This window comes from Leptodactylus fuscus, chromosome 4 (genome assembly GCF_031893055.1).
Source record: "Leptodactylus fuscus isolate aLepFus1 chromosome 4, aLepFus1.hap2, whole genome shotgun sequence".
NCBI lineage: Eukaryota > Metazoa > Chordata > Amphibia > Anura > Leptodactylidae > Leptodactylus > Leptodactylus fuscus.
In genome coordinates, this window is record NC_134268.1 from 44,608,742 (window position 1) to 44,752,920 (window position 144,179).

The following is a 144,179-nucleotide window of genomic DNA, read 5'->3' on the forward strand; positions in this document are numbered from 1 at the left end:
CATCTCCCAGGACATGAAAGGTCCTCTTTAAGGAATAAACAGCATCTTCCTAAGCTTCCATGACCCTGTATCCCACTTTTTTCTGCCAGTAAACTCTTTGTAAATCTTTAAAAACTTCTTCAGTCTCCTTTCTACAGTAGACAATGAGAAATGGAAAGAAGGAGGATGCAGCTGCAGTAAGTCTCCCTCTGAGTGTGCTAGGCTCATGCTGTGAGGGGGAGGAGGGAGACATCTGATTCCCAAAACTCACATAACATAACACATCTCTGACATTATACATAGAAGTCTTCTACTACCAGCAAGCAATTAAACAGAACATGTATATGTATAGAAACAGAAAGAAGGAAATACACCCAACATATGCAGGTAATAATAACTGCAGCCTCTCTGTTACTAAGGATTATTTCTCTCCCTATAAATGCAGCAATTTTCTGTGGTTAAGTAGCTTGTACTTTAACTATTTTGCCCTTGTAACAAGTAACACAGCAAGTAACACCATAAGTAACATAGCATGCAACACAGTATAAAAGTAACACATTAAAGGGGTTCTCTGGCCTTAGTCTTTCAGTCAGGCTGCCTGCTGTGTCTGCTTCTCACTTCCGGTATTTCTCCTCCATTCTCCCCCCCCCCCCCTTCTGAATGGGACACAGAACACTTAAGCAGAGCAGTTCCTGCAAAGTGGATGGGATTTTGGCGAATTCCATCCACATTGCTGAAAAATACACACAGTCGACATGCTGCGATTTCCAAACCGTTGTGGTTTTGGAAATCGCAGCATGTCAATTATACCTACGGAAACGCTGCCAGTTTCCTTATAGGTATAATGCAAACAGAAAGTTCGCAGAGATAACCACTGCGGACTTTCTGTGAAAAGCACTGCAGGAAAAAACGCAATTCGTTACCCCCACAGTTGATCTCAATGGGGAGTGCACGTATGCCGGCACCCATAGAAATCAATGGGATCTGTTTTAACGCCGCTCATTCTGAACGAGATTATGTTCAGAATGAGCGGAGTGTATACTCAGTGTGAAGGCTCTGCTGTGGTTCCATAGGAATGAATGGAAGCAGCCGGCACACAGCCTTAACCCCCTGCGTGCTGGCTGCATCCATTCATACTAATGGGAGACTAGCTAACATCACTAGTAGCTACTTACCTACAGAGATGGCTGATTCGGTGCCCCGTGTTCTCGTTCTTCTTCGCCTCGCTGCCCCCGCCTACCAGGTTAGTGTTAAAGAGCTAGGAAGAAGGCAGGGCTTGTGGCTTAGGAGAATGTGGGCGGGTACTAGGCGTGGAGACGTCACATTTCCCTGCCCTGTACCCGCCCACACTCTCCTAACCTGGGAGTTGGGGGCAGCTAGGCGAAGAAGAACAAGAACACCGGGCACCGGACCAGCCATCTCTGCAGGTAAGTGGACACCAGGGAGGACTAAGTAGCCAGAGGATTAAAAAAAAATCCTCTGGCTACTTAGTGATTAAAAAAAATCACTACACAGCGTGGATTCTAGCAATTAAAGCGTTCAATTGTTAGATTCCATGCTGTATAGTGAATAGGTTTGTTTTTAAAATCCGATCTCCAATTATTAAAAAAATCCCATTGACTTGCATTGGGATCAGAATTGGGATCGAGATCGGGTTCGAATGAAAAATGATCGGAAATCAGATTTCAAAATCGATCCTGAAAAGTCAAGATCGGCTCAACCCTAGTATCAAGCTAAAAATCTTTCCAGTTTACCATCTTCAATGATCAAGCACTTGAGGTACGTGAAATATGTGCGTAGCCCTGTTGAGCGAATAACCTAAGACAGTATATGGTAACCAAAAGGTCTGACCAAAGATTATTGTCATAATGAAGAGTAAGATAAGACGAGCTGAACACTCTGCACTATATAGTAACTGCTAAATTACTTCTCATCCCATTTACAGCTTTACATGTTAATAAGTAACATAAATCTTACTTGACTTGTAACCTCAGTGTTCGCACATACTGTATGGTTGTCACAACTAAATCTGGAATATCGTGACAACCTCTGCTCAGGTTATTGATCAGTACAATGTTATATAGACTCATACTTCTCTACACTAGAAAGTTAATTATTATATTAATTATTTGTTAATTAGTATCTTTATAAGAGGATGATAACGGCTGTTCCTTTGCCCTCTTGATCATATACATCTCATAATACAGGCTGGAGATCTATAGTGGCTTGGTGGTGACTTTTTTAAATTTTCCTACAGCCTGCTGGGGACTTCTAGTGATATATTTTTTTGTCCCCACAGGCCGGAAACGCCACGATTTACCCATGGCGGACATGCTGCAGGAAAAATCCCGGCGTTTTACATTACAAGCAAAGTGGATAGGTTTCAAGCGAATCCCATGCCCACTTTGCGGTAAAAACCAGTGGTGCGGACACGCCACAATTTCTGGCGGTTTTGGAAATCACAGCAAGTCAATTATATGTACAGAAACGATGGAGATTCCCCATGGAGGAAAACTCTGGGAAGTGTTTAAAGCGCTGCAGGAAGAACCGTGATGCGTTCCTGACGCATTTTTTCCCGCAGCTCTTCATTGCTGCGGAACGTCCAGTGAAGCCTTAGCCTTAAAGTACAGTGAGCTTTCATACAGTGGATTTGGGATTTTCTGTCTTCATCAGAATAAATGGGATTTAGAAAACACATTTTAGAATACCTCATTAAAAATGGTAAGCTCATAGACAGGAGGACATCCATGTAAAACCTATTTCTAATAGCAATGCGAAGAAGGGGAGAAGTTTCAGAGGGATTTGTAGCAACATCTTCAAGGAGTTTGTATGTTCGATTTGTTAAGGGGATATCGTCACTCCTTAGACCACCATTTAGGTGTGTGGAGTCTTATTAAGCCATTTTGCGCTCCAGTGTGCAAAGGAACATGGGAAGAATATGCAAATCTGTGTTCCATGATGTAATTAGGAAGACAGTGCCTCAGTCATGCAGCCCAATAGAGGGCGCTGTTTGAGGATATGCAAATCTGTCTTCCATGATGTAATGTAGTGACTGAGGCACTGTCTTCCTAATTACATCATGGAAGACAGATTTGCATACTTTTTTGTTGAGTATATAATTCCACATGTGAATCTACAATTTCCATAGACATGAAAATACAGAAAACTCTTTGAATGAGAAGGTGTGTCCAAACTTTTGGTCTGTTTTGTGTAGATATTTATTTATTTATTTATTTTAACCATAAATTTTGGTTAAATTCTCAACAGATAATAAAACTTGTGGGTACTTTCAATTATAGTTTGAGATCAACTATTCACATTTCTATGAATATACCTTCAAGCATGGATTTCAGATTACAGTATGACATTGGCAATATATGTAGTCACAGCGGGGCTCCAGAAAACTACAGAATTTTACAGAATTTGCTGGGACAAATTCTTGGAAATAATATTAGCAAATTTGGGCATGTTCTGTCCTTAAAGCGGGTCACGGCTTACAAAATCTTCAAAAGTGTGCTGTCCCACCCTAGGTAAGGGACAACCTTAGGGATGTTGGGGGCATGTAAACACCCCTATTTTACAAATGCAAAAGTTGGTAGATATGTAATAGAATTTTAATATATATTGCTAAAATAATAGAGATAGATAGACAGACAGATATGATAGATAGATAGATAGATAGATAGATAGATAGATAGATAGATAGATAGGAGATAGATAGATATGCCTATACATTTGTTTTACTATCTAAAACTAGATAGTGAAACACATGTTTAGGAATGAAAAAGGTATTTTTTTCGCTGCACTGCTTCATTAAGATATACAGTAGATAGTGCCATTGAAAGATACAAGGATCAGCAAAAAAATGTTAAAAAATATGCTTAAAATAAAAACCTGCTTTAAACAATTGCCCATTTTCTGATGACAAATTCCCTCTAAAAATGCATTTTGCTCAGAAGTGGCCAATATATCATTAATTATCCACAGGAATGGAAAAAAAATCACTTTTTTCTACTGAGATTTTTTTTAGATGTGAATTTTAATGATGTTATGTGAAAAAAGCAAGTCACGAAGAGCAACTGACAAAGAAATCTACTGTATATATGAGATAAAGCATGAGTATTGTAATACATTCTTGGCAGTGGTGTACATCCTGAGGCCAATAGGCATGCTGGGATTTGTAGTATTACATTTGGATACGCAAAACTGAATTATAGTTAAAGGGATTTTCCTGTGAACAGGATTCAACCACGAACGCAGGAACTTTCTATTGTTATCCTTATTGTGGCCGGGATATCACACCAGGATACTAAATGTATGAGAAGACAACCTGGCCACATTAAGGACATCATGGTTGGATTTCTGACAAACCATAGAAAGTTGCTGCATTCATGGTCGTATTCAATACCAATCTATTAAGCCAAAAAACTGTTACTATCTTTAAAACTTTGCAATTTTTTAAAAAAATTTTTAAAACTATTTATATTTGATAAGATATTTTATTTTTAATTGTCTGCAGATTTAAAGATGGTTATGTTAGTGGGCAAACCCCATTAAGGATAAAGCCCCAATGATTTGTGCGGGCAGTGAGCAGCAAGCACACAGAGCCCATTATAGTCTATGGGGTCCGTGTGCTTTGCCAGCACATCACTTGCAATTGCGATTGTATTCCATCCGAGGGGTGTCCATGCGGACTCCTTCCGGATGGAATACAAGCGCTAGTGTGAACCAACCCTTATGCAGGATTCACACTAGCGTCGGTGTCCGACAGCTAGTGTCCGATGCTAATATCTGTGCAAAATGTTGCGCGGACATTAGCATCAGACACTAGCTGTGTCTGTTACATTTTGAATTATTTTAAATGGGACACCATGCAGTGTCCTTTACTGTCCGTGTCTGTCCTTAAGTGTCCGTTCACAAAGATGTCCGATTTTACAAGCGGACAGCAAAATCCTACATGTAGGATTTAGCGGTCCGCAGTGTGACACCTCCCTCCCGACTAGGCCCATTCATTTTGGGCCTAATCCAGAGCGGAATGCCGCGACTGGATGTTGGTGCACTGTATGCACTGCACTGGCATCCAGTCAAGGCTAGCTGTTTTTTGGACCGGATTCTGAGTCTGCCTTCACGTCAAAATGTAGTCCAAAACCCCTGTGTGAACCCGGCTTAAGAACTTCCTTTAGATTTCCCATTCCTTTTTGTAGCCATTCTTGGTATTGGGTCGAAAAAATCTCAGAAAAATCTGCAACAAAAAAACCCTGCGTTTCTGCAATGTGAGGCCTTAGTCTTAAACTAAAAGAAAAAGGTATGGCTAAAATATTTCTTAGCCAAAGGGGAGCCAAAATTCTCCAAAGTAATCAGATTCATTGACGTCTTCACCACCCTGATTTTCTTAGTTATGATACTATGAGAAGTTTCATCTATTTTCTTAATCTTGTCATTCTTATGGAACTTTTTTATTTAAAATCAAGTTGAAAAAACCCTCCCCCTGGGGTTATCCAGTGTCCTGCAGCCGTCTATTACCCATGACCACAAGTGTACGATAATAATAGTAGAATTATTACACCTTCCAGCTTGTACTTCCTATTTTTCCGTTCCTTGTCAAGGAAACATATCCTAAGTGATCTATGTAACTGGCCCACATACATCCATATTTAGTGAGTGTCCCACGTATGAACTGTATTCCTTCTTCAACGAGATGAGTCAATTTTTCTAAAGAATATGTGTGAAAAGGAAGGTTATTCATCCATTCACCATTGTGCAATGAGTGTATGTGTGATCCATAGCGTGTCAAAGCTAGTTTAATAAGTTCAGACTTAGATGATGACGTGTCTTCTTGATTTTCACCCTAGTACCGAGATCAACAGGTGACTCACTGAGGCCATGGTCCCACGCAGAGTAAATAACAGGACAACAACAGCTGCTTTTTACAGTACCTACATAGTGGATGGGATTCTGGCTAATCCCATTGTGGGAAGGTGACAGGCAGAGTGCTGGAGTCCAGATACAGTATATCAGCCCCAGGTTTCTGACATATGTCTGGTCCAGGGATGGAAATCCACGCAAATCCACGCAAACACGGAGAGAACATACAAACTCCTTGCAGATGGTTTTTTGCCCTTGGCAGGATTTGAACACCAGGACTCCAGCGCTGCAAGGCTACAGTGCTAACCACTGAATCACCGTGTGGCTCCGCCTCCAGGGAAATTTGATGATGGCTGTATGATGGCTGGTTCAGGGCTTAAAGGAGATTTATCACGACCATATTTAAATATGTTCACAAAAGTTTAAACATTTTTTTAAAATATAAATAAACATTTTGCAGAGTTCTAAGGGTATATTCACACAGCAGAGAATAAAGGGGAATTCCTCTTCATTTTCCGCCGCCGGCATTTTCGCCACGGTCTAGCCGCAACAGGTTGCACCAGTATTCCATCACGGCATCCCGCTCCTGATTAGGCCTGGATGAATGTGCCTAATCAGGTGGGAGTCTCGAACCACGGACTCCATAGCTGAATCAGCCACAGAATCCATGGCAAACTGAAGCTGGACACTTCTTTTTTCCGCGTCCTGCTGCGATCTCTGCCTCCCATTGAAAACAATGGGACGTGGATTGCAGGAGGAATCTCCTTTGGATTCAGGGACAAAATCCGCGGCAAATACCTCTGCATGAACACACCGTAAGACTTCTCTCTCCATCTTAGTGGTGTCAGTCTAGTGTCTTGACCGGCTGCCAATGGATATGATCATGAATACAGGAACTTTCTATGGTCTGGCACTTGTCGGAATCCCAGCCATGATTTCTTCATTGTGGCCAGGGTATCTTTTCTTGCAGGAACATGACTTTTGGATATGGGATGTCCCTCACTCCTTCCTAAAACCACCCAAACTACAGTAAGTATTGACTTTGGAATAAATGCACAAAACACTTTATTTTGGGTGTCAAAATGGCCACAGCTTTATTAAACTCACAGAAGTAAAATAATGACAGAAGGAGTCAGGTGAAGTGCTAGACCATTGGGATTCACGAATACTGTGAGATCCCCAGCTGTCTGACATACAGCACCCGGCCAGACAGCAATAAATAAATAAAGGGGGCGGCACGCTCCGGCTTGCAATTCTAGCAGAGCCAGTACACTTTAAGGGCACCAACGACCCTGTGCTTAACCACTGTGCCCGCCCCTGGATGACGTTCCTATTCCGACATCCTTCAGGCTGGCCATTTCCAAAGCTCAGCCTGTTCACCACCATGAGGTTTAACCTCCTCTATTAGTTAAAATAAGTCCACAATAACTTGCCTGCAACTTCCACCTGACTCCTCAACCGCCACAGAAGAGGCCATTTGACACCTTAAATGGACTCGACCGCCACCAAACTGATTAGGAATGCTCTAGCCTCTAGAAACCTTATATACCACAAATCTCCATACCATCTTCCCTACAGTACAATACAAGCTATGAATGTGGCTAAAAAATGCAGTTAGAAACTACTAAAAAGAAATAGGACTACAATACTGAAATTTCCATAAACCAGTATACACGGGGAATACCGCCATACCACAAAAATGTAATTGCCAACCATTTCTGCACATAAGTATATACTTCCCCCTTATGAGGTGTGAGGTCCCACTTATGGTGGCAACTATATACATATGATATAGATGTATATACCACGTACGAAATAACACCTCTGCAAGGAACTGCCACTAAAACTAGAACTGTCGATTTAGCTCCATTGGCAACCCTATACACTGCCGGGAAAGACATGGAGAGTTCAAAGAAGGGTAGAGAAAATTACTTGCTGTGCGTCAGCTTCACCAGATACTACAGCAACTCCAGGGGACTTACAGTATTGAAATAACTCACCATTGTTGTTTGATGGGTGCCAAGCACATCAACAATAAAACAAGCCATTAAATGATGCTTAGCATGATGAGAATAAGCCCATGATCAGCTCGAGATACAGAAGTCTTTGAAGGCAGCGTGAGACCCTCTCCCGTCATCTCTCATTCATTGTCAGAGTACTTGATGACCTTTACCCTTAGCCGCATGCACCGACCCAAGGGCACCCAAACCGAAATTCGAGGCTGAAATTCTCTTCTTTGCTGGACATGAGCCAGCACCATCCTGATGCTGCCCGTTCCGCAAGGGGGGGGGGGGGGTTGCAGGCCTATATAGCTCCTGCTCGCAGAGCATGTGGTCATCATAGTAAGCAGTGCTGGGCTCCATTCGCTAACTGGCTGCGATAGACACTCTACTGCAACAATGGCGGTATCAAACTGTTGGCAACCTTAAGAGAATATGAGTTGGTCAATATAAGCGGTCAAATACCTTCACTAAGATAAGTACAAATCAACAGAAAGAGTCCTTGAAGCTATAGATTGTTATCAAAAACATGCCCCCTTTTTTTTTTTTTTTAATAAATATTTTTCTCTCACTCTCCAGCCGCAACCAGCACCAGCTCAGAGGGCTCAATTTAGTGCACAGGCATGTGAAAACTGATAGCCATGACCCTAGGGACGTACCCTAACAGGGTCTTCTTAAAATTAATTGGTTTGCCATAACCAGGGGTCCATACCTTTGATGGTTACCCCTCCACACCAGGGGGCCATACTTCCGATGGTTACCCCTCCACACCCAGGGGGCCATACCTCCGATGGTTACCCCTCCACACCCAGGGGGCCATACCTCCGATGGTTACCCCTCCACACCCAGGGGGCCATACCTCCGATGGTTACCCCTCCACACCCAGGGGGCCATACCTCCGATGGTTACCCCTCCACACCAGGGGGCCATATCTCCGATGGTCACCTCTCCACACCAGGGGGCCATACCTCTAATGGTCATCCCTGCACTGGGCTACACCCAAGGTGGTTGCCCATTATTGGCCAAATTATAAGTAACTTCAAGGACCCAGTAAAAAAACATATTTAATGTCAATGGTGCAAATTATATTGCACAACAATAGCTATAGTTTAGGATTATATTTAAGAAAATAAATTAATAAATAACTATATTACATTCTGTTAAACACGCGTGATCAAGCTTGTTAGTGTATCGCAAACAACCTGTTACACAGTGGCTTGGAAGCACTTGTGTGTGTCTCAGTCCTAAGCCACCAGGCCCTTTAGGGTTACATAATAAGGCAAGGCCAGTGATAGTAACAAAGTAAAACACCGGTCTAAAAATTGGAGATCCAGACACACATGGTCATCTCTTCTACCTGTACTAGATCACTCAGCTAGTTAGACATGTATGTACAGTATTGTACTTATGTTGGGACTATGCATGCAAATCCCTTTACATATATATTCATACAGCACCATGAAATTAAAGGTGCTCTAAAAGAAATATAACTTATAAGAACTTAACTTAAAAGAAAGAATAACTTAAGGCTCACCCCACTGTTTAAGCAATAATATTAAGTAATACCAGCTCCAGAATAATTCTGACCCATGTAGGTAATACGGAAAAACTTAGCAGCTGTCAGTGGGTACATTATACTGTTATAGGACACCACTGAGAAATAACCCATCACATAGTATACGACATGGGACCGGCTGCATTATATGATGTAACATATAATAATGGTAATCTATATACTTATTTGGATACAGACTGTAAATGCTCCTAAATGAAGGGCTACACGGGAAGACTAAGAAATACAATAATACGATGCATTATTTGTCTGATATCCATTGTCTAAATGTGTTGGGCCCTAATACAGAGGTCATAAATAGAGCATTAGATGCCATATAAGGAGGAGGAAATAATAACACAAGCACTTAACTATTCCGGATACAAACCCCTTCCTGTTGAGGGGGAGGTCCTTGGAGCTACAAAAGTCTGGCTGCCAATCTGTTCCACCACACCAAATTACCCCCAGCCGCAAGCACTGGTCCAGGAGCACCATAACACCCAGAATGGCAGATACCACATATAATAACCCACTCCCCTGGACACCACCCAGCAGGAGCCCATAGACCAGCTAGACCAAGGTAAATTAATATTAAGGGAAACTAACCACCATGTTTCCCCACCTCCGAAAATTTCAACCAACTCCAAGGACCCCCTCACCCCCCCAATTAAAATTAACCTTTATACAGTACCTTCTATAGGAAGGGTTAATAGTAACACAAGCACTAAACTTCTCTGAATACAAACCCCTTCTCATGAGGGGGAGGTTCTTGGAGCTACAAAGTTCTGGCCGCCAATTTGTTCCACCACCAATTTACCCCCAGCCGCAAGCACTGGCTCAGGGGAACCATAACACACAGAATGGCAGTTTTCCATATATAATAACCCACTCCCCGAGACACCACCCAGCAGGAGCCCAAAGACCAGTCAGACCAAGAGAAATAATCCCAGGGGAAACCAACCACCATGTTTCCCCACCGCTTACAATTTCAAACAACTCCAAGAACCCCTCACCAACGGTATAGCCTGTATACACAGTATGACCTGTATACAGCCCTGAGAAATTACATAAAAATGATTAACTTTAACTTATCCCCAGCATGATAAGTATTAGCACAGAAATGGAGGATATACAGCACAGGGATTACAGTGCAGCCTCCATTACCCTCACCACACTGTACCAGGCTGTCCCTCTCTCACCACAGTGACCTCTCAGCTCCACCATAGAGAGCCCCTCAGTCCCCTGGACTTATGTACAATCTGCATTAATTGACTGTATATATCTTGAGGTAATACTGAAGTATACATTATATATCAGCAGTGTGTGACATGAGGGGAATCTGTGACTATATATAACCTGAGGTAATACTGCAGTATATGGGTCATTCCATATCAAGTGATCCAAATAGGAATATTTTTTTTACCTGACGTCTTTAGATTTTTTTATTTTTATTTTTTATGAAGTACAACTTAAGTTAATTACAAATAAAAAGTTTTGAATTTTTTTCTTCATCAGTTAATTTTTTATAGACTTCTAAAGTTTTGAAAAAGTGTGAATTTTGGCCTGGTATGGCTTTACATTTTTTAACATATCTTGGGCTAGAATTAAGATAAATAGGTGGGAGAGGCATCATTTTTCTCAGAGCGGTACCGGCTTTCATTTGATATGTCACAAGATGATGTTTCTTTATATTTTGTTTTGGAAAAATCAAATTCAAAATTTTGATGCGCAATTGTGAAAAAACCGTATGTCTTAAAATTGTGAAAAAATGCATTTGTGTTACTTGTGTTCTTGGTTATATTTGTACAGGTTTTCAACTTGGGACCAAATTGGGATCAATTTTTTTTTAAGCCTTGAATCATCTGATTTTATGTTTGTGTGAGCTTCTTCCTTTTTTCTTTTCAAATTACAACTTGCTGAATTCAACATTTATATGCAACAATAAAAAAAAAACATAAAAAACAAATACTGTAAGTGCCAGAACAAATACATCTTAGGGCTCGTTCACATCTGCATACTCCTCTCCGTTGTGCAGGTTTCCGTTTCCTGCATAAAACAGAGCAGGAGACGGAAACCTGCAGGAGTCTCTCTCACCCATTCATTTGAATGAGTGAGAAAGCTGTTCGGCCATGAGCGGCAGTGAGCGTTTTGCGCTCTCCGCCGCGAAACCGGGTTTTATAATCCGGACACAGAGTCGGACATGCAGTACTCTGTGTCCGGATTAAAAAATCCGGTTTCGCGGCGGAGAGCATAAAACGCTCACCACCGCTCACAGCCGGACCCGGTCTGTGCTTTGCGTCTTCTGGCATGCAGAAGACGGAAAGCACAGAACGGAGACCCTGAACGCAGGTGTGAACCTAGCGTCATCATCAGAACACGACTTGTTCAGCATTTTCAACCTGAATGCATTGAACAAACCGAAAGAAAAAAGCTGCTCATATCCTCAAGTGCGATTTTCTAAATAGTCTCATCCTAATTATATGTTAACAAGAGTACAAGAACCAATATTTCTAACACCTATTTCTACATGTAACAATTGTTTTTTATTATATCACTAAACATGTAATTTATTAAGAAAAATAGTCCAGTAGATAAATCCTCATTCTATAAAATATGAACCAATCAATTAATAGGACATTTTTAAACTACTGGCCTTTTATCATCAATTTGTCCTTTCTAGTGAGTGAAATGTAATCTTGTCCATAAGCGCTTACTAGCAATGGCCATTTCCTTTTGTGTCAAAGAGTATGTACGGCCTGTCATGGTGTTAGGCTCCACCTGAGTTAATATCTGATTTTTGTTGACTTGTAAAATGTCTGGTTTTCTTGGATACACAAATGATGGTGCTGGACCAGAAGGATGCAAAAAAGTAAATTTTATGTCTTCATTTTCACAATCTTTGGAGAGTACAGTAGCCAGTCACCAGCGCCGATCATATTCACAGGTCACATAACCAGTTATGTCATCCATTGCCAATCTTGTGCCGCCTTCTACCACTTCATGGACTTCACTGTCATTGCTGAATGAAAAAATCCTTGTTTTTATTTCTGTTTCACTATATGGAATGAAAGTGTGGTATTGCTGAGTCGCTTGGATGGGTTCTGCTTCCTGTAACCGATGTTTTAACAAACTCTCCTTCAGATCAGAAGGACAGATCTGAATTCAAGATTTTCGGAATGACACTGTAATAGTTATATTTTAAAATATTATCCCATCGCGATCCCAACTTGAATTTTGGTACAGATGTGGCTAAGGGCATAGCAGGCCCATGTGCATTTTTTTGAAATTTTTAAATAAAACGTTTTTTTCGGAAATGTGTTTTAAAATTTTGCGTTTGCGTTCACATGGGTAAAATATTAACAAAGATACTCTTGTGACATATTTGGTGAAAGCCTGTATAGTTCTGAGTAGAATGGCGTTTATTTTGTTTCTTTATCTTTTTTCTAGCCTAAGTTATGAGGAGAAATGTAAAGGCAGGCAACACAGAAATTCACACTTTTTCTGAACTTTGAAAATCAATTAAAAATCCCAAAAAATTTTTAGAATTTTTTTTTCTTCACATTTTGCATTCTCTGACACACTATTACCAAATAACAAAATCTCAAAAGAATTAAAAATATAGAGGGAAAAATCATTGGTTCACTTGACACGGAATGACCCATATATGATATATCTGCCATGTCTACAGTGTGAGGTAAATACATGAGGGGACACTGTGACTGTACATATCTTGAGGTAATACTGCAGTATATATGATACATCAGCCATGTCTGCAGTGTCTGTGGTAAATACATGAGGAGACTCAGCCATGTCTGCAGTATGTAGGGTAAATCCATGAGAGGACATAACTGCATACATCTTGTGGTAATACTGCCTCATATACAGAATAGTTGGTGATACTACACTAGTGCTGTGTGCTGTGTAATGTCTTATACTCCCTGATACAGCAGCCATGCTTCATCCAGGTCTTGTGATGAGAAAGAGGATGAAGGTGGATGAGACAGGAAGTGACATCTATTCCTAAACTCCTCCCTCCCTCCAGTAACACACTAAGCACTACATACTCCTAACGCTGAATATACACAGATATACCGTTAAAGCTGAACCATTCTGTATAAATCTACACAACTACTGCACAAAGAAGAAACTGCAGGAGTTATTGGTTCCCCCATCCCAAAGTCATGTCCCCCTTTGCCGATGGCTCCGGGGGTGTCTCAGAGCATGGCAGGGACAGCACATCATGACTAGGTTACAGACAAGTTCTAGGAAGTTTTACAATACATACAGTAATTGACCAGATACAGGCTTGGGGCAGTGCAACGTACCTCTATATATAGCAGTTTTGTTTCTTTATATTGTTAACCAGCTATTTTGCACCTAAATCTTATTGTCTACACATTTCAGCTATCTAACGTCCTGATAGCATTATCGGGGTAATAAATAACTGTAAGGGCATTATTTAGGTCATTGTTCGATCTGACAACATGATGTGTTGGCATGATCTCTATAACCACCGTGCTGCTAAAGTCTGCTTTATGACCAATTGCTGGATGGATAACCAATGGACTGATTGATATGTTCTATGCCATCCTAATCCTTACACGTTAGGGGTGTCGCATAGCCAGGAACGCACTAGAGGCTGAACAAAGGGTCTCAAAAGTTCCTGCACCCAAGGTCATATCCATTGGTAACCAATTGAGAAAAAGTCGGTCACCAATAAGATGGTTAAAGAAAATCTTTAAAACTGCAAATTTTAAATATTTTCAAAAATAGACCATAAGGGGCTCCCCGAGTTTCTGCTCAGTTTCCACCCAAAAAATGCAGAGAGAATAGGGATACAGCAAAGACAGGACCAAGTTCTTTAAGTAGAGAGAAGATACACATCACTCCACTCGATGAGGGTACTCAAGTAGGATCCACCCTGTGATATAATCTATAAACTGTACAAGTGATTTATTGTAGCACATTATCCTAAATATAACAATAAGTCACTTTGGAATTGCATTTGAAATCATCGGAGTGCAAAGTTTATTTATGCAATAAGTTCTTTATTCTTGGGAGAATCCATCTGCCCTCGGAGCCTTGCTCTCACTTCATGTTTATCTTGGCTTGGACCATTTCGATATTTATCCAGTTCAGTATACGGGTTGATATATTACCAGCATTGGTGGCACCGACATCAACTACTCCATGTTCTTCTGTATACATAGAGCTAAAAGCTCTTCTTTTTCTTGAACCCATTACCATTATTTAGGGTCCTACTTGTTCTGTCCCTGTTTTTTTTTTCACTGTACCCAGCTGATTTAAACGTTAAAATGGTTGGCCATTTTTGCCTGGACAACCCCTTTAAGGCTGAGGCCCCACAGGACAACACCATTTTTCTAAAAGTCATCACATTCTGACACCTGTAACTTTTTTATATTTCCGTGTATGGGGATGCATAGGGTGTCTTTCTTTTTTTTTTGCTGGGTCATGTGTACTTTTTAGTTATACCATTTGGTTCACTTTTTAAAAATTTTTATCAGAAGCAAAACAGCAAAACACACTTTTTTCCCGCTATGGCGTTCACTGTATGGGAAAAATATTTTTATAGATCTGTAGAATGGGCGTTATCAGACACAGAGATACCTAATGTGCATCTATTTCACAGTATTGAAGTACTTATATATGTGTTTTAGGGAAAGCGGGGGTGATTTAAACTAGTTCTTTTGGTTTTTTTTTACTTTTTAAAAAAATTTTATTGCATTTATTAGACCCTTAGGGGTCTGATCACTAACATGATGCATTGCAATGTATTACAAAATATCACTACTTCTATTGCAGGCTGAAGCAGAGATCCAGTGGCTATGACAGCCATTCAGCTCCTGAGCAGCTGCCATATTTAAAGAGGACCTTTCATCAGATTGGGCACAGGCAGTTATATTTACTGCTGGAAAGCTGACAGTGCGCTGAATTCAGCGCACTATCGGCTTTCCCAATCTGTGCCTCGGGTAAAGCGCTATCGGTCCCAGTACCGTAGCCCTTTACAGTCAGAAGGGCGTTCCTGAGAGTCTGTCAAGAACGTCCTTCTTCACAGCAGCGCCTATCGCGCTGTACTGTGGAGCGGGGAGGAACGCCCCCTCCCCTCCTGATAATACTCGTCTATGGATGAGCACTGTGAGCAGAGGGAGGGGGCGTTCCTCCCCGCTCACACTGTACAGCGTGATAGGCGCTGCTGTGGAGAAGGACATACCTGACTGACTGTCAGGAACACCCTTCTGACTGTATAGAGCTACGGTACCGGGACCGATAGCTCTTTACCCAGGGCACAGATCGGGAAAGCCGACAGTGCGCTGAATTCAGCGCACTGTCAGCCTTCCAGCAGTATATAGAACTGCTTGTGCCCAATCCGATGAAAGGTCCTCTTTAAATACTCAACATCTGCCATAAAATTATGGTAGATGTTGGGAAGGGGTTAAAATTAAGGGCTTTTACTCTCCCAACCCTTGTTTTTTCAGAATTTAGGTGGAATCTGATAAGATTATGATCACTATTACCAAGGTTGTTGCCAACAGTGACATTTGTAACAAGTCCTGCATTATTAGATCCAGCAGATCATCCCCTATAGTTGGATCCTCTACAAGCTGAACCATAAAATTGTTCTGCAACAAGCTGATGGATTTCCTCCACTTTACAGACAAGGCAGATCCATAAGTTAAAATCTCCCATCCCAACCACCATATCCGCCTGTGCCGCCCACTCAGTTTCCTTATACTATGGACCCTCTAACTTCTCGTTTATGTTGGGGGTCTATAGGTTACATCAAATTCAGTCATATTGAATGGAAAAAAATAGCACACCATGCAGGACTAATTTCTCCCATTACGATGAGGGACACCTCAACAGAACCTTATGGGTCCCATTATCAGTAAATTGGTGTCAGGGCTTCCTTTATAAATGGAAGACGCAGCGGGAATGTGGACAATCTGTATGAATACATGTTTCTTTTTACTTAATGCAGTCATCTAGATCTATATACCATCTCAGATAAGTTTAATATGCAAGGAGGAAGGGTTACATATCGAATTTGCAGGAAACCAAGAAGGAAGACCTACACTCCAGCTAAACTAGAGAAAAATACAAGCCGCACCTTGTGGTGTGAAGATGTTGGACGCTGAGCTCATCTTACTGGCATTTGGAATATACTAAAAATAAATTTTACAATGAATAAATGTAGGAAAAGAATTGGAAAAGAAAAAAAAATTCTAATCTGTTTCAGTTCACATTACATAAAATCTTATAAACAATACTGACAGCCGATTACATAACTAAATCCATGAGGTCCTCTTTTATAGTGATTGTATCCGAACCATTTTCCAAAGAATTTCTCTATTATTTAGACTCTGGAATTAAATCAAAAATGAAAAGTTTTGTGTCACTGACTGAGAACAACCATTTACATGCCAGCTGTAGCATTGACATGATCGGGATAGAAAAAAATAGGATATGTGGGACAACAACCAGACGGTGAACCACAAACACCACGCTCACCAAAACGTAGTCAAACTTGGAATTTTATTGGTATCACAAAAAAAACTGTTTGGAGCACAGGGGGCGTTCCCAGAGAGCTTTCCACATTGGAAACAAGTCCCAGAATGCTTTGTTCTACCCTCTGGCCAGTGCAAACCGAGCAGGCGAGGACATCACATGGGACTATTGTTTTCCACAGGCCTAAAGGGGCTTGCTGTGCTCGGAGATCTCTGGGAACACCCCTTTATTTTGTAGATTGTGAGCCCCATATAGGAATTACAATGTACATTTTTTCCTATCTGTCTTTGTATTATGGGAGGAAATCCACGCAAACATGGAGAGAACATACAAACTCCTTGCAGATGTTGTTCCTGGTGGGATTCGAATCTGGAAACACCCCTTGTGCTCCGAGCACCCAAGTTACATAATGGATAAAACGTGTTATGTTACACCACCTACAGCACTATGGTGGCAACTTGGGGTTAAGGAAGGTGATAGACTCCCTTTAAGACCTTCTAAGGACCAGATGTTTTCTCTATTATATAGAGCAAGGGTCGGGAACCTATGGTTCATGAGTAAGATGTGGCTCTTTTGATGGCTGCATCTGGCTCACCCACAAACACTATTATTATACTCGGGGGGGGGGGGGGGGATTTTCGGACCCTCAAGTATAATGATCGGAGGCCCAAGGGAGGTAAGGGAACATAAAAAACAGTGTTATTTACCTCTCTGGGCAGGCTTGGAGGCTACTTCCATGACCTCCCAGATGTCACATGACTGGGTCCTGTGTCCATGCGTCGCGACGCAAGCCCCCTGGTCACATGACATCCCAGATGTCATTGAAGATAGTCGACAGCGGCGGAGAGTTCAGCAGAGCTAGGGATAGGTAAGTAACAGGTTTTTTTTATGTTTTTATTCCCCCTGGGTATCCAATTATTATACTCTGGGGTCTGAAAAGACCCCAGAGTATAATAATTGTTCATGGGTGTCCACAATGGGGGATAATACTGTGTGCAGGAGTCACTATGGGGGATAATACTGTGTGCAGGGGCCACTATGGGGCATAATACTATGTGCAGTGGCCACTATGGAGCATAATACTGTGTTCAGGGGATACTATGGGACATAATACTGTGTGCAGGGGCCACTATGAGCATAATACTGTGTGCAGTAATGCAGGGGGGGGGGGGGGGTTATGGCCCTCATGGAATTACATTTTAAAATATGTTGCGTTCATGGTTCTATCATCCAAAAAGGTTCCTGACCCCTGATATGGATAGTGTCCCTTGTTTTCCTCATAACTTGCTGTGGGTCCATTGCCACTGGAGGTGCCAGATTTTATAGCACAGCATGCAGCATATTCTTGAAATAGCAACCTAATAGATCCCATAATACATTATGAACGGAGGTTATAGAATTAAAATAAGGTCTATTTTATAAAAGAAACTAAAAAAATCCAAGAAAATGTAATCATTATTCTAAATAAAAAATCATACTTTGACTATAATGACATTTTGCAAATGTTTGCAGCTAGGGGAGCTATTTATATTGAGCGGAGTTCCTGAATATTAGCTTTATCATCATTTTCCAAAGAAAGTAATTAAGTAGAAATGTGCTGAGATATTGCAAGGGAAATTCACATAATGCTCGCTCAGCAAGTGCATGTGTTACAGACAGGTAAGAAATTCTCATCCGTACACAGATGGCAGGAGCCCTTTGTACGCTCTTTATTTAAGACAATATGGCTGCCCCTACAAGGTATCGTTCCTACCCGACTCCTATGTTATAGTTTACTCTTACAGGAACAAGGCAACAGGGGATTAATAAAAGACGCATAAACCTCTCCGTAGCAAATAAGAAAAGAATATTTAGCATTTCCTTGATAAATTGCACTTTTGATTCAGATAAAGGAAGGAGACGGAAGGGAGCGGCTGCCAGAAACCTCTGTCTCCTCTTGTTTCAGGGAAAATAGCGGGCAACAAAAATTCTGCAGAATTGAATTATCCCTGCCAAAATCAGGTCTGATGGTGTGTGACAACTCCTAACTACTAGAATTTGGCATAACATTTAGTGTATCTCATTTCTATGACCAGTTTATTGCAAAATAGTAATATAAAACAATGTTACAAGTGTGAATACAAAGAATATATGAAAAAATGGTTAATATCAGCGTACCACATCTCATTCGGAAGTAATTCGGGGTGCGGGACCGGACTATGGGACTTGAAAAGCGCAGATATATTGTGTGTCTGTTTTTTTTTCACGTTTCTGTTACATAACTTTGAGTGCAGATGATAAGTGTATTATTGCTGTATTGGTTTACTTGGGGGCACATGGCCTATAGGCTGCGGAAAATATTCTCTGGTTATAGGATACATGATAAATTGCTGCTGGTGGGGGTCTGGCCATTAAGACCTTCACCAACCCTAAGAACAGGGAGTGTTTTATCCTCATTGTGAAGGTGCAAACTCCAAGTATTTGACTATGTCTCATTGAAGAGGATGGGAGCAGAGAAGTGTCTGTGTCCACCAGGGCTTCGGCTGCATTCACCATGAGGGTAAAATACCCCACAATCCCAATGATCAGACCTTATCGGTCACCACTTTATCTTATAGACAGAGGATAAATATTTTCTGTGGCATAATCCCTTTAAAATGGTTTTCCAATAACAAACAAGAGTCACGTATCCAAAGAATAAGTGATAAATGGGAGTGTGACCACTAGGACCTCCACCGATCACGAGAATGGAGGTCTCCATGTACTCTCAGTGTGCAGACATGGTCTACTGTTCCATTCACTTTGGCTCACAGAAATAACAAATGACAAAGCTCTGCCCAGTTCCATATAAGTGAATGGTACAATGGTCATACATGCATACTACCATTATGTTTACACAGGGGAGTTCTGGGACCCCTGTTTTTGTGATCGGTGGGCAATGGGATGCCCAGGGTCAGAACGCTATCACAGAAGATAGAGGATATATGTTTATTATTATATGTATTTATCAAGTAAAAAACTAATTTTGCTGCATAATGTAGGGCCCAGTGTGAGAAAGCTGGGTCTCCCTCAGAGGTCATGGGTCTTCCAGCAGGACAATGACCCAAACCAAATGGTGGTGAGAGAAAGCACTGGAGACTTGTAAAGTGGCAGCAATGAGTCCAGACCTGAATCCCATAGAACACCTGTGGAGGAGAGATCTCCTGATGGCAGTTTGGAGAAGGCCCCCTTCACATCTCAGGGACCTGGAGCAGTTTGTCAAAGAAGAATGGTCTAAAATTCCAGCAGAGCCTTGTAAGAAACTCATTGCTGGTTACCGGAAGCGGTTGCTCGCAGTTATTGTGTCTAAAGGTTGTGCTACCAAGTATTAGGCTGAGGGTGCCAATACTTTTGTCCGGCCCATTTTTGGAGTTTTATGTAAAATGATCAATGATTTGACTTTTTTCATTCTCTTTTGTGTTTTTTCATTGCAAGCAAAAAAAATGAAGATATTAATAGGAAAGTGTTTGTGCTTGTAATCATTTTCTGGAAGAAACTGAGTATTATCTGACAGAATTGCAGGGGTGCCAATACTTTTGGCCAACATTGTATGTAGCATCAAGTAATGACCTTTCCTTAGCTTAAGATTTCTGTGAATGAAAAGTCAAGTTATAAGCCTTAAGACCATTATGTCTCCTGCACACCACTACGGGTCAGTGAAAACAGCCTGGATGGCTAGCATCATCCACGGATCACGAGACGGATTGCTATCATCTGTAGTTTTCAATGAACCATTGTTGGGGGTCTGTTGGCCAATAAGTGTCTTGGTCACAAAATCCCTATAAGTTTTATTTATTTGGGTGTATATATACTTAATAAAACAAAAAAAATCTGTAAAATACCCCAAGGAAACACAGCAGTTGTTTTAGAGGGGTTTTATTTGAGTATTACAACAAATAGGCAAAAGGATCCTGTACAGAGTGAAATGGTCGGTGTCTTACCCAGCAATAAAAATCCTACCTGGACCACAGTATTCAGGTAACAGCATGGTGAGGGAGAAATGTACGGACACATTTATATATAAAAAAACACAGTACATTTTTTTAAAGTATTCAGAAACCCCTCTGTACATAAGAAGCTTGGTACTGTAATTCAGCCACTTGGTACATGTGACGCTTGTGATAAACATGGCCGCTTATCTCAGTGCAAAGTCCAGTGTATTATAACGCATATACTGGGTCAATAACCTGGAAAAAACACAAGACTACAATATACAGGGATTACTAAACAGAAATTATTCCTCAAAATTTAAAATTCCCCACAGAATTAAAAGTGCTTGGCGCCAAGGACATTGTAGTAATGTATACAACATGGGACTATAGACTATAGGACATACAAGGTGCTCCAGGTCTCATCTCCTGGATTTCCCATATAATATTATTCTTGTGCGGTTCCTCTGTTATTCCTCCTAGAAATTTCTGAATTAATTGACAACTTTGACTTTGTCAAAGGGGCGTATAACCACACAGTCCAGCATGGTCAGCACTGATTGGATAATGTCAGACTGTCGAGACACACCCCCAACTGGTAACGCCCATTTGTCAAGTTATTCATACATTTCTAGAAGGAATAACAGAAGAACGGCACAATCTAGAGCAATAAAAATAGATGATTGTGAATTATTCCATGAGAATTACTATTATATGCTGTATATCAAGGAAGATGACAGGCCGTCTTTAGGATTCGGAAGAACATGGGTTTGGTAATCTGGTTCCTCTTTTCAGTGCAGTTTAGATAATAGATGTTGTTATCTGACTGAGGCCAGATATGTTACATGATTATATACGTCTCTGTATACCTGGATTTGTGTAAGCAGTGAATACATATTAGGCTAAGTTAACATCTGCTCTGGAAACTGAGAAAACCAATGAAAGCCAGCATGGAAAAAAAGTACTTTGAGGAAGACGTTGCTCTCTGCCGGTTTCAGTTTTGAAACAGCAGAACCCAACGGACCCCATTATAGTCAATAAGGGCCTCTGGTGTCCGCGTGTAACCACTGAAACAGCGATCCGGCTCTCCATCGTTTGAGTTCCCAGGCAGACCCAAATGACAGAGAGTACAATGTCAGTGTGAACCTAGGTTTTGGGGACACTCGTCCACATCAGGGAGAGTGTGTGCCTACATAGGCAGTATGGAGACTAGTGATGGACTACTTTCACACTGTATTTGCTTTAATTTTCTGTTGTGATCTTATGAGGAATCAGAACAATAGGCTGATAAACTAATAAAATGACAGGTGCAGACACAGAACAATCTGATATTGACTTTAATGTTGAAAAAAGGATACAAACTTCCTTACGTCTGTTTATTCATCTTTTCAGTGGAAGAAAAAGTTTTGCTTGGATCGGTAAAGGAAATCTAACATCAGATCCAAGGATATCAACCCAACCCTGCAGATACATTGAATCAGGTGACTGTATCCTAACATTGAGTTTTCCCCTTGTGAATCTGGGCCTCTGTTGCAGAAATCTCTCTGCCATTGTCAATATGCAAATTAGCTCTTTGGTGCAACAAGGGTGTAAAGAGGTAAACAGTAACACCCTCATGGCGCCAAAGAGATCATTTGCATATTGACAAAAACAGCAACATCTCAACAATGGAAGCATCGAATCACAAGAGGAAAATACAGTTTGATTCAGGTGACCCTAACCTATCTATATGCAGGGCTGAGTCGATATGCTGAATTTTGGTGAAAGACTCCCTTTTCAAAATGGATTAAATATGTATTATCTTAAAAGTAACATTCAGGCCAAAACCATTAATCACCAATCCCCTGGATAGATGACAAATTACTGTCACCCCCTCCCACATACACTAGATAGATTCCAGGACCTCAAACTCCCCTGCTGCACTGAGGAGGAGTATGAATGAAGCAGCAGTAAGCATGGGCGATGCTCCTCTGGTCAAACTACATGGAAACAGCTGGCTCCATCTCTGGCCAAAAGACTAACAATGCAGTTAAAAAGCCTCTTCCTTCCCAAAATATAATGCCACCATCACAGTACTAAATTATCAAAGATCTTCTGTGTCAGTCCTATGGCTACTTCCAGACTATACCCATCCCAGGAAGGTGAGATTGAGGCCTACAGATTGATCAGAGGATTTTAGAATATTTGTTATCCATATTCTAGCTTGCTAGCAGGTTAACTCACACCAGCAGACATATACGTACATATTAAAAGTAAATATAAAATGAAATATATCTTTATGTATCAATTTACATTAAAAAAAGAATAAATAATCCAAAAGTAAGCCAAGAAAACTCCACCACATAATGATCTTCCTACACTCTTCAACATTGAAAATGCAACACCAAGAAGGACAAGCCATAAGGTTATGCGTCATGCTCCAATCTGTGACATGTGGGAGGGGCATAAGAGCCAGTTTGAAAGTAAAAAATTTTTAGCCACATGAAACCTCAAAAATGAGATCAAGTGAAGTGAGAGGAGTGTGCGATGTCTCCTGTTCATCGATGTGCCAGTTATTGATACTTGTTGCTAGCCGAGACAGATCCTTGAACCAAGACACCTTGGTTTATCGCGCTGGAAGATCGTTAAGTGAGACATCAGCCCTGTTCAATATTGCGTGTCCCAGTGGTTAGGAAAACAACAACGAATTGGAGGGACATCAAGAGATGTGGGGAGACAAACCTCTGAATGGATGGATCATCCAAGAATAATGTAAGGATGCATTAAGTACTGCAAGTGAAATTAGTCGTGGCATCCCAAGCCTAAGGCAGTAAACAGGGTCCACGCAAAATCAGACGGTGTTTGCAGGACCCTGGGCTACAAACCAGACATCCAGTTTCAGGTGTTCCATCGCCCTCAAAGGCCATCATGGTGCACAGCAAGACGGCAATAGATAATGGAATGGAGGTGAATCCTGCTTTTGCAATGATAGCTGTAGATTAGTCTAGAGACCTTGTGACATGTGAGCAAGGCCACAAAGAGGTCTACACAATGGAACAGGACACCAGTCCTACTCCAAGAATTATGGTGTGAGGTCGCATGGTATGGTAACAGGACTCCTCTAGTCATTTCAGGCACAATAACAGCTCGGCATTACATTGGTGGAACCAGTGGTGCAGCCATTCCTCCAGAGTACTCCAGGAGCTGGAAAGGACAACATCAGGCTACATGCTGGTCGTGTTACTGTAGACTAAAATTTCTGCCATGTTCTGCAATGTCTCCGGACTCGTCTACCATCAAACACTTCTGGGATGTTATTGGTTTAAAATGGCAAAGGGAACCACCGGGCAAATCTCGTTGACTTGTGTCCCCGAGTGCATTCAGAGTCATATAATATTCCTCAAACATTACCTACATACTGATAGCATGCCAAGACCTGTAAGTGCGTGTATTTCTGCACGTGGCGCTCATACTCGATCAATGATTACCACAATTCCAAGATTTTTCTTCTCCTTCAGTGATGCAATTTCTATGTTGAGGAGTACATGATAAGTCCAGGCCCAGCGATGTACAGTTTGACTGCATTGGCTAATCCCGCTGTCAGTGTCTAACCCGCGGCAACTGCAACTCACAGCACAAAGTGACTTACACTTACTCAGCAAGTCAATTATTGATGCAGATTTGATCCATTGATTTCAACTTTTGTGATGCAACGGTTCCAAGCCACAGAGCAACCACAAAATCTGCAAGAAATCTGGGAGGTTTCTGCTGCAGCACCTTGCTGGGGAGAGTCTATAGTGGTTGCTCTGTAACCTTAGCCTAACAGTATTAAAAGGTGCAATACTAGGTTACTACAAAATTATCAGTTCTGCACAAGTTGCTTCAAGTCTTTGTAAATTCTACATACTATAGAAGTCTTTCATCTTCCACCTGAGAGTTGTGTCAGATAAGGGCAGAATTGGTATTTGGCTCTACGGAGCTGTTAACAAGCATTTGTAATATTTTACACAAACAAATCCAGCAATAGTGACCCTTGGTTCACATCTGCATTTGATAATCTGTTCGGTAGACTACCAAACGCATTTGCAAGCGCTGTGCAGTGAAAACACATGGACCCCATAGACTATAATGGGGTCCGTGTGCTTGCCACAAGATCCCTGCACGAGTCATGTGGACAGGAAAGTAGATTGTGAAGTATTTTCCTGTCCGCATCATCCCTGCGGCTATCCCACAGCAAGCACATGGACCCTATTATAGTCTATAGGGTCCGTGTGCTTTCACTACACATCGCTTACCATCTGTGTTTGGTATTCTGTTCGGGGGGTCCTCATGCGGACTCCCCTGAGTGGATTACCGACGCAGATGTGAACGAAGCCTTAGTCTGAACTCCCTGTGCCCCATTCTAATCTTTCGTAATCTCTCTGGCACAATGGACACTTGTAAGAATATGTATGTTTAAAAATGTTGTGTCCTTGGTTCAAATTCCATCAATATCAAAGAACTGAATTGGTGCCGCCCCTTCATTCTCAGGACCATTATGGTGTCACTTTTAAATGAGATGATGGTATTCATTTATAGTGTGTAGCTCAAAAATGAATCCAGGTAATCGAACAAAGCGACCACATGAACCCTCTTGGTTTTGTGCGTCACAACTTGTGGTTCCTGAAACGGCAGCAATGAAACCCTATAATCTAACAGACGACCTCAGAATAGAAGATCTGTCCCATAAATACAAGATTTGCATACAGCAGATAGAAAAAAAATAATCTGATGTCTAATTGTCATAAGGGAATGTAAGATGGAGAGATGAAAGCTCCGACAATACCGGCAGAGAGATGTTTTTTCACCTTTGAGATAATTTTTTTTTTATTTACAGAGGTGTAAGAAAATTGGATATACGAATGGAGGAAAGTAAATCAGCGGTGAAACAGTTAATTATAGTAAATGGACAAATCCTGAAAATGCAATAAATATAAATACAATAAAACATCCGGATCAAATAATAAAAATCCTACAGGTAGATTCTGGAGAACAAACACGTAATGGACTGCAGACTCAAAAACGCCATTAAATCTTAGCATACACAACCAACAAAAAAAAAATCCTATAAAATCCCAGCCCTGCGTACTCCGAACAATCCTAGTATTAGTGACCATGCAAATATTAGAACAATTAAAGCTTCCAGTGCCAGAACTTATGAGTGCAATACATAGTATATCTTGTGTTAAGCGGGCCATACATAGGGCAACTGGTGGTCAAAAGGTATTGTTATATGATCCCTATTTATCATGGCCATAGGACTAGGCCTAGGTTACCTCAATGGAAAGCAAGTTCCCCCCCCCCCCCTCTCCATGACCCCAAGATCAGGATTAGGGGACCATCTATCCTCATAGACATTAGACTAGTTAACAAATACTGAACCATCCAAATGGCCACCTACAGCCCCAGCGCTTCGTCCTGCAGAATAAGCCATCGCCGCATTATACTAAGGTATATAGATCCATCATTGAATCTTAAAGTTGGTAGAGTACAGATTAATTTTAGTGTGATAACCAATGTATTATCTTGAAGTTCTAAATTGATGAACTTGTGGACTAACTCAGACTGATATTTCCCAAAGACGTTACAGATTCCCAGTCCTTTCCATACCATAGATATAAGCAGTCAGAGTAAGCCCACTTTACGGTGGTATAAGGTTTGGCTTCCTTTAGGACAAATTGGGAAATGATCAAAGAACCATTCTTCTTACTCCACATTCACAGCAGAACTTGGCCCACTGGACAGGGTACTTGGTGCCACACTCATGGCAAAACTTTGTCATTTGCCCCGATCCATTATTATCTCCGGCTTTCATGCGGCCTCCATTCATGGCGTCTGAGTGATCTCCAGCATCGTATCCTATTTTGTTATCAGGCCTAAAATGTAAAAAGAAACTGAAATGAATTACGTGATCTACAGGAAATGCTTTACAGATTAACCCCTTCCCGCCGATGGCATTTTTTGATTTTCGTTTTTGACTCCCCTCCTTCTAAACCCCATAACTTTTTTATTTCTCCGCTCCCAGAGCCATATGAGGTCTTAATCTTTGTGGGACAAATTTTTCTTCATGATGCCGCCATTAATTATTCTGCACAATGTACTGGGAAGCTGGAAAAAATTCAGAATGCGGTGAGTTTGAAGAAAAAATGCATTTCTGTGACTTTCTTACGGACTTCGGTTTTACAGCGTTCACTGTGCAGCCAAAATGACATGTCCCCTGTATTCTGCGTTTTGGTACGATTCCGGGGATACCAAATTTATATGGTTTTATTTACATTTTAACCTCTTAAAAAAATACAAAGCTGTGATAAAAAATGTATTTTCTAAAAGTCGCCATATTCTGACAGCCGTAACTTTTTTATACGTCCGTGTACGTGTATAGGGCGTCTTTTTTTGCGGGGTCGGGTGTACTTTGTAGTTCTACCATTTTCGGGAAATGCTATTGCTTTGATCACTTTTTATTCAAATTTTTATCAGAATCAAAACAGTGAAAAAAACGGCGTTTTGGCACTTTTGACTATTTTTCCCGCTACGGCGTTCACTGTACAGGAAAAATATTTTTATAGATTTGTAGAGCGGACGATTTCGGACACGGAGATACCTAACGTGTGTGTTTCACAGTATTTGACTAGTTTTATATGTGTTCTAGGGAAAGGGGGGGGGTGATTTGAATTTTTAATACTTTTTTAAAAAATGTATATTTTTTTTACTTTTTTTTTTTTTTTTGCATTTATTAGACCCCCTAGGGGTCTGATCACTAATGCAATGCATTACAATGCTAATGCATTGTATTGCATTGCAAAATATCGGTGCTTCTATTTCAGGCTATGTAGCATACCCTGCAATAGAAGCAATGTAATGACAAGCCGGGGACCCTTCACAAGGCTCCCGGCTGTCATAGTAACTTGACGTCGGCCCCCGGAGCTTACTCCGGGTGTTGGCGATCACCAGGAAAATGGCGGCGCCCACGTGCCACCGGGAAAATGGCACCTCGGTCAGCTTTGACTGAGGTGCCGGAAGAGTTAATGCCTCAGATCGGTCTGGGGACTGATCGGAGACATTAGCGCCGGTAGACACCCGGCGGCTATGGTGGCCGCCTGGCTCCCGGGCGGTTGCCATAGTTACACACCCGGCATGCGCCATACTAGTACGGCGGATGTCGGGAAAGGGTTTTATAGTCTCCCGGCAGAGACATAGACATATATAGGCCCTTCTCCCAAAGACCAGGGCGTGGCAGGGGAAATACATAAAGAACCTTGTGTGCAGTATATTGCGTCCATGTCTTATCTAGATCTTCAGTAGTACAAAACAGCTGCTGATTCTGTCACAGGTGGTACAGTAAAGCTGAAAAGTGAACTATGGAAATAAAGAAATGTCAGGCTACTGTATGTGCTACAGTGGCTTTTGAAAATTGAAATAATTTTAAGATTTCAATATTTGTTTATGTTATTAACAGAAAAAAAGAACCAAAAATTAAAAAAGTTTATAATAAAATATCATTTAACTAATTAGTAATTATTTGGTGACAGAAAATTTTAAACTTTGATGGTACTGTAGTTGATTTAAAGGGAATCTGTCAGGTGATGTTTGGACCCCCAACCAGCATCAGCAGATACTATATCCAGTTATGCACTTTACAATCATGTCCCTCATTGCATATTCCTGATGCCAAAATCTAAATTTATAAAAAGTTTAAAGAGTAAAAAAAAACAAAAAACATTTTGCCAAATGTAAATGTACCTGGACTTGTTACAGCGGGTGGCACTTCAGCTTTCTAGTCCTGGCCTCTACCTGATTATTTCAGTGCAACATCATGCTTACAAAGTGTGACTGACAAATTCCCCCACATCAGCCAATCCCCTTCTTTGTTCCTAACTGCACCTTAGCAGAAGCCGTTACATCCACTTGCGCTCACAGGACCTTATGGTTTAGTATCCCAAATTGTCCTGTTATAAAGCCATCCGTGCCCGCAATAAAAAAAAAAAAAAAAAATCTTTATCCCCCCCCCCCTTCTCCTGTAGTCCTTGTCTGGCGCAGCTCTTCCCTGGAGCCAGAGGAGAACATCTCAACATGCCCTTCATGAACTGCGCATACGCCAGGAGCATCAGAGATGAGACCGATGAGAGTCATCACAGTCAGCTCTAGGTAAGTATAAAGGATTATTATTATTATTTTATTTTTATTGAGAACACAGATGGATCTAAAACAGGGCAATTTCGGACACTAAACCCCCCATCTATAAGGACATGTATGTGGTTTAGTGATTCAAAGTGATATGAAAGGTTCCCTTTAAGAGGATTTCATAGAGGTGATGAGGAAGTTCTTCAAGTGTGGAATCGCCAAAAAAACAAAGTGGTTTCCTGTAAATACATCTCTATATAAATAATAAGGCGCTGACCTTCTTCCGAACGGATACCAAGACATTGTAAAATGTAGAGCAAACGTTTCATCCAAACAGAATAATACATTTAGCTTATTTATATCAGAAACCCCCTGGTGGGATAAAAATGAAGAAAATGAAATGAAGAATTTAGGAACACTGTAAATACTAAAAGGTCACCAGAATGCAGATAGACAAGTTAGGGCAACCGGAATCAAACAGTCTCTTCACCTTGTGGATCGCTGAAAGACAGCGCCTTTTCCTGACAGTATTCAAATAAGCTCTTTGGAGCAATGAGGGTGTTGCCATTGTACCAAAGCCTTCAATATCCAAAGGACAATACCATATTGACAAAAATTGGCACCGATTCATATGATTCTGTTTGATTCAGGTGACACTAACCTATCTATCTGCAGGGCTGAGGTGATATGCTGGTTCTGGTGACACTAACCTATCTATCTGCAGGGCTGGGGTGATATGCTGATTCTGGTGACCGTAACCTATCTATCTGAAGGACTGGGGTGATATGCTGGGTTCTGGTGACACTAACCTATCTATCTGCAGGGCTGGGGTGATATGCTGGTTCTGGTGACAGTAACCTATCTATCTGCAGGGCTGGGGTGATATGCTGGTTCTGGTGACACTAACCTATCTATCTGCAGGGCTGGGATGATAGGCTGGGTACTGGTGACACTAACCTATCTATCTGCAAGGTTGGGGTGATATGCTGATTCTGGTGACCGTAACCTATCTATCTGAAGGACTGGGGTGATATGCTGGATCTGGTGACACTAACCTATCTATCTGCAGGGCTGGGGTGATATGCTGGATCTGGTGACACTAACCTATCTATCTGCAGGGCTGAGGTGATATGCTGGTTCTGGTGACACTAACCTATCTATCTGCAGGGCTGGGATGATATGCTGGTTCTGGTGACACTAACCTATCTATCTATCTGCAGGGCTGGGGTGACAGACTCCCTTTACTTATTTACTGTCCCGTATCAATTACAGTACGGGACAGTATGTCGCTGGGAGGCAGGGGCTCCTACCAACACAGATAACTATACTGCTAGGAATCCCGCTCCCAGGACAAAGTACAAGCCGGTAAATTTGGCTAACACACGAACCGTCGTGTGCTGCTACCATAACCCCTTTAGGCTAAGGACCCCCTTTGCAGGCTGCAGCAAAAAAGCGATTTGTGGGAAAAAACCACAACAGAAACGTATCATGTTTTTCCCCACAACACTATTCACAGAAAGTCTGCAGAGGTTTCCTCTGAGGACTTTCTGCCTCCATTATACCTATAGGGGAACTACTGGCATTTCCATCGGTATAATTGTCATGCTGCAATTTCCAAAAATGCATTTCTGCAATGTGTGAATGAAATTCACTAGAATCCCATCCACTTTGTAAGGAATGTAAAACGCAGCAATTTTTGCCATATTTACACATCACACCGCGCCCCGGCCTTAGGCTGAGACACGTTGCGGAAACGCAGCTTCTTTGTTGCAGATTTTGCTGTTTTTTTTTTTTTAGCCAAACCACAAAAGGAATGAGAAATACATAGGAAGCTCCTAAACCTCTCCCTTCTGCTCAATCCACTCCTGACTTTGGCTCAGAAAAATGCATCAAAATCTGCAACAAAGAAATGTTACATTTCCGCAATGTGGGATCTTAGTCTTAAGGAGTTTTTCCTGTGAAAGATATTTATTGCATATCCACCAGATAGCCATGAATTCACATTAGATGTGGGTCTCACCTCTGGGACTTGTGCCTATCTCTAAATTGAGCCCCATCAACCTCTGTGCCCTGCTACTTTGTAAAACTCTGAGAGCCCCTTTAAGAGCTTATTGAATATGGTTTGTGCATGAAAAGGGCTCCTTAGCTCCCCCTAAAGGAGGCCGCAGCTATGCAGAATTTTATCTGTGACAAATTAAATGTATTTCAAATGAATTAGCAGAAAATATTGGACTTATTTATAGAGATGAGCGAACACTAAAATGTTCGAGGTTCGAAATTCGATTCGAACAGCCGCTCACTGTTCGAGTGTTCGAATGGGTTTCGAACCCCATTATAGTCTATGGGGAACATAAACTCGTTAAGGGGGAAACCCAAATTCGTGTCTGGAGGGTCACCAAGTCCACTATGACACCCCAGGAAATGATACCAACACCCTGGAATGACACTGGGACAGCAGGGGAAGCATGTCTGGGGGCATAAAAGTCACTTTATTTCATGGAAATCCCTGTCAGTTTGCGATTTTCGCAAGCTAACTTTTCCCCATAGAAATGCATTGGCCAGTGCTGATTGGCCAGAGTACGGAACTCGACCAATCAGCGCTGGCTCTGCTGGAGGAGGCGGAGTCTAAGATAGCTCCACACCAGTCTCCATTCAGGTCCGACCTTAGACTCCGCCTCCTCCGGCAGAGCCAGCGCTGATTGGCCGAAGGCTGGCCAATGCATTCCTATGCGAATGCAGACTTAGCAGTGCTGAGTCAGTTTTGCTCAACTACACATCTGATGCACACTCGGCACTGCTACATCAGATGTAGCAATCTGATGTAGCAGAGCCGAGGGTGCACTAGAACCCCTGTGCAAACTCAGTTCACGCTAATAGAATGCATTGGCCAGCGCTGATTGGCCAATGCATTCTATTAGCCCGATGAAGTAGAGCTGAATGTGTGTGCTAAGCACACACATTCAGCACTGCTTCATCAAGCCAATACAATGCATTAGCCAGTGCTGATTGGCCAGAGTACGGAATTCGGCCAATCAGCGCTGGCCAATGCATTCTATTAGCCCGATGAAGTAGAGCTGAATGTGTGTGCTAAGCACACACATTCAGCTCTACTTCATCGGGCTAATAGAATGCATTGGCCAGCGCTGATTGGCCAGAGTACGGAACTCGACCAATCAGCGCTGGCTCTGCTGGAGGAGGCGGAGTCTAAGGTCGGACCTGAATGGAGACTGGTGTGGAGCGATCTTAGACTCCGCCTCCTCCAGCAGAGCCAGCGCTGATTGGCCGAATTCCGTACTCTGGCCAATCAGCACTGGCTAATGCATTGTATTGGCGTGATGAAGCAGTGCTGAATGTGTGTGCTTAGCACACACATTCAGCTCTACTTCATCGGGCTAATAGAATGCATTGGCCAGCGCTGATTGGCCGAATTCCGTACTCTGGCCAATCAGTGCTGGCCAATGCATTCTATTAGCTTGATGAAGCAGAGTGTGCACAAGGGTTCAAGCGCACCCTCGGCTCTGATGTAGGAGAGCCGAGGGTGCACTTGAACCCTTGTGCACCCTCAGCTCTGCTACATCAGAGCCGAGGGTGCGCTTGAACCCTTGTGCACACTCTGCTTCATCAAGCTAATAGAATGCATTGGCCAGCGCTGATTGGCCAATGTATTCTATTAGCCTGATGAAGTAGAGCTGAATGTGTGTGCTAAGCACACACATTCAGCTCTACTTCATCGGGCTAATAGAATGCATTGGCCAGCGCTGATTGGCCAGAGTACGGAACTCGACCAATCAGCGCTGGCTCTGCTGGAGGAGGCGGAGTCTAAGATCGCTCCACACCAGTCTCCATTCAGGTCCGACCTTAGACTCCGCCTCCTCCAGCAGAGCCAGCGCTGATTGGCCGAATTCCGTACTCTGGCCAATCAGCACTGGCTAATGCATTGTATTGGCTTGATGAAGCAGTGCTGAATGTGTGTGCTTAGCACACACATTCAGCTCTACTTCATCGGGCTAATAGAATGCATTGGCCAATCAGCGCTGGCCAATGCATTCTATTAGCGTGAACTGAGTTTGCACAGGGGTTCTAGTGCACCCTCGGCTCTGCTACATCAGATTGCTACATCTGATGTAGCAGTGCCGAGTGTGCATCAGATGTGTAGTTGAGCAAAACTGACTCAGCACTGCTAAGTATGCATTCGCATAGGAATGCATTGGCCAGCCTTCGGCCAATCAGCGCTGGCTCTGCCGGAGGAGGCGGAGTCTAAGGTCGGACCTGAATGGAGACTGGTGTGGAGCGACCTTAGACTCCGCCTCCTCCAGCAGAGCCAGCGCTGATTGGCCGAATTCCGTACTCTGGCCAATCAGCACTGGCTAATGCATTGTATTGGCTTGATGAAGCAGTGCTGAATGTGTGTGCTTAGCACACACATTCAGCTCTACTTCATCGGGCTAATAGAATGCATTGGCCAATCAGCGCTGGCCAATGCATTCTATTAGCGTGAACTGAGTTTGCACAGGGGTTCTAGTGCACCCTCGGCTCTGCTACATCAGATTGCTACATCTGATGTAGCAGTGCCGAGTGTGCATCAGATGTGTAGTTGAGCAAAACTGACTCAGCACTGCTAAGTCTCTGCATTCGCATAGGAATGCATTGGCCAGCCTTCGGCCAATCAGCGCTGGCTCTGCCGGAGGAGGCGGAGTCTAAGGTCGGACCTGAATGGAGACTGGTGTGGAGCGATCTTAGACTCCGCCTCCTCCAGCAGAGCCAGCGCTGATTGGTCGAGTTCCGTACTCTGGCCAATCAGCGCTGGCCAATGCATTCTATTAGCCCGATGAAGTAGAGCTGAATGTGTGTGCTTAGCACACACATTCAGCTCTACTTCATCAGGCTAATAGAATACATTGGCCAATCAGCGCTGGCCAATGCATTCTATTAGCTTGATGAAGCAGAGTGTGCACAAGGGTTCAAGCGCACCCTCGGCTCTGATGTAGCAGAGCTGAGGGTGCACAAGGGTTCAAGTGCACCCTCGGCTCTCCTACATCAGAGCCGAGGGTGCGCTTGAACCCTTGTGCAGCCTCGGCTCTGCTACATCAGAGCCGAGGGTGCGCTTGAACCCTTGTGCACACTCTGCTTCATCAAGCTAATAGAATGCATTGGCCAGCACTGATTGGCCAGAGTACGGAATTCGGCCAATCAGCGCTGGCCAATGCATCCCTATGGGAAAAAGTTTATCTCACAAAAATCACAATTACACACCCGATAGAGCCCCAAAAAGTTATTTTTAATAACATTCCCCCCTAAATAAAGGTTATCCCTAGCTATCCCTGCCTGTACAGCTATCCCTGTCTCATAGTCACAAAGTTCACATTCTCATATGACCCGGATTTGAAATCCACTATTCGTCTAAAATGGAGGTCACCTGATTTCGGCAGCCAATGACTTTTTCCAATTTTTTTCAATGCCCCCAGTGTCGTAGTTCCTGTCCCACCTCCCCTGCGCTGTTATTGGTGCAAAAAAGGCGCCAGGGAAGGTGGGAGGGGAATCGAATTTTGGCGCACTTTACCACGTGGTGTTCGATTCGATTCGAACATGGCGAACACCCTGATATCCGATCGAACATGTGTTCGATAGAACACTGTTCGCTCATCTCTACTTATTTAGTATAAAAATACACATGAAGTGTACTGATGGACATTGCCTTTAAAGAACATCAATGCTAAACTAGGTTACTGAAAGCTGCAGGGTGGAGGAGGGTTGGCTAATGGTGGGTATGGTAACATCACGGTATTTAAGCTATCTAACTAAATACTAATAGCTAAGGGCTAATGGAAAAAAGGAATTTAGGAACCTGATTTGCATTTTAGTTGCTTAGTATGCATTTTAATGAGAAATAAAGTTATGATCTGAGCTGCAAAATCCCCGGAAAACAGAAGGGGTGCTGGAATGTATATCCTGTTGTAAAGAAGGTAGAAGAGCAAAGGCAAACACAACCATCCCCTGGAACAGATGTGTGCTCCATAAATAGATTCAGTATACAGATGGAGGTAAACCGTGATTACAAGGACAGTCAGTGCACCTCGTACGTCACAGGTCAACCCCAAGAGATACAAATAGTCAAAGAACTTGACAGCTCTGTAACCAAAACGTCTTCAAAAGATCAGGATATTATTGCAGACATTTTAGTTTTCGGGCTAGTTCACACGGGGGGCGGTGGGGAGGATTTTAGCACCTACAGTGACGTGGGTCTCGGGTCAAAGCCCGCCTGCCACAACTCCTGACAGTCGCGGCTTCCTCCCCCCGAAGTTGGCTGAAATGAATGGGCTGACTATGGAGGTTTCTGCCGCCAGGCGGAAGCCGCAGCTCGCCGAGCCGCGGAAACCGCCTGAAGAAAGGGCACCTAGCAGCAAAAAGCTGCTAGTGGAAAATTGAACGCTAGCGTTTCACATAGCGTTTCAATCCGCTGCATTGGCCCTGTGTGAACTAGCCCTTAGGGTGTGTTCAGACGATGTAAAATGGAGCGAAAGCTGGCACATATACGTGTGTCAGCATTTTGCGCGCTCAAAAAGATCCCATTGATTTCAATGGGAGTTACGAGCGTATACGCCGCGTTATTTTGCGCGGTCGCAAAATAACGCAGTGTATACGCTCATAACTCCCAATGAAATCAATGGGATCTTTTTGAGCGCGCAAAATGCTGACACACGTATACGTGCCAGCTTGCGCTCCACTTTACATCGTGTGAACGCACCCTTAAAGTGATTTATATTATTTTCCATTTTTCAATTATACGGAATACATAAATCGCTGTAATTCAGCTTATTTTATACTGGTTATAAATCCTCAATACATTAATTGAAAAGGAAATCATAATAAAACAAGTCACTGAAAGTAGGCTATATAGTAGAGATCAATATAATGGGAGGCTTAGGTGAGCCGACACCATGACACAGGACAATCTTGTGTTATGTGCTTAAAGCTTTATAATATAGGTCTCACTATTCATTATACAGGTGTACAGTGTGTGATAGATATAGATAGATAGATAGATAGATAGATAGATAGATAGATAGATAGATGATAAATAGATAGATAGATAGATAGATAGATAGATAGATAGATAGATAGATAGATAGATATTACATGTATAATGAATGGTAATAAAGGGCTCTTGTTCGGCAGCCAAATATGAAGATGAATGAGCTGCAGACATCACTATGTCAAGTACTTATGGACCAAATACATACATATAATAAATACATATTACAATGTGATTAACCCTTTATAGCAGTCATAGAAGAGGGCACGGTACCTTGAATAGCTTTCGGCATTGTAAGTTTTCCTTTTGTTAGCTGATGGAACAGAGGTTGGGTTTCTAGCCATGCTAGGCGGAGTTCTTGACTTTAGCGACCCCCTGAAATTAAATAAAATAATGATTAATAATAGTGTAGAAAAATATTAGATTTTTATGTAGGACTATTTCGGTAAGAATTAAATACAGGCATACAGTGGAACAGGAGTCGGGAAACCCCTGGCAAATGGCCACTTCTGGCACGCATGGCAGCCATGACAGGACAAGTATTAAATGAAGGGGAAGCATACTTTTAAGAGTTCTGCTACTGCAGAGGTATAGGACGCCTCCTCTTCTCTTTCTACCCTATCTGCCCACCAATGATAGGGGTGAAGAAAGCCCAGGTGGCGGAGCTCATCACTGTACAGCACAAGGACCCTGCCTGCTACAGTGATGAGCTCCTGCCATGTGCACCATCCAAAGGTGCCCCAGGCAGGAGGAGGAGAAGATGGAAGAGGCGGAGGAGGAGCAGGAGAGCGCCCTCTAGCAAAGTTAAAGTAACACCAGGTAAATACTGGGATTACTATTCCCATTAATTTCAGACATTTAGAGTTATTAATTTAATTTTAGTAGCTCCATGTGCCTCATGTTAATAGTAATTAACCCCATCATGTCCCTCACATTAACCCCTGTGTCCTTCACATAAGAGTTACTAATATGTGAGACGTATGGAGGTACTAATAAAGGACCTCAATAATGAAGATATTTACTTAATTTACTACCTCACATATCAGTAACCCTTATGTAAATCATACAGGGGTTAATATGAGGGACATGATGGGGTTAACTACACTTAATACGAGGCACACGGGGTTACTAAGCTGTAATGCACATGACCAGACTTTTTATCTGTGATTATGGATAAAAATACACATCCACACATTTCAATGGGCCCATGCCCGTTGTTTTTGTGGCTGTTTTCAATCCAAAGTGAAGAGCTGCAAAATATGGTCCTATACCTGTCCGAATTTGTCAGTTCATTTTAAATATATGAGTCAGTGAAAACCACATCCATGTCATTTGTATGCAGGAGGCCTATGGCTAAGGCCCCAAGTGACGTCCTGCAGTAAGAAAGCGCTGCAAGAAAAACAGTTGCGGCAATGCGTCGTGGGTCTTCCAGAAAGTTCAAAAAGGTTTCGACCGCGGGCTGCTTGTTTGAATTATACCTATAGGGAAACCGTCGTCGTTTCTGTAGCTATAATTGACATGCTGCGATTTCCAAAACCCGCAAAAGAGAATTAAAGGGCTCTATCACTGGGAAAAGTCATTTATAACTAAGCACATCCTTGCATAGGCTTTATAAAGGTTATTCCACACCTATCATTAGTATGTAGATTGCCTCAGTGGTTTTTGAATTAGCCCGTTTTTATTCATATGCTAATGAGCCTCCAGACAGCACAGGAAGTTCCCCGCAGCCTCCTCTCTCCTATCTGTGTGTGCAAATAGGAAGCTGAGTCATCATCGTCATCATCAGCAGCAGCCTGTGCTGTACACACCCATAGGAAACAATAGCAAAGAGGGTGCATGATGGGGCACCAAGAGTCTAATTAGCATATGAATAAAACAGACTTTTTTCAGAAACCACTGAAGCAATTTACGTACTAAAGGTAGGTGTGGAATAGTCTTCTAAAGGCTCTGCAAGGATGTGATTAGTTAAAAATGACTTTTCCCAGTGATAGAGCCCCTTTAATAATTCTTGTGCCACCCCCTCTACCTCATAGATTGTAAGCTCTTGTGAGCAGGGCCCTCAGTCCCATTGTGTGAAATGACTTTCTTTGTAATGTATCTTTCTGTCTGTATTTGAACCCTACAAATTGTACAGCGCTGCGGAATATGTTGGCGCTATATAAATAAAATTTATTATTATTATTTATTATTATTAAAGGGAACTATTTGGGACACTGTGGGTGGTTTAGTGTCCCAAATCACCCTGACAAGTCCCCTTTAGTCTTGAAGATTCTTTGGCGGTCCTCCCTCCTGCACAGTTGCACCTTGTATAATCTCCTGTATCTGTACAAGTGCTTGGGTGGGACCATGTGGATAAATCACGACTGCTGCCATTTTTCATCAGATGGACATGGAGGCTGCCATGTTCACCATTTACGTCTATTGCATCCCAGGTTTACCTTACTTACTGTTTTCTGCCTCTCCCCATGACTGCCTTTGACATCCCCAATAATCAATCTACAGGCATATAGTAGTCTTTATTTCCCTCAGTCGCTTCCCCTCCTGTCCAGTCATTGCAATGAAACTCTCAAAAGCCTTAATGGCAAACATATCAATGTTTTTGGGCTCTTTGGATCAGCGAGGGCGTTGCCGCTTATCTTTTTGGAGCAATGGCAACGTCCTTGTTGCTCCAAAGATCTAATTTGCATATTAACAAATACAGGCAAGATCTGACGAGGGGAAAGCACTGTTTGATTCAGGTACCCCAAACCTACCTATCTGCGAGGGCTGGGTAGACATATCGGGCTTTGGTGATTCTCTTTAAATAGATTTGTGCCACTGCTATGCAATTCTAATAATAATTCTAATATTCTAAGAGATAATGACATTTTTATTCTTTTCCTCAGTATTCGTGTAGGTCAACCAGGGTTCTGGAAATCCCAGTCACACAATCTCACAGCATCTAAAGCTTCTGACAGAAGCCAAGCTGTCAATGAAATCTACAACAGCATGTCCTATGATATAACACGCTGGAAGGAAGAACCGCACAAGCCGGGGACCTACTCAGTCATGCCCAGCGGACTATACACCCGTATACACACAACTTCTAGTTTAAGGATTGTCCAACACAGAATGTACAGTATGAGAGCACATGTCCTGTAATCCAGAGATTTTAACAAGCACATGTAATACTTCATCTTTTAATGCAATACTTATGGCCATTTTCCTATATAAGTGATAAACCATGTACATGTAAGTACCTGCACAATGCGGCCTGACCACTAAATACATAATGGGGAGTAAAGGAGGTTTGGATCGAACTGCCTGTTTTCACTCTAATACAACCTTTGTAAATCTCTCTTGTCCGCACGGGTGGCCCACTGTACCCTTTTTTTTTAACAAAAAGAAAAGGTGGGCTGAATTCACATCTGTGTTCTGTGAAAGTTCGGGAATTCTGTTTCTGCTTAAAAAAAAATACGGAGAGAACAGTCCTTGCTTGCAGGACTCTTCTCTCCGCATTTTTCAGACGAAAACCAGCAGACTCCATTATAGTCTATGGGGTCCACAGGCTTCCGTGGGCTATTGTTTTTTTAAGCAGATTGGGTTTCCATTTTTTGGGTCCCCAAATGGACCCGAAGAACGAAAACCCAAATGCTACTGTGAACCTAGCATTATAGCTTCAAGGCTCGACTAGCACTAATCTAAGGGTAGAAGTAGCTTAGAAGAGTTTGTCATTACAGTAGATATATATATATATTCTGTTATAATGACAAACACCTCTAAGCTACTTCTACCCTCACATTAGTGTTAGAGCATCCTTGAACTGAACATCTTCTTCACTAGTTGCTATGGATGTGATGTCTGACAATATATATAGTGAGCTAGCTATAACCCGCAACTTCATCCGCTGTCCCCTCACCCTTGCGCGAACTACCTGCAGCGCGGCCCGAGGCCCCCCATGGCCCTTTCCTTGCGGCTGGCGCGGGCCCCTCCCACAGGATTGTGGGCTGGGACCCCACGGCCCTGATGCTGAACTTCCGGCCCTCCCCTTTCCCCCCACCCACGCCCCCGACCCCCTTTAGAGATTACAGTCACCTCCTACATCTACCCCATCCCCCCACCACCACCTACCCGTGACCCCGGTTACCCTTCCCCTACTTTGCAAATGTGCAATCTGGCCCCCCTCCCCCCTACTTACCTTCTGCCCTCTGGTGCCTACATTGTCCCTAATGTAAAGTATAAATATCGCACTACCAAGTCACATGGTTGCTGCTAAATATGTCCCAAGTTGAAAAGTACACCAGTGTAAGAAAAATAAGGTCATAAAGTTTACTAGCAAATATTTCAACATAAAGGTAGAAAAATCATCATATACAGTCATGTCAAGACATATTTGCTACAGCCTCATGAACCAACCAATAATGACTAGTATATATAAAAAGAGAATATATATGGAGTGGAGAAGTTGCAGAGAAATAAGTAACAGAGTAAATAGTCTCATATGCACTACAACGCCCAGCTATAACTAAGTGCATCGGAAGCATGTAACAAACACATGTCTATGGCAATAGCTACAGGCAAGTGTTCAGAGGTGGCAAACCCACACATATAAATAGATGTAATAAAAAAACTTTACAAGGTCAGTTCAATACATCATGTACAACCCGGTGTGCTTACCCATGTGTAAGATTTGGACTAGTGACCGGGACCTGCGGCAAGCGGATCACCCATTTTTTCTACCTTTATGTTGAAATATTTGCTAGTAAACTTTATGACCTTATTTTTCTTACACTGGTGTACTTTTCAACTTGGGACTTATTTGGCAGCAACCATGTGACTTGGTAGTGCAATATTTATACTTTACATTAGGGACAATGTAGTTGCCACAGGCGGATCCTACGTGGTAATGTTCCTGCATTGTATTGTTTCTTGTGATAGTTGTATGTAATGTATTTAAAAATAAAAAAAAATTGTATATTTTTTCCTACATGTTGAGTGTACTGTCTACCTTGTTTTTTTCTTTTCTTGTTGTATACAATACTCATTAGGATAAATGAGGATTAATAATGACTGTTATTGGGACAAAGAATATATCACATGTCTAAAATGCCATATGTGCAGATTTAAGGTGCACAGTGACACCCAGTGGACAGTCCGTATAATCACAAGATAGAATTAAAGGGGTTCAGATCAGTGGAATTACGACATGTGATACCCAAACCAGTCATCTAATTAAAGTGTCCAAGGCAAGTACTGTGATCTCTTTACTGTAGAACAGACACAGCACATTGCACTCCAGAATTCTGGTGTTAGACTTGCAACTTTTTGGGCTTATTTGTTGAAAATAGTTGCCACATTTTACATTTTTGTGTCACTCCCTTCACCTCTGAAAAGAGGTAGCACAAGTGGGTATGGTTGTTAATGTGATAAACATAAAGTTTATCTGATATTGTTTGATACTTGACAATCTTTTTTTCTGTAATGTAGATTGTGAGCCCCATATAGAGCTCACAATGTACATTTTCCCTATCAGTGTCTTTGTAGAATGGGAGGAAATACAGTCTGCGAGTTAAGGTTTTTTTGTCTACAGAATTTATCTACATGTTTTGCACCGAGTATTTGTCTCATGATGAAGCCATAGTAAGATCACACTCCCCATTGGAGACTCCGTCCCTCATCCCGCTTATCATTCTCTGCTGTAATCTGCAGAAACCATACGGAAACCCGGCGGATTTCATTATAGACTATGGGGTCGGTGAGTTTCAGCTTTTTAAGCAGATAGGGTTTCCGTTTTTTGGGTCCCCAAGCAGACTCGAAGAATGGAAACCCGAACACAGGTGTGACCCTATAGTAAGTCAGATGATATTTGAGGATGCCAACTGATTTGATATTGATGACTTAGACTTGGCTGAACGCACCTTTAAAAGGAGATGTCTGAGAGCACAGGGTATTGGATATCAGTATCTGGTGAACTCCAACACCTGGGTCCCACACCGATCAGCTGATCTGGCTGCCGGAGGCTGTACACAAAGTATAAGGCTGCAAGCGACTCTGCTCCTATTCAAGCTAATGGTAGTAGAGGTGCAGTTTCCCAGTGCCACTGCTTCAGAGACATACACGGCACTGGGGAACTGCTCCCGTCACTTCAATAGGAGTAGAACTGCTTGTGGATGTATACCGTGCATATGGCTTCCAGCAGCCAGATCAGCTGATTTGTGCAGGGTCCAGACGCCAGACATCAGACACTGATGTGGAACAGGTCATTAGTATTAAATTACCCTTTGGTCTCATACAACCCCTTTAAGGCTGAAATCACATTTGCTAGACATGCCACTTTCTCAGCCTGAAGACATTGTACAATACTGATAATATACACAAAGACACAAAAAATAGCAGCAGTAATATGTCAAAAATTCAGAATTACCTTAGTGTCCGCTGGATTACTGATAAAACTTGTAAATAGGATAAGGCATAAACCATATGAAGTATCTACAAATCTGGAGCGGACCTAGACATTGTTATATAACTCTCACAGCGCCTTGCAACAATGAACATACCAAAAATACTAAAAAGAAGGGCCTTATATAAAGTGCACAGGCAGGTTTATCTAAAGCCTTTCGATGGTGGTATTTTTGTGTGCTAGCTGGGGACTGAATGTTCCTGTTACAATTTCATTGCATAATCCTTATGATACAGATCTGTCCTTTAAGTTACCTCTTGGCTAGATACGTCCAGATATATCTGTCATGAGATAACCAGTTTTTCAAGACAATACTGTTTTGCGATATTGTGTCACAAGGTAATATGCCATATGTGTCTACATGTGGCCACCTAGTGGTTGTGTTATGAATTGCTGCTGCATACCAAAGGTTTTGCTGACATCTCACAATTGAGCCAATAACCCAAGCTACTCTGAGCGTGGACACATCCGTATATGTCATACACCTACCCAATCTGAGGACTTGATATGGCTGTGTTTTTATGGGCTGGAGAATGTGTCTGTAGACGGCTTCCTGATACTGCAGCTGGTTTTACTGATGGTATACCTAAATGGTACAAAATGAAACATAAAGAAGCGATGCAAACATTTAAGTTTATTAATAGTAGTCACAGAAATAACTAACCAACAGCAAGGTCGGAATTACCTTCATAACATCAATATAACAAGCTAATAGGATGTCTGTAAAAGTTTTAGACGGGTCAGGATAAAATGCTGCACAGTAACAATACGTTCAGGAATATTGTACAATGTGCAAGGAAAAAAATACACAAAAAAAAAGTGAACCGTCCCCCTGATACTCCAAACAAAAATATTCCAACATCTTACACATTTTACCTGCATCGTAATAGTAAGAATTCTGCCCAGATGTTACGCTGGGATTACACCAGCGCCCGCTCTTCGTGCTCAGGTTTCCGTCTTCTGCCGAGAGAAGACGTTAACCTGTCAGACCTTGTTGGGGCGTGAGCACCTGTGAGTGTTTTATGCTTTCCACGGCGAAACCGTTTTTTTAAAACCGGACACAAAGTCCTGCACATCGACTTTGTGTCCGGTTAAAAAAACCGGTTTCGCGCGGAGAGCATAAAATGCTCATAGTCGCTCACGGCCGGACACTTTTGAATGGGTTTGGAAAATGCCTGTAGGTTTCCGTTTCCTGTCCAGTTTCGGGCAAGAAACAGAAACCTGAAAGCGGAGACCCCGGACGCAGATGCGAACGAGCCCTTACTTTTATAAATCACATGCAGCTAGAGTGATTAATTGGGAATTTTACCTCAATTACGATTAATGACTATTGTTTTAGGCCACAGCCCTTTTAAAATCCACATCCACAGAAGTGTATTACAATAAGGGTGAAACAGATTGTAGCCCGGGGTCCATCGGCAGGAGATTGCCCATTTTCCCCCATTACATTCTGGCCTAGTAATCAACTGTACCCCATCCACTGATACAAGTGAATAATGTGGTGAGGTCGGTATGTGTTCAACTTGTGAGTTTCATCTGGCGGTTTCATTCAGGCCAAACACAGTCAAACTTCAGACCTCAAAAATGATGTCAGAGACTTGGCCTCACACCGCCATGTGTCCACTGAGGCCCAATCTCAGGCTTCAGCAGTCTCTGACGTCATTCAGGAGGCCGGAAGAGGCCTGAACACCCACCTCAGAACCCAGGGGAGGTGAGTAACACTGCTTCTTAGGTTTACTCACCTCCCATGGGCCTCTGCTAATTATATTCTGGGATCGGAGGTAAAGACTAATGAATAGTGTAATAACCGAGCCGAAATATCCGAAGTGCACTACATCACGTCAGTTATCCAGATTGAAGGACAGTTTTGGTTATTTTTCGATTGCCCAGCCCTACATTCAATACACAAATATATATATATATATATATATATATATATATATATATATATATATATATATATATATATACAAAAATGTCATACCTGAAGCTGGTTTACCCAAGTTAGGAGGTTGTGGTAGGCGAGAATTTGTTGTGGTCATGGAGGCAGGAGAATTCGTCTTCTTAAGTGAAAGGGGCTTGTACTATAATGATACAGTCACATAGACATGTTATGCAGAGGACACGAGTACAAATATTTCACAGCTAGTAAGATGCCAGATAGCACCAGTGTTATACCCTAAAGTATTATTAAATTAAATAGTTGCACAATATTCTAAATATACTAGCGATATCAATTCCTCATGGCTGTTAAGATCTTTGCTTGCTGTCATTCAATAGGAAATTCTATGGTTTACATCCAGTGAATAAAAATCTGTCATGTGATGGATACAGAGGTACACGGCTCCTTGGCATATAATCACATGGGACATATGTGCTTGCAAACAAACTGCAATTGTCCCAAGTATCTGGATGAAGTCCATAGAAATCCATGTACACGTAACAGCAGTAACTCCACTGACAGATACAGAATATAGTTTTAGTAGCAAATATTTCTGCAAATATCTTCTTAACATGAACGTTCACATGGAGTATCTTGTCAGGGAGAAGAAAACTCCCTATGTGCACATACCCTGAGCCTAGATTGACACAGCCGAGTCCTTATGTTCTCATTATTGTCCTGACTTTTTTATAATGTAAATTGTGAGCACCATATAGGGCTCACAATGTACATTTTTTCCTATCAGTATGTTTTTGGAGTATCGGATAAAATCCACAAAAAAACAGAGAACATACAAACTCCTTGCAGAAGTTGTTCCTGGCAGGATTCGAACCCAGGACTCCATCACTGCAAAGCTGTAGTGCTAACCACTGAGCCACCATGTTGCCCTACTGTCCTGACTTTCATGCCAGGAGGGGGACTCCTAGCATCACAGTAATCCATGATACTAGAAGTCTCTGTCCTGTACTGTATTTAAACTGGAAGCCTTAAACTGAATGTCCAAAAGTTATTTATTAATATTTTTATATATCTGAATAGCAGAAGGGACTTCATGTTTCTGTTACGGAGCTCATGTGCACGGGCACACGTATTCCACTAGAGGGAGCAGTAACACATCTTGTACAGTCCTCTACTAAGGTCAATGTACTGCATCCAATATTCCTAAATGAACTGATGATCAGACAAATCATTTTATTTATCCGCCATCTTTTTTATGTCTGAAGCATTAGTTATAAGTAGCTACATCATACCGAGGCCTATATATTCTTACATTGACACCTATGCCATTGTATTGAAAGAAGGGGGCTCAGGACGAGTGCCAAAGATCAAGACCCCTAAAAGGGGCATTCTCACGTAGGAATTTGACGCTGGATAGCAGATTTTGAAGCTGAATTTGAAGCGGATTTTGGAGAAGAATGCCATTGAATTTTGCCTTTATTGGGCAGGGCCAAATTGAAAAAGATGTATTTTCTGCCTCCCATTCATTTCAATGTTGCTCTTAAAAAAAAAAAAAATCAGCTACTGCTCCCATTGAAATGAATGAAGATCAGGCACAATCTAGTGGATCTGGTGGATTCCACCAGTGTCACACTCCTATGTGTGAATACCCCCTTACACTTCTTGATGCCAATATTTCATTTCTGCAGGGAATTAGTGACTCGGTCTACAACTGATCTACATAAAATTATTCTTTGTGTTTTGCTAAGCCTATCTGCACCATTGACACCGCCGTAATGTCCACCTGAAAATCGGCGGAGGAAAAGGTCCTGCACGGAGGACTATGCACTATGTTTTTCTTAGTGCCACCCAGGGCCAAAAGTCTTCTAGTGTGGCTCCCCTGCTGACACTGTGACTCTGGATCATGTCACCAACACTGCTCTACTCTGAGGACAAGCACGAGGAGTAGCGTGAGGTTGGTCACATGATCCAGAGATGGCGCCTCACTGCGGGAGCTGAACTATAAGACTGCCAGCCACCAGAGAGTGGTAAAATAAAACCTCAGAATTGGGGTGAATAGGGGGCAGCATGTACAGTATATTAGTACATAGGAACATCTACTGCAACACTTGTAAGTACAGGTCATCAATTTTATCAAAGTGGATAACCCAATGAAGCAGCATAGTAGATGGAGGATGATGGAAAAATCCATCCATAATATTCCTGTTCTATAGGCTATGCTCACATTTGCTACTGAAGGCACAATGCTCTGAAGGACTCTGCATGACACCACCGACCGATGAAACCCAATCTAAAGCAACCTATTATGAGGCTTAAATGGTTGTTGCCATGCAAAAAAAAAAAAAAAAGGCTGAATCCCAGGCGCAAATGTGAACATAGCCTTAAAGAGACTGGATTTCCATGATTGCCATGTCTGTTTGTCCCTGACAAGACACAGAATTGAATTACCTGGGTCCGAGGAATTGCTTTCCCTTTTGGCTCTGCAGCTAGTTTGCCTTTATTGGTTATGCGAGCTGCCTGTTCCTTGCAGAAGTTGATGTGCCTGTCAGCAGCGTTCTCATTAAACCTCCTCTGACAGTATGGGCACTGCACGTAGTCTAAATAAATAAAGCAGTAATAAAACATGCCACGTCAGTGCTTATTATTAGCCTGGCTCACAAAAAGAGGGAAACTGGGCATCTTTATAGATGAAATATGTATGATGCCACAGCTCAAGTTATGCACGAAAAATGTAGCTGTACTCCAGGGCGCACCCGGCCGACCGAAATGACTAAGGGGAGAAAAATGTGTCCAATGTACAATGCCAAATGTTGTTCAGAGTTAAGGCCTCAAAGGCAAAAGTGGTTAAAATTATATTACTAAATATAACTATATATATATATATATATATATATATATATATATATATCGTATTTTTCGGACTATAAGACGCACCCAGGTTTTAGAGGAGAAAAATAGGGGGAAAAAAAATTTCAGGCAAAAAATGGTAAAATATTTAATGTATGGGAGTTGTAGTTTTGGAACAGCTGCAAGGCCACATTGACAGGTGACCCTGCAGCTGTACGGGGATGTATAGGGCGTTTTTTTTGTGGGGCCAGGTGTACTTTTTAGTTATACCATTTTGGGAAATGTTTATTGCTTAGATCACCTATTATTTAATTCAGAGGCAAAACAGAGAGAAAAACCCAATGTTATACTTTTATATGTATTCTAGGGAAAGGAGGTGAACTTTTATTTATTTTATTTTTTATTACATTTTTTTTTAAGTGTTTTTTTTTTTTTTTTACTATTTTATTATCCCCCGCCTAGGGGGCTTGAACCTGCAATCATTTGATTGCAAGTCCCATAGACGGCAATACAAGTGTATTGCCGTCTATGGGAGATTCTATACATTACTATCGCAGAGTGTCATAGACCAGCCGCGATAGTAATATATATCTATGACAAGCCTCGGAGCCTTCATTAGGCTCCCGGCTGTCATCGGAACAGGTCGGCTCCTGCGGCCTCGCCGTGCAGGAGCCGGCCTGCATCACTAAAGGTATGGGGCCGGTGGGGACCGGCCCCGGGGCTAACTAACTGCCGGGACCTGCGGAGGAGGAGCGGATTTACAGCATGCCACCGCTGGTTTTCTTCAGCGGCAGGAGCGTGGCAATCTGCAGGCCCCGGCAGCTAAGACACTCCCAGACATCTGCTGTAATAGACCGGCAGATGCCGGGGACTGTCTTAGCTGCCGGGGCCTGCAGATTGCCACGCTCCTGCCGCTGCAGAAAACCAGCGGTGGCAGTAGCGCGGCCATGCTGCAAATCCGCTCCTCCCCCCACATTCGGACTATAAGACGCACCCTCATTTTCCTGCAAAAAAGTGCGTCTTATAGTCCGAAAAATACGGTATATATATATATATATATATATATATATATATATATATATATATATACATACATACACTCACCGGCCACTTTATTAGGTACACCATGCTAGTAACGGGTTGGACCCCCTTTTGCCTTCAGAACTGCCTCAATTCTTCGTGGCATAGATTCAACAAGGTGCTGGAAGCATTCCTCAGAGATTTTGGTCCATATTGACATGATGGCATCACACAGTTGCCGCAGATTTGTCGGCTGCACATCCATGATGCGAATCTCCCGTTCCACCACATCCCAAAGATGCTCCTCTATTGGATTGAGATCTGGTGACTGTGGAGGCCATTGGAGTACAGTGAACTCATTGTCATGTTCAAGAAACCAGTCTGAGATGATTCCAGCTTTATGACATGGCGCATTATCCTGCTGAAAGTAGCCATCAGATGTTGGGTACATTGTGGTCATAAAGGGATGGACATGGTCAGCAACAATACTCAGGTAGGCTTTGGCGTTGCAACGATGCTCAATTGGTACCAAGAGGCCCAAAGAGTGCCAAGAAAATATTCCCCACACCATGACACCACCACCACCAGCCTGAACCGTTGATACAAGGCAGGATGGATCCATGCTTTCATGTTGTTGACGCCAAATTCTGACCCTACCATCCGAATGTCGCAGCAGAAATCGAGACTCATCAGACCAGGCAACGTTTTTCCAATCTTCAATTGTCCAATTTCGATGAGCTTGTGCAAATTGTAGCCTCAGTTTCCTGTTCTTAGCTGAAAGGAGTGGCACCCGGTGTGGTCTTCTGCTGCTGTAGCCCATCTGCCTCAAAGTTCGACGTACTGTGCGTTCAGAGATGCTCTTCTGGCTACCTTGGTTGTAACGGGTGGCTATTTGAGTCACTGTTGCCTTTCTATCAGCTCGAACCACTCTGGCCATTCTCCTCTGACATCAACAACGCATTTCCGCCCACAGAACTGCCGCTCACTGGATGTTTTTTTCTTTTTCGGACCATTCTCTGTAAACCCTAGAGATGGTTGTGCGTGAAAATCCCAGTAGATCAGCAGTTTCTGAAATACTCAGACCAGTCCTTCTGGCACCAACAACATTCAGTGACTTGAACGGTTGGAGTACATGCACTGCCCCCCTTAATGTGTGAGCCTGAGCTAATATGTCGCTGTATATCCAGACATCATTGCCTGAATTTTACCACAACTATGGCGAACACCGCGTGTACTGTACTTACATACTGTTTTCTCTTGATGCTATAATGGCAGTGCTTTGCACCATGACTATGTTATGTGAATGTACCCATATGCTTAGAATGCAAAGGGTTAGAAGGGGTAATGGCTCTCATTGGGGAGAGACTGGTACAAGGAATTATAAGACCCTAAGTGTCTGATCACTGGGGGGGGGGGCAAACGCCATGTCCCCCAGTGATCAGGAGGATGGGGGGACTGAAAGTGAATAGAGCACAAGGTTTTTTTTTGGCTGGATACTCAGTCCTGCATGTCAGACTTTGTCCGGTCAAAAAAAAAACAAAACCCAAAAACCCGGTTTGCCCGGGGACAGGCTGCATACGGACAATGGTGGTTTGCTTTTAAAACGCACTCAAACGAATGGGTTTTAAAACTGACTGTCGGGAAGCATTCCTCTGTCCAGTTTCTCCGCGGCATAGGACGGAAACCCGTCGGAATGACAGAGCGCAGGTGTGAACGCCCCCTAACACTGTTATACTTCTGCACATCCGCCCCAATTTCTCCAAATGCTATCTGGGTGTTTATCCGTACTGATACATGACCCCGTATAAAATTCTAGATCGCTTCCTATAAAACCCACCTGGGTCATATGAAGGAGGAGGCGGCGGGGGGAGTTCTCCTCCTTCTTTTATGATCTGATCAAGTCCTTTAGCAGCTCTTATTGTGGCGATAAACTCCTCATGCTTCCTTCTCCAGTTGGATTGCTTCTTTGGAGGTTCTGGCTAAAACAGAAGAGTGAAAAACAGAGAAAATCTACGTGACTGTAGCTCACCGCGTTATACAAATCTGAACAAGAAAACAGGACCATCATAGGAAATGGTTATATAAAATATTGTTGGCAAAGACAGAACTTGTGGATACCTGGACCTGGGAGAAGCAACGCAGCAGAATTTATCATTCCTCCTAGAAATTTCTGAATAAATTGACAATTAGGCGTTACTATTTGAGGGGGGGGGTCCCTATACAACATCCAGTGGTCAATTTATTCATGTACAGATGTAGCAAAGGTTAACATGACTCACAACAACTGTGGCACAGAGAGTTAACTCGACGCTTTCAATGGCTTTTCTTGTATTCTGAGGATAACACGGCATAGAAAGTTATCTCGCTGCAGAAAGTCAAACAGTGTTACATTTGTATTTCTAGGAGGAATAACAGAGGAACAGAACAACCAGCTGTAGTATACAAAGTCCCTGAATACTAAGGGTTGTATGGTGCCAACTGGACACGCACATGTTTATATGTTGTCAGAGAGCTGAGCACAGCTGTATATAAGCTCTGCCCCGGTGCTCAGTCTGTACGCCATTCCACATACTCCCTCCTAGACTGGGACATGTCCTGGACACCTTTACATTGCAGAGAAAGGTTTCCCCACTATCATCATTCTGCATACAGACATAAAAGGACGCAGATCTTTGGTGCCATGAGAACAATGTTCATTGCACCAAACAGCTCATTAGCATATCATGCTCGACCTTCCAAGAGGCCTTTGTTTTGCAATGACGCTGGGATTATTACCAGGTATAGTCTCTCAATCGAGGACGGCAAGTACATCGAAACGGCCGTCCTCGATTGAGAGACTATACCTGGTAATAATCCCAGCGTCATTGCAAAACAAAGGCCTCTTGGAAGGTCGAGCATGATGCAAAAGGGAGCAGCCTTTATTGGGTTATTTCACTGGAATTCTGTCTTCCTAACTACATCAGGGAAGACAGGCTTGCACATTCCAGTGAGCGCCCTCTATTGGTTTGCAATACTGAGGCAGCAGCTGACTTCCTAATTACATCATGGAGGACAGATTTGCATATTCTTCCCAGGGTTCTCTCTAGGAATAGATAAGGAGACTGTTTGCTTCCTTTTTCAATCAGATACAGTGACACTCATGTCCAAGGGCTTCATCTGTTCCAGCAACTCTACCTGCTTAAAGGGGTATGTTAGGTTTCCCTCCTCCCCTTATCTGGAGTGGAAACTGTATAAAACAACAACAGACCATGGAGGCAGGTAAACAACCACCACCGAGGATATAAGGAGCCAGATCAGGCGCATGGGGTTTTACAATTTTATACCATTTGCCCACTTTAGGCTAAGACGCCACATAGCAGAAATGCAGTAGGAAAAAAATGCTGCGTTTTATGGTATCAGCAAAGTGAACGAGATTTCGGTTAATCTCATCCACACATTACAAAGACTTGCAGAGAGGTTGCTTTTCGAAAAAAGGAGCATGTTAATTTTAACTGCAATCCTGTGTAAAATCCCAAAATCATCAAAAAAATGTAACGTATATACTCGAGTATAAGCCGAGTTTTTCAGCTCAGTTTTTGGGCTGAAAAAGTCTTCCTCGGCTTATATTCGGGTCATTACGGTAATACCGTACTTACAGACCCGGCATACAGACATAGGGGTTGGTGCCGGGCCGAAGCATCGCCATGCTCTTGGCAGAAGTACCGGGGTCTTCTAGCAGAAGTACCATAAGTACTTCTGTAGTTTGCGATGAACAGCATCGCCATGGCGATGCTGCGGGCCCAGCACCCGCCCAGTGTCTGGATGCCGGGTCTGTGCTGCGTAGTCTGTAGCTATAATGGCGACCGCTCTGCTCCAGAGCGGTCGCCATTAGAATCAGCACCTCCACTGTAACTCTTACAGTGCTAATGGCGGAGTTACAGTGGAGATGCCGCCATGCCCCTGGAGAGAGCGGACACGACCGCTCTCTCAAATGCGGCCCTGAAGCGCTGGGGTGATCCCCGGCTGCCAGCAGGAGCACATACCTCGGCCGCCGGAGCTGAAGGAGAGATCCCTGGCAGGAGCACGTACCTGAAGACCTCGGCATGCAAAAGAAAAGCCGGCCGTCGACAGAAGCGCTGAGGGGAAATCCAGGCAGCCGAGTCTGCCGGGGATTCCCCTCAGCGCTTTTGCCGGTGGCCGTCAAACAGTTCCCCTTCAAGTCCAGCGGCAGAGGTCTTCCTTCAGGTCCACGCTCCTGCCTGCGTCCGGGGATTGCCCTCAGCTCCTCTGTAAAGGCTCCCCAGCAGCAGTGCTTTTCTTCTGCAGGCTGCTCTATGCAGCCTGCAAAAGAAATGACGATTTTTGCAAAGTATTGCAATGCATTAGCATTGTAATGCATTGCATTAGTGATCAGACCCCCTGGGGTTCAAGACCCCTAGGGGGTCTAATAAATGCTAGAGATGAGCGAACACTAAAATGTTCGAGGTTCGAAATTCGATTCGAACAGCCGCTCAATGTTCGTGTGTTCGAACGGGTTTCGAACCCCATTATAGTCTATGGGGAACAGATACTCGTTAAGGGGGAAACCCAAATCCGTGTCTGGAGGGTCACCAAGTCCACTATGACACCCCAGGAAATGATGCCAACACCTCTGGAATGACACTGGGACAGCAGGGGAAGCATGTCTGGGGGCATCTAACACACCAAAGACCCTCTATTACCCCAACATCACAGCCGAACAACTACACACTTTACACACTCAATACCACCTCTCTGACAGTAGGAAAACACCTTGAAACATGTGTATTTGGCACTTGCAGTGAGGAGAGCTTGTCACCAGCAGTGAATTTGGCCCTTGTAGTAAGTTGAGGTTGGCACCAACATTTGTTTTGAAAATCAGGGTGGATTGAGCCTCTAACCAGCAGAGTTGGGGCAAATTCATGGTGGAGGGAGCCTCTAAACACCCCAGTTTGGGCAAATTCATGGTGGAGGGAGCCTCTAAAAACCCCAGTTTGGACCAATTCATGGTGGAGGGAGCCTCTAAAAACCCCAGTTTGGACCAATTCATGATGGAGGGAGCCTCTAAACAGCCCAGTTTGGGCAAATTCATGGTGGAGGGAGCCTCTAAAAACCCCCAGTTTGGACCAATTCATGGTGGAGGGAGTCTCTAAAAACCCCAGTTTGGACCAATTCATGGTGGAGGGAGCCTCTAAACAGCCCAGTTTGGGCAAATTCATGGTGGAGGGAGCCTCTAAACAGCCCAGTTTGGGCAAATTCATGGTGGAGGGAGCCTCTAAAAACCCCAGTTTGGACCAATTCATGGTGGAGGGAGCCTCTAAACAGCCCAGTTTGGACCAATTCATGGTGGAGGGAGCCTCTAAAAACCCCAGTTTGGACCAATTCATGGTGGAGGGAGCCTCTAAACAGCCCAGTTTGGGCAAATTCATGGTGGAGGGAGCCTCTAAACAGCCCAGTTTGGGCAAATTCATGGTGGAGGGAGCCTCTAAAAACCCCAGTTTGGACCAATTCATGGTGGAGGGAGCCTCTAAAAACCCCAGTTTGGACCAATTCATGGTGGAGGGAGCCTCTAAAAACCCCAGTTTGGACCAATTCATGATGGAGGGAGCCTCTAAACAGCCCAGTTTGGGCAAATTCATGGTGGAGGGAGCCTCTAAAAACCCCCAGTTTGGACCAATTCATGGTGGAGGGAGCCTCTAAAAACCCCAGTTTGGGCAAATTCATGGTGGAGGGAGCCTCTAAACAGCCCAGTTTGGGCAAATTCATGGTGGAGGGAGCCTCTAAACAGCCCAGTTTGGGCAAATTCATGGTGGAGGGAGCCTCTAACCAGCCCAGTTTGGACCAATTCATGGTGGAGGGAGCCTCTAAAAACCCCAGTTTGGACCAATTCATGGTGGAGGGAGCCTCTAAACAGCCCAGTTTGGACCAATTCATGGTGGAGGGAGCCTCTAAAAACCCAAGTTTGGACCAATTCATGGTGGAGGGAGCCTCTAAAAACCCCAGTTTGGACCAATTCATGGTGGAGGGAGCCTCTAACCAGCAGAGTTGGTGGAAATCAGGGTGGAGGGAGCCTCTAACCAGCAGAGTTGGTGGAAATCAGGGTGGAGGGAGCCTCTAACCAGCAGAGTTGGTGGAAATCAGGGTGGAGGGAGCCTAGTATTAGCAGAATTGTGCAACGCTTATGGTGGATGAGTATGAGGATGCAGAGGAATTGGAGAGGTTGAGTACAGACATGGAGTTTCATGTTGGGGTGCTTTACACAGGTGGGCCCAAAAATGAAGGCTCTATCCAGTGGTGGTTCATTTTTATCAAAGTGAGCCGGTCGGCACTCTCAGCTGACAGACGGGTGCGCTTGTCAGTGATGATGCCACCGGCTGCACTGAACACCCTCTCAGATAGGACGCTGGCGGCAGGACAGGACAGCACCTCCAAGGCATATAGGGCAAGTTCAAGCCACAGGTCCAACTTCGACACCCAATACGTGTAGGGCGCAGAGGGGTCGGAGAGGACAGGGCTGTGGTCGGAAAGGTATTCCCGCAACATGCGCCTATACTTCTCACGCCTGGTGACACTAGGACCCTCCGTGGCGGCACTTTGGCGAGGGGGTGCCATCAAGGTGTCCCAGACCTTAGACAGTGTGCCCCTCGTTTGTGTGGACCGGTGAGAACTTGGTTGCCTACTGGAGGAACTGCCCTCCCTGCCGCCAACGTCACATGCTGGAAACATCTCCATCATATTCTGCACCAATTGCCTGTGGCAAGCATTGATGCGATTGACCCTCCCCTCTACCGGAATAAAAGACGAGATGTTGTTTTTATACCGGGGGTCAAGGATAGCAAAGATCCAGTACTGGTTGTCCTCCATGATTTTGACAATACGCTTGTCGGTTGTAAAGCACCCCAACATGAACTCAGCCATGTCTGCCACAGTGTTAGTTGGCATGACTCCTCTGGCCCCACCGGAAAGTTCAATCTCCATTTCCTCCTCATCCTCCATGTCTACCCATCCGCGCTGCAACAATGGGACGATTCGAAGTTGCCCGGAAGCCTCCTGTATCACCATCACATCATCGGACAACTCTTCTTCCTCCTCCTCCTCCTCCTCCTCCTCCATTAAACGCGATGAAGCGGACAGATGTGTGGACCTACTCTCCAGCTGTGACGGATCGGATGCTATCCCTAACTCCTCTGTGTGATCTGAGTTATCCCTGATGTCAATCAGGGATTCTCTCAGAACACACAAGAGCGGGATTGTAAGGCTCACCATCGCATCCTCAGAGCTCACCCTCCTTGTGGACTCCTCAAAGACCCGTAGGATGTCACAAAAGGTCTCTCATCCATGGCCACTCATGGATGTGAAACTGAGGCAGCTGACTTTGTGGCACCCTAGGGTTTTGTAGCTGGTATTCCATCAAAGGTCTCTGCTGCTCAACCACTCTATTCAACATCTGAAACGTTGAGTTCCAGCGTGTGGGGACGTCGCACAAAAGCCGGTGTTGTGGCACATGCAGGCGTTGCTGGAGAGATTTTAAGCTAGCAGCGGCTACTGTCGACTTGCGAAAGTGGGCGCACATGCGCCGCACTTTCACCAGTAGCTCTGGAACATTGGGGTAGCTCTTTAGGAAACGTTGCATCACTAGGTTGAAGACGTGGGCCAGGCATGGAACATGTTGGAGTCCGGCAAGCTCCAGAGCTGCTACCAGGTTCCGGCCGTTATCACAAACGACCATGCCTGGGCCCAGGTGCAGCGGCTCAAACCATATTGCCGTCTCATCGAGGAGGGCATCCCTCACCTCGGAGGCAGTGTGCTGTCTGTCCCCCAAGCTGATCAGCTTCAGCACAGCCTGCTGACGTCTACCAACGCCAGTGCTGCAACGTTTCCAACTCGTAGCTGGGGTCAATCTAACAGCGGAGGAGGAGGCGGTGGCGGAGGAGGAGGCGGAGGAGGAGGCGGTAGAGGAGGAGGAGGAGGGGGGTGTTCTTCTCGTGTCCCTGCCAGGAATGTTAGGCGGGGAGACGAGGTACACCGGGCCAGTTTGGGAAGCAGTCCCAGCCTCAACTACATTCACCCAGTGTGCCGTCAGTGAAATGTAGCGTCCCTGTCCGCATGCACTTGTCCACGCGTCGGTGGTCAAGTGGACCTTTGTGCAAAGCGCGGAACTAAGGGCCCGCCTGATGTTGAGTGACACGTGCTGGTGCAAGGCGGGGACGGCACACCGGGAGAAGTAGTGACGGCTAGGGACGGCATAGCGAGGTGCCGCAGTTGCCATCAGGTCCAGGAAGGCGGGAGTTTCAACAAGCCGGAACGCCAACATCTCCTGGGCCAGCAGTTTAGCGATGTTGGCGTTCAAGGCTTGCGCGTGTGGGTGGTTAGCAGTGTATTTCTGCCGCCGCTCCAATGTCTGAGAGATGGTGGGTTGTTGTAAAGAAGCGCCTGATGGTGCCTTTGATGGTGCAGGAGAAGGAGATAAGACAGGAACAGGGGAGGATGAGGGAGAAGTCAACAAAGTGGCGGAGGCAGATGAAGTGGTGTCCTGGCTCGTCCTCTGGAGTGCATCGCCAGCACAGTCAGCAGTGGCAGTGGCAGAGGCAGAGGCAGTGGCAGAGGCAGTGGCAGAGGCGTGAACGGCAGGCGGCCTTTGTCCTGCCGTTGCTGCCTGCCACTGATTCCAGTGCTTGGATTCCAAATGACGGCGCATTGAAGTGGTGGACAGGTTGCTCTTCTCAGAGCCCCTAATCAATTTCGAGAGGCAAATTGTGCAGACAACACTATATCTGTCCTCGGCGCATTCCTTGAAAAAACTCCACACCTTCGAGAAACGTGCCCTCGAGGTGGGAGTTTTTCGGGGCTGGGTACGAACTGGAACATCTTGGGAGATTCCGGGTGTGGCCTGGCTTCGCCTAAGCTGCTGACCTCTGCCTCTGCCTCTAGCTACCCTTTTTGGTGCTGCACCTGCCTCAACATCCACACTACTTTCCCCGCTTGACATCCCCCCTGTCCAGGTCGGGTCAGTGTCCTCATCATCCACCACTTCCTCTTCCAACTCCTGTCTCATCTCCTCCTCCCGCACAATGCGCCGGTCAACTGGATGCCCTGACGGCAACTGCGTCACATCATCGTCGATGAGGGTGGGTTGCTGGTCATCCACCACCAAATCGAACGGAGATGGAGGAGACTCTAGTGTTTGAGCATCTGGACACAGATGCTCCTCTGTTAGGTTCGTGGAATCGTGACGTGGAGAGGCAGGTTGAGGGACAATGAAAGGAGCGGAGAACAGCTCTGGGGAGCAGGGACAGTTGGGGTTATTGTTCTGTGAAGCTTGGGAATTTTGGGAGGAAGGAGGACAAGACTGTTGGGTAATAGGAGGAGAGGAGGCAGAGTCTGACTGGCTGCTGGACAATGTGCTGTAAGCGTTCTCTGACAGCCATTGCAAGACCTGTTCCTGGTTCTCGGGCCTACTAAGGTTTGTACCCTGCAGTTTAGTTAATGTGGCAAGCAACCCTGGCACTGTGGAGTGGCGCAATGCTTGCTGCCCCACAGAAGTAGGCACGGGACGCCCTGTGGCTTCACTGCTACCTTGCTCCCCAGAACCATTCCCCCGACCTCGCCCACGGCCTCGTCCACGTCCCTTTCCGGGAGCCTTGCGCATTTTGAATTCCCAGTTAGAAATTGGCACTATATACCAGTAGCAAAAATTGTGGGTGCATGTAACCCCAATATATTCTTTGAATTCCCAGTCAGACAATGGCACTATATACCAGTAGCAAGAAATGAGGGTATTTATAACCCCAATATATTCTTTGAATTCCCAGTCAGACAATGGCACTATATACCAGTAGCAAGAAATGAGGGTATTTATAACCCCAATATATTCTTTGAATTACCAGTCAGAAACTGGCACTATATGGCAGTAGCAAGAAATGAGGGTATTTGTAACCCCAATATATTCTTTGAATTCCCAGTCAGACAATGGCACTATATACCAGTAGCAAAAATTGTGGGTGCACGTAACCCCAATATATTCTTTGAATTACCAGTCAGAAACTGGCACTATATGGCAGTAGCAAGAAATGAGGGTATTTGTAACCCCAATATATTCTTTGAATTCCCAGTCAGACAATGGCACTATATACCAGTAGCAAAAATAGTGGGTGTATATAGCCCCAATTCTATTGCTAGGGGACTTGCAGGGTATTTCTGAGGTGAAGGTGGGGGGGCACACCGTTGGAACGGGGATTTGGGGTGTATATATGGGGTATACGGGAATACACTGTCAGTGTGTTCCATTCAGGATCCTGGGAAAGCTGGGTTGCGGCGATTGAGCCCGTCAGTGCCACGTTACACTGACAAGCTTCTCCCTGGAATTGAAGTTATATGTAAGCCCAATATATTCTTTGAATTCCCAGTGAGACAATGGCACTATATGGCAGTAGCAAAAATAGTGGGTGTATATAGCCCCAATTCTATTGCTAGGGGACTTGCAGGGTATTTCTGGGGTGAAGGTGGGGGGGCACACCGTTGGAACGGGTATCGGGGGTATATATCGGGTATACGGGAATACACTGTCAGTGTATTCCATTCAGGATCCGCGGAAAGCTGGGTTGCGGCGATTGAGCCCGTCAGTGCCACGTTACACTGACAAGCTTCTCCCTGGAATTTAGCTCTTATAAGAGCTGTTGGTTGTCTTCTCCTTCCTATCCTAGCCTGTCCCTGCCTACCCAGAATCTAAGCCCTAGCTAGCTGGACGGAAACCTCCTTCCTCGGTGAATTGCAAGCTCAGAATGACGCGAAGCTGGGCGGCGCTGTTCTTTTAAATTAGAGGTCACATGTTTTCGGCAGCCAATGGGTTTTGCCTACTTTTTTCAACGTCACCGGTGTCGTAGTTCCTGTCCCACCTACCACGCGCTGTTATTGGAGCAAAAAAGGCGCCAGGGAAGGTGGGAGGGGAATCGAGTAATGGCGCACTTTACCACGCGGTGTTCGATTCGATTCGAACATGCCGAACAGCCTAATATCCAATCGAACATGAGTTCGATAGAACACTGTTCGCTCATCTCTAATAAATGCCAAAAAAATAAATAAAAATTAAGTAAAAAAATAAATAATAAAGTATAAAAAATTCAAATCACACCCCCCCCCTTTCCATAGAACACATATAAAACTAATACTGTCCCCTATATTCAGCCAGGCTGAATTCCAAGTGGGTGAAAAAAAACCAGTCCTCAAGCTCAGGGAAGGGGCAGACAGACAACCATAACACCCCCTCCCCTTTCCCAGAAACTACTGCACCCATAAACTCCGACCATTTTAATTTTTGAAATTTTCCAGTAGCTGCTGCATTTCCCCCCCTTGGCTTATACTCAAGTCAATAAGTTTTCCCAGTTTTTTGTGGTAAAATTAGGGGGGTCGGCTTATATTCGAGTATATACAGTATATAAGAAATGTAACCAAACCACTATATGGTTTATAAACATCATATAGTATTTTTCTATCTTACCTTCTATTATCTACTCATAGTACAGGATAACTGTCTGATCAACCACTGGGTCCTCCAGTAATCAGTAGGACGGGGGACCAAAAGTTCCCCTAAAGCCTCCTCGTGCATGGAGCGCCAATGCCGCTGCATGATCTGTGCTCCATTTACTTCTAGGGGGATAAGTGTCATTTACAGAGGTTGTCCAGGCAAACTTCCCTGTTGCCGGTGCTCCAGAGTCCTCCCAACGCGGTCCGATTCCTGGGCTGTCTTCACAAAGTGAAACTGCTCATCGGCTGTGTCGTCTCGAATCCCTTTAGCTGAAGGTGAAGATTGGCCTCAGTGTTCCCCCAGAAGGACCCGACCGCGCTGGGAAGCACTGGAACACTGGGGACAGGCAAGTATGATCCCCCTCCCCCCATCCTAATTAACATAACAAAATTTTGCCTGGATTGGAGATTCAGGTGGAAACCGGCCAAACATCAGAGAGGACACTTTTGTTCCTGCTAGAAGAAAAAGAAGAGTCAGCCTTCCATTGAAATAAATGGGAGGCAGAACTTTTAGGTGGACTCCACTGCAAAACTCTGCCATGTGAACCTACCCATAATGTGCGTGATTTTCGGTTTCTGTGAAGAAGTAGCAGCAGAAGAACCCCCGGCCATGTGTAGTTTATGAGGAGAGCAAGTTTTCTAGACTTACCCTTGGCTTTATGGGTTTGACAATGGAAATATCTGTTCCTTCTGCTCGCTGTCTGCTGGAGTCAAAGACTTTCCTCTTTTTGACTAAGGATTTTTGGCATATTGGAAGATGCTTTTTCTAGAAAAAATAAAGACAAAAATGCAATAAGACACATAAGTGGACATTTGTGAAGCCTGCTCATTAGCTGTATTCATTAAATCAAACATGTCAGAAGAGATGACTGCTCCTCTAAGCTACCTCTATCTATCCTCTGCCTATCGAGCAAGACCTGTGCTGGATGGTCAAGCTATTTGGATTATGGGATGCTACAGTATTTTAAGGGACATCTATGTGCACATTCAGCCAAACCAATTTGCATCCTTTGGTTCTGTTGACAAGGCAGAATTTGTGCAAGCTGAAAAATTAAACTCCAGGAATCTTAATTTGATGAATTCTGCTGCAGAATCTGCTGTGGAATTTGCAAATTCTGCACCAGCCAGGATGAATTTTTCTGCCCCCATTCTCTTTAATGGGGGCTATCAGGCTGAATCCTCCTCAACACAGAGCTTACGTTTTCCACTAGCTAGAGTTAAAGAAAAAAAAAAAAAAAAGTCAGCCTCCCAAAGGAATGGATGGCAGATATCTGCTGGAATTTGGAGCTGATTTTGCATGTGAACATACCCTTTATATCTGCCGTATCACATGACTTATATTGTACTCCAGTCTGTATACAGTGGGTACAATGGTCCAGTGACACAACTAGTGTGTGTGTGTAACGTAATACATAATGCATGGGCAACCCCGGAAGCAGCAACATAAATACACCCTGACAATGTGTTACAAACAGATACCAACAGCAACAAAAGGCCTAAAGCTACCAATCTATAGTCATTATGTAGCACACTGCAACCCTGCGATCCCCAGCTATGAGGTAACGCTAAACCTATGGGCAGAGGCGAGAAATGATGTCATTCTGTTCTGACATCACTGACGTGCACGGACATGTGGGGTGAGTGATACATGAGGGCAACTGGATCTGAGGAATACTATAGAAGCAAGGGAGAAGGGAAGAATTATTTCATCAAGTGTAGAAAAGTCAGATTATGGAAAATGGTAACCCTGCCTAAAAAGATGTGAGCACAAGTGATGAACAAGGGCACCATGCAAATTCTGATGCATTTTGGGACTATTGGCCTGCACAAAAATGAAGCCAACATTCCCCAAATTTAGCATAGGATTGTGCACATTGTGTGGCATTGGAGCAGGTTGCATGACAACTTTTTTTTTGCTGACAGACTCCCTTTGAATATAGTTGTGTTCATGTGTAATATATGTACTGTGACATACATAACATAATAACATATGTAATATGCCCTGCTCTCAGAAAACCCACAATTCCTGTGGAGACCTACGGACCCCATAGACTATTGCTTTGGAATAAAACCTCCTGACTTGCACTGCCATGCTGATCTGGGTCACCTAAGATCTTGCAACTCTGCAGTTACTGTGACCGGGTGATCATGTGACTGATGTCATGGCCGCTTCTTACCCTGTGTATACAGTGATCTAGAAGGCAGGGACAATAATCTACTTCCAAAGCCGACTTTTCAGTCTTTGGCAGGATATGGATTTTAATAAAACATGTCGGATGAGATGTGCATCGCTGTAAGTGCACTCTGGCGGCCCTGATGCTTTTACTTCCAGGATGTTGCACTCATATATATTTTAAGATGTTATTATATTTCTAATAAAAAAAACTCATTCATAACTATGGAAGCAACAAAATGCACATGATGAAATACTTCTTACCACACATGCCTTATGTCAATGTATGGTGGTGGAAGCCTGCTACAAGTATGGCCTTAACCCATTAAACTGGACCTTTTGTGTCCTCGGAGATGTGCGATATTATATACCAATAGAAAGCCAACTGTGTGCTGAATTAAGGATGTTCCTCAAAGCCCAGCAATGACGATAGGCTGTAAAGCCGACCTTTCTGACAGTGGAGGGATATCAGTCCCGAAGCTAACAGCACCGATATCTTAGGCACCCAGATACATACCAGCAAAGTGGATAGTGCACTGAAGTCAGCTTTTTAACAGTATATAATACCGGCCATCTCCGAGGACATTACAGGTCCTCATTAAAGGGGTTGTCCCATGAAAAGCATCCTATCTATACTACTAGTTTATGTGGATTTAACACTTTTCCTAAATACATTGCTTCATCAAAACTGCTTTGTTTGGCCGCTATCTTCATTTATTCTCTTCATTGTTGACACTGGCCCTTGGGATTATCTGCTGATTTGCCTGCTCTCAGGGGAGAGCAGGCAGCAGCTCTAAGCTGTTGATGTCTGACAAGTAACAGCTCCTCAGATAGGGGAGGGGGAAGGCGAGAGCTCTGGCATTTCTGATTCTGGTTTAATTGAATTTGGCTGATAAGGGCTGAGATAGGGAGTCCGATACCTCTGTATGTAATGCATGCTGACTCAAATCCAGCTCTGCTACATCAGCCTCTACATCAGCTTCATACAGTAGTAATGCATTTACAACCAATCCCTCATTATTGACTGCAAACATAGCAGAGCAAGTGAAATCCTTATCTCAGCCCTTATCAGCCAAATTCAATTAAACCGACTGATAAGAGCTCAGAAATCCCTGAGCTCTCACCTCCCCTATCTGTGTCATTTAAGTAGCGGAGCTTCTCAAACAGCTCAGAGCTGCTCCCAGCCCGTCCCCCCTACATCACTTGGCAAATGAGCAGATAATCCCAAGGGCCATAGAAACGGAGTGTAAACAATGAAGTGAATAATTAATTATCAAAGCAGTTTTGATAAAGCAATGCATTTAGGAAAAGTCTTAAATCCACATAAACTAGCAGTATAGATAGGATCCTAGGATCCTTGTGATGGGACAACCCCTTTAAGTGAAAGCCTTGGTATAAAAGAAAACAAAAAAAACAAACAGGCAAAGTTTTATAATGAGGCTTGTGAGGTTGTTTTGGAGGCCTTCAGCAGTCCCCCCCTCATCACCCGGCAATCGTGTTGTGGGTGTTGGAAAGCAAAGGGATTAAACATTTGTGTTTTCACCATCCGCAGCCTTTAGCGTCTACAAATATCTGAAAGGTAGTCACAGTGCAGAGGGATCTCCCCTATTCTCATTAGCACAAGGAAGTACAAGAAGCAATGGGATGAAACTAAAGGGAAAGAGATACAGATTAGACATTAGGAAAAACTTTCTGACAGTGAGGGTAGTGAGAGAGTGGAATAGGCTGCCACGGGAGGTGGTGGGCGCTCCATCAATGGAAATCTTCAAGCGGAATCTGGATAAACATATAGCTGGGATGATTTAGGAAAACCTGCACTCGCAGGGGGTTGGACCCGATGGCCCTTGAGGTCCCTTCCAACTCTACCATAACATAACATAACATAACTTTACTTTAAGAGGAGGTCAGCCGACAGCAGACATCCCCTCTGGATGCATCTTCATGATATAATATTACATCAGTTCCCAGAAACAGGCTTGTACATCACTAGATAAAGAGAGTCTGTCATCAGAACCAGCATATCACCCCAGCCCCGCAGATAGATAGGCTACGGTCATCTGAGTTGAAAGGCGATTTCCTCTTGTGAATCAGTGCCCCCATTGCCGAGGTATCAACATCTTTTACAAATGAGCTTTTTGGAGCAATGTTAGTGTTCACACTTACCTCTTTGGAGCAACTGCAACATTCTTGTTGTTCCAGAAAGCTCATTTTCATATTGAGGAAAAAAAAGGCAATATCTAGGGAATGGAAGCAGCAGTCTACAAGGAGGAAAGCATCTTTTAATTCAGGTAACCCTAACCTATGTATCTTTGGTGCTAGGCTCTGGTGACAGACTCCCTTTATGGTAGGAGACAATTACTCTCTATGGATTACAGTATGCTTTGTGTTCTGTTTATGAGTAAACGTTGCGTTTCTAAGCTGCATCTGTGGAGTGCTGTATATTTGTACGCTTTGCAATAGCTCTTTGCTATTGTCACTTTGAGTCGCACCTTCTGCGGTTCAGTATTATTCTGGACAGAGGACGGGGTGATAATTCTTCTAGACTGACAGGACCATTGGCTGTGTAATGGACATTGTCCTTTTCGTTATTCCAAGTACAGCCTTCACACGCCAGGTCTAATGTCTTGTAGTCACGCCAAGTGTGAAAGTCATCTACTAAAGAAGGTTTTCCTGCACCTTTTGGTCTTCCATCCAGTGTTAATTTATTTAACTTACTTGTATAGCGCCATCATATTCCGCAGTGCTTTACAGCTATTGTGTGATACCTGAGCTTTAACCAAAGGCTAGCTTCACAAACCTTGGCGCACAGTCAGGGAAGAGAAATCCGTGAGAGGTGAGCACGACACATATGTGAACAGGGACTGCAGCTATGTGGCTTCTTCTATGTGAACCACAAGACTATGAAAGACTGCGGAACGTTTGCAGGACTGGGGAAACTGTGGCTAATCCTTGCTACGTCTGAGCAACTAATAATAATAATAATAATAATAATAATAGGGGGCCACACAGTGGCTCAGTGGTTAGCACTGCAGGCTTGCAGCACTGGAGTCCTGCGTTCAAATCCCGCCAAGGGCAAAAAACCATCTGCAAAGAGTTTGTATGTTCTCCCTGTGTTTGCATGGATTGCCATCCCATACTCCAAAAAACATACTGATAGGGGAAAAATGTACATTGTGAACCTTATATGGGGCTCACAATCTACATAAAAAAATAAAATAAAATAAAATAAAAAAAAAGGTGCACTCAGTGGCATAACTAGGAATGGCGAAGCAAAAAAAAAAATCAGGCAGAGGCAGTGAACAAATAAAAAAAAAATTCATATGCACTTAGTTTATTTGCACCAGGTCTTTCTTTGGATTGCAGCCCCTCCCCTTGTTTGTGGGTTTTTTTTTGTGGGGGGTACATTTAAGACTGAATGACTTTCTCATTTTCTGTACATGCTCATCTGAGGACGCCGCTGGTTCCCAACACGTGTCATGTAAATGGATTTATATTGAGACAGAACCTATTTGCGAGCACTCGTGTGGGATTTTTTATGGGCTTTTTCAAAACAAGCTCTGTTCTCCAAGTACAGGAAGTGTCCAAAACAATAAACCTGTGCTAATTTTTTAGTGAAAGCAATAAATGATTTGTTACTAGGGGCAACTTTTACCAGCGTTGATAAATCCCTCCCGTTCTGTCCATGTGCACTGGACATACATCTGGCCGCCATTTTATACATACCAAAGCAGGTGGAAGAAAAGTTCTACCGCAGATTTTGCAGGGCTTGAGATCATCAGCCGTAAAGGTTTCTGGAAAATATAGAAGGTAAAATAAATACAGAATTCTCACAATATATTGCATTATATAACATGGCGCCTCGTCACCTGCACGGGAGGTCCCATGGACTGCCCCCAGCCCCATTAATACTTTAGTCTGCTGGATCTCATAGAACATCTAAGCACTGCAGAATGGACAGTCTGTAAGGGACAATAACCAGTCATACCTACGACCCAACACTTGAATTTTTACCAACATTTTTGATGTTAATCTCCAGTGTGTTGAGAGATTTTTATCAGTGCAAAGTCAAATTGTGGATGTTGCCCTTCAGTGTAACCATCATCATTTAGAATGGGTCATCAATTGAAGATCCATGGGGGTCTGACATTTGGGACACTCATCTTTCCAATGGTTAAAGCAACAGTGGGACTCCCTGAGTGCTGCTTCTGCTTCGCAGGCTAGGTAACGTCACGTTTGTTGGTCACATGGCCCATTTGCAATTCAGTCCCATTCGAAGGAAAGCACTAAGCTGTCCTACCAAGCACATGTTCAGCGCTGTGCTTGGTTAGCACTGAAGAGGCTGCAGCCCTCATCTGAACAGCAATACAGGGCCTGGGCATTGAACCCCCTCTAATCTCTAATAGATGACCATCAATTAATACGTTATGAAAACTCCTTTAGGTCCCATGGGCCATAAACAAAGTGATTTGCCCACGACTGAAAAGCCGTGGGAAAATCGCGTGTTTTACAGTCAGGGAAAAGTGGATGGGATGCTAGTAAATCTCATGCCCACTTTGCGGTAAAAACCTCTGGGTGGATATGCCGTGATTTCCACAATTGGTACGGTTTTGGAAATCGCAGCATGTCAATGCTGGCGGTTTCCTCATAGATATAATTGTAACAGAAAGTCCGCAGAGGAAATCTCTGCAAACTTTCTGTCTAAAGCGCTGCGGGAAGAACCGCGATGTGTTGCTGCCACGGTTTTTCCCATAGTGCTTTATTGGTGCAGGACATCCCGTGGGGCCTTAGCCTCAGGCTAAGACCCTAACGACGCACAACTAAAAGAAAGTTGCAGAAAGAAAAAATGTTTTTCATTTTGTTTTTGCTATGTTTTTCAGTTTTTTTTTCTTTCCCTGTTAAAGGGATTCTACCATTAAAAAACTTTTTTTTTTCTAGATAACACGTCGGAATAGCCTTTAGAAAGGCTATTCGTCTCCTACCTTTAGACGTGGTCTCCGCCGCACCGTTCCTTAGTAATACCGTTTTTTACCGGTATGTAAATTAGTTCTCTGGCAGTGATGGGGGTGGGCGCAGGAAATGCGATGGGGGCGTCCCCACCGCTGCCCGAGAACAGGATCCTGCGCCGCCTCTATCTTCTGCTGGATCCTCCCCTTCCTTCTTCGTCTTTTTTCGGCGTCACGTTGGACGCCTGCGCAGTTGGCTCCTGCCAGTGGGACACTAGTAGAGCCGACTGCGCATGCGCGGCCATAGTGCCGAGGCCGCAATTGCGCGCATGCGTAGTCGGCTCTACTAGTGTCAGCTGACAGAGATGACGCCGCTGAAGAAAGACGCCTGTTCTCGGGCAGCGGTGGGGACGCCCCCATTGCATTTTCAGGGCTGGGACCTGCCCCCATCGCTGCCAGAGAACTAATTTACATACCGGTAAAAACCAGTATTTCTAAGGAACGGCGCGGCGGAGATCCCATCTAAAGGTAAGAGACGAATAGCCTTTCTAAAGGCTATTCTGACGTGTTATCTAGAAAAAAAAGTTTTTTAATGGTAGAATCCCTTTAAGGCTAAAGCCCCACGGAACGATGCACAGCGCTAAAGCGCTGCAGGAAAAACCGCAGCGGGAACGCATCACGGTTCTTCCCGCAACGCTTTAGACAGAAAGTTCACTGAGTTTTCCTCCGCGGACTTTCTATGACGCCGCCGGCGTTTCCGTAGATGTAATTGACATGCTGCTATTTCCAAAACTGTGCTTGGTTTTAACTGCAAAGTGGATATGGGATTCACATGAATCCCATCCACTTTGCCTGTACTGTAAAAATCTATAAGGAAATCACTCGCGATTCTGCAGCTAAAATGAACATGGTTGGTTTTTGATAAAGAGTCTTTTCCGCATCTCTTTTTTCCGTGATGTGTGAATAACGATAATCAAAATCTCATTCACTTGCTGGTACTGTAAAACAGAAATTTTTTTCCGCTGCGTTTCTGTAGCAGCCAAAATTTCTGCATTTCTGCTCTTTGGGGTCATAGATGGTTTTGATAAACGTGTAACATACAATGAATGTGTATAATATATATACTGTATACTTGATGTAATTTCTAATTACTTCTCTCTGCAGCACATACTAAGTACAGGACACATAATGGGATTTCATCACCAGGAGGAAGTGATTCACGTTTATGAGGAATTCAAGGGAAAACGTCACCTTCAATTTGTTATTCCTAATCTTATACCGCGGCCTAATATCGCTTTACAGTCTTTTGCAATTATTTAAGGAAACTTTTTTAGCTTGTGACCCGCTTTAGTGACCCATTTTTCTATGTAAAAACGCAGAGGTTACTTCGTACTATTGTAAGGTTTTCTTGTAACAAGCATGAAGGGGAATGATGTATGAACTGAGCCTGACCAATAAATGTGCCCAAAATAAAGTTTGTGGGCTTTGGCAGGTCTTGTATACATAAATGGGATGTCCAAGAATTAGTTTTATGTGTTGTCCTTAGGATAGGCCATAAATATCTGATTACTGGGACCCTGAAAGCCGCCAATGTACGGACTAGATGTTGAGGGCTGTGCCTGGCCCCCTTACTATACAGTGTATGGAAGCAGATGGCTCTGTACACTTTATAATGAGTGTCATTATTGCAGCTCAGCTCTTCTCTCTATAGATTTCTTTGTAAAAGCCCAAAAAACTCTCAATTAAGAAATAAATATAGATCTAACACTTTTCTTTATTGACGTATATCGCAAAGCTTTTTCCCTTTACCTGCACTGTTGAAATATGAAAAGAAAAAAAAAAAAGTTTGCTTGCACTTTAAGGGTATGTTCACACAGTACCTGCCTAAAATACCACCTTCCAACTCTCTCCTATTCATTTTGAGTAGATAACAGACTTTTCTTTTTACCCTAGTTGATTTTTTTACAACTTGAGGAAGAAAGAAGTATCAATAATCTTCAGGTAGATTCTGCCTTGCAAGTCCCAATGAAATGAATAGGAGGCAGAAAATAAAAACCCTGCATTTTTATTTTTTTTTGTAGAGGTTTTTGCAAAAAAAAAAAAAAAAAATTATTCCGCCCATTCATTTCAATTGGGCTTGCAAGGAGGACTCCTCCAGAATGGGGTTGAGACGATCTTGACTTTTCAGGATCGATTTTGAAATCCGATTTCCGATCATTTTTCATTCGAACCCGATCTCGATCCCAATTCCGATCTCAATGCAAGTCAATGGGATTTTTTTACTAATTGGAGATCAGATTTTAAAAACAATCCTATTCACTATATAGCATGGAATCTAATAATTGAACACTTTAATTATTAGAATCCACGCTGTGTAGTGATTTTTTTTAAATCACTAATTAACCAGAGAACTTTTTTTTAATCCTCTGGCTACTTAGTCCCCCCTGGTGTCCACTTACCTGCAGAGATGGCTGGTTCGGTGCCCGGTGTTCTCGTTCTTCTTCGCCTCGCTGCCCCCTGCCTCCCAGGTTAGGAGAGTGTGGGCGGGTACTGGAAGTACCTCCCAGTCTCCCCGCCCTGTAGCTGCCCACACTCTCCTAAGCCACAAGCCCCGCCTTCTTCCTAGCTCTTTAAACACTAACCTGGGAGGCGGGGCCAGGGAGGCGAAGAAGAACGAGAACCCCGAGCCAGCCATCTCTGCAGGTAAGTAGCTACTAGAGATGTTAGCTAGTCTCCCATTAGAATGAATGGAGGCAGCCGGTGCGCAGGGGGTTAAGGCTGTGTGCCGGCTGCTTCCATTCATTCCTATGGAACTGCAGCGGAGCCTTCACACTGAGTATACACTCCGCTCAGAATGAGTGAAGCGTATACTCAGTGTGAAGGCTAACATTGTTAGTTTTTCCCACAATGCTTGGCCCGTAGCAAAGCATTGTGGGAAATAAACACCGATCTCGATCCCACCTAAAAAGATTGTGTTCGGAATTCCGATGGCGATCGTGAAATTTTCTCAATCGTCGATTGGAATCCGATCTTTTCCGAACACGATCGCTCAACCCTACTCCTGAAGACAGGGCTTGACGCTTTTACCTCTAGCTGAAAAAAAAAAAAAAAAAAATCAGTCAAAAAAATCTGTTACTGACTTCCATTGAAATGAATGGGAGTGAATGTAGGATTTTTTTTTTAAAGAACTTTTCTAGGATTTTCTAAAATCTTGGTCCTACTTTGATCAGCTATTTGTAGTATCAAGGTCATAACAAATGAACATGACATCACTGACTTCTGAAGCAGCTCATCTGTGGGCCCCTGTGTAAAAGATGCCCCCGGTCAGATATTGATGACATACCCTAAAGAAAGGTGATCAATATTTAACTCCCAGAAAATTAGGGCTGTGGGGCCAATAGACCAAATCGCCAATTTCAACTCTTTTAATCTTCCACAGCCTGACTCTAACTCCTTCATAAATGGCCGACAGTCATGGTTAGTCAGAAGCTGCAAAACTCCTCTAATTCATTAAAAAGTTACAGTATTCCTATGTAAGTAAATATGTAACAAACAATACATCTAATTAATTACACAATATTGCGTAATAAAATTAAAAATCATTACCAGTAACCATTTTATTTTGAAGCCGGAGTCGGTAACTTTTTTTCTGACTGCACCCAAAACTGGCCCAGACTCCAGCTCCAGAGCCCGGCAGAAAACCCTTTAAATAACTGGAATGTAATACAAAATCATGTTGAGTCCTATTGAGGGTTAAAGTGTTCCTCCAGTTATAAAACATGTTTTCATAAATGAATAGGACAGGTTCACATAAGAAACTTTGTTTTTCTCCACTTTTCAGGCAGAGTTACTTTACACATATTAGGATATGAAGAGGGGAGGGGGAGAGAGAAAATAATTGCTGTTGTTACACTGGGCTCTTTTAACACTAGGTTGTAGATAAGAGGCTGTGAGTGCACAGAGTGAGGCAATGAATCAATTAACCAAACAAGAGGAAACTCCAACTCCACCCCTCTCTTCTCCACATAGTTGTGTGCGAGACTGCTTACAAAAAGACTAATATAATGCAAACAAGCAGTCAGACTGACGATAAGGAGCAGAAAAACAGCTTAATAAGGGCGGGTCTCCACTTTGTGGGTTTTCTGTCTTCTGCCAACAGGAGACGGAAACCTGGCGGTCATTATCCACCCGTGAGCGTTTTGTGGTCTCCGCAGCGAAAGTTGTTTTTTTTTTTTTTTCAACTGGACACAAAGTCCTGCATGTCCGATTTTGTGTCTGGTTAAAAAAAAAAAAAAAAAAAAAAAAAAAACAACCGGTTTCGCTGCGGAAAGCACAAAACACTCATGAGTGGACAATTTGCAAACCTATTCAAGTGAATGGGTTTGAAAACTGACTGCCGGTTTCTGTCTCCTGTCCAGTTTCTCGGGCAGAAGACGGAAACCTGAAAGTGGAAACCGGGCGCAGGTGTGAACCCGCCCTAAGTGGTATAGGAAACAGATCTCCTTAATAAGATTTATTACATAGTTTTTTATATTCACCAGTACTATTCATTTATGAAAAGTTGCTCCTAACTGGAAGTATGGTTTAGGTGACTGTATACATAGGACCCCCTCTATGGCCTGTTCACTTCTCCGTTTGGGTCATTCGGTTCCCCTCGCCGCATGAAAAATGTGTAGAGAAAAGTCCTGCAAGCAGAACTTATTTCTCTGCATTTTTCATGTAAAAACTGAGTGAAAACCACATGGACCCCATTATTGTCTATAGGGTCTGCGGGTTTCCTAAGGTAACCGCTTTTTTAAGCGAATTAGGTTTCCATTCGGGGGGTCCCCAAGTGGACTTCCTGAACAGAAACCCACACACAGATGTGAAGCGGGCCTATGACATCTATATGAAGAAGAAGGTCCACCCCACTCATCGTACACAACCCCTTTAAGATGCCTGTCTGTCTCTGACTTTGGATGAAAACTCTAGAAAAAACAGGATCAGGGTGAAATCTGAAATAATCCATCATTTGTCATAGACATCAGACGGCTGAATGACATAGTTATGGAGGTCTGAACACACTGAAGGAGACAAGAAATGTCTGCACCGCACATGGAACTGGGAAAATGTTATCCCATGGAAAGAAGGTTTCACACGGGTGAGATCATTGTTATGGCAAGTTATGTTTCTGCAGGGGAAAAAGCTCAAAGAACGAAAAAATGTAACAGTCTGAGGAGAAGAGAACATTAACGGAGCGTGAAAGCGAGTAATGGGGATTAACCCCTTCCCACTAATACCATTTTTTTAACCATTTTATTTTTTTACTCCCCTCCTTCCAAAAACCTTAACTTTTCACTTTTCCATATTAGAGTTTATTTTTTATGGGCTAAATTGTATTTCCTAATGGTACCATTTAATATCCCATATGATAGACTGGGAAGCTAGAAAAAAAAATCACAAGGGAATGGAATTAGGAAAAAGACTGAAATGGCGCCATTTTCATACGGGTTTTGTATCGCATTCACTGCGCAACAGACAAGTTACCTATATTCTGCAGGTCGGTATGATCATGGGGATAACAAATTTCTATAATTTAGAAAATAAAAAACTTTGAAAAATGAGAAAATTTCTTAGAGTTGCGCCACCTACTGGATCCATGATACACCTGATTTAAACCACTCCACTGTACACTCAACCCTAAAACCTGGGCTAGACACATGGGAAACTACCCGTGAAGCCCAAACCAGCCAACGTCTGTGGGAAGTCTACTTGCAGTGTGTGGTCTTAGCCTAAATCTGAAAAAAAAAAAAATGCACATCTTGGTAGCGCTGCCATTCAGGAGTTCAGGAAAGCTGTGTGACGACCTGTGAATGACTACAATGGGTGTCATGTAGTCAGATGGCACAACCCAAGCACATCCCTTTAGTGGAGCGTCTCTCACTATATGGGGAAGATGCCATATACGCTATGTATTTTTAGAGGTCGTGCTATGTATTTAGTTACGGAGAGGAGAGGCGCTATAAAGTGCCCTTTTATCTGACTGTAATCCTGAATGGTAACCTACACCCGCATCAGTGGCATGAATGAGCTGACCTCATAGTCTTTGGTAGAGGTGACCCCGCAGCAGATTCTCAGCTGTCCCTCTGCTGCTGCTGTTCACAAGTGACTGCTATGTAATCCCGAACAGGAAAATTATAACTACAGGAGCACCCGAGGGTCAGGGCCAGTCACATTCAGAGTGGGGTCACATATACCTGCCAGGGTGACCTGAAGTTACTTTACAGCACTTAAAGGGATATCCCATTTTAGCATATCCACAGGATTGGATTAGATCTGCCTCAGTCTCCAGATTCCTACTGTCTGTTGATTGGACTTGGTATTGTAGCTCAGCCCTATACATATAATAATAAGGATGTAATACCAGACACAGCCCACGCACAGGAGTGTCACTGTTCTTGTTGGGAAGAAGGGGAATCCATTTTTCTAGTTCTTTGGTCTCAAATCTAGTTTTACAAGTAAAGGTCCATACCGCTTAACCCCCGCGTGCCGGCCACTTCCATTCCATTTCTATGGGAGCGTGCTGTTCGGAACGGCTGTTCCGAACAGTGTTCACTCATCTCTAGGACTCCATAGCAAAACTTGTAATGGTGCCCCACACTACGACGACCACCTAAGCAGCAAGTCAAGGACTTGAAAAGTATATCACTTTGGTCTCCTTCACATAAAGATAACACACATCGTGATGTCATAGAACAGGGACAATATACACAATGATGTCACAGGACGGGGGTAATATACACAGTGATGTCACAGTACAGGGATAATACACACAGTGATGTCACAGTACAGGGATTATATACACAGTGATGTCACAGTACATAGATGATACACACAGGGATGTCACAGTACAGGGATAATATGCACAATGAGGTCACAGTACAGAGATAATACACACAGTGATGTCACAGTACAGGGATAATACACACAGTGATGTCACAGTACAGAGATAATACACACAGTGATGTCACAGTACAGGGATAATACACACAGTGATGTCACAGTACAGGGATAATACACACAGTGATGTCACAGTACAGGGATAATATACACAGTGATGTCACAGTACAGGGATAATACACACAGTGATGTCACAGTACAGGGATTATATACACAGTGATGTCACAGTACAGGATAATACACACAGTGATGTCACAGTACAGGGATAATATACACAGTGATGTCACAGTACAGGGATAATATACACAGTGATGTCACAGTACATAGATGATACACACAGGGATGTCACAGTACAGGGATAATATGCACAATGAGGTCACAGTACAGAGATAATACACACAGTGATGTCACAGTACAGGGATAATACACACAGTGATGTCACAGTACAGGGATAATACACACAGTGATGTCACAGTACAGGGATTATATACACAGTGATGTCACAGTACATAGATGATACACACAGTGATGTCACAGTACAGGGATAATATGCACAATGAGGTCACAGTACAGGGATACTATACGCAGTGATGTCACAGGATGGGGGTAATGCACATAGTGATGTCACAGTACAGGGATACTATACACAGTGATGTCAGTACAGGGATACTATACACAGTGATGTCACAGTACAGGGATAATATACACAGTGATGTCACAGTACAGGGATATTATACACAGTGATGTCACAGTACAGTAGAGAGGGGCCCTCCTAGTTATTGGTCTCCTCTTGCCCTCTCTCTGCACGCAGTCTGCAGTACTGATGCCTGGCACATACACTGCAGGCACATGGACGAGGCAGTGGCTGTATCCCCGGGCACATCACATAGCAGGGGCAGCAGCAATCAGTGGCAGCCTGTGCTGGGACCTGTCAGTGACAGCTCAGCCATGTGACCAGGCTCCGGCCTGCCTGCCCCCCGGAATACAGGGCATCCCCAGCCGCTGTCATTGTTGTCTGCTGCAGACAGTGGTAGCGATGTCCCCGCACACATCCTCCAGGTGCCCGGGCAGCTGATGCCATGTCTAGCGCTGGATGAGTCTCCCTCGCCATCCCCTCCGGGCCCCTCCTTACCTTCCAGGTCCTCCATGTTGCCTCCCCCTCTATGTGTCGCTCCGCCGCACTCTCCGGCTACCACGGTAACTAGGCACGCCCGGCTCCCCGGGAACCACGCCGTTAATTGGCTGAAGGAGCGGTGTCACCAAGCACCGAGCACACAACAGTGGGCGTGTCTGAAGGGACGGTGACGTCAGAAGCCTAAAAAAGAGGCGTGTTCTAACTGCCAAAGAGGCGTGGCCATGTAACCTCCTGCATATAGACAGTATAACCTGAGGGAACAATGCTGCGCCCAATGTCTGCCAGGGCGAGGGGGCGTGTCCTCTGTCTGTAACTATGAGCAGCAGAAACTGAGGAGGGGCGTGTCCTCTATGTACTGGGGAGTCTCAGCCAATCAATGTCTGAAGGGGTGTGTCCTGTAGCTGCAGAGGTTGGAGTGAGCGGCGGAGCGCCATGTGTCTGTCAGATGTGACGGGGATGAGAGACGCTAGGGGCTTATTCACACTGCCATGTGTTTGCTTTTAGTGCCGTCTACAACAGATTGCGCCAAGACTTACAAGAGTGACTGCTGCAGTTCACACCAGCGTTTTCCTACACGGATCCATAATGACAAGTGTTTCCCCACTGCGGCCATACGGACTTAGCACTCGTTACTGGTCACATGTTGCAAAAACGCTGCGTTTTTTGTTGCAGATTTTTGAGTGTGTTGTGCACTGCTCATACACATGGTAGGGGGTTGTAGGCTTACCATGACTCAGGCACCCCCCCCCCCCCCCCGAAGATTTACCTGTACCCCTATGACGCTATGTTCACATTAGTATTGTGTATACCTCCCAACTTTTGAAGAACTGAAAGAAAGAGGGACAACACGTGCAGCACACACAAAGCAAAGCCGCGGCAAATTCAGCTCCACCCACTTTTGACTCCGCCCATTCTCATTCATTTTTCATTTGCCCCCCCCACACACACAGTATAATCCTCTTACAGTCACCCGTAAATTATATGTCCCCCTTCTCTCCCCCAGTTTCATATACCTTCATCTGCCCCAGTTTCATGTCCCCCCTCCATCTCTGTCCCCCCATCTCTGCCCCCAGTTTCATATCCCCTATTTCTGCCCCCAGATTCATGCCCCTCCATCTCTGCCCTCAGATTCATGTCCCCCATCTCTGCCCCCAGATTCATGTCCCCCCATCTCTGCCCCCAGATTCATGTCCCCCATCTCTGCCCCCAGATTCATGTCCACTCCATCTCTGCCCCCAGATTCATGTCCCCCATCTCTGTCCCCAGATTCATGTCCCTCCATCTCTGCCCCAGATTCATGTCCCCCCATCTTCGCCCCCAGGTTCATGTCCCCCCATCTTCATGTCCCCCCATCTTCGCCCCCAGGTTCATGTCCCCCCATCTTCGCCCCCAGGTTCATGTCCCCCCATCTTCATGTCCCCCCATCTTCGCCCCCAGGTTCATGTCCCCCATCTTCGCCCCCAGGTTCATGTCCCCCATCTTCGCCCCCAGGTTCATGTCCCCCCATCTTCGCCCCCAGGTTCATGTCCCCCATTTCTGCTCAGTTTCATGCCGTTCTCCCCCCCCCCCCCCCCACCTTCATCTGCCCCCAGTTTCATGGGCCCCCTTCATTATGTTCCACTTCAATGTTTAAAACAAAAAACACTTATACTCACCTTCCAATGCTCCCCTGCAGCTCTCTCCGCAGTCTCACTAACACAGTTGTAGACACGATGTGACATCATCACACCGCGCCTACACATCCACTAGCCGGAGCGCAGCGGTCTCTGATACCGCTCCTTCTCACACTTGGAGTGAAGCAGTTGGTCACTGACTGTACTGCCTAGTGCTATCACGGTGCCATACATGGGGTGGGAGTTGTTCTCCATCACGGAGCTCACCACGGACAATATCCTTCTGTCACCCACCACCTGTACTGGGTCCAGGGGGCTCCCCAGGATAGAGCTGGCCCTTCTAATCAGCCTGTCAAGTCTATTTCTATCCCTGGTTGGTATGCTAAACCCCCAGAAAGCTACTCCGAAGAAGATAGCTGATGCCACCACAGAGTTGAAAAAGGCCCTAAGAAGTGTCCCCTGGACTCCGAAGGTCCTCAGCCTCCTGAGCAGGTAGAGTCTGCTGTGGCCCTTTCTGTGCAGCGCCTCCAGGTGATCAGCCCAGTCCAGCTTATTATTGAGGAGCACGCCCAGGTACTTATAGGTGTTGAGTATTACAATGTCTGATGGGAATGAGATTACGTTTAATCTCATCCACATATGGAGGGGAAAAAATCTGCAGAAAAACTGCTAGTGAAAAATGCAGCGTGTTAATTTTAGATGCAGAATTGTAAGCATTTTCTCTATAGATTTTACAGGGGAAGGAAAAAAGCTGAGAAAAATGCAGCAAAGACTGAAAGACACACACTGCGGAACCATCGCAACGCTGTGTGCTGCAGGTTTTGGTGCATCCTGTCGGTGAGGTGCGCTTATGTCTCCTCCTCTTTGCTGCCACTGGTCAAATGCAGCGGACTAACCACCAGCAAGTGATCGGTGAACATCCCATGTAGACTCTCTGGATCCGCACTGACAAATATCCATTGTAAATGCGGGTGCTTGGGGCTGGTTGTCAGGCAAGTAAAACACACGTGAAGCTCGGTCTTCAGGTTCACACTGGTGCTTGGTTTATTTGGTGCAATTCACAAAGTTCAAAATAAACAGCTTTCTTCAGCAAAAAGGAAAACAAAGGGCTTACTTCAGCCACAAGGCAGTGCAGTCCACAAACTTAGCAGGCTGGCCCTTCTGGTTCTCCACAGCTACACAGGGTTTGGGTCCTCAGCTCTCAATGGCAGCATTAGCAATGAAAGTCAGACACACCCTACTGTCTTCACAGGGTTAAGGCTCCAAATTTAGTTGTACGAAAACTCAGGGCCAGAGCTTGGAACCTGGGTCTATGACTACACCAACACCCGGAACTGGATTCATCCCTTACATAGTGGAGAGGAGCCATCTCAATGGGATATACCTTCCCTCCACCACCTTTCCCTCCACTTGCCTACACCATGTACAACACCGCTGGGATTATGTCATTCTCAATATACCAGTTCTCTGGCAGTAAAGAGATGCAAACTTTGTCGCGCATCAACAAAATAACACCAAATATGTGTAGCTTTCCAAAAAAGTGGACATGAAAACCAGGAAGCGTGGTGGCAAAACCCTCACTGAGCTAGCATACAGTTGTGTGCATGGGTCCTTATGATAAGTTCACATCTGCACCTGGCTGTCCGTTGTTCTGGTCCGTAAGAGTATAGGCAGACTTCTACAATAGCGGGTACATACGGAGTCCTACAGACTTGTTTTTCAAGTGAAAGTAGCAGACGAATAAGCTGTGTGGACAGGACTTTTACGTCCATTAATTATGGGAGACACTGAGGAGTCACCTGCAGGTGTGAACATAGCCTGAGCAGAAGCGGGCTCCGGCTGTCTCAGCTTGGCTTCATATCAACACCGGAGTCAGCGTTGGAAACGCAAGTCCAACCTTTTCATCTGGGAAGGGGGGGGGGGTGTCTCAGTTTATAAGAATAGACACCTGACCGAACCCCCATTATAATCTATGGTCACTATTGTTGTCTGCAGTTTTAGCGGTTTGCCTGTTCCTTGATCTTCTCCTCCAACAGACCAGAATAACAAACTACACAATGCCATACCTCCCAACTGTCCTGGATTCCAACCACCATCAGGCTGTATAATAAACATCTGGCTAAGCAAAGATCACTCCGCACAGAGAACTAAATGTTTCTGAAGTTTTCTTTCTTTTCTTTAGCTGCAATGACGCCTAGTATTTTCTCCTATCTACTATTCTCAACTTATGTGTGTCTCCTATAATCTATTACTGTTATTATCCTGTATCCGTATTATCATGCTGCTGTAACATATTGAAATTTCCACTTGGTGGGACTATTAAAGGATTATTTTATCTACAGGGAGTTACCTTACAAAAGGTGGCAATAGAGCAAGTTCTCCCAATAAGTTTGTATTTGCATATTCATTACCCAGAATTCTTAGCAAATTATGCATGGTATAATAATTCCTTGTACATCTCAAAGTGGCGTTTCCTTAATGGTACATGACATGCCTTCTGACCTAATGCCTAGAAAAGAATCATCTATGAAGCAAGTCCCTAATGTTCTTTATTACACCAAACGTTACATGTCCTATCGAAACCATATATTTGGAAAAGGAATGTAGCAGTGGGGTAGTTAGGATGGCCGGGCCCCAAGGTGAACGTTTGACATGCTCACCTCCAACCGACCCCCCCTCCCCCCGGCATTCCTGCACAAAGTACTATTCCCCATAGTGGCCCCTGCACACAGCATTATGCCCCATAGCGGCCCCTGCACACAGTATTATGCCCTATAGTGGCCCCTGCACACAGTATTATGCCCTATAGTGGCCCCTGCACACAGTATTATGCCCTATAGTGGCCCCTGCACACAGTATTATTCCCTATAGTGGCCCCTGCACACAGTATTATTCCCTATAGTGGCCCCTGCACACAGTATTATGCCCTATAGTGGCCCCTGCACACATTATTATGCCCTATAGTGGCCCCTGCACACAGTATTATGCCCTATAGTGGCCCCTGCACACAGTATTATGCCCTATAGTGGCCCCTGCACACAGTATTATGCCCTATAGTGGCCCCTGCACACAGTATTATGCCCTATAGTGGCCCTTGCACACAGTATTATGCCCTATAGTGGCCCCTGCACACATTATTGTGCCCTATAGTGGCCCCTGCACACAGTATTATGCCCTATAGTGGCCCCTGCACACAGTATTATGCCCTATAGTGGCCCCTGCACACAGTATTATGCCCTATAGTGGCCCCTGCACACAGTATTATGCCACATAGTGGCCCCTGCACACAGTATTATGCCCTATAGTGGCCCCTGCACACAGTATTATGCCCTATAGTGGCCCCTGCACACATTATTATGCCCTATAGTGGCCCCTGCACACAGTATTATGCCCTATAGTGGCCCCTGCACACAGTATTATGCCCTATAGTGGCCCCTGCACACAGTATTATGCCCTATAGTGGCCCCTGCACACAGTATTATGCCACATAGTGGCCCCTGCACACAGTATTATGCCCTATAATGGCCCCTGCACACAGTATTATGCCACATAGTGGCCCCTGCACACAGTATTATGCCCTATAGTGGCCCCTGCACACAGTATTATGCCACATAGTGGCATAACTAGGAACGGCGGGGCCCCAAGGCGAACATTTGATTGCTCCCCCCCCCCCCCCGACCGACCCCACAGAAAAGTCTCCAGAGTATAATGATAGCATTGTATGCGGGGTTTGCGGGCCTATGGCCTCATTTACTGATCCTGACTCCAGCTCACAGCCGCCTCCACAGAAGGAGAAGTGCAGGCGGCAGTGAGCAGAAGCGAGTAAGTACTCCAGCAGGTAACGGCCAATAAAAAAAAAAACATCAGGGGACCGCCAGGTCCCCTAATGTCCCGGGCCCTGTGGCAGCGGCTACAGCTGCTACCCTGGTTAGTTACGCCCCTGGTTCAGAATAGCATTTGGGTCTCCATCATTTGGGTCTACATTGGGACCTGAAAGATGGAGACCCTGTCTGCTTAAAAAGTAGTTACCTGTGGAAACCCCCAGACCCCATAGACTATTATGGGGTATACCAAGTTTCCGCATGGTTTCCACCAGTTTTATACTGAAACCAGCAGAGAGAAAAGACTGATATGTGAATAAGCAAAACCAAAATTTAGTAGAGGGGGAGCATCCTAAGATAATCTTTCATTAATTGTAATCGAGGTAAATCTTCAATTAATTGTGATTTTGATCTAGGTCATAATCGCCCAGGCCGAACTCAGAGCCGGATCATTAGCAGAGACAGAACACGGAGACTTCTGCCCCCCGCAGTGCTCTGTAGGTCTAAGAATCAGTAGTTATACTAGGAAGTATGTGAGTTGTCACATTAGGCAGTGAATACGCTGCAGAAACATTTATTTTCTCACATAAGGGTGGGTTTACACCTGCGCCCGGTCTCCGCTTTAGCCAATCCGGCGACTTTCCGTCTTCTGCACCAAGAAACTGGACAGCGGACAGAAACCCGCCAGTCAGTTTTCAAACCCATCCACTTGAATGGGTTTGCAAAGTGACCGCCCATGTGCATCTTTTACCTCTCTGCAGCGAAACCATTTTTTTTTTAACCGGCGAAAAAAAATCTGTTTCGCCGTGGAGAGGCAGAAGATGCACATGGGCGGTCACTTTGCAAACCCAGTGAATTCAAAACAGACTGCCATGTTTCTGTTCCCTGTCCAGTTTCTTGGGCAGAAGAAGGAAACCGGCCGGATTGGCTAAAGCGGAGCTAGTCAAGCTTATACAGTCTATTACATGGACTTGCATTTATTCACTTTTTCACCACTAGGATGCACTGCTGAGTCACATTACATTGCAAGAAACAATATTTGCATCAGTAATGTCTAAGCTGCCGCTTGTACTAGGACAATATTAAAAGTAATGATAAGTAAGACTAAAATACTTAATTGTTTTTAATTTTTAATGGTTATAATGGAATCCAATCCAGCTGTCACATGAATTAAGTCTCTTCTTCAGAGAAAAGAATACAGCATATCATTTTGATAAGTACAAGCTGTTCTATCATACATACAAGGTGAGGAGGGGTTTGACATACCTTGCTAGTATTTTGCAGGGCGGCAGTGTCTTTCTCACAGTCTCTGCTGTAATCTATAATGACTGATACACATTGCATTGATCGCTTCCATTAACTCCAGGCATTTGCAAAGTGTCAGGCCTGGTTCAGATCTGCGTTCGGTATTCTGTTCGGGGAGTCCACTTGGGGAGCCCCAAACAGAATACCGAACACATTAAAAAGCGGTGAGCAATGAAAGCACACGGACCCGATAGACTATAATGGGGTCCATGTGTTTTCCGTGTGGTGTCCGCATGAGTTATGCGTGATTCTGAATGCAGAAAACCCATTTAATGGAAATGTATTGTTTAGAATTTCTTACATATTAAATATAGATATTGAAATATATAATTTCGTTCTAATCAGTTGTTTTTTCCTGTATTTTTTAATCACTATCTGTACATGACTATGGGGGCTGCTGCCAACCACATTTTTAGATTTGCTTTCGAGAACATTCATCATAGGAACCTGTAGTTTGGCGATGGCTCACTATTGTGAATGTTATTAATATACAGGTGTTACCATTTATTACCATCCAGCCTTTGATGGATCTTGGGTTATAGTCAGTACGAGTTTTGTTAAATAAAATATTGATATGAAAAACTCTTACAAATCTTTACATATGTAGCAAAGTTTAACTTGACTTTTAATGTGTTAATAAACAGTTGTAACAAAATTTTGATGGTTGTTTCAATAAACGTATGCTCATTAGATGGTCAATGTAACAACTATCAAAATGACTTGAAAATTGTGCTTTCTGCCCAAAATACTGCCCCAAAGCACTGGCTACAAGGTGTCCGTCTTCTGACTTACTTGCTGTTCATTTCCTGTTGTCAAGAGAAATCCATCTCTAGCAGGTCCTTCAAGAACTACTTTCCTCTCCACATGATTCGTGCAGACACTGTGCGTAAAACACATGGACCCCATTATAGTCTATAGGGTCTGTGTGCTTTCATTGCTCACCGCTTTTTAATGCGTTCGGTATTTCGTTCAGGGGGTCCCCAAGCGGACTGCCTTAATGCAATACCGAACGCAGATGTGAACCAGCCCTTATCTGGAAGCCTCCAGCACCGTGCTGCTATATGGTGTGGGATAATATGTCATTCATTCTCCTAATTTGAAGTTTGATTTATCTCAGCAACTAAGGTCTTATTCACATGACAGAGTTTTGTATCAGTGTTTGTGAGGCTAAGTTCACATCTGTGCCAGATGCAGAAACTGACAGAAATCATCGGAGAGAAAGGTCCTGCACAGAGCACTTTTCCATTGTTTTAGCAGTCTTCCATGGACCCAAAAGACTGAGAGCCCAACGCAGATGTGAACCGTGCCTAAGGCTGCATTCTAAAGTAGAGACAGCCAAATGTGGGCACCACCCATGTGGGCGAGTAGATCACTACTACTCTGAGGGAGCATTCACACCGAGTAAAGTGGTGCTGACTCTGCCACGACAACTCGCGGCAGAATTAGCGCTGATAAAAAAGATTCCCAATTACTTCAATGGGTTCCGTTTTCCGCGTGGAATACATTGAAATCAATGCAGATTGCCTCAGTGGTTTCTGAATAATTCCGTTTTTATTCATAAGCTAATTAGACTGTTGCACGATACATTGTGCACCCCTTTGCTATTGTTTTCTATGGGAGGCTGCTGCTGCTGATGAATCAGCTTCCTGTTTGCACACACACACATAGGAGATTATAGGAGAGACGAGTGCTGCTGGGAACTTCCTGTGCTGGCTGGAAGCTCATTAGCATATGAATAAAAACTGACTTATTCAGAAACCACTGAGGCAATCTACATACTACAGGTAGGTGTGGAATAGACTTTCTAATGCCTATGCAATGATGTGATTAGTTAAAAAGGACTTTTCCCAGTGATAGAGCCCCTTTAAGCTAAGGCCCTACGTTGCGGAAAGCTTTTTTGTTGCAGATTTTGTTGCATCTTTTTTGAGCCACAGCCAGGAGTGGATTGAGCAGAAGGGAGAAGTATAAGAACTTCCTATATATTTCCCATTTTGTGACCACTGTTGGCTGTGGCTGAAAAAAAAAAAAACACAAAAAAAAAAGCTACGTTTCCGCAATGTGGGGCCTTAGCCTAATACTGTTATCTCTACCACAACCTCCCTGAATTTTTTCTCACTTACTCGGCTCCTCTTCCCTCTCCCTAGACTTAGAGGTTACAAGATTTGTCCGTGTATAAAGAGGATTTCCACAACAATGCTTATTCTGTCACTTATTTTCAGTATACGTGGTGCAGTAGAGTAATCGGTACATTGAGTACATGACATTCCGGCAAATATCCCGGCCTTCCTCAGACTCTAAAGAATAGGTCATATATACAAGCTGAAACATAGACTACAGCACAGTTATTATAATGATGACACCAGTGTCTTCCAAGTGATCCATGGATTGTATAGTGATATCCCCAGTGTCAGTTAGTGTCTCCTAATGGGTACATATGCTGGCTGGAGTATTGTGGGACCTCCGGAGCTCAGACCTGGTTGCTATAGCACTGCTTGTAAGCATTGGTGGTGTTGTGGAAATCAATGCTTTAAAGGGATTCTATCATTAGAATCCCTTTTTTCAGTACTACCAGGTCGGAATAGCCTTAAGAAAGGCTATTCTTCCCCTACCTTTAGAGTTCTTCTCCGCACTGCCATTCCGATGATATTCCCGGTTTTCTCCGTATGCAAATGAGTCTCCAGACAGCACAGGGGGCAGTCCCCCTGAGCTCAAACAGCATAGGAGATGTCCCCTGTGCTGCCTGAAGACTCGCCAGTGACGCCCATCCTCTTCTACAGCTGCGCCTCTCCGCCGCGTCCTCAAATTGTCTTCTCCCAGCAGACTGTGTTGGCTCGTATAGCGGTCACAGAAAAATGCGCAGTCAGCTCTGCCATCAGGCAGAGCCAACTGCGCATGTCTTGTCGGCCATTTTTCTGTGGCCATTACATGAGCATACTGCGCATGCGCAGTACATTTGTGTAGTTCTACAGAGTACAGATCATACTGAGCATTCTTATTAGCTCTGTACCAGCATTGAACACATAAGTGCGCATGTGTTGTCGGTCATTTTTTTGTGGCCACTACATGAACGAATGCAGTCTCGCGGGAAGATGGCAGGAAGGGCGTCGCTGGCGAGTCTTCAGGCAGCACAAGGGACATCCTCTATGCTGTTTGAGCCGCCTGTGCTGTCTGCAGACTCATTTCCATACGTAGAAAACTGGGAATATCATCGGAACGGTGGCGCGGAGAAGAATTCTGAAGGTAGGGGAAGAATAGCCTTTCTCAAGGCTATTCTGACATGGTAGTACTGAAAAATGGGATTCTAATGATAGAATCCCTTTAATTTTATTGCCATGAGAAAAGAACACACATGATTAAAGAAAGAAACAGAGCCAGCAATTCTAAGATATTTGGTTAACTTTATTGGTTATTATAACTGTTAAACAACCACACGATTAATTAGTAAAATGTACAAACATTAAAAAGTGCACTATCACATCCGTTACCAGAATAGTGTTAGAAATAGGTACTAAATTTTGGAAGGACTCGGTGCGACCAGATAGACACACTCTTCCTCAGTGCATTCCTATTCCCCATCCCTTAGTGTAGTGCATCACTCCCTAATACAACCAAAATGCTTCACTTGTATTCCTAGAAGATAAAAAAGTGACAAAAAATTGTGTGAACCAAACTCGTACCCTTGTGAAAATGTCTATTGTGAATATTTTGATTTGCTAGAACGCTGATAATATTCCGAGTCATAGTGCATCAGATACTGACAGATATCACGTGACACAGTGACTTCATTTGCTACTAAATACAGTGCATTGTCATAGACTCACCGCTCCCTTATTACCGGAGCCATGAAATGTAAGGAGTTTAGAGGTGATAAGGAATTTGTTCGTGAATGACACAAAATAAAACAAAGCAAAACTCCAAAAAAAAGAAAAAAAGAATAAAAACACAAAACAGCCCTTTGTTTGTGAGGCCACCAGTTCACATGTGCACATATATAATAGGGGCGGTGCAAAATATTAAAGTCAACCATACAAAACATTGGAAAACAACAAAGCTATTAGAACACAAATACAATGTTCAGAATTCAATGAACTATTTTTAGGCTATTTTTGCTGTGATCGGGGCGTCTGGGTAAATAGTTGAGCTTTATAAATGGTGGTTACGGCACAGAATCGAATCCCTAGTGGGTTGCAAATACCACCATGAGCATTTCTGTGGCTACCCATTGGTGTTTCATTCAAATCTCAAGTAGCTAACTTTGCCGTCAGACATCTCAGCCATTGCTTATGATAAAATTGGGAAAGAACCCTTCGGCCATCGGCATCGTTTGCAATTTCTTTGACATTTTCCAGTCAATTCTGATCTCCGGGCCGGTTTCTTCCCTTGCCACACTACACAGCTTCATATTGCTTTGAGCTTTAGGGCCTTCAGTTGCGACACCTCAGTTGCGTATTAGACAGAGTTTTTAGCTCTCCTGTTTTGGCGCTTGATTTTGGTCGTCCGTAGTCTTCTCACTAGGGGTTGTCTGTTCATTTTCATCACCTTCTGTAATAAGAAAAAGCTCGTTAATTAAAATAATAATTGTTTCTTGTGGTAAAAGAGCCAAGACGTTACAAAGGAATGTGAGCATAATCCCAATTTCTAGAGAACAAGAAAGAAAGCCTATACGTATATATATGGGCATGGTATGTCTTAGTATTCCGCATTGTTGTGTCAAGACTGTGAAACTAAGAAACTAAGGATCTTATTCAGCCTATAACCCATCAAGATGTCCCAGCATGATCTCAAGAAACATTCAGCATCTTAAAGGGAAGCTTTAGCCACAATATGGCTGAGACATGCTTACAACGTTACTCAGTAGTTTTTTCGAACACTCGGACCCTATCAATTAGTAGAAGTGTAACCCTCAAGGATGTGCCATGAGAGTGGTAGGGGCTGCTTGTGTAAGTGTTATTTATTGAGTATCGAGGATGCAACTAAAGGCTCGTGGGCACTAGTACAAGAGCTCAGTTTGGATCCTCCAATGCTAATTCCCCACATCCCAACCATATATTTAACAGCATATACCTTTCCCTCTCTATCTGGACCCAGACCATCATGAAGACTTGTTCACAACTTGTCTATGCAGATAAGTTTCCCATCATTCCCATCCCTTGCCATTGTCCCCCCCCCCACACACACATAATAATCATGACCCATTTTGTGCCACAGACTTTCCCACAGAATTCCTCCTTATTTGCTGACCAACTACTATTTTGCTATAAAAAGGGTTAATCTCCTTACTGACAGTGGAAGGTTGTGTATCAGGGATCTTCTCATCCTAGTGCACCAGAGGGCAGGGGTCATACATTTATGATGCACAGATTGGTAGCCATCATAGAAAATTAGACAGTAGACTACAGAAGTCCATCTAACGCTGGTGTGTTGAGAGTGACCCGTGGGCCTCCCTGGTTTTGGGCAGTTGTGCAGTGATCACTGTGATCTGTGAAAACCGTGCAAATGAAAAACGCTGTATAGTGATCTGGTGCTTGGTGAACACAGAGCATCTCTGCCGCAAAAAGATGGCGCTGTGATATGATAGCTCTCCCACTGCATTGATCTCTGACTTCATTCAGCTTCACCTGTTAGACTTTCCATGCTATGCCATATACAGTATAATATTACACAGGGTTTGGAAAAAGATGACTATGGTGACACCTAATACCAATGTATGAATGTAAGATCAGAGAGACTATAGACATCTCTGCCTGAAGATCTTGTGATGGTTGTTATACTGTACTAGAGGCGTCTGGATGCCTTCCTTGAAAGAGCAAATATCACAAGTTGAAGTTACTAGATTTTTGTCATGGGGCCTTGATCCAGGGAAGGAAGGAATTTTTCCCTTAATATGGAGCAATTACCATCAGCCCCATGTTTGTTTGTTTTTTGCTTTCCTCTGGATCAACATGGTAGGATTATAGGTAGCGCTTGTAAATACAGTCCTATGAAAAAGTTTGGGCACCCCTATTAATCTTAATCATTTTTAGTTCTAAATATTTTGGTATTTGCAACAGCCATTTCAGTTTGATATATCTAATAACTGATGGACACAGTAATATTTCAGGATTGAAATGAGGTTTATTGTACTAACAGAAAATGCGCAATATGCATTAAACCAAAATTTGACCGGTGCAAAAGTATGGGCACCTCAACAAAAAAGTGACATTAATATTTAGTAGATCCTCCTTTTGCAAAGATAACAGCCTCTAGTCGCTTCCTGTAGCTTTTAATCAGTTCCTGGATCCTGGATAAAGGTATTTTGGACCATTTCTTTCTACAAAACAATTCAAGTTCAGTTAAGTTTGATGGTCGCCGAGCATGGACAGCCCGCTCTCAAATGATCTGAAAACAAAGATTGTTCAACATAGTTGTTCAGGGGAAGGATACAAAACGTTGTCTCAGAGATTTAACCTGTCAGTTTCCACTGTGAGGAACATAGTAAGGAAATGGAAGACCACAGGGACAGTTCTTGTTAAGCCCAGAAGTGGCAGGCCAAGAAAAATATCAGAAAGGCAGAGAAGAAGAATGGTGAGAACAGTCAAGGACAATCCACAGACCACCTCCAAAGAGCTGCAGCATCATCTTGCTGCAGATGGTGTCACTGTGCATCGGTCAACTATACAGCGCACTTTGCACAAGGAGAAGCTGTATGGAAGAGTGATGAGAAAGAAGCCGTTTCTGCACGTACGCCACAAATAGAGTTGCCTGAGGTATGCAAAAGCACATTTGGAGAAGCCAACTTCATTTTGGAAACAAAGATTGAGTTGTTTGGTTATAAAAAAAGGCGTTATGCATGGCGTCCAAAAAGAAACAGCATTCCAAGAAAAACACTTGCTACCCACTGTAAAATTTGGTGGAGGTTCCATCATGCTTTGGGGCTGTGTGGCCAATGCCGGCATCGGGAATCTTGTTAAAGTTGAGGGTCACATGGATTCCACTCAGTATCAGCAGATTCTTGAGAATAATGTTCAAGAATCAGTGACAAAGTTGAAGTTACGTCGGGGATGGATATTTCAGCAAGACAATGATCCAAAACACCGCTCCAAATCGACTCAGGCATTCATGCAGAGGAACAAGTACAATGTTCTGGAATGGCCATCCCAGTCCCCAGACCGGAATATCATTGAACATCTGTGGGATGATTTGAAGCGGGCTGTCCATGCTCGGCCACCATCTAACTTAACTGAACTTGAATTGTTTGTCCAAAATACCTTTATCCAGGATCCAGGAACTGATTAACCCCTTAGCAACCTTTGACGTACTATTACGTCATGGACGCGAGGTACTTCGCGCACCATGAAGTAATAGTACGTCATGGTGATTCCGCCCGCTCACTAGCTGAGCGGGCGGAATCGGAACTGAGTGATAGCTGTTACTGACAGCTATCACCCTTTTTCCATAACCTCCGGTCGGTACTTTTACCGATCGGAGGTTTTAACCCTTTGATTGCGATGGTCAAACATGACCACCGCAAACAAAGGGTGCCGCGATCTCTCCCCCCCCCCCCGCCGGCACCCCCCGGACCGAGATTGGGGGGTGCCGGTATCTGTAATACGTAGTCTGGGGTCTGGTTAGTGACCCCAGACAGCCCTGAGCACTCACTTACCTGGTGATGCTCCCGGCGTCTTCTGGAAGTGAGCTGTCCTGTCCGCACAGCTCACTTCCTGTGTCTAGAGTGAGACACGTGCAGGCTGTCACTGCAGCCTGTGTCTCAGTCTAGAGTAGAGAATCAGTGATGCAATCATCACTGATCCATGTGTCCCATAGAGACACAAGAACAAGTAAAAAAAAAAGTGTAAAAAAAAAAATAAAGTATTTGAAAACAATTAATAAAGTTATAAAGTCCCAAAAATCCCTTTTTTCTATAAAAAATGAATTATGTAAAAAAAAAACACAAAAAATTAATAAAAACAATACATATTTGGTATTGTCGCGTCCGTAACAACCTGTACAACAAAACTGAAACAATATTTAATGTACACAGTGAACGGCGGTAAAAAATAACGGAAAAAACCTGCCGGAAGTAGTGATTTTTCGCCATCTCACCTTACAAAATGTGCTATAAAAAGTGATCAAAAAGTCATATGCACCCCAAAATAGTACCAATAAAATGCACAGGTTGTCCCGCAAAAAATAAGCCCTCAACCAACACTGTCAAGCGAAAAATAAAAAGGTTACGCCTCTCAGAAGATGGCGATGCAAAAATCACTGATTTATGTCCCCAAATGTGTTTTTGTTCTGCAGACTTAGTATCGCATAAAAAAATAACATAAATGAGGTATCGCCGTAACCGTACCGACCCGCAGAATAAAGGTCACATGTTACTTATACTGTACGCTGCATGGCGAAAAATGTAAAAGGTAAAACTCAATACCAGAATTGATTTTTTCTCTTTTAAATCCAGCAAAAAAAGAGTTAATAAAATGTAATCAGTAAGTTTTAGTCATCCCAAGATGGTGTCATTACAAAATACATCGCATCCCGCAAACAACAAGCCCTTATATGGCCACGTCAGCAGAAAAATAAAGAAAATATAGCATCTACCAATGTGAAGACAAAATCACGCCAAATCGCCAAATCATTACAACACAACTGGGTGCGGCAGGCAGGGAATGTATAAGCTGTGCAAGCGAATATCAGGGGACACCCTATATTTACAGCTTATGAGGGAAAATATACCAGAAGTGACCCCCAAAGTGACCCCAGTGTGACTCCCCCAATCATAGAAGCTACTGGGGTACAGTAGGGAATTTAGTGTCTGCAATGTTCTCCGCACCGCTTATATATTCCCTCTTTGCCATCCGCTGTGCAGTCACGTCCGGGATACTAATACTACACTACACCCCCTGATAAATTCTTTTAGGGGTGCAGTTTTCAAACTGCGGTCACTCCTTTGGGGAATCCACTTTTCTGGTACCTTACAGGCTCTACAAACATGACATGGCGTCTAGATACCAAACATCTGAATCTGTACTCCAAAAGCCGCATCGCGCTCCTTCCCTTCTGCGCCCTGCTGTGTGCCCAAACTGCAGTTTATGCCACATGTATGACACTGGTGTAACCAGGATAACGGACGTAATGTCATATGTGGGAATAAACTGATATTAGGACACATGTATGACACTGGTGTAACCGGGGTAATGTCATGTGTGAGTATAAACTGATATTAGGGCACATGTATGACACTGGTGTACCCCGGATAACGTACGTAATGTCATATGTGGGTATAAACTGATATTAGGGCCCAGCCAGACACAGAAGGGAAGAAGGTTATTTGGTTTTTGGAGCACAGACTTAGACGGTTTGGTTTTTGGATGCCATGGCACTTTTGCAGAGACTCTAAAATTTCCCCTACAAAATGGGGTCACTTCTTGGGGAATTCCAGTTTACTGGCACCTCCAGGGCTCTGCAAAAACAACATGGCACCCAGAAAGTCCCTCTAAATCTGTACCCCAAAAGCTAAAAAGCGCAGTGCTCCTTCCCTTCTGAGCCCTGCTGTGCGCCCAAGTAGCAGTTTATACCCACATATATAATTTTTTTGCCCCTCGGGAAGGCCCACTTAATAGTTTTAGGAGTGCAGGTCTCTGACAACACAAAGTGGGTGCAATGCATTGGATACCAAAATGGCACATTTCTTTAAAAATTTCAATTTTTGGGAAGCATTTTTAGTCTCAAAATCATAATACCACTTGATACATTCCTTGACGGGTGTAGTTTCTAAAATGGGGTCACTTTTGAGGGGTTTCTATTGTATTGATACGTTAGGGGCTCAGCAAATGCGACATGGCACCTCAAAACTATTCCAGCAATATATGCCCTCCAAAATCCAAATAGCGCTCTTTCCATTCTGAGCCCCAACATGTACCCATACAGCAGATTATGATCCCATATGGGGTATTGCCGTGTTCAGGGGAAATTGTGTAACAAACTGTGGGGGGCTCTTAATTCTCTAACTACTTGCAAAAATTAAAAATATGGCGCTAAATGGACGATTTATTGGAAAAAAAGTAATTTTTCATTTTCACATCTCAATAGTAAAAAAATCTGTGAAACACCTGTAGGGTCCAAGTGCTCACTAAACCCCTTGATAAATTCCTTGAGGGGTCTAGTTTTCAAAATGGGGTCGTTTTTTTTTTTTTTTTGGGGGGGGGGGTTTCCACTGTTCTAGCACTTCAGGGGCTCTCTAAATGCAACATGGTGCCTGAAACAGATTTCAGCTAAATTTGCCCTCCAAAATCCCAATAGCGATCCTTCAGCTCTGGACTTTACAGTGTGCCCATACATCACTTTACATCCACATGTGGGGCATTTCTGTAGTTGGGGCAAAGTGCTTGACAATTTGTGGGGTGCATTTTCTTTTTTAACCCCTTGTGGAAATGCATAATTTGGGGTTAAAGCTACATTTTATAGCAAAAAATGTCACTTTTCCTTTTGTTGGGCCAATTCTGTTACACTCCTGTAGGGTCAAAGGGCTCACTAAACCCCTTGATAAATTCCTTGAGGGGTCTAGTTTCCAAAATGGGGTGACATTTTGGGGTTTTCCACTGTTTTGGCACCTTGGGGGCTTTGCAATCGGGGCATGGCGCCTGAAAAATATTCTAGCAAAATCCGGCCTACAAAATCCAATTAGTGCTCCATCTGTTCTGAGAGCGACCGTGTGCCCGTACATTAGGGTACCAGTACATATGGGGTATTGTCGTGTTCGGGAGAAATTGCGTAACAAAATTTGGGATGCAGTTTCTCCTTTAACCCTTTGTGAAGATGAAAAATTTGGGGCTACAGTGACATTTTATTATAAAAAAAGTAATTTTTCATTTTCACATCTCAATGGTAAAAAAATCTGTGAAACACCTGTAGGGTCCAAGTGCTCACTATACCCCTTGATAAATTCCTTGAGGGGTCTAGTTTCCAAAATGGGGTGACATTTTGGGGTTTTCCACTGTTTTGGCACCTTGGGGGCTTTGCAATCGGGGCATGGCGCCTGAAAAATATTCTAGCAAAATCCGGCCTACAAAATCCAATTAGTGCTCCATCTGTTCTGAGAGCGACCGTGTGCCCGTACATTAGGGTACCAGCACATATGGGGTATTGTCGTGTTCGGGAGAAATTGCGTAACAAAATGTGGGATGCAGTTTCTCCTTTAAACCTTAGTAAATGTGTAAATTCTAGGGCTAAATGAATATATTAGTGACAGAAATTGAAAAATGTAAATTTGACCTCCATTTTGTTTTAATTGTTGTGAAATGCTGAAAGGGTTAAGAAACTTTCTAACTGCTGTTTTAGATTCTTTCAGGAGTGCAGTTTTTAGAATGGGGTGACTTTTGGTGGGTTTTATTAGAGAGGCCTTTCAAGTTCCCTTCAGAACTGAACTGGTCCCTTGAAAAATGTGTTTTGGAAATTTTCTTGAAAATTTGGAAAATTACTGCTTGACTTGTAAGCCTTATAATATCTGAAAAAAATGAAAGGGTGATTAAAATTTGATTGCTACATAAATCAGAGACATGGTTAATTATATTTATGAAAAAATTCGGGTAGTATGACTTTCTATTTGAAAGGCTTGCAATTTCAAAGTTTGAAAACTGCATTTTTTTCAAAATTTTCACCAAATTTCCTATTTTTTCATAATTAAAGACAAAACATATCAACGAAAATTTACTACTGACATGAAGTACAATGTGTTACGAAAAAACAATCTCAGAATCACTTGTGTAAGTTAAAGCGTCTCAAAGTTATCGCCATTTAAAGTGACACATGTCAGATTTGAAAAAAGAGGCCTGGTCCTTAAGTCACTTTTGGGCTGTGTCTCTAAGGGGTTAAAAGCTACAGGAAGCGACTAGAGGCTGTTATCTTTGCAAAAGGAGGATCTACTAAATATTAATGTCACTTTTCTGTTGAGGTGCCCATACTTTTGCACTGGTCAAATTTTGGTTTAATGCATATTGCACATTTTCTGTTAGTACAATAAACCTCATTTCAATCCTGAAATATTACTGTGTCCATCAGTTATTAGATATATCAAACTGAAATGGCTGTTGCAAATACCAAAATATTTAGAACTAAAAATGATTAAGATTAATAGGGGTGCCCAAACTTTTTCATAGGACTGTATGTTATGTAGCATAGTTGGGTCCTTGATGTTAGACATGACAAGTCTCAAGCCAACCCCCGGAAGAAGACGCGTGAAGAGGATGTTCATGAAGAAGATGGAGAGTTCTCTCGCAGCATCGGGGACACCTCCAGTGCTGTTTGAGTGCTGGGGCCCACCCCTAGTGCTGCAAGAGAATTCATTTGCATACAGAGCATTGCATTGGATTGATGGTAACCAAACAAGGCTGAAACCCCACGTTGTGGAAATGCAGCATTTTTTATTGTAGATTTTGATGCAATTTTTTGAGCTAAAGTCAGGAGTGGCTTGAAAGGGAATAGAAAATATAAAGGAAGCTCTTAGACGTTTCCATTCTGCTAAATCCACTCCTGACTTTGGCTCAAAAACCCCCAGCAAAATCTACAGCAAAAAACACAGCATTTCTGCAACGCGGGGTCTCAGCCTAAAGCCTGGATCACATCTGCATTTGGGTTTCCATTTGGGAAATCCGCTTGAATGGAACGTGTACGCATAAAAAAATCAGTTACCTAAGGAAACCCGCGGACCCCATAGACTATGATGGGGTTTGTGTGCTTTCCACATGAAACATGCGGAGAAAAGTGCTGCTTGCAGCAGAAACCACATGGACCCCATTATACTCTATGAGGTATTGGGGTTTCCCAGATAACTGCTTTTTTATGCATCTAAGTTTCCATTCAGGGGGTTCCCAAACAAACTCCCCGAATGGAAACCCAAATGCAGATGTGAACCAGGCCTAACATCGAATGTATCTGTCTGCAGCTGCGGAAAAGAGAAGGAGCTCTAGGCAGATGGAATTGTGAATGGAGTCTAGTTGTGCTTTCGTGTCGCTGTAAACACCTCTGTGTATGTGGCCACGCAGGCACGTGCGAGCAGAGACGCCACCTGTACCACTTTGTCAGTCGTCGGACCCTCTTTTCACACATAATCGTCCAGTAACAGCTGTTTCGTCTCTCTTATAACTTCCTCTTCACGCTTCATTTCCCCACCCAGATTGAATCTGATACTTTTATAGAACATTGACCAACAGATATCTAATGCCACTTGGTTAATTTGTGTTTCCTAATGCCTAGTCTTTGATCCTTAGTAACTTATGCACCACCTGTTTGTATACTATAATCCATACTTATTTTAAAGGTTAATCTTCCTTTCGTTCCATAATGCATATTTATAATCTTAAAGGGGTTATCTGCTCAAAGAAAACACTTCAGAAACCATTGGGGCTGACTCTGGCTGTGCCGTCTATGCACAGGACTGGGTAACCAGGAAGCGAGCAGAGACGATGAAGCCTGGCAGCCGCCATTTCCGTAGGTATAACTGACACGCTGCGATTTCCAAAACCAAAATTTTTTTCCGCCATGGCCAAACCGCAGCATTTATGCCACAAGTATGCCCTGGTTTTGTTTAGCCGACAACTCCTTTAATAGCTTATTAAAGGAATGATTTGAACAATAGTGGGTACTCCACCAAATACAGACCTTTGTGTTTGGTGGGGTACTCACTATTGTTCAACTTATTAGCTTTGGTGCTTCCACACCCAGTGATACATTCTTATTAAAGGAATGACTGTGAACAAAGAACCCATTCAATTGTAGGATTTTCGCCATTGCGGTCATTATTTAGTGTTCATTGTGTACAATACTAATTAGTAATATTTCAGGGATGTGGGAATACACATTTTTTCATCTTTTTATGTTGGGACCAGGGTTGAGTGACCGGGATGGGAAAAGATCGGATTCCGATCCCAATCTGTTTTGGCGAGATTGAAGTCTTGCGTTCGTTCCCACAATGCTTGGCTACTGGCCAATCATTGTGGGAAAAGCTAACAACATTCAGATCGGGATCGGAATCCAATCTTTTCCGATCCCGATTGCTCAACCCTAGTTGGGACAAAGCGTTTTAAATGAATGAATTTATTTATTTTTGTAAATTTTAAGTACTTTTTGCAAAAAGGTAACCAGCTATTGTGTTATCATAATTATTTCCTTAACATATACCTTCAAAGATCCACTAAAAAACTCTAGCGTATAAGTGCATTGCGGGAAAAAACATGGCTGCAACGCATCACGATTCTTCCCGCTGCACTTTTCACAGAACGTTCACCAAGTTTTTGTCTGTGGATTTCCTCTGGAATTTTCCTTTGTGGATTCTCCACCAGCGTTTCCGTAGGTATAATTGGCATGCTGCAATTTCCATAACCACGTCGGATTTGGAAATCGCTGTGTGTCCGCAGCACGTATTTTACCGTAAAGTGCGGATGGGATTTGCTAGAATTGTATCCACTTTGCTGTGACCGTAAAACACTGTGTGCAAACGGCGGCATTTACACCACGTGGGGCTCCAGCCTATGTCTGTGGGTCTGTTTACACCGTTTTATCTATGTCCGTTTTGATGGACAATAAGGCTGAGCCCCCACATTGCAAAAAGACAGATTTTCTTGTTTCAAATTTTGTTCCGTTTTTTGAGCCAAAGTCAGTAATGTCTACAAAAGGAATGGGAAATATATAGGAAGTTCTTAGACTTCTCCCTTCTGTTCAATCCACTCCTGGCTTTGGCTCAAAAAAACTGCAATGAAATCTGCAACAAAAAATGCTGCATTTCCGCAATGTGGGGCTTTAGCCTAACAGACTGTCACTTTTTTTTTGACAGCTGTGAAACAAACAGTGTTAGGGCTAGTTCACACGGAGTTAACAGACGCGCATTCTGGCACGTATACACGTGTCAGAATGTGAGTGCTCAAAACAGGCGTATAACGCGAATTATTTTGCGCCCGTAAGGACCCAATGAAATGAATGGGATCTGTTTTGAGCGCTCACATTCTGACACGTGTAAATGTGCCAGAATGCGTGCCCGTTAACTCCGTGTGAACTGGCCCTTAATAGACACATTCACTGCCATTGTTTTTAAAAAGGCTATGTGAATAAGGCCTAAGGGGGAGTAAATGCTAAAAGAATTTAACTTTGAGTCTGGGGCCCCACATGGTATAAACACTATGGTTTAGTGGAAGCTTTATAAGTCCCTCCAAAGTGGACTAGTTCTAGTGAATCCCATCTACACATTGCAGAAAAATTTCCACAGCATGTCAATTATACTTACGCAAACACTGCCGTGGGAAGAACTGTGATGCCTTTCCGCCATAGTTTTGCCTGCATTGCTTTTTCGCTGCGGCCTGCTATGCGGGACCTTAGCGTGAGGCTGGATTCACACAGTGCTTTTGTAATTAAAAACTGCATGCTTTTTTAATTTGCAGCAATGCATAGTACATGTTACATGTTACCTTCTACTTCACCGACATAGTTAAAAAAAATTTTGCCACTCATTGCTGAAATTTAAACAACAACAACAACAAAAAAAAACATACAGTTTTTAATTAAAAAGCCATCAGGGATATGCTTCAGCGATTACAACCATTCATGGAAAATGTGAAATCCCCTACATTGCCTTCCGAACCTGTCACCAGACTTTAGGCTGTATAATGTTACTCAGAACTGGTATCTTTTATACACTGTCTACCCATTAGTACTTGGATACCCAGGCAAATGAAGATATCTGCGGTCGTGATGTACGTCTCGCCTTCCGCCGTTAAATAGGAAACAGCATTGGCGTTAGTACATTGGCATTAGTCGCATGCAAGATGCCACAATGTGCAGAGTTGTCCGATTTGTACGAAGTGGAAGGTGAACAGAGTCGGCAGACCCCTGAAACTGGGAGATAGAGATCGACGGGTGCTGGCCAGAGAAACCGCACCCAACCGATGGCTCACATACACCAGGAGTGTCACCAGGCATCCGGGAGTATTGTGTCGCTCAATCCCATCCGTAACTATTGGATAGGAACAAATGCTGTTTTTCTATTCTACCATAGGTTTCCAAAATACTTATTGGTAGACATTTCACACTTGTACACGAGATTCTTACCTGACTTGTTTATGTCAAGCTCTGATAACTTTAGAGCCAGATCACTTGTGTTTCCACTTGAAGAGGAGACAAGTATATCATGTAAAGCATTCCTTCTTCCTGTTCTCCCAGAGGCTATGAAATCTGCATATGTAGATTCCACATCAGTCATTGCTACCAAGTATCCACATAGCAGTGCCTGCAAAGAAACACATCATTTTATGAGAGTGCTCAGTAACACGGGGTCCCAAAGATAATGATGGACATGAAATAACAGATTAAATTCCCATCTGCATAGGAGTCATCGCAGACACCACCAAAATCGTCTTGCACAGAGGACTTTTCTCTCTGCTGCTTTCAGTATGAAAACAGTGGACCCCATTATAGTCTATGGGGTCCATGGGTAACCACTATCTTAGTGGCCTGTTATTTGAGTCCCCTGAATAACACAGTCCTGCGCAGATGTGAACCTAGTCTTAGGCTGGGGCCCCACGTTGCAAAAATGCAGCATTTTACATTACTTGCAAAGTGTATGAGATTCTGGATAATCCTATCTACATATTACAGAAAAAAAGGCTTGTGTTTTTGTTAATCGCAGCATGTCAATTATACCTACAGAAACGGTGGCATTTTCCATATAGGTATAACAGGGGTAGAATATCCGTAAAGGAAAATTCTGCGGATTTCTTTAAAAAACGCTGCGAAAAAAAAGCACAATGCATTTCCACCATAGTCTTTTCCATAGTGTTATTTTTGCTGCGGGCTCGCTACGTGGGGCCTTAGCCTTGGAGATAATTTATATATGGGACATTAACCCCTTCCCACTACAGACATTTCTTGATTTTTGTTTGAGACTCCCCACCTTCCAAACCCCATAACTTTTTGACATATATTGGCTTAAAGTTTGCGTGACAAAGTGTACTGCGTAATGGTACCATTTAATATTCTGTGCAAATCCCTGAGAAGCCTGGAAAAAACCTGGAAAAAAATTCCACCCCACTTCAAAGTTTCTGGCTGGCTGGCTGTCCATCTGACTGTGTCTGTTTTTTATGTGCAACCAAACGACTGTACAGATCCTCACCAAATTTGGCACACAGGTACATCAGGTGTCCGGGAAGGTTTTAGACTCAGCTCTCCAGAACGTACTGTTCCTGAGATACAGTATTCCCAAAAAATGACTCCCCCCCCCCCCCGAGTCAATATATGCCTGCAAGTCTTTAACTTACAGTATATTCCAACCACCATACACACAATCACATGTCCCTTATCAGCCAACAGAAACTCGCAGGTGCTTAACCTCCACATACACACAGTTTTACTTCAGGTTTCAATAATAACCAGCCATTTTTCTTCATTGTTATAGGTCAGCTTTAAAGGGGCTGGGTACTGTGGATGACACTGTTACACAGCGTCACATACACACAGCTTTACTCCAGGTTTCCATAACAACTGGCTTTGGTGCCATGTGTCTCCATTGCAGATCTTACCGGAGGAAGGTCTTTTGACCGAAACGTCCTATATTTTGTGATCTACTGTTTCTTTTTTGTACATATTGTCTCCGATACATGGCATGTATATGACCTATCAACCTATATTGTCATTGTGTGGATTTTATGAATGAAATATTTTCTGGCACTGTCCTAGTATGTGTGGCAATCTACTTCCTTCCACATCTGCACTGACCAACCTACTATTGAGGCTCAATTAGCAGAGTGGCTGCCTTCTATACACCATCATTAGGTTTGATTATGGGTTGAAAAGCTCAATCATATCTAATGAAAAAATAAATAGAATAAAATATTACTATCACTGAGATGATGTCATTTCACTGCAGTGAATACTAAAGAGCCGACTGCAGGGTGAAAGTGAACACTGATCGGTTGACCAGGTAAGTGGGCCTGAAAACCAGGAGATTCCCAGGTAAGTTGACATATCTAAATAGGCTGCAATATAAGTGAATTGCAGTGTATTATAAAATCCATTGACTTCTATTACAGGCTGCTTACGGCACCACCAAAACAGAGAACAGTTTCAAGCAAACAATGAGGTGAACATAGTGCTTGCTGACACACTCTTGAGCCTTTAAATGGACACTATCTTTTCAGGCAACTAAGTCATATTTAATAAAGCATGTCATTCTGGACTTAAATGTACTTTAGTTAAAAATGTTGCTGCCTGAAAAATCTCTCTAATGTTCCAGCTACTAAGTGTCTCCATTCTAGCTAATTTGCTGTTCCCTTCCTGTTACTAGTGGAAGGAGGAGGGAAGGTTCAGTCATCACACAGTGAATGCAGAGGGGAGGGGCTGTTTTTCTCTTATCAGCATGTCTGCAGACAGCTTTCCCTGTACACAACAAGTAACTAGAGAATAATATAAAATGTAAGGAGAATGTAAGATGTATGTGTTCCTATATTAGAGCCTGGCAGCAATGCATTGCAGTTTTTCCCACAGAGCTTTTCACTGAAAGTCTGCATAGTTTTCCTCTGTGGACTTTCTGCTTCAATTATACCTGTAGGGAAACTGCCGGGATTTCCGCAACGGTTTTGGAAATCGTAGCGTCTCTGCTGCACATATTTTTCCACACCTTTTAATGAAGTGTAATTTTATAAGAGTTCAGTTATTTCTATTTTTAACTATTATAGTTCTAAATATATAACCTGCTATAAAGCAAACAACTCTCTAGTGTGTGTCCTGTGTGTGATATATATGAGTCACTATCATCATCAGGTGCTGAGCCCTTCACAGTGATCCATGTCTGCCTCCTGCATTGCGTAATCCGCTGGTGTCATATCTGCCAGCAGAATAAGTTTCAATGAGCATTTTGCCAAAGAGAATTTGTCCCAATAGATATTCCCAATATGTTTTCAAAACAACAACAAAAAAATCACCGTCCCATATAGTAAAGTTTTTAAGGCTGAAAAAAACATACCAGTTCAACCTATTGTTATGCAATGTTGATCCATTAAAGGGTTGAAACCCAATGAGGTAGAAGCCATTTTTTCTCATTTTAGAGGAAAAATTCTATCCTGACTCTAGTCTGGCAATCAGAATAACTCAGTGGATCAATATCCCAACTATAAAATCTAATAAAAACTATAACCCCTAATATTACTTCTCTCAAAAAAGGTATACAGGCCATTATTTAACTCTTTTACGTATAATCAGATTTTTCCTGTAAAGTTTGGATGTTTATTTGTCTGTTACTTGATCACGCAAAAACGGCTGAATGGATTTGTATGAAATGTAGATAGATTGTAACCTGGAGTAACTCATAGGCTACTTTTTATCCCGGTAAATGACATGGCTTCACAACTTTTATGAATTTATGTTCACATACTATATTACACTGTTCATGGCAGCAGCATTATCTCAATTAATTGGAGGTTGCTGGTAAAGCCTGGTCTGTTATCTCTCTATGTAAACACACAGCTAACCCTCAATACATTGTGTAAAAGCCTTTGCATATTATCTGATCTGCTCCAGGCAGTGCTGACACACTGGATGAGAAAACATCTTTAATCCAAATTAGTAGTTTGCCAATTTTAATCATGCCAGGAAAAAGAAAATCTAATTTGTCACAAAATTCTAAAACAACGAGAGCTATGGAAGTAGCCAGAAGTCAACAGACTTCTCCTGAAGCGGACCTCAGGGGAATCATCAACACCAACAACACACTCATTATATGGCGTCCCAGCAAGCTGCTGAGATGCCGGAACAATCACAGGCATGGTACGAGGAACAAATTCAGCAGCAGGACAGCTTGAGAGTTGCCGAAACGCAGGAGCAGGAAAACCATCAATGGCAGCAATTTGCCAAATATAGGCGGATCATCGATGCCAACAACACACAGATGAAGAGGTTAGTGTATTATAAAATAGGTCCTATCCTGCTCTGTAACATTATAATGGAATGGAACAGAATCCCTCATAGACATGAATGCATGATGGATGTCACAAGTACATTCCGCTACAAACTTGGCCCCACATCGGGTCTAGCAATTCAGCCATCAGCACATTAGGGAACTCTAATAACTGCAAATGTATCTTTACGTGAATTCATACAGTATTGAGAAAGGTTATGCTAGGTTCACACTAGCGTTCCCGTCTCTGTCGTTCAGGTCTATGTGGTAACCCAAAAGACAGAGAGCCTGTTAGCGGTTACCCAGGGACACTTGCAGACACTTGGACTATAATGGAATCCACCAGGACTTTTTTCTTTGCCAGCGGAGTGGAGACGCCAAGTCAGATGTGAACCCGACTAAAGTATGTAGAACCAAACACACACTGTAACAAATGGTTAATCGTTTCCTATTTACCTCATTCCAAATACACCCGTAAAATCTTTTTACTTGATAACCAGAAGTGATATTGCTATATATAACGGTTTGGGTAGTAATAGAAACTACATTGACAACAACTGCGTGCGCTGTTCTAAAAATAGCGGATTAACCTGATTGCAGAGTAATGAGATATTCACTGTGATAACCTTCAGCACACTGAGCATTAGAAAGAGATCTTCTCCATGCTGATATGATCTTCATTAGAGATGAGCGAACAGTGTTCTATCGAACACATGTTCGATCGGATATCAGGCTGTTCGATGTGTTCGATTCGAATCGAACATCACGTGGCAAACTCCAAAAAAATTCGATTCCCCTCCCACCTTCCCTGGTGCTTTTTTTGCACCAATAACAGTGCAGGGGAGGTGGGACAGGAACTACGACACCGGAGGCATCGAAAAAAATCGGAAAAAGTCATTGGCTGCCGAAATCAGGTGACCTCCATTTTAGACGAATAGTGGATTTCAAATCCGGGTCATATGAGAATGTGAACTTTGTGACTAAGAGACAGGGATAGCTGTACAGGCAGGGATAGCTAGGGATAACCTTTATTTAGGTAGGAATGTTATTAAAAATAACTTTTTGGGGCTCTATCGGGTGTGTAATTGTGATTTTTGTGACATAAACTTTTTCCAATAGAAATGCATTGGACAGCGCTGATTGGCCAGAGTACGGAACTCGACCAATCAGCGCTGGCTCTGCTGGAGGAGGTGGAGTCTAAGATCGCTCCACACCAGTCTCCATTCAGGTCCGACCTTAGACTCCGCCTCCTCCGGCAGAGCCAGCGCTGATTGGCCGAAGGCTGGCCAATGCATTCCTATGCGAATGCAGAGACTTAGCAGTGCTGAGCCAGTTCTGCTCAACTACACATCTGGTAGCATCAGATGTGTAGTTGAGCAGAACTGGCTCAGCACTGCTAAGTCTCTGCATTCGCATAGGAATGCATTGGCCAGCCTTCGGCCAATCAGCGCTGGCTCTGCCGGAGGAGGCGGAGTCTAAGGTCGGACCTGAATGGAGACAGGTGTGGAGCGATCTTAGACTCCGCCTCCTCCAGCAGAGCCAGCGCTGATTGGTCGAATTCTGTACTCTGGCCAATAAGCACTGGCCAATGCATTTCTATGGGGAAAAGTTAGCTTGCGAAAATCGCAAGCTGACAGGGATTTCCATGAAATAAAGTGACTTTTATGCCCCCAAACATGCTTCCCCTGCTGTCCCAGTGTCATTCCAGGGTGTTGGTATCATTTCCTGGGGTGTCATAGTGGACTTGGTGACCCTCCAGACATGGATTTGGGTTTCCCCCTTAACGAGTATATGTTCCCCATAGACTATAATGGGGTTCGAAACCCGTTCGAACACTCGAACAGTGAGCGGCTGTTCGAATCGAATTTCGAACCTCGAACATTTTAGTGTTCGCTCATCTCTAATCTTCATGATTTATATACAGGTAGGGTCAAATTATATTGTGGGCACAAGAGCCAAGTGCCCCGGAGCCTGCCCACAGTTACACCTGTGATGTATATAACTCTTTGCTTTATTACAGAATATTAGAGTCGACCCACCCCCAGATAAGGGAGAGTTTACGCGTTTTGAGTCAGTACATCTTGATTCTTAACCCAGTAAGATCTACTGATTCGGAACGCAATAGCTCTACCTTGTCTGTAGTGTGAATTGATGTTAATATTCTGTAATAAAGCAATGCGTTTTATTCACTATGGGTGTTTTGCTGGATTACATGCACCGCCTCAGGATAGATGGAGACACAAGAGTGGAAATCCTATGATGGTGAGCTGACTAATTTGGGCAGAGTTATATATTAATCTTTACATGTGCCGATTTATCAAGACCAGTGTTTTGCTCGCCCGGTTTAATAATCCCTTCCCCACCGGAATTTGCGCCTAATTTATATCGAAGTCCTTATCTTGTCATCAATTAAGTACATATTCCAGGGTCTGTGCACCCATACAGAAATCCACACTAGCATCTTGCTGGAAGAGATATCTGGCATCATTTTTATGGCATGAATGATAAAACTGATAAAGTTGAGGGTCTCACCCACTTCATGCCCTCACCATGCCACATGTGGAGTCTAAAAACTTGCAATTTTGCTCAAAAATTGTGACTTGCACTAAATATGGTGGCTTTTTTCATTGTTTGTCAGTCAAACAGTACACTGGGCCCCCAGGTGAGATGACTGGGCCATGGGTGATCATGGGATCAGCTTGGCGTGTGTCCTCATGCCCCCTTGAAAGTCTGTAAGATTGTTTTGAAACCATCACACGACTAAAAATTCTATAACCGCAAAGCTTGTTGCTTCTTTGATAGTAAAGTTTACAGTTCACATCTGTGCCCGCCTTTGTCTTTCCACCATCTTTTTTTGGAGCCATTCTACTACCCAGGGGCATTTTCTCCTAGTTATTTAAAGGGGAGAACCCGCTCATCCTATTCACACCCATTTCACTAACATTAGGTTTTTGACATGGATATTATAATTATGAATATAGTTACATCATCTGCACTATAAAAAATGGACTTTGTAGAGCCACCCAATGGTTGACTAATGGAAGATTGTACAAGAAGAGTCTAAGGAATTTTAACAGCAATAATGACCTGAGTATTTTAGCAGTTCTCATACGCTCATATGTTTTCTTAACATGCTAGAATACATCTATTAGGGTGATATGATCTTGCTACTTGCCCAGACTCTACAGTGCAGCACAGAGTCCCTACAGGTCTGTATTATACTATGAGGCCATATATCTTCCATAATTCAGCATCTAATGCAGTTTTACATGTTACGGTTTTACTCACTGATTCCACGTATAGTAACACATGGATGTAGAGTATGAGTCCACTAATCTGAATGAAGGATCAGAATCAGTGGCCTAACAAGTAACCATGGGGTCCCATAGCAATGCTTAAGCAGTATGTTCAAGGGTAAGTTCACACGGCAGAGAGTGAAGAGGAATTTAAGATGAACTTCTACCTCAAATCTTTCTCTACTTGCACTTGCTGACTAGGCTCCGATCAATGTTCCTTATCAGCAGAGCATGATGTGCGGAATCCACAGCAAGATCAAAATCATTGCCAAATTCCTTAATGTGTATTTTGTGATTTTACAGAGCAGATACTGCAACCAGTGATGTCATAATACTGGGATAATGCAAACAGTGATGTCATAGGACTGGGATAATGCACACAGTAATATCAAAGTATAGGAATAATATACATAGTGATGTCACATTACAGGGATAATATACACAGTGATGTCACAGTACATATATAATGCCCAATATGACATCATAGCACATGGATAATGCACACTGTGACATCACAGCATATGAAAAAAATTATTATAATGATGTCACATGCAGGCATTATGAGATCCATGTAAAGCAATGGAGACACACTCAGATTTCCACATCCCATCCCATTATCCATAAAAGAACTTGGCCCCTTAGTTGCTGATAGATAGATAGATAGATAGATAGATAGAAGATAGATAGATAGATAGATAGATAGATAGATAGATAGATAGATAGATAGATAGTAAGAAGTAAGTGCATGAAAAACCAAGTGGATATATTTTAATATATCCAAATAGACTGTCAAAGAATATTACTTTTCACCGTATAGTGCATGGTCATGGACAGATTTTAGGAATGTGATGATCCCGTATAAACATAATATGCAACCCAAGCAAATCTCAGTGCTGTCATTCAGAGGCAGTATACAAAAGTATATAAATACACATCCTAAAGTATACAATCGTATAGAATGAATAACTTTATACAATTATATTAAGTACTAATGAAGCATTTCATGAGACATTAGAAGTTAGCCGTGAGCCATGTTATAATACATGAGCCTGATCTATATATACACCATATAGCGCCCGCAGATCAGTGACAGCACAAGCTTTCACTACAAGCCATACCGAAATTTACTCACTTTTAGCTTTCTTGCTTACAGAATCCTCGTGGAGGAGGCCTTAAGGGTGATATTTACATCTCAAGCCTGGCACCCTGCAGCATCCATTGCTGTGAGTCTATTTATGGTTTGCTATGTCATCACTTGCTAAAGACTGTGACAGCTGTCCCCATAAGTGGCGTTTAACCCACTAGTGGCAGCCGGATAATTCAATCCGTCACTTTCCAGATCCAACACAAACACACTCAGATTCTTACACATGGTCATATATATCCACAAGGCAATGCTACTTCCTGCACACATTGTATTGTGTTGTGCTTCCTTTGTTAACTTTGTCTTTTATTGCATCTCGGTCGCCTCTTCACCTTCAGATGTGAATTGTGGCTCTATACTGGCTCTTGCTAATGTTAGTTTTAATCTTGATTGTGTATTTATAACAGACTTACTACAGACTTACTGTTTTTTTCTCAAACATTGAAATTTAAACATAGGTTATAGTAACAAGAAAAGAATATCTATTGCATGTGTTTGTGGATATTTGCTGTATTGTTGATAGGCCAAACCATCAACTCTGACTTCTCTATATTCCCATAGCGTAAGCTTACATGTACACAACCATGGTCCATTTTTCATGGCCGTTTTGCACCTGAATCTTTCATATATTGCAGAGTATGTAGGGATCTGTGAAAACGGAACGTCAAAATAATGTTCATGTGAATATCCCCCATTCACTGACAGCAAAATTAATGCCGCCATGTATGGTCATTACACGGATGATATTCACTGTTATATGGATATAGACTTACTCTGCCTTCGACTCCAACTCCTTCATAAATGGCCAACAGCCATGGTCAGACAGAAGCAGGAAAGCTCCTCTAATTCGGAAAAAAAGCTAGTGATTGACTTCATTTGAAAGTAAATATGTAATAAATTATACATCTAATTAATTACACAATATTAATCATTGTGTATTTAATATAATTTTATGCTGCCAGCAGCTTCAGGAATGAACAGGAGCAGTGTAAGGGCGGATTCACACCAGCCCCCGATCTCCGTTATGCAGGTTTCCATTTTCTGTCAGCAAAAGACGGAAACCGGAATTCAGTGTCCGCCGGTGAGCGCCCGTGAGCATCTTCTTCGCATAAACTCCTGCATGTCCGACTTTGTTTCCAGTTAAAAAAAATGGTTTTGCTACAGAGAGCAGAAGACGCTCACAGGTGCTCACGGACAGACACTTGGCAAATCCATTCAAATGAATGGGTTTGAAAACTGTCTGCAGGTTTCAGTCTCCTGCACAGTTTCTCGCGCAGGAAATGGAGACCGGGTGCAGGTGTGAATCCGCCCTAAGTGACGTCTCTACATAACGCCTTCTGGTCCCGAGCAACACACCAGGAGCAGAGACAGTGGAGCAGCCAAATAATGATGCAGGGAGTAGACGGCTTCCTGCATTAGTGTTAAAGTCCACTTATCTGCGCCCAGAGGACACAAATGTGAACTTAGCCTTATAGGCATCTGAAAAGTGATGGCGCCTATTGCTGTGATCGCTAACCCACAAAGAACCTAATGAAGGCTCCCTGGTAGGAGTGTAGCTATGGGGCTGCAAAGGTAGTAGTCAGTACTACCCGCACCCTGAGGAGGCCACAAAGATCCCTCTGCCCCATAAAATATACAACTAAATGGCACATATTAGGCTGGAGTCTCATAACAGATTCTGCATTGGGGTTCAGGAGCTTCAAGCTACACCTCTGATCCCAGGCCTGTCATTAGTTTGGTCAATCCCTCTAGTAGCGGGGCCAACCATCATGCCCCGTGAATTGCGGTTTTCACCGCACATCGTTCATCTTGATTAGGTTGCAACCAATCCCTCCTGAAAAACTATGTGAGCAGGGAAACGCGTTGAGGACATAGGAGAAATATCTGATAGAGTAGCTAGGGAGAGCGAGGGGTGTGTGGTATCGGAGGCTTAAGGGTTACCATTCGGATTGACGGGGTCCCATCTAGCACACTTAAGGAAACGCACCTCTTCTGCATTCATACTCATGCATGCCCTAACTTTCTCTATTAGTGAGCAGCAATTCTAATCTCGGCCTATTTTATCTATAGTGTCATTTCTGGCTATTAGTTGTACTTACCTGAGGGAATATCTATTTAGGGTGGGCAAGGTTTTTTGGGGGTATACACCCTCATAGTTTCCACCACAAAGGTACCCCAGCGCAAACAAAAAAGCTTATAACCTGACTTTAAATCCATCTATTGGAGACATGTAAGACTACATTCTCTGCTATTACTGATGACTCCATCAATTAATTGTACGAATCATTGTCGAAACGCATGGATGCCGTCCTTCAAGCTCATGGAAATCACACAAAATATTAAATCTGGCTCTAATAGCACCACAACTCCATTCACTAATGTTATGAAACATATCTCTTTGTATTTGAACTGAATTATTGGTTTGATTTTCACGTTACTTTATGTGGGCGACAAAACTTTTGTCTTGCCAAAATCTGACCTTTCTGGGTTCATTAAATGATCAATATTTCGCCATTGAAGCCAATTTATTTTCTTAACTAAAAAACACATTTGGGAGGGTTTCAGCTTTCATAGGAGTCATTTCTAAAACCAATGGATGAATCTGAAGACAGGTTATAAGTTTTTGATTCCACAACATGGATAAGCGACAGAACTTTTGTCAGGGACTGTATAACGTGGCTCCAATAATGTTCTCTTGCCATACATGGGGAAGACCTCAAATGGGCAACACTGCAGTACCGAAAACCATTGTGGGGCAAATGAGCAGCATGGCCTTCTACATAGCAGGAGATATCTTGGAAAGCCTGATCTGTGGTGGTCCCAACTGTTGGACACCTGTAGATTTAATATTGGTGATGTATCTTCAGGACAGGCCATCAGTATTACAAAGGTGGATAACATCTTCAAGGCAGTGGCATAACAAGTGTCTTGTGGGCGCAGAGTATAATAATCAGAGGCCCAGGAAAGGTGACTAAAAATAACAGACACTAATACTCACCTTACCTCCGGATATAGTAAAAAACCTTCAATCTTTATTGTATCATTCTTAAAAAACTTCAGTCTGTAACATGAAGTAGCCGCGACAGATGACTTGGCGTATCACAGATGAAAAAAGATGCCATGATGAAGGATCTAATTCGAAACGCGTAGGCTTTTTTCATCTGTGATACGCCAAGTCATCTGTCGCGGCTACTTCATGTTACAGACTGAAGTTTTTTTAAGAATGATACAATAAAGATTGAAGGTTTTTTACTATATCCGGAGAGTGCTGGAGCTTTCTTCACATTTTGTTCAAGTTGCCGAGAAGAGTCCATCGGTATCCGTGCATTCCTGGTCTATGATATTCAAATGACAAGTGGGTGAGCCGGCTTATTATATATTTACTCACCTTACCTCACCTTTCCTTGGCATCCTGGCTCCGGCTGTCTTCAGCCATCTTCCCGACATCCCTGCTGCGGCCTGTAATTGGTCCTCAGCAGTCATGTTTGGGCGCACTAATATCATTACGCTGCGATGCCCCATGTGACCGCTGTGGTCTAATCACAGGCCTCAGTCATGACATGGAAGAGCGCCGGAGAGGACTGAGCCCTTATTTATTTAAGTCACCTCCCCAGGGCTAGTATGTACTGTCAGTGAACCAGGCTTTCCCCAAACACAGTCATATTTGTACGGGGTCCCAGCCATCTCCAGCTGCCCGTGGGCCCCATACCATGCTGGGCCCGGTCGTGGTCGCAGTCCCCGCGACCATGATTGTTATGCCCCTGCTTGAAGGTTTAGACCCCATGTTAAGTACTTGCAGCAGGTTTGCAGGTGTAGCAGATGGGATTTAAAGAAACAAATCCTCAGCACAAAGTGTCAACTATTGCTGCGTTTTCATCCCCACTATTTTCAATCTTCTTCAGATGTGGAAATTACAGCTGAAAGCCACAGCAAAAAGATACGGCAGAAAGCAGCAGTTTTTTGCAGTGTGTGGGTCTGCTGCAGGATGTCTACAGCTACATCCCACACCTGGGACCTTTGACATAACATGAAGCTCCTGGGCCCCATTGCAAAATCCATAATGGGACCCCTACCTACCCTGTAGAGTCACATGAAGGATGTCACACTTATCATGTGCTGTACATATGTGTTAAATTTCAATTGACCAGGTTTACATATTGACTTCTTTACTACACAGCGTATCCAAGTTACAGATTAAGTATAACACAAGGATATACTACAGTAACTTACTAAGGAAACTACCATATCGATTTGTCACCTCTGTATAGTGCACATGCGGGAACTCCCTTGACTGGCAGCCTCTTCGTCATCCTCGACAGCACAGTCATGCTTAGTTTTGCACAATGATCACACAGTTGGTCACACATTTTCTGGGTAGCTTGTCATTTGCAGCTGCTGATCTGTCTCATAGCCCTCAGGTGAAGTCACAAACTGTCCGGCCAAATCTGACAACTCAGATATCACATAATTTAAGTCAATAGAATTCAATGGGGCAGCGATGCAGTACCAAAACCCACCACTACAAATCGTACAAAGAATGAGCAGGAAACCGCAAGTCTGAGGGGAATCTGGGCAACCGGACTCTTGCAGATCTAATATTGATGACCTATTATAAGGACAGACCCTCAATATTAGTGTAGCATCCAAACTCTGACTCTGAACTACTACTGCCCTCCAGGACGCTGCATTTATTCCTTGCTACGTTAGGGAGCCTTCACACGGTGTAACGTGCAGCGTGATCTGGCATGTATATGGCGTGTCAGATTTTGCGCGCCATAAAAGCTCCCATTGATTTCAAAGGGAGTTAGGATCGTAAATGCTGCGTTATTTTGCGCCCGTGATTTTGCGGCCGCGCAAATTCTGACACGTCGTATACGCGCCAGATCACGTTGCACGTTACTCCGTGTGAAGGCTCCCTTAGTGAACTTATATCATTGGTCTTTCCTGCACTTACCATCAATGCCCTTCTGAACAATATCACAAGGATCAGAGTAGAGAGGATCCCTCCCCAACTGGATGTGTCCCAGGGGAACTGCCGCCATCTGGGACATTGCAAACACCATCAATATTGTCTGGCTTGGAAGATGGGCTGGGGGAATTGACAGAGTGTCTTTCGCCTACCAGTGACTTCCCAGCTACCACTACTACTCCCATCCTCTGGTCCCCTCTATTGTGTTGCGGTATTAGAAACTGGATATCCCATTAAGGATGGACACATTTGTCAACTCATAGATTTTCGACTGAATGGCACTATATTGCTGGGCGTACGGATGTGCAGGAGAAATACATAAGACTCCTAGTTCACTTCATTTTCTGAATCAGTAGAGGCCCCAAGGGTTGAACCCTTACCTATCATAATGCGGTGACATATCCTAGTGAGGATACATGTTACATTATCTTCAGATAAGTATCAAGCCGAGTCATGGTTGATGGATTTGCACATCGTAGCTCAATAACAAAGTATCCTGGGATATTATAGCTAAGTGTTAGCGAGAAGAATTGATATCTGGTACACAGAAACAGCTGTTGTTTAGTGCCAGGCAAGAGTGAATGTGAGAACCGGATAGGGTTATCAGCTGTTGTGATACAAAAAGAAGTCCTAAGCACAGTAACACACCCTATAAGTGTTTAAGAGGCCACAAAATGGCAAAACCTGTGCAAACATAAGAAGTCAGAGAAAAGCTGTCATATAATACGACTCATTACGAATAGCGTGTAGATGGATACTGATGTGGTGTTGGTATATCTTTTTACAGTATGCAATGTAATTTCCATCAACTCATATTATAATATCTTAGAATATAAAATAATAATTATACGCAATATCCCATCCCGTATGGCCCCTCCACCTGACCCATCTATCAAAGGTAACGGAACCCCACTTACCCCTGTCCCACAGGCCCGATGTCTTGGGGTTACCCTGGACTCCGACCTATCCTTCAAGTCACACGTTCAAACCCTCAACACCTCCTGCTGCCTCCAGCTCAAGAACATCCATCGAAACCGCTCCTTCCTCACCCCTGAAACTACCAAGATGCTCGTCCAGGCCCTCATAATCTCCCGCTTAGACTACTGCAACACCCTTCTCCATGGACTCCCAGCAAACACCCTCGCCCCCCTCCAGTCCACCCTAAACTGCACTGCCTGCTTAATCCACCTCACCCCCCGATCTTCATCAGCTGCTCCCCTCTGCCAGTCCCTCCACTGGCTACCTATAGCCCAACGAATTGAGTTCAAGCTACTAACGCTAACATACAAAGCCATCCACAACCTGTCCCCTCCATATATCTCTGAACTAATCTCCCGCTACCTGTCCACACGTAACCTCAGATCCTCCAATGACCTCCTACTCCGCTCTTCTCTCATCCGCTCCTCACACAACCGTCTCCAAGATTTCTCCCGTGCATCCCTCATACTCTGGAACTCCTTACCAAGACACATAAGACTGACCCCCACAATCACAGGCTTCAAGAAGGCCCTGAAGACTCACCTATTCAGGAAGGCCTACAACCTCCAATAACACTATCACTACACCACCATCTGTACAGTCTCCCCCTCTCCTTCTGTCTCTACCCCCTTCCCCCATAGATTGTAAGCCCTCACGGGCAGGGCCCTCTACCCCACTGTGCCAGTCGGTCACTGTTAGTATTATATCTACCTGTATATTCTGTATATTGTATGTAACCTCCAAATGTAAAGCACCATGAAATTAATGGTGCTATATAAATAATAATAATAATAATAATATTAATAATATCTAGTAATGACAGTGGCTTATTCTCCTCTATACATGCATTCCAGATCAAACCATGAGATAGAGGGGAAGATGGATCAGAAGTGAAGTCATTTTCGAAAAATTATGTTTTATTAGTAAACCCTGCAAAACATATTAAAACAAAAATAAGTATGGTATTGCCATGTCAATTTTAATGCAGAGTGGAAGCCGTAGGACCCCAAAACGGTTAATAAAGCAAATCAAAAATGATATCTTCCCCAAAGGGTGCCAAATAAAAGTTCATCTTATCACTAGGGTTGAGCCAATCTTGAGATTTCAAAATCCGATTTTCAATCATTTTCCAGCCGATCCCGATCGCGATCGTGAAATTTGTTCGATCGCCGATTGGGATCAGATCTTTTCCGATCCCGATCGCTCAACCCTACTTGTCATGCAAAGAATAAGACCTCACACGTCGACAGAAATATTAAAAAGTTATGAATTTTGGAAGGCAGGAAACGAAAATATGAAAAAAGTCACCAAGCATCATCATCCAAATTACCCTGCGGTCCTTAAAGGGTTAAAGGGTATCCTGATGAAAGATAAACTATCAATGACAAACCCATTAACGCTCATGCTGTAACAGTACAGGGCTGTGATGGCGCTGGCACAGAAGCCGTGCCTGTTTCATTGCCATGGGGTGCCAGCTGTATTATAAATAAAATGTCATAGGAAATGTTAGCCTTCCTTTTAAAAGGGCACGGAACAAAGAAACGGAAGAACAAATAGCAGGGGCAGATGTGAATAAGGCCTTTATTATGATCTACTCTTATTGCCTCCAAGCTAATCATCTTGTTACAAAAAGAGGTGTTATTTAGTAATAAGGGCTAGTTCACACGGGGGCAATAAGGCAGATTTTGACAGCAGATTTCGCCTCAAAATCTGCCTCCATACAATGGTGGTCTATGGAGACTGAGAGCAAAAAAAAAGAAGCGACATGACCTTTCTTCAGGCGGATTCCGCCTGAGGAAAGCAATAGAAGTGAATGGGAGGCGAAAAACGCCTAGCTTTTTTTTTACAGTCCATTCACTTTAGGGGAGGGGAAAACCTCCTGGCGTTTTCTGAAGCAGTTTTTACCAAACGCTCCAAAAAACGCCTCAAGGTGAAAAAAAAACGCTTCCTAATTAGGAAGCAGGTTTTTTTGGGACCAAAATAAGCCAGGTGGTTTTTACGTGTGAACTAGCCCTTATATTACAAAGTGGTATAAACATGGTATCAATGTCCTAAAAATTAAATCAAAGAAACAATGATGGAATTGGTAAAGAAAGCTTTAAACTTTAAGGCTGAGGTCCCACGTTGTGGAATCGCTGTGTTTTGTTGCAGATTTTGCTGCAGTTTTTTGAGCCAAAGTCAGGAGTGGCTTGAAAAGGAATGGAAAATATATACAGTAGGAAGGTCTTAGATATTTCCCTGCTGTTATGTCCACTCCCATACCTCCCAACTTTCAAAGAACAGAAAGAGGGACATAAAGTGTGCCAAATTTAGCTTCACCCACTTCTACGTTGACTCCGTCCAGTCTCATCAATTTTTCTTTGTGCAATGTTCTCCTCTAATTACCCACAGATTGAAGTCCCTCCTCCAGACGCAGATCAGTTTAATCTGGGATATACCTCCTGCTGATCGGGATCGCAGAATAGGACTCCGAAAACGTGACTGTCCCGCAGAATCTGGGATGGTTGGGAGATATGCACTCTTGACTTTGGCTGAAAAATCCAGGAAAATCTGCAACAATAAACGCTTTGTTTCCGGAACTTGGAACCTTATCCTAAAATAGTTATCTGGTTACTATTATTGATGATATATTCTTAGGATATGTTATCAATATTAGATCTGCAAAGTTCTGACATCTGGGACTCCCGCAGATCAGCTATAACCAGTTGAATGTTTACATACTGGAAACTGTGCTGCTCATTTGCCATGCAAACTGTAGGTACTGCCGCACTGTCCCATAGACCTTCAGCTTTTCACAGCTCAAAGTGTGTGTATTTAAAGGAGCTCTATCATTGGGAAAAGTCATTTTTAACTAAGCACATCCTTGCATAGGCTTTAGAAAGGCTATTCCACACCTACCTTTTGTATGTAAATCGCCTCAATGGTTTTGAATGAGCCCATTTTTATTCATATGTTAATTAGCCTGTTGGTGCACCCTGGAAGTCTCATTGTGCACCCTCTGCCTATTCTTTCCTATGTATGTGTACAGCACAGGCTGCTGCCTCTGATGACTTCCTGCTTGCACACACAGATAGGAAAGAATAGGAGAAATGAGTGCTGCTGGGAACTTCCTGTGCTGGCTGGAAGCTAATTAGCATATAAATAAAAACAGGCTCATTCAAAAACCACTGAGGCAATTTACATACTAAAGGTAGGTGTGGAATAGTGTTTTTAAAAGCTATGTATGTATGTGCTTAGATAAAACGGACTTTTCCCAATGATAGAGCCCCTTTAATTACTGTATATCTGGCTAGGTGTAATTCTGCTGACGTCATGATAGTCATAGATAGTAAGCAGCATTCCTTATTGTGCTCAGAGTTCTCTTTTTCTATGTCAGGGATCTATTTAGGTTCATCATGACTTGGATTTGCAGTCCATTGTCCCTGGAGCTCCTGCATTATGGTCACGTTTCTTAGCTATTTGTTTGCAAGATACTTTTGGCAGAATTACATGTAAACAAACTAATATTAGTAATAATGGATGGGTAAAGCAGCTCACTTTTATATTACAGTTACTGCTGGCATTATTGCATATAAAGAAACCAGTAGTAGTAGTAGTAATGGACAGTGGAGAGAGACAGACTTTTCTTAATTGTATAAGCCTCCAGCCTCAGACAGAGGCTGCTAGTAGTCTCATTGTGGCTGTAGCACATTTTAATTTTCTCTCTTAGGGTGGGGCATTTAGAATAAGAAACAATCTGACTCCCTCCATTATCCATTACTACTGGTTTCTCTTTACATATGTAGTAACATAGCCAGGAGTAACTATAAAATAGCAAACAAATAACTTAGAAAAGCCTGTAGGAGTTGTAGGACACTGGACTGCAAATGCAAGACATGATACAGCTAAAAAGATCCCTGACACAGAAAGAGAAATCTGAGCAGAATAAGGAAAGCTGCTTACAGTCTATGACTAAGATTCATTTCCAGTCAAAAATAGATAGAAGCAAATAAAGTAAACTTATACTCTATAACTATTCTTACATTGTAAGATGTGAGCTGTGCAGAATGTTCAGTCTAATGCACAGAGAAAGCTGTTTTCAAACTTGTGTGGAGGCTGTAAGGAAAATCAGCCCCTCCCCTCTCCATTTATTGTGTACAGAAAATTTGTCCATCCCCGGGGCCAGACGGTGGCTCAGTGGTTAGCACTACAGCCTTGCAGCGCTGGAGTCCTGGTGTTCAAATCCTGCCAAGGGCAAAAAGCCATCTGCAAGGAGTTTGTATGTTCTCCCCATGTTTGCATGGATTTCCATCCCATATTCCAAAAAGACATACTGATAAGGAAAAAAATGTACATTGTGAGCTCTATGTGGGGCTCATAATCTACATAAAAAAAGAAAATTAGTCCCTCCCCCTCTACTCTCTGTGAAGATATTTTGCTCTTAGCGATAAATATGGATGGAACCTTGGAAACCCCTTTAAAAATACTGATACACCATTCATTTTTCTTTTTTTTTTAATGTAGATTGTGAGCCCCACATAGGGATCATAATGTACATTTTTTCCCCTATCAGTATGTCTTTGTAGAATAGGAGGAAATCCACACAAACACCGGGAGAACATACAAACTCCTTGCAGATGTTGTTCCTGGCAGGATTCAAAGCCAGAACTCCGGTGCTGCAAGGGTGCAGTGCTAACCACTGAGCCACTGTGTTGCCCCCATTCACTTTTCTTACATTTGTAACTGAATCTGTGCAAATGTATTTTCTCCAATAACCATCGCAACTATTTGATGTTGTGATGTGCCCACATGCACATACTGTCTAATATTTGCCAACTCATGAGCCAGACATTAGTGTTTGGGTTTACGGAATTCAATATATTCCAACAGCATGTAACAAACCTTATCCAGTCAAGCAACAAATGTTTTCCTAATTGAGAAGTCACAACAATCCAAACAATGACTAACAGCTAAACAAAACAATATTAATATTCAGAATATAAAGAATATTTCCCTCTAGAGCTCAAGAGAGATCTCCAGGAAATATCAGCCTACGAGTCTGGTCTAGTGAGAGTTCTTGAAAACTTCAATCTCTGGTTTCTGCGTTTCTGACAGCCCTTGCGTCCACATTACAGCTTTCAGAGTCTTTAACACTCAATTCTGCTAAACTGGTTATTGGCAAAGCTAATAGTGAAGAAGAAATATATTAAATTATTAGAATACAGCGGCTGGCTATGAATTTATTCATTTATGGGCTATCCTTAGGATAGCTGTAGCTGGCTATGGTATAGATCAGCTGTATGGGGCCACTTCTAAAACGCATGCTATACGTGGCACGGAGGCGGAAGCATAAGGCTCCATGTCCTGTATAATGACTGGGCATAGGGCCATCTACTTAATAGACCTGCACCTGGCCATTATACAGGGGGCGCAGTATAGGGCACAGAACCATCTGCTTCTGCCTTCTTGAGTTGTATAATATGTGGACCAGTACCCCTGAACAGATGATCCGTATGGCGCTGGCTGTAGGCACCCCACTGATCAGATATTTATGGCCTATCCTATCTAATGTTAGATGAGGGCGCACCTTATATATATATCGAGGCATTATGAGACATAGCCTCTGCCAAGTTGTGTACCTAGAGGCAAATTTAGCCTAATTTTTGGCTTAAATGAGAATAAATCAGATAGGCCTTCCCTTGCACACTCACCATGCCCCCTTTTTGTGAAAATGCAGTTTAAAAATGTTTTTTTTTTTTTTTTTTTTTTTTTGCATGAAGCTGGATTTGTGAAAACAAATGTGACTGCCTAGTACATCAGAAAAAGGCATAATAAATCTGGCTAAAAGTGAGCTGTGAAAATGATGGAGGATGGCCAATATGATCAACCTATCCCAACCGGTCCTGAAAACGGTAGTTAACTAGAATTCAGGACTGTAGAGTAAAACTCAGATAGTTGGAGGTCCGCAGATAGTTCATTCCTCAATTGCTAACATGGTAGCCAGAGCAAGCCCTGTGGATATGGGACCTGTGTGTCTGCACAATGAGTATCATGTATGACTTGTGACGGAGCAGATACTATAACCGTACTGCACAGCCACATCATACTTTAGGGCCACATGGGAGATATAAATGTGCAACATATCATTGGAGTGTTAAGCTGCTACACTGCACCTGAAGTTAGTAAATATGGTCGTGTTCCAATCCATAAGGTGCTGCAACCGTGACTGACACTCGGATATCCAACCCTGCTGAAATTTTGTGAGACTACTTTCTATAGCATAAATTGCAAATGACTGCCAGACATTTCCAATTGTTGCCATGTTGCCAAAAGTTGTCATGCAACCAGTGGCATAACTAAGAATGGGGGGGCCCGTGGTGAACTTTTGACATGGGCCCCCCTCACCGCATAGTGTGCATTGCTGTACACACTATTATGCCCCATAATGGCCCCTGCACACAGTATTATGCCCCATAGTGGCCCCTGCACTTAGTATTATGCCCCATAGTGTGCCCTGCACACTATTATTGCCCCATAGTGGCCCCTGCACCCTGTATTATTTCCCCTAGTGGGCCCTATACACACAGTATAATGCCCCATAGTGGCACCTACACACACAGTATTAAGTCCCATGGCGGCCCCTGCACACAGTATTATGCCCCATTGTGGACATCCATGTACAATTATTATACTCTGGGGTCGTTTAACCCCAGAGTATAATAATTGGAGACCCAGGGGAGGATACAAACATAAAAACATTGTTACTTACCTCTCCCTGGCTCCGACACGGTCCCTGGCAAAAGTGTTCAGAAGTCTTAGTAAGAAATCTGTCTGGAAATGATATTTGGATACCAAAAGAGGAAAGTACTACAAGGTACTAGAAGGTACTACAAAGGCACTATCTAACTCAGTACCTGACATTAGTATTAAGGTACGTTTACACGATGGGGCAGATTTATCATGCAATTTTTCTTCCTTTTGCATTCTGCTCACAATTTTTCAAAAAACTGGTGGGAGCGGGGTGATGATGAAGGTGGTCCAAGATGGTATGTTATGGATGAAACCTAGGACAGCCCCCCACTGGTGCAGGTTTTATTGTGGGACATAGAGGCCAGAGCCTCTTAATATTTGTGACCCATCTCGTGCCAATGAACAAAGGAATTAAGATTGGCGCACAAGCACTATTGTCTATTTCATAGGGTGTATTGGAGGGTAGACCCCTAGAATCTGTTAGCCTGCTGCCCTAAAGAACTTCAATCCAACACAGGCATTGGCACAGAAACATTGACTGGGGCTGCAGTATATCTACTTCTGGTCCCTTCTGCAGATATTCAAAGCTCAATGTTGGATTTCTGTCATGGATCCACTGCAAATACTTGGCGGATTTCTCTAACATGTATTTGTACCCTGTGAATATGCCATTATAGTTAGATTTTGTACTGCAGGGTTGTAGCTGAGCAGGAATATAAAAAAGCTGAGACACTTAGGAAATTCAGATCCCATCTAAACAGCTTAATACAACCGAACACAATCACAAAATCTATAATCTGTCTCTAATCAAAATGAGCCAAAGCTCTCAAAGAAGAGTGATGAGAACGTTACGTAAGAATCCGGCATTGTGTAGAGTTCAGAACTGTCAACTCTCCCAGGATTTCTAGAAGATACCCATGTTTCTGCAGTCCTTTTATTCAAAGGGCTAATCCTTAGGTCTCTTTTGAGAGTAAGGCTGAAGCCTCACGTTGCAGAAATGCAGCTTTTTTTGTTGCAGATTTTGTTGCGTTTTTTTGAGCCAAAGCCAGTAGTGGATTGAGCAAAAGGTAGAAGTATAAGAACTTCCTATACATTTCCCATTCCCTTTTCTTGGCTTTGGCTAAAAAAAAAAATGCAACAAAACCTGCAACAAAAAAATTGTGTTTCCGCAATGTGGGGCCTTAGCGTAAAGTGTATTTCTGGGATGGATGGAAAACTCCCTGGTGCCCAGGAATGTTGTGAAATAAAAAAAAAGTTAGGCCTAATGCACATAACTGAGTGTTCACGCTGCTGCTCCTCTAAAGGGGCGTTCAATAGTCCATTCTGTTCTGATGAACATAGATCAAGTCCTATACTGCTCCATGTCATTAGGATAGAACACATCGGAAGCCCCTATAGAGGTGAGTACATCATAGAATGCATTCGGGTGACCCTTGGATGACACTTGGGGTGACATCCAAGTGTATTCCACTGCAAACTCGGCTCCACATTAGACAGCAGACTCGGTTGTATGTATGGGGCCTTACTCCTTTATCCCCTGACATCTATTCTGGTGTTGTGTCCCCTGTTCCATCAGGTGCCAACACTGGATTGGCAATTTACTGGTCTCAGAGGTCACATGTTGGGTACAAGGGATGGGGATAGGTGAGGATCACATTTTTTTTTTTTTTAAATTTTCATCGGCCCCCTCCCAAGGATTTTTCTATTCATCCCAGAAAACTCCTTATGTGCTAAATTCCACCTTGGATACATACAAAAAAAAAAATTATGAAGAAATCAATGGACATTCAATCAGCCTGTAAGTGCACAAGGGGCGGGGCCTGATCTGACAGATTTGCTTACAGACAGCCCCAAGTACCAACTGTCCTCAATAATCTCCACTTAAAGTGACCCTCTAACTGTGACTGACATTTTCAGCCTCTGCCCCATTACTGACTTTTTGTATGTAAATCTAGCATATGAATGCCGCCACCGGTGCACCTGCAGGCTGACTTGCATATCCATAAAAATATTATCTTTGTATTGCTTCATTATTTTATGGCCATAAAGGTACGCTTCCACTCCTATTTACTGGGGAAGGATGAGCCTAAAATGGCCCTCGACTGCTGTGATATGCCATTTTTGAAGTGATCACTGCTGACACCTATGACTGACAGTCAAGCCGCAATTATGGAGGGGGGGGGGGGGCAAACTGGACAAATGCCCAGGGCCGCCAACTCCAAACTTTGGTCTGGTGCTCCGGATCAGGGGATAACTAGTTACAAGTGTATTGGAGTGCTATGCTCACCAATACTCTGGACATGAAGATCTATTATAGAGCAGGGAGTTCTAGTCCCTGCTCTTACATAGATCACTACACAGAAGACGAAGAAGGACCTGTAGTGACGTCATCACAGGTCCTACTCCAGAGGCCACTAGCAGGGAGAGACTTCAGCCTCAGGACTCAGCAGGGGAGCATGGGAAGGTGCGTAAAAGGTTTATTATTTTTCTGATGAATTAAAGGGGTTTAGTACTAATTAAGGGGGCACATATTTACTAGCAAAGATTAGTTTTAATACTTTCGGGGCAATTTATAAGGGGAGGGGGTTTATTTATAAGGAGGATTTATTGTTAATAACCCTAGGGGAACTATTCTATAAGGTTGGGGGGGGGGGGGTGAATAGTTCTCCTAGCTTTATTAACAATAGATCATCCTTATATCCCCCCATTTATAAATAGAAGTAAGTATAAGACTGGATCTATCCCTGCTGGAAAAAGAGGACCGGGAAATGTGAGTAAGGCTAAGGCCTCATGGGGCGATACACAGCGCTAAAGCGCTGCGGGAAAAACCACAGAGGGAGCACATGGTGGTTCTTGCACTTTAAACAGAGAGTTCACAGAGTTTTCCTCCGCAGAATTTCTGTTACCATTAAATCTACAGGAAAGCCGCCGGCGTTTCCGTAGATATAATTGACATGCTGCGATTTCCAAAACCGCACCAGTTCTGGAAATCTCGTGTCCGTGCTGCGGTTTGAAGCGTAAAGTGGGCATGGGATTTGCATGAATCCCGTCCAATTTGTAGATACTGTAAAACGTCGTGGCGTTTCCGCTGTGGGCATATCGTGGCTGTTCCAGCCCGTGTGGGCCCTAGCCTAAAGTTTAATTGTTTAGGTCCTGGCCTAAAGTTTAATTAATAAAATGTCGACCTAAGAACAACCCCTTTAAGGCTAGGTTCACATCTGCTTTTTAGGTTCCATTAAGTTCCCTTTTTGTTCTTAGAGTAGAACAGAAAAACAGAAATACAAGCACAGATAAGCATAAAGGAAACTAAGAGAGTGTTCTTCTGACTTATGTCTGGCCTATATATGTCATCTGAAGAAGACAATTTATGATCTGTAATGAACAAAAAAAAAATGATATTCCTAATTACAGCTTTCTACTCAAACCTAAAACCTCAGCTGGCTCCTGAGCTACTCCTGCCTGCTTACTACAGCTTAGTGCGGTGACCTAATTTCACTTAACCTGTTTTATAAAGGAAAATTGTAGAAGGGTGACATCTTTATTATCACCGTAACTTAGGAAAATGCAGCTGTTTCTGGCCTCGTAGAAAGCTGTAAGAATCTGCTAATGTTCCTAGATATTTCAGCCTCCCAAGAAACATCTGTCATACATAGATATGTAACCAGATGTTAAGGGGTCTGCCACAACTTACAGGAGTCTGGGTATTGCTTAAAGGGATCCTATCATAGAAACCCTTTTTCTTTATGAGTAAAACATCGGAATAGCCTTAAGAAAGGCTATTCTTCTGCTACGTTTCGTTGTCTTGTCCGCGCCGCCGTTCCGTAGGAATCCCAGTTCTTGTTGGTATGTAAATGAGTTCTCTCGCAGAATTGGGGGCGTTCCCCAGCACTCAAACAGCACTGGGGGCGTCGCCATTGCTGCGAGAGAACTCTCTCCAGCACCGCCTCCATCTTCATCAACAGCATCCTCTTCATCCTCTTCTTCTCGGGCATGTTTCCGACTTCTAAGCTTTGGGCCTTGGACAGAGCAGAGTGCGCATGCCCACAGGCCACGAGAAAATGGCCTAGAAGTCGGAAACCTGTGCCAGAAGAAGAGGATGAAGAGGACGCTGCTGACTAAGATGGAGGCGGTGCTGGAGAGAGTTCTCTCGCAGCATTGAGGATGCCAACAGTGCTGTTTGAGCACTGGGGCCCGCCCCCAGTGCTGCGAGATAACTCATTTGCATACCGATAAGAAACAGGATTGCTATGGAACGGCGGCGCGGAGAAGACAACGAAAAGTAGGAGAAGAATAGCCTTTCTTAAGGCTATTCCGATGTGTTACTCATAAAAATAAGGGTTTCTATGATAGGATCCCTTTAACTGGAATTAGCCTTTAAGAACCTCACTGATTGCTTCTGGCTACATTATTAATGGAGTTTTCAAAGATTTAAAGGGATTGTCCAGTTTCAGCAAATAAATGTTATTGTTTGTATAATGAAAGTTGTACGATTTTCCAATATACTTTCTGTATCAATTCCTCACAGATTTCTAGATCTCAGCTTACTATCATTCATAGTTTACTTTCAGTGGATAAAAATCAGTCCCTGGTCATGTGATACACAGTCCATGCTCATGTGATATACAGTTCATGGTCATGTGATGTACAGTTCGTGGTCATGTGATGTACAGTCCATGGTCATGTGATGTACAGTCCATGGTCATGTGATTCATAGTCCATGCTCATGTGATATACAGTCCATGCTCATGTGATGTACAGTCAACGCTCATATGATGAGCACACAGGTGCACAGCTCGTTACAAGGCAGATGTCTGATTACTGTGTTGTGACTGTAATGAGCTGTGCACCTTTGTATTCATCACATGACCATGGACTGATTTGTATCCACTGGAAGTAAAGAATGACAGCAAGCAGAGATCTAGAAATTAGTGAAGAATTGATACAAAAATTATATTACAAAATTCCACAATTTTTCATTATATAGACAATAAAATGTATTTGCTGAAACTGGACAACCCCTTAAAATACTGATGACCTAAGATAGTTCATTGATGTTAGATAAGTGGGGGACCTATACCCCCTCCCACAACCACCTCTTAAAAGTAGCGACAACACTTGGATAAGTACTGCTTCCACTTCACAGGTCAGTGATGTCACGTTCATTGGCCCATTTGCAGCTCAGTCCCATTCAAGTGAATGGGGCTGAGCTACAATACCAAGAACAGCTGCCGTACAATATAAGGTGTGGCCATTACCATATAAATCATTACTGTTTGGGCATACAGTTCACATCATAAACAAGGATTCCACAAGATATGTGTTTTTGAGGGATGCCTCCAAAAGTAGGACAACATTTACCAGCCTGATGGTAAATGATTCTCTTTCGGTAAATGGGGGGCATATGAATATGTTTGCCGTATCTTCTAGGAGCTTCCCGGTATATATAGTCCGATTATTACACAGTATCACTTTCTTAGTCAATGAGAATGATCTTAGACACCTAGATATATAACACTATACATCTCTTCATCTGAATCAAGTCTTTTGCTCACTGATAATTCCCACATTTCCCATCCCTGATTTTATTTTCCCTAATTTTTTCTCTCATTTATTTGCATTGCTTTGTGCTTGCTCATTTTGCAGGCATCTGTAATTTAAGAGCAGGCAGATGCTGTTGCTTGGTAACACTACATGGCCTACTTGGTACCCGTCCTAGGAACCAATGGCTAGCAGGATTTTTCTTTCCCTCCAGTACACATGCTGCAAAAAGAGGCCATTGAATGATTTCAATAATTAATGATCTCGCAGGAGGTCTTAAGATGGCATTGCAAGGCGAGCGCCCTTCTGAGGACACGAAACCAAAGGACCCCTCACTGTGTGGTAGCAATTAGGCGTGGGGTGCGGAGACGTGTATGACATGTCATCTATCACACATAGCATGCACCCCGTAGAGACCTATAGGATCAGACGGCTTTGATACAATTCCTATAAGATAAAGGACAGGCGAGGTTACATAACCTATGAAATAATGGACCGGCTGCTCATGCAGAAGACGAGAATCCTCACAATGACGGTACAGTGCCAGATCCTAAGAGGAGATCCCCTGCTAAAATTAGAGGGGATGGAAGCAAGTGCAGCAAGTGAAGCAAGTGCAGCCCCATCATCCGAGCTTACCTTGGCGTGTCTTCTAATAAAGGAATGGTTGTGTCTCCAGCACTCAGCAGGTTACAGGCTGCCCGCACTGGCTGCTTATGTGATGATGTTAGCAGGCAGACAATGTCAGTGTGTTTCCCATCCAGACAACAGCTGCTGTATTCTCTCGCTTTTTTTTTTTTTCGGACGCTTTTGTCACGCCTGTCTACTGCTCTTTTTTTCTCCCCCTTTTTCAATTAACTTTATTGGTAGCGACAGCGATCCTTGTTAGACACTATGTAAATTAGACCATGAAATGCAAATGCGCGGTCGATTACAATGTGAATAAATGCAACATAAATAAGGCAGAAAAATGACAAAATATATAATACTCATAAACGGGTTTGGGAAATTGGGGGTCTATGGGTCAGGGGTTCTGGGTATTGTTTTAAAAGGGTTTTACGGATATAAATCAAATTTGATCTATCGACCTTAAAGGGATTTTCTGGACACATATCGTATTTTCATGTGGATGACCTATCAATATTTAATCTGTCGGGGTCTGACACCCAGAACCTACACAGATAATATGTTCTAGCAGACTCTGGGTGTCGAAATCTGCTAGTGGACTGGTGGTGCAAGCAGTGCTACTCTTATTTATGTAATAGGATCAGTGGCCCCAAATGCTAGAACAGTTGGACCTATGTGAGGTCTGGGTGACATTGATTCTTAAAGGGGCTCTATCAGCAAAATCATGCTGATAGAGCCCCACATATGCGTGAATAGCCTTTAAAAAGGCTATTCAGGCACCATAAATGTTATATTAAACTACCCCCCCGTTTTAAAATAAAACCCTAAAAAAGAATATGATCTACTTACGCATCATGCACGCTGGGTGGGCATTCAGGGTGTGTCTTCTTCTTCATCCACGCCTCTTCTTCCTCCGATGTCCTCAGGTCCCGTCCTCCTCCGGCGCTCGCGAACTGACACTGATAAAAAAAAATGGCCTGGGCGCCTGCGCAGTAGCCGTAGTAGAAGCCGCATGCTACTGCGCAGGCGCCCAGGCCATTTTTTTTTATCAGTGTCAGTTCGCGAGCGCCGGAGGAGGACGGGACCGGAGGACATCGGAGTAAGAAGAGGTGTGGATGAAGAAGACGGCGGACCCTGAATGCCCGCCCAGCGTGCACGATGCGTAAGTAGATCACATTCTTTTTTAGGGTTTTATTTTAAAATGGGGGGTTATTTTAATATAACATTTACGGTGCCTGAATAGCCTTTTTAAAGGCTATTCACGCATATGTGGGGCTCTATCAGCATGATTTTGCTGATAGAGCCCCTTTAAAGGGGTTTCCTGACTCTGCTGAAGGGGTAATAAACATAAAAACTTTACTCACTGCTCCCCAGACCTCTCTTTCCAGCTGCTGCAGGTCCAATCTTCAGTTTTTGATTTGCTCTGCTGTTTGTACCAGGCGACTGCAGCAGCCAATTGCAGGTCTCAGGGGTCACCTCAGCAGCCCTATTAAACAATAAAAATGAGTTGCAACAACCCTTTAAAGTAGTATTTCCAAAAAATGTCTTGTTCTCTAGCCTGTAATGTAGGGTTATTATATCAATTGTAGTGAAGGTAATTGTTACCTGCACTCTGGTCCTCAGCTATGTCATGTGACCAACTCTCTGACTCTCCAACTGGCATAGAGTCTTATATGTGGGCAGGGAGTCAGATTTTGTTTTCATTTCCAGGAAACTGTCATAGGAATGAAAGGAGAGATTGACTTTCTGTCCACACATTAGATGCGGGACGTTTTATTGATAGTCACATGACACAGCTGAGGACTAAAAGGGAGTATGTAGAACCTTCAGTCAAAAGATTACCTTCACTACAATGGACATCATGTACCCTTCTAACAGCCCAAGAATAACAATTTTCTGGGAGTGCTACTTTAAAATTGCCAACTTATAATATTTGAGTGAAGGTGACAAAGCTAGCGAAATCATACCTCCCACCTGTCAAAAAATAGAAAGAGGGACAGTATGTGCGGCGCACTATGCGAGCTGCACCAAATTTAGCTCGCCCACTTCAATGTGGACTCCGCCCTTTCTCATCAATTTTTCTATGTGCCCCCATACAGTATAGTGCCCCCACAATGTGAAGTCCCTCTCCTGGTGCCCCAGTTTAAACTGGGTGAAATGAGAGGGGGGCATTAAACTGGGGCAGCTAGAGGAGGACATTAAACTGTGGGGGTAGTTGGATCGGGACATTTAACTGGGGGCTGCTGGAAGAGGACATTAAACTGGAGACAACTAGATGGGGACATTAAACTGGGGTAGCTGGAGGGGGCATTAAACTGGGGGGTGACTAGAGGTAGAAATGTACCCCTCCCCCCTTTCCACGGTTTATTGTCCCCTTCCAACTTGCCCCCAGTTTAATGTCCCCCTTCAGCTGCTTCCTGGTTTAATTTCACCTTCTATTTGCCCCCAGTTTAATGTTACTTTTCATCTTCCCCAATTTAATGTCTCTCCTCTATCTTCCCCAGTTTAATGCCTCCCTCCACCTGTTCCCATTTTAATGTCCCCCTTTATCTTCCCCATATTTAATGTCCCCCTTCATCTGCCCCCATTGTAATGCCCCATCTATCCCCCCAGGTTAATATCCCCCTTCATCTGCCCCCAGTTTAATGTTCCCTCCATCTGGCCACAGTTTAATGTCCCCCTTCATCTGCCCCCATTGTAATGCCCCATTTATCCCCCCAGGTTAATATCCCCCTTCATCTGCCCCCTCATCTGCCCCCAGTTTAATGTTCCCTCCATCTGCCCACAGTTTAATGTTCCCTCCATCTGGCCACAGTTTAATGTCCCCCTTCATCTGCCCCCATTGTAATGCCCCATTTATCCCCCCAGGTTAATATCCCCCTTCATCTGCCCCCTCATCTGCCCCCAGTTTAATGTTCCCTCCATCTGCCCTCAGTTTAATGTCCCCACACCATCTTCCCCCATTTTAATGTCCCCCTTCATTTGCCCCAGTTTAATGTCCCCACCTCATCTGCCCCCAGTTTATTGTCCCCGTTCATCTGCCCCCAGTGTAATGCCCACCTTCATCTCCTCCAGTTTAATGTCCCTCTTCATCTGCCTCCATTTTAATGCCGCCCTTCATCTGCTCCCAGTTTAATGACCCTACTTCATTTGCCACCACTATTTAACATAATAAAAACACTGATACTCACTTCTCCTCGCTCTCCTACTGCGCTGTCTGAGGTCTCCCTCTCTGGAGTGTTCTGGGAGCTACAGGCGTGATGTGAATGATGTCATCACATCGCGCCTGCAGCTCCCAGGATCAGAGCAAACAAGGATGTGCTTCACACACAATGGTGAAGCAGGAGCCATCTGCAAACAGCTCATTGTATTTAACTGATCTGCGTCCAGTGAGGACACAGATGACTTCTTACTGGGACATACGCCCCACTGACTGGGACAGCGGGACAGGACCCGGAATGTGTTATTTGCCCTCCAAATAAACCTATAGATAGATTAACAATTTTCTCTGCGCTGTACATTTAAAACCCAAGTAGTGTGGGTGAAGGAAGTAAAATATTGTTTGCAATTTGTCATAAATTGACTTTTGTGTTGGTGCTATTATTCTCGAGACACATCAGGTTTAGATACACCAGCTTAGTTACACATTGATCTGAGGAAAGCATGTCAATATGTATTTTGTCTCAGTTCAGCCCTACCAGCATATCATTATTCAAAAACAATCTACATACATACAGAGCAGTGAAAAAGTTTTAGGGAAGTATGAAAAAAAATGCTACAAAATAAGAATGCTTTCAGTAATAAGAGGGTTTAAACATATACATGAGTAATATATATATATATATATATATATATATATATATATATATATATATATTAGATATACATCTCTAAATACTATTATTAAATATTATCACTATGCATGGTTGAGGTTGTATCTTTATACATCAAAGAAAATAGTTCCACACACATATTGGCCTTACAGACCCCAGATCTCTTCCAGCCCATATCACATATATTCTGGTGTCCAATGTACACTGGTATGACAATGCCAATGCATAGCGCTAGTGTCAACTCCCTTGTTCTGCTGTAGTATTCAACTGCATCGGTTTCCTAGTTTTAAGGAGGTACCGTGACTGGCTTAAAGGGATTCTGTCAGGGTGATTAGTGGCACTACACCAACCACAGTTCCTTATGAATGGGGGGTTTATTGCACCAAATTACCCTGTTGTAAAATCATCTGTACCTGCATGAAAAATAAAAAAAACTTTATAATCACCCTGGCGCTACACCCCTTGCACTGGTGCATTTGTTTCCTGGAGCCAGAGGATTACACCTTGTACTGTGTTAGGTGCACATGGCCCATACCTCCAGCATTTGCGCAATGAAGCCAGGATTATGTCTGCAGCTTCACTAAAGAACTACGCAGAACATGAGACTCATCAGACTCAGCTCTAGATAAATATATAAGATTTTTTATATTTTTTAAACTCATGCACGGATGGATTTAAAATGGCAATTTGGGACACTAAACTCCCAGTCTAAAAGGACCTTTGGGTGGTTTAGTGTTGACCTGATGGGTTCCCTTTAAGTATTGGGCACTATGGGAACACAAATTAAATGACAATTTTAAAAAAATCTGCCATGGGCTGCATAATTCTATGTCATAGCGAGCATGTTTGGTGGGATTGTGCTTATTAATTATTTAAGAATGCCGGTGTTAGATTTAGTGGACAAATTACCTATCAAGGTAATCAAAAGTCTTGTATAGTAGATGCACTACATACATGACCGTCCCTCTGCTGTGAGGGCAACACTGGATGATGAGCACAAAAGAAAGTGGGTACTCCAGCAGCTGTGCTCTTACCCTGAGTGCACCAAACAGTTTATTTTCATATGAAATAAAAGATACATTTCTCAGCAGCGAGACAACATAAGAAAGGTAGGTATGTTCATTATTTCACTAAGGCTGGGTTCAGACCAATGTTAGCAAACACAGAGTGCTCCCATTCTTGGGCCAGGCTGCCATACTTTTTCTTCTTACTTGCTCCAGTGCTATCGTTAAGTTGGTAGGGTATATGTTCACACAAATGATTTTAGAGCATTCAGTTAATGGAAGAATGCATCATGCTCAATCTTTGGGTCATGCTTTATCTATGGGTCATGCTCAGTTTTTGAGTCATGCTTAATCTTTGGATCATGCTCAATCTTCGGTCATGCTTAATCTTCGGATCATGCTCAATCTTCGGGTCATGCTCAATCTTCGGGTCATGCTCAATCTATGGGTCATGATCAGTCTTTGGGTTATGCTCAATCTTTATCCCTTTAGGGGACTGAAAGCAAATCTTCTTTGTCTCAGGGCTGTAGCAATCATGATGTGGGGCAGGCGACTCTGAAAAAAATCCCACCGCACTTCCTTTAGGGGCTGCAATCTTCTCTCAGTAATAGGTGTCTGCTCTGCTTAGAGGACTCAGTTGGACTAATTGAATCTTTCGGGAGATGTCCAATCTCCTCCTCTTCCCCAGCCAAAGATTTGCTAAACAAAAGTTTCCTCTAAAGGGGGGGGGGGGGGGGGGGTTGCACCATTGCACATTGGAGAACTCCAAAAACAAGGGGAAAATACATAAGAGAAGCTATTCACAAACATCATGTCACTCCTATGAGGTGCCGTTTGTGAAGAGATGACTACTGAGTCCTGTGTTTGACTTCTGCTTCACCTGAAACCAACAACCTGGGAACCTGTATACACACAAACAGAGCTGCTATCACTGGAAACAGATGAACAGGAAGGGGTAAGTGACATTTTTTTATGCTACTATGTTTTATGGGTCCCTCAACAGCAGTATTGAATAAGAAAAAAGTCAGATGAACCCTATAAATGGACTAAGCCAATGTGGCTGGAGATAGGTAGATGGTACAACATTCGACCTCAGATCATTCTAGTCTGGAGAAGAGACTCAGCCAGTTCCCTTTCTTCAATGCTAGAAACTGTAGGTAGGTGTTGTGGTGCCCTTGTTAGACTGGATCAACGTATCAGTTACATGTCAGGGCCAATGTCAATATCGTAGTCAAGATGAAGATGAAACATTTCTATTCTTCAGACTTTGGGGGTCACTTGTGCGTGATAGAAACTCTTATGGAAATTTTGGAATGACTAGGATATATGAGCTTCAGACCAGTCCTAGCATCTTTTAGCATCCTGAAATTTGGGCAGTTGCAGGCATATGTATTATTGTGGAAAAGAAAACGAATCCACTTCTCATGTCTGCCTGAACTCGAGAGACACAGACTGACCTTAGGGCGAATCATGTCAAAGCCTCAGCTCCAGCTGATTAGTATTACAAGATTGTACCTCCATATAATGGAAGATTACTGTGTTATTGTTAGGGTTGAGCCGATCTTGAGATTTCAGGATTGTTTTTAAAATCCGATTTCCGATCATTTTCCATCCTAACCTGATCCCAATCCCAATTCCAATCCTAATGCAAGTCAATGAGATTTTTTAATGATCGAAAATTGGATTTTAAAAACGATCCTGTTCACTACACAGCGTGGAGTCCAAAAACTGAAGACTTCAATTTTTGAACTCCATGCTGTGTAGTGATTAAAAAATCCCCCTGCTACTTAGTCCCCCCCACTTACCTGCACAGAATTGCTGCCGCTGTCGCTCGCCGTTGTTCTCGGTCCAGTCCTTTCTCATTCACAGGCCTGCAGAGTGCCGTGCGCGCCCCCGCCTCCCAGCCTAGTGTTACAGATGCTGGGAGTAGGCGGGGCTTGTTGTGGCTTAGGAGGGTGTGGGTACTGGGAAGGGACACGTGAGTGCCCCTCCTTCTCCCAGCATCTGTAACACTAACCTGGGAGGCGGGGGCGCACACGGCGCTCTGCAGGCCTGTGACGTAGAGAGGACCGGACAGAGAACAACAGGGAGCGGCAGCGCTTCTGTGCAGGTAAGTTGACCGTTTGGAATTGGAATTCTGTTCCCGATCTCTTTTAGGCAGGATCGGAACCTGATCATGATCGTGAAATTTCCTCGATTGCCGATCGGGATCTGATCTTTTCCGATCGCTCAACCCTAGTTATTGTCGATCTATCTTGTTGAAAACCTTCAGTAAAACTGTGACTTTTTGCACTGTTCCTTATTGTTTCCTCATCAACATCAAGGGAGCCACCATAAGACTGAAGATGTAATGCAGAAAGCGGGGAAAAATTACTACCACTACCATCTACACTGCAGGCCTCTCATCACCATTGCGCCAGCCCTTTTGTGTACTGGTAGTCTAGTGAAGCTGACTACAGCTACTGTAGCCCAATTGTGACCACTACTCCTCCCAAGCCTTTCTCTACTCCACGTCAATGCTGTTGTGGTAGGGGGAGCCCCAAAGTATACATTAGACTGCTCTTATAGAAGATGGTCTAGACTTTACAACCAAGATGCTGTTATAGGGGGCACTCCGAGTATCTCATCTGTGACTTTTTTTTAACAGAAATCTGCATGCCGTACAAAAAGGGGTTTGCTACCCCAGTTATACAATCTATTCTAGACCTCCCCTATAACATCATAAATAGTCCACACTCCTTACAGTATAATGACCCACAGTGGCCTCAGCATATGGTATAATGTCCCATAGCAGCCCCTCTACACAGGAAAAAATACATGAATGCTAACAGGCTACAAACGTATATGTATGGTGTATTCCATATTAACAAGAAAGCACTTTGTCAAAATACGTTGTCATAATAATACAATCAAGTGGATACATAAAGCCATACAAGGTTGCAATATAATAATGAAACACCACCATTCTGTCCTTAGAAATACAACATAAGTCTAACCATATGAAGACGTGCACTAATGGTGCCCTGATGGTGGTGTTTTATTATGGTATTGTAACCTTGTATGGCTTTATGTATCCACTTGATTGTATTAGGAGTTCACTCTCTTTTTTGTATGCATTATGTCACTGGGGTTCTTTTAGCTATACCTGTTAGCATATAGATACATTTATATCACCACCTGTGTCCTTGTATCATATTATTGTTTCCATTTCTCCAGATGTGATGCATTGTGTAACATTGGCCTCCCCCTTTGTTTGTTCCTTTTACTATTTGCTATTTTTGTCAAGTCATTTTATTGATATCTGTCACGGAGCAAAAGTATACGTCTTCCTCCGGATGGTCTTTTGAATCAACACGGACGCAAGAGGTCGGGAGACAACAGCAATTTATTGTAATCCACAAAGTTAGTAGCCGGTGGCGGTCACATCAACCGTAATAACAATAAGTCCACAGAAGTCACAATCCAATGATAACTTTGGTTCCTTGGTCCTGTAACTAAGTCCTGGCTCTCTACAGAGCTGTGCACAGGCCGGCTAACACATACTAACTGCTAGCTATATACTATATACTAAACTGTTACTTCCTCTATCTGTGGGTGGGAAGGGCTGAGTCACAGATCCTTCCCCCCTCACCTATACCAAGGAGAGCAGACTCCCTGTCTACTATGGACAATGCACCATCCAACATCTTCTTGGAGACACTGATCAGATTATCTCCACCCATTGTCCTCACTGGTCCTCACTAGTTAGAGGTATTTGCATACAATGTGCTAACACACTAGACCCTAATCAGCCAACTACACATTGATGTATATAACAGGTTAGAGAATACATTCCACATGAAATATATATTACACATTGCCTATAGTATAGACTCTAACCATCCCGTGACAACCCCTCCCCCTCTCAAAACATGTGCATGACACAATTGGCCTACACAGGTAAATTGGGGAATGCACATCAGTCTCTATAGCTCATATGTCCTCCTGCCGGGATAACCCATCTGCGTTCTGGTGTTGGTTCCCTCGGCGGTACTGAATGGTAAAGTTGTAGAGTTGAAGGGCTGGCATCTGGCAAAAAATCCGGTCGATCCATGTTGGCGTCTCTCTGAGCTTGGCTTCGGGTCACTGCTCCCACAAAGTGGCACTGTAGATTTCCAACATCGTTGCCTAACAGAACATCGGCCGGCAGCCCGCTCATCACACCAATTGTGCATCGTTTTGGTCCATAACCATAGTCGAGTTCCACGGTAGCTTTAGGAATACGTTTCCGAGTACCTCCTGCCAACTCGATAGAAAGGCCAGGGCCCTCCTCTAGGGCCTCGGGTCGAACCACTCGGGGGTCCGCTACCGTTAGGAAAGCTCCCGAGTCCCGGAATCCAACAACTGTTCGGCCATCCAGTAGGACCTCCTGCAAGTGCTTCCGCTGAAGGTTTGCGGGATGTGTGGCGGAAGGCTGAATCCCATAGACCCCTGGAGGTGGAACAGATGGGTCATTCATGGAGTCATCTGGAAATGGGGCCAAACTTTCAGTCCTAGGGGTGGTTCCCAGGTAGTGAATAGGCCGGGATGCCACGGTGGCCCGTGCCCCCATGTTAACAGGGCAACTAGCTTGCAAATGTCCAGGCCGCCCGCACCCAAAACATCTGCGCTCTAGCATTCTTCCAGTAGGTCGTTGTCTAGGGACAGGGTTGTTCATAGCTGGAGGCCGATGGGCTGGGGCAGGGGTAGAGGGGGAATTGTAATCCTGAGGCCGGGCACGAAAGGTGGGTGGCTGGATGAAGGGTGTCTGGCGGACTGTGGTAGTTTTCCGCTCCTCTGCAAACAACCTCTTCCACTGCGGCTTGATGGTCAGGCCCTCATCTGCAAGGGAAGCAGCTTGCTCCACTGTGGCTGGGTTCCGTTCCAGCACCCACTCACGGATCTCAGCGGGGCACTGGGAAAAGAACTGTTCCTTAAGTATGACTTGGAGGATCTTATCGACTGTGACAGCCTCCTCTCCTTCTAGCCAGCGCTTGCATGCTTGCTTCAACTTGTGGGCGAACATGTGGAAGGAGCTTCCCCCATTGTAAGACAAAGAGCGGAACTGAACTCGGTAGGTCTCTGGAGTGACTGCATAATACTTCTGCACCGCTCTTTTAATGGCCTCATAGTCCCGCTGATCACTAGGGTCCATGGCTCTGAGAGCTTCCGCAGCCCCATCTCGTAGGTGCCCCACCAGATACCGGACCCAATCCTTCTCTGGGACTTCCATCAGGTGGCACTGGTGTTCGAAGTCCTGAAAATATCCATCAACATCCCCAGCCGCTTCATCAAAGGTCTTGAAGTGTTTATGGGAGACATATGGTGGTTCTCTCACTGTTGGGCTGGGGGCCGACGTTTGATTATAATTCCGCGTAGTTATCTCAGCCATTCGCATTTCATGCGCCATTCTTTCCTTTTCATGCGCCATTCTCTGTTCCTCCTTCTCCGTTTCCTGAGCCCTCTGTAATGCTCTACTCCTTTGCTCTGCAGTTGCTCCTAGCCCCAGCACTGCCAACTCCTCCTCATACAAAACAACCCATCTGCTCTTTTGGGTCTGTACCTGCCACTCCCGTATCTCTCCAGTCTCCTGGGGGCAGCCCTCCTCATGGTCGCTTTGCAGGGTCATCTCCTCCAGTGCCTCGATCAGTTGATCTTTCGTTCTTCCCTGGTAACTCAGGTTTAGTTCCCGGGCCCTTACTTGTAGACGTGCCATAGTCCAGTTCCTGTATTCTGAGGTTGTGGCTCCATTAATCGCTGGGCTGCTGTAGTCCATCTCGCTGTCCGCTGTTGATCCCACTGCTGCCACCAGTTGTCACGGAGCAAAAGTATACGTCTTCCTCCGGATGGTCTTTTGAATCAACACGGACGCAAGAGGTCGGGAGACAACAGCAATTTATTGTAATCCACAAAGTTAGTAGCCGGTGGCGGTCACATCAACCGTAATAACAATAAGTCCACAGAAGTCACAATCCAATGATAACTTTGGTTCCTTGGTCCTGTAACTAAGTCCTGGCTCTCTACAGAGCTGTGCACAGGCCGGCTAACACATACTAACTGCTAGCTATATACTATATACTAAACTGTTACTTCCTCTATCTGTGGGTGGGAAGGGCTGAGTCACAGATCCTTCCCCCCTCACCTATACCAAGGAGAGCAGACTCCCTGTCTACTATGGACAATGCACCATCCAACATCTTCTTGGAGACACTGATCAGATTATCTCCACCCATTGTCCTCACTGGTCCTCACTAGTTAGAGGTATTTGCATACAATGTGCTAACACACTAGACCCTAATCAGCCAACTACACATTGATGTATATAACAGGTTAGAGAATACATTCCACATGAAATATATATTACACATTGCCTATAGTATAGACTCTAACCATCCCGTGACAATATCTTTAATAAATTTATACCATTTTATAATTGGTGGCTCTGTCTTTTGACAACAGCACCTCTACACAGTATAATGTACCATAACTGCTCCTCCACATGGTTTAATGTCCCATAATGGCCCCTCCACCTGGTATAATGCCCCATAGTGGCCCCTGAACATGATCCAGAGTGGCCCTTGCACAGGTTTAATGTCCCATAGTGGCCCCTCCAAATGGCATAATGTTCCATGGTGGCCCCTCCATATTGCATAATGATCCACAGTGGCCTCTACATAGGTTTATTGTCCCATAGCAGCCCCTCTACACAGTATAATGTTCCATAGTGGCCCCTCCACACAGTATAATGCCCCATAGTGTCCCCTCCACACAGTATAATGTCCCATAGTGGCCCCTCCACACAGTATAATGTTCCATAGTGGCCCCTCCACACAGTATAATGTTCCATAGTGGCCCCTCCACACAGTATAATGTTCCATAGTGGCCCCTCCACACAGTATAATGTTCCATAGTGGCCCCTCCACACAGTATAATGTCTCATAGTGGCCCCTCCACACAGTATAATGTCCCATAGTGGCCCCTCCACACAGTATAATGTCCTATAGTGGCCCCTCCACACAGTATAATGTCCTATAGTGGCCCCTCCACATAGTATAATGTCCCATAGTGGCCCCTCCACACAGTATAACGTCCCATAGTGGCCCCTCCACATAGTATAACGTCCCATAGTGTCCCCTCCACACAGTATAATGTCCCATAGTGTCCCCTCCACACAGTATAATGTCCCATAGCAGCCCCTCCACACAGTATAATGTCGCATAGCAGCCCCTCCACACGGTATAATGTCCCATAATGGCCCCTCCACACAGTATAATGCCCCATAGTGGCCCCTCTACACAGTATAATGTCCCATAATGGCCCCTCCACACAGTATAATGTCCCATAGTGGCCTCTCTACACAGTATAATGCCCCATAGAGGCCCCTCTATGCAGTATAATGTCCCATAGTGGCCCCTCTACACATTATAATGTCCCATAATGGCCCCTCCACACAGTATAATGTCCCATAGTGGCCCCTCTATGCAGTATAATGTCCCATAGTGGCCCCTCCACACAGTATGATGTCCCATAGTGGCCCCTCTATGCAGTATAATGTCCCATAGTGGCCCCTCTACACATTATAATGTCCCATAATGGCCCCTCCACACAGTATAATGTCCCATAGTCGCCCCTCTATGCAGTATAATGTCCAATAGTGGCCCCTCCACACAGTGTAATGCCCCATAGTGGTCCTTCTGTGCAGTATAATGTCCTATAGTGACCCCTCCACACAGTAAAATGTATTTATATTTGATCACCTCTCCTGGGCCTCTGCTTATTATACCTGGGGTCTGAGGAGTCGAGGTTTTGTTTAATCAAGGTGGGTTTCTATTAGGGTTCATTTATTGGGATAAGTTTTTGGGCATTGCCTCTGTCTGCACTATTGGCTCTTTATATTGTGAACCTCTTACTATGTAGCACTCGATTGCACAAATATATTATACTTACCATAGCTATTAGCCTCCCCCTTTGTTTGTTCCTTTTACTATTTGCTATTTTTGTCAAGTCATTTTATTGATATCTTTAATAAATTTATACCATTTTATAATTGGTGGCTCTGTCTTTTGACAACAGCACCTCTACACAGTATAATGTACCATAACTGCTCCTCCACATGGTTTAATGTCCCATAATGGCCCCTCCACCTGGTATAATGCCCCATAGTGGCCCCTGAACATGATCCAGAGTGGCCCTTGCACAGGTTTAATGTCCCATAGTGGCCCCTCCAAATGGCATAATGTTCCATGGTGGCCCCTCCATATTGCATAATGATCCACAGTGGCCTCTACATAGGTTTATTGTCCCATAGCAGCCCCTCTACACAGTATAATGTCCCATAGTGGCCCCTCCACACAGTATAATGTCCCATAGTGTCCCCTCCACACAGTATAATGTCTCATAGTGGCCCCTCCACACAGTATAATGTCCCATAGTGTCCCCTCCACATAGTATAATGCCCCATAGTGGCCCCTCCACATAGTATAATGTCCCATAGTGGCCCCTCCACACAGTATAATGTCCCATAGTGGCCCCTCCACACAGTATAATGTCCCATAGTGGCCCCTCCACACAGTATAATGTCCTATAGTGGCCCCTCCACATAGTATAATGTCCCATAGTGGCCCCTCCACACAGTATAATGTCCCATAGTGGCCCCTCCACATAGTATAACGTCCCATAGTGTCCCCTCCACACAGTATAATGTCCCATAGTGTCCCCTCCACACAGTATAATGTCCCATAGCAGCCCCTCCACACAGTATAATGTCGCATAGCAGCCCCTCCACACAGTATAATGTCCCATAGTGTCCCCTCCACACAGTATAATGTCCCATAGCAGCCCCTCCACACAGTATAATGTCCCATAGCAGCCCCTCCACACAGTATAATATCCCATAGCAGCCCCTCCACACAGTATAACATCCCATAGCAGCCCCTCCACACAGTATAATGTCCCATAGCAGCCCCTCCACACAGTATAATGTACCATAGTGGCCCCTCCACACAGTGTAATGCCCCATAGTGGCCCCTCCACACAGTATAATGTCCCATAATGGCCCCTCCACACAGTATAATGTCCCATAGTGGCCCCTCTACACATTATAATGTCCCATAATGGCCCCTCCACACAGTATAATGTCCCATAGTGGCCCCTCTATGCAGTATAATGTCCCATAGTGGCCCCTCTACACATTATAATGTCCCATAATGGCCCCTCCACACAGTATAATGTCCCATAGTCGCCCCTCTATGCAGTATAATGTCCAATAGTGGCCCCTCCACACAGTATAATGCCCCATAGTCGCCCCTCTGTGCAGTATAATGTCCCATAGTCGCCCCTCTATGCAGTATAATGTCCAATAGTGGCCCCTCCACACAGTATAATGCCCCATAGTGGCCCCTCTATGCAGTATAATGTCCCATAGTCGCCCCTCTATGCAGTATAATGTCCTATAGTGACCCCTCCACACAGTAAAATGTATTTATATTTGATCACCTCTCCTGGGCCTTTGCTTATTATACCTGGGGTCTGAGGAGTCGAGGTTTTGTTTAATCAAGGTGGGTTTCTATTAGGGTTCATTTATTGGGATAAGTTTTTGGGCATTGCCTCTGTCTGCACTATTGGCTCTTTATATTGTGAACCTCTTATTATGTAGCACTCGATTGCACAAATATACTTACTATAGCTATTACGATATATCAGTTTCTCCATGTCCTTTTCCGTTACCCATTTTTCTTGTGATTTGTTTCCCTTTTACTTTCATGATTTTTTGTATATTTAATAAATATGAATTGTTTTTAAATGATTGTGGGCATGATTTTTTTTTTTTTTGGTATACCAGGCCATATTTTTTAATACTAATCCATTGTATAGAAAAGACTGCGCCTTCTTATACAGTAAAATGAAAGTTATGCTGACTAATAACAGTCCAAAAAGATTTTAGATTTTAAAACAAATACCATGCTGCCCTCTAGTGGGAAAAAATAAGTATACACTGCAAATTTGGCTTTGTGCTGCAGATTTTGTTAGTGCTATGTTAATACCAGTATGGTTTTTTTATGGCCTTTGCATGATAGCATAAAGGGAAGGGGAAATGTATGCATTTTATATTTAGTCCAGTGCAATAACCTGCATTAAAATATATATCGCCATTACACTTTAAGGGGTTATTTGCGAGCTGAAAAAAATAAAAATATGTAGAGGAAATGCAATAATATTAGTGCTGCTGGTCTGATGGTCGCTGCCAGTCTTTATTGATTTTTCCGCAGGTATTCCCTGACCTCAGGAGTCCTGTGTCATCCCATTAAAGGTGTAGCTGGAGTACCATGACGGTTGCCTTATGTGACCATTTTGGTCCTTCTGCTACATATGGACAGTAGTACTATAAGGCTGGGCTCACACTGGGTTTTTTGGTCTGGAATCTGAGGCGGCGTTCCGGTCCAAAATATGGGTAGCTGTGCACGGGCATCCAGTCACGCACTCCACTCCGGGTTAGGCCCAAATGAATGGGCCTAGTCAGGAGGAGGGAGTGTCTTCAGGCAGATTGGCGAGGTGACTCCACCTGAAGAATGAGCATGTCCGTTCTTTTTTCCGGGAGCCGGAACAAACCGCTCCCGGAAAAAAGAACTGACGGGCTCCCATTGATTTCAATGGGAGCCGTCTTTTTGGTTAGGATGTTGAGGTGGATACGGCCTCAAAATCCTGACCAAAATACCCCGTGTGAACTCAGCCTAAGGCTAGGACTTTACTGCAACTTTTTGCAAAATGGCTTTCCCATTTTAGCAATTTAGCGCCCACTGCAGTCCACAGGAAGAAACTGAACTGTATACACCAGAGCGTTCCTACTATTATTTTTCTCAACAAATATGTAATAGTAGACATCTGCATTCATCACTCAGTGTTATTATTTATGTAGTAATTGTAATTATTTTTGCCATTTCCTAATGGTTTAAGAATATTACACAAATCTACTAATTTGAAGAATTGCTAGCTTTGTTTTTACAGCGCTCACTATGCCGCACATGTCACCTGTATTCTATTGTTTAAGACCTGCTCTGGGAGCTGCCCACTTGGTGTTGGCGACTGTGATGTCACCAATGGGCATGCCAGGTATTTCTCCACCCTCGACTTAAAGGGATTCTATCATTGGTGTAAATGGTTTTAAGATAATGATATTCCTGAATAGGCCATTCTACGACTACCTGCTTTTTTCGATTCTCCCCGCCATTCCGTTGTAATCCTGGTTAATTACTTTATGTAAATGAGCCCACTGAGCACGCTGGACGTTCCCCAGGGCCTCCGAGCACCCCCCACGTCATACCTTTATTCACGCCCCTCCATGGCTTGTGCTCTATATGACGCTCCTCCTCCCTGGATGTTTTTCCTGCCAGATGGCTCTGCTGCATTTGAATTCTTGGGCATGCTCAGGTCGGCACCATTCAGAGCGGTACTGTGCATGCGCGGGCACCATTTTGGTGTAGCTCACTATAGAGCAGCATACTGAGCAGTATGCGGAGCAGGTATACATTCTGTTTTTACCTGAAGTTAAGGCTGTATTTTGTTTCATTTATTTTGTGCTTGAAGTGAAGGTTTATTTATTTTCCTCTATTTTTCTAAATAATCCAGTTTGCTATACATTTTGTGTCCCTGCCTTGACTGTTTGGGTCCACACCACTGCTTCTACTGAGCCAACTTCCCCACAGTCTCCATACACAGAAATATAAAAAAAAAGTCACGGGTGTATGAAAAATTCCTCGATGGGTATGGTTTAGAAAATTTGATAAGTTTCTGGAAATTCAACTTTTAGTTAAGGCCCCATGTTGTGGAAATGCAGCTTTTTTTGTTGCATTGTTTGAGCCAAAGACAAGAATGACTAAAGGCCAAAAATTATTTAGAGGCTCCTGTTCAGACTACGCTGCAGTATACAGCCAAGTCCTTGCAGACACAGCCTGCCTCCAAAGAATTAAGCCTGAGTTTAGTGACTGTAACTGTTTGCATGCCGGAACCTCTTTATTATAGAGAAGACATGATGAACATTTTCCAGCTGTGAAGGCCAATAAGTGAGATTGTCATTGGCAGGAAAGTTCTTCTGATTTTTTTAATAAGTAATTCCGGTTTTAAAATAAATGAACTATTCCTGCTTTGAACCATTTGGCGGCTATGCTTCATACTGAACTTACCTGAACCCCTAATCTTACACTTGGACTAGTTTATTGTTACCTGCAGTAAAACCCCGTCTGTTATCTAACACACCTATAGTAAAACCCATCATGTAAGTATCTAAGTACATCGACACACAGAGGTAATCAGATTTTATAGCATTATACACAGAGTCAGCTGACTTAGTTGTCTTCATTATTATTTTCGATTAACGTTTCCTTTAGGGTTCCCATACACAGCACAACCAGGTCACAGGAACCACATGAAGCATCAAATTCCATGTTTCACCTTTACATGCTGCAAACATAAAGCAATATCAAGACAAGTACAGGTTAATCATGGCAAGCTACGATAAACTGCATGCACTTACCCTGGCTCAACCATTCTGTATATGGGTCCTTCTATAATTTTAGGTCATTTTTATGTATTTCCTTTGCTTTCTAACACTGGTCGATGTTCTTGAAAACATTCATGAAAAACAAGAAAACTGCTTACTGTACTGTCCTGATGCACTGCATGTAAACCTAATTTTTACATTTTTGCTGAATGTTTTACTGAGGCCAAAGGAGAGCGATGAGAAAACTAATTTTACCGCAATATTTTACTCATCTGAAAATATGCTGTCCTCTAGAGTTACAATTTGGTATTTCATGAAAAGGAATTTTAAAGTCTGTATCTGATAGTGCAACAAAGAGATTTGATGTCCTGCTGTATTATAGTCGACAGTGTATGAGTATTTGTATCTTTATAACAGAATGTAAATATTTATACATGAAAATTCCAAGAATATTGTATGTGGCACTAGAGAGATAGAGAGATAGAGAGATAGAGAGATAGAGAGATAGAGAGATAGAGAGATAGAGAGATAGAGAGATAGAGAGATAGAGAGATAGAGAGATAGAGAGATAGAGAGATAGAGAGATAGAGAGATAGAGAGATAGAAATATTATGTTACATCATTATCACCTGTGCCTCTTACACACCCACCTTCCATTAACTAAAAAGATAGAGGTAATAAGTGGTGAATGGTTATGAATTTATCCTAGTTAGCAATCTATAAATCTTCGCTGATATCAGGAAGAAAAAAAAACAAAAAAGACATAGAGATACATTTTGCATCCATTATTTTTCTAAAGCTTTCCAGAATTAACCCCTTCCCGCCGATGGCATTTTTTGATTTTCGTTTTTCGTTTTTGACTCCCCTCCTTCTAAACCCCATAACTTTTTTTATTTCTCCGCTCCCAGAGTCATATGAGGTCTTAATTTTTGCGGGACAATTTTTTCTTCATGATGCCACCATTAATTATTCTATATAATGTACTGGGAAGCAGGAAAAAAATTCAGAATGGGGTGGATTTGAAGAAAAAATGCATTTCTGCGACTTTCTTACGGGCTTTGGTTTTACGGCGTTCACTGTGCAGCCAAAATGACATGTCCCCTGTATTCTGTGTTTCGGTACGGTTCCAGGGATACCAAATTTATATGGTTTTATTTACATTTTGACCCCTAAAAAAAATTCCAAAACGGTGTTAAAATTTTTTTTTTCTAAAAGTCGCCATATTCCGACGGCCGTAACTTTTTTATACATAGGTGTACGTGGATGCATAGGGCGTCTTTTTTTGTGGGGCCGGGTGTACTTTTTAGTTCTACCATTTTCGGGAAATGTTATTGCTTTGATCACTTTTTATTCAAATTTTTATCAGAATTAAAACAGTGAAAAAACGGCGGTTTGGCACTTTTGACTATTTTTCCTGCTACGGCGTTTACCGAACAGGAAAAATATTTTTATAGATTTGTAGAGCGGGCGATTTCGGACGCGGGGATACCTAACATGTATATGTTTCACAGTTTTTAACTACTTTTATATGTGTTCTAGGGAAAGGGGGGTGATTTGAACTTTTAATACTTTTTATATTTTTTTTTACTTTTTTTTTTATTTTTTTTTTGCATTTATTAGACCCCCTAGGGGTGTTGAACCCCAGGGGGTCTGATCACTAATGCAATGCATTACAATGCTAATGCATTGCAATGCATTGCAAAAAATCATCATCTCTTTTGCAGGCTGTATACACCAGCCTGCAAAAGAGAGAATTTGCAGACTGGCTGGGAGCCCTTAACAAGGCTCCCGGCTGTCATGGCAACGGGGGGTCGGCCCTGGAGCATGCTCCAGGAGCCGGCGATCCTTGCCAAAATGGCGGCGCCCATGCGCCGCCGGGAAGATGGCGCCTCCGGCGCCTTTGACAGCAGCGCCGGAGGGGTTAATGCCTCCGATCGG

At 43.4% G+C, this 144,179-nt stretch overlaps 2 protein-coding genes across 3 annotated transcripts; both read right to left on the minus strand.

Moving 5' to 3' along the window:
• Positions 1 to 25,736: 25,736 nt before the first annotated feature.
• On the minus strand, positions 25,737 to 75,190 carry ZC2HC1A (zinc finger C2HC-type containing 1A). Its single transcript, XM_075272121.1, has 9 exons — positions 74,956 to 75,190; positions 65,665 to 65,732; positions 60,418 to 60,534; positions 50,086 to 50,227; positions 46,830 to 46,978; positions 44,466 to 44,565; positions 42,971 to 43,067; positions 36,316 to 36,417; positions 25,737 to 26,764 (listed from the first exon to the last, which is right to left on the minus strand). Exons 1-9 carry the CDS (start codon positions 74,969 to 74,971, stop codon positions 26,578 to 26,580), a joined length of 978 nt encoding a protein of 325 aa, XP_075128222.1. The 5' UTR covers positions 74,972 to 75,190; the 3' UTR covers positions 25,737 to 26,577.
• Positions 75,191 to 85,075: 9,885 nt separating this feature from the next.
• Positions 85,076 to 125,074, minus strand: PKIA (cAMP-dependent protein kinase inhibitor alpha). Of its 2 annotated transcripts, none has more exons than XM_075270376.1 (3): positions 124,903 to 125,074; positions 97,775 to 97,952; positions 85,076 to 86,239 (listed from the first exon to the last, which is right to left on the minus strand). In XM_075270376.1, the coding sequence occupies exons 2-3, from the start codon at positions 97,923 to 97,925 to the stop codon at positions 86,160 to 86,162; spliced, it is 231 nt and encodes a 76-aa protein (XP_075126477.1). In that variant the 5' UTR covers positions 97,926 to 97,952; positions 124,903 to 125,074; the 3' UTR covers positions 85,076 to 86,159. The 2 variants fall into 2 exon arrangements, with proteins under 2 accessions (XP_075126477.1, XP_075126476.1); XM_075270375.1 differs by lacking the exon at positions 124,903 to 125,074 and adding an exon at positions 106,041 to 106,155.
• Positions 125,075 to 144,179: the final 19,105 nt, after the last annotated feature.

Excerpts from the sequence above, each read along its gene's own strand:
- ZC2HC1A (XM_075272121.1), bottom strand. Across the intron at positions 44,566-46,829 it reads AAGCAATTCCTCGGACCCAG|TACAAGCCCCTTTCACTTAA; the intron begins GTAATTCAATTC and ends GTATCATTATAG. Across the intron at positions 26,765-36,315 it reads AATGCCGAAAGCTATTCAAG|GCCTGATAACAAAATAGGAT; the intron begins GTACCGTGCCCT and ends TTTACATTTTAG.
- PKIA (XM_075270376.1), bottom strand. The coding sequence starts at position 97,925 with ATGACTGATGTGGAATCTACATATGCAGATTTCATAGCCTCTGGGAGA. Across the intron at positions 86,240-97,774 it reads GCTTGACATAAACAAGTCAG|AAGGTGATGAAAATGAACAG; the intron begins GTAAGAATCTCG and ends TTCTTATTACAG.